Source organism: Mauremys reevesii, linkage group 16, assembly GCF_016161935.1.
Source record: "Mauremys reevesii isolate NIE-2019 linkage group 16, ASM1616193v1, whole genome shotgun sequence".
NCBI lineage: Eukaryota > Metazoa > Chordata > Testudines > Geoemydidae > Mauremys > Mauremys reevesii.
The window spans coordinates 25,216,436-25,360,614 of record NC_052638.1 but is presented as its reverse complement, the minus strand read 5'-3'; the positions used below and the strand labels follow the sequence as shown (position 1 = coordinate 25,360,614).

At 41.6% G+C, this 144,179-nt stretch overlaps 1 protein-coding gene and 3 long non-coding RNA genes across 4 annotated transcripts; 2 read left to right on the top strand and 2 right to left on the bottom strand.

Annotated features, from left to right (window-relative positions):
• Positions 1-60,913: 60,913 nt before the first annotated feature.
• Positions 60,914-132,648, top strand: SLC7A10 (solute carrier family 7 member 10). Its single transcript, XM_039503687.1, is given in 12 exon segments — positions 60,914-60,962; positions 60,965-61,135; positions 109,968-110,172; positions 117,700-117,851; positions 119,044-119,169; positions 120,603-120,756; positions 122,915-123,038; positions 123,134-123,237; positions 124,393-124,489; positions 129,389-129,538; positions 129,975-130,152; positions 131,784-132,648. Coding segments are annotated over 12 exon segments (1,641 nt in total). The 3' UTR covers positions 131,915-132,648.
• Positions 92,120-96,381, bottom strand: LOC120384700. The gene is made up of 3 exons (XR_005589040.1): positions 96,163-96,381; positions 95,300-95,383; positions 92,120-92,441 (listed from the first exon to the last, which is right to left on the bottom strand). It is a non-coding gene; the product is annotated as an uncharacterized LOC120384700 (long non-coding RNA).
• LOC120384699 lies at positions 97,453-99,296 on the top strand. The gene is made up of 3 exons (XR_005589039.1): positions 97,453-97,516; positions 97,626-97,717; positions 98,713-99,296. It is a non-coding gene; the product is annotated as an uncharacterized LOC120384699 (long non-coding RNA).
• LOC120384701 lies at positions 101,070-116,437 on the bottom strand. The gene is made up of 3 exons (XR_005589041.1): positions 116,394-116,437; positions 103,464-103,581; positions 101,070-101,364 (listed from the first exon to the last, which is right to left on the bottom strand). It is a non-coding gene; the product is annotated as an uncharacterized LOC120384701 (long non-coding RNA).
• Positions 132,649-144,179: the final 11,531 nt, after the last annotated feature.

Sequence of the window (144,179 nt, the reverse complement as noted above, 5' to 3'; positions counted from 1 at the left end):
AATGGGGAATATGGACGGGGTTGGGGGCGTGGTCCATAGGTCAGCTCATACACCCCCTATTCTCAGCAACAGGACCTAATCTCACATGCATAATATATATTATTCCTGCTCCTAGTAGGAATAAGTTGACACTTTTGCATTACCAGTTGTTCTCATTTGGGGGGGCCATTGAGACCAGTAGCAGAATTTGCCTCCTATATTTAAATCTGATAACTGCATTAAGTGATGAATGAATCTAAGTGAAATATTTCTAGCTTTAATATTTCACACTGAGTTTTTTAATAATGCCATGGCCTCTCTCAACCCATCCCCCATAACTCCAACAGTTCTTCTGGAGGAGGAGCACTCCCCACTACATTGGCTCTGTCTCTGTCCCAGCACTCACACATGCCCTGTCCCCAAGCCAACTACCATTCTCCCCTAACATCAGCACAGTAAACTGGAGTAGAGAGGTGACATTACCACTATAGACAGCATTAGTGAGACCATTATCTGAATAGTGTGTCCAGTTCTGGTGTCCATGCTTTAAAAATTGGAGGAGGTTCAGAAAAGACCTACACCAAAATGATTTGAGGTCTGAAAAACCTGCCTTGCAATCAGAGACTAAAGAGGCTCCATATATTTAGTTTATCAAAGAGAAGACTAAGAGGTGACTTGAACACAGTCAATAAGTACCTATGTAGGGTGAAGATTTCTGATAGTAAAGGTCTCTTTAATTTAGCAGACAACGGCATAATAAGATCCAGTGGCAGAAAGCCAAAGTTAGACAAATTCAGACAAAAACTAAGGAGCAAAATTTTAAGTGTATGTAATTAGCTACTGGAACAAATTACCTAGGGATGTGGTAGACTTGCTGTCACTTGAAGTCTTTAAATCAAGATTGGATGTCTTTTTTTTAAAGATATGCTCCAGCTAATCTAAAAGTTATGCAGAGATCATTTGGTGCAAGGCTATGGCCTTTGCCATGCAGACCAAATCAGATGAGCACAATGGTCCCTTCTGGCGGTAAAATCTCTGAATTTCTGTGACTAGTAAGGGCAGCAAATAATTGGGAGGGGATCGAGTAAGGAAGGCCAGGGGCAAAAGCAGCACATAATAAATAATATTCTGCATCTCTCTTCCTTAGCACTTTACATGTTCAAAGTGCTGCACAAGCACTAACTAATTCATCATAACAACTTTGTACTCTGCTGCCTTTCACTGCAGGACCTCAGAGCACTTCACAAAGTATGAATTAATACATAGGCAGTATTTTTAGGAAAGACAGGGCATTGGCCCCAGCCAATATTAATTTGTTCTTGAACATCACTGCTTGCGAAATCTGGTGGATTTTACCATTGAATATAAAATGTATCTATCATCCTGGCAACAGAACTGAAAATGTGTTTCCGCATTCAAATATAAACCATTCCATTGTATTGCTGACAATATGGCATGCCACATCCCTTCATGTTGCACTCCCGCCGTAACCTCACATAACACAGCATGGTTGAAATTTAAGAAGAGATTAACTTTACACGAGAAAATTGGATAACTGGTATTTTAGTCTGAACATCTGGCACATTTTTTGCTAAGTGTTCCAAAGAAGCTAATTTTTACATAGCAAAATGTTTCACTGACTTCACCTCAACAGCTATAAATCTAATTTATTTTCTGCATATGATTAACCTGAAAGTACCCAAAATGACCAGATGCCTGTGTATTTTTAATAGGATGATTTTTAATAATCCTAATATATATATATATATATATCACTGTAAATTCACATAAAAGTTATAAACTTTGGGCCAAACCCTGCTCACCTTATTGACATGGGCAGTGTTTTTGGTTTCAATAGGTGTGCTTGGATGAGTAATGGAAGCAGGACTGAGCCCATATCCCACATATAACCTAACAGCATATTGTACTTTAAACTTTAGACAGAAATGATGCTAAGTCTCCCAATCTTCTGAAATGAAAAAGCAAAATCCTCAGTGAGATCAATGTCTCATTTTAAAAAAGCTGGAGAAGCCAAAAATTTTGGACTCAAAGAACTGTCACTGAGCAACAGATGTTCTGCATCGTGAAAATAATAGAAGCTAAAAAGCTTAATTTCACTGAGTGCTGAAAGTTACTACAAGTACTAGGTATCAGGGCCGGCGCTTCCATTTAGGCGATCTAGGCAGTCGCCTAGGGCACCAGGATTTGAGGGGGGCGGCATTTTGCCAGGAGGGCGGCAGGCAGCTCCGGTGGACCTCCCGCAGGCGTGCCTGCGGAGGGTCCGCTGGTCCCGCAGCTCCGGTGGAGCATCCACAGGCATGCCTGCGGCAGGTCCACCGGAGCCCTGGGACCAGCGGACCCTCCGCAGGAACGCCTGCGGCAGGTCCACCGGAGCCGCAGGACCAGCAGCGAAATGGGTAGAGCCGACCCTGTGCCTAGGGCGCCAAAACCCTGGCGCCACTCCTGCTAGGTATTAGGAGAAATTGTGGGTTTAATGTATATGAAAGTGCAAGTCTGCTAAAGAAAACATTTCACAAACCAGAATCCATTTCTTTTTTAAATAGATTAATCTAGTTCTTTTTGTAATACAAATAATCACAGCAATAGTTAGATTTCTTTACAAACCCAGTGATTATAATAAACTAGAGTTTAAAGCTGTCTGCCCAATATTGATTAGGTAACTCAAATCCTGGAATAGTTGATTTACAGGCAAGTATAAAGGGAAACAAACATATATATATAAAACTTAAAACCCCACAAGAGACTAGTTTTAAATTGTGAAAAGGAATTTAAATGATCTCGGGAGAATTCACATGCTTAACTGAACTGGCTTTGTACTTAAAATATAAATGAGGTGATCTTACTGCAGCTAGAATAAGATTAAAACCCAAAACCAACATCACAGCCTGATTACTCTGAAATGTTCTCTGTGCAAACCTTTGGAAGTGAGAGAAACAAACACTATAACTTGGGCTTGTGAAGCCGGTAACCTTCTAGAGCTCTTTAATCAAGCTCTTCGCAGGCCTCAGCGTTTCACTATTACTTTACAAGGCCCTGATCACTGTCATCACCTTCCCAACATACCACCTTTCTCCTAAAGAGAAAGACAGCAGGTAAGAATAGGAGATTTTATTATTTATTTATTACACACACACACAACCCTTTTTCTTTATAATTAAAATGAGTCCTTGAGAGTGGCATACAACCTCTATTTAAATGCAATCTGAGTTTTGTGATACTATATTGCTTAAATTCTTAAAGGTTCAGAGAAACAGAGGCCTTTCTGCCCACATAAATTAAATAGTGTGGATCTGAACGTAAAGACTGTCCTATACAAAATTTAAAAGAGATGGCACAATTGAAGGTGCTAGATGTTTGTTTTAAACATAGGTCTTGTCTTTCATGTTTCAGTAGAAATACTAAATGGGGAAGCACAGTCAGGCAGTATTACATCAGTGTGTGACCCACTGTCTTTTCAGTTACGGATTTTTCTATAAAGCCAAAGTAGATGCACATTGTCAGGGTCAAAGGTATTAAAAGTGATTTGTTAGATGCAAATCACTGTTTATTATAGTCCAAAGACCAAGCCAACTTGAAATAAAAAAATTGTGCCAGATGAAAAACTGCCAGAATTCTCTGCTATGCATGCCTGATCTTGGAAATTCTCCCAGATTTCTTTTTTGATAGGTACTTTCAATGAAGACTCCCTTACTTATGGGGTGTGAGCAAAAGTTATAGATTATAAAAGGGTCAGAGAGAAGCATTAACTAGAGGTTTCTGGGGAAAAAAACACATATTGTAAGCTATGACTACAGCCTAAAAAGTTGCATACCTATGAACCGCAGAATATGTTGAGAAAAGCACATGGAACTCACTCAATGTGGTAGGTCAGATAACTAGCGTTATCAGCAATCTGCAAACAGTACAAAGACCTCACATTCTTCTTCTCCTCCTCCCCAATTCAAGTTGCTTTTCTTGTTAAAATGTGCATTAAAAACCAGTAAATAACTTGTCTGATTTAGGAAGAGTTTGATTCTTCAATTTAAAAGACTTTCTCCAATGCTCCCTCATACTGTGAAAGCAAAGCAATTGGTATGACCCTATGCCAGCCCGGAAGCTGGGTTTCTACACAGAGACTTTGCTTCCCATCCCAAGTTAACAGATGGGACTGTGGCTAAGAAAATATGCATGATCATTCTTCAGTGGAAGTTTTTATACTTAGAACTGAGATCTTTTTTGATAAATGAAGACAAAATTTTAAAGTACATCTTTCTGCCACGAGGCCTCATCTTTCCTATGAGACTGAGGGTACGTCTACACTACGGGATTATTCCAAATTTACATAAACCGGTTTAGCAAAACAGATTGTATAAAATCGAGTGTGCGCGGCCACACTAAACACATTAAATCGGTGGTGTGCGTCCACGGTCCGAGGCTAGCGTCGATTTCTGGAGCGTTGCACTGTGGGTAGCTATCCCATAGCTATCCCATAGTTCCCGCAGCCTCCCCCACCCCTTGGAATTTCCGGGTTGAGATCCCAGTGCCTGATGGGGCAAAAATCATTGTCGCAGGTGGTTCTGGGTAAATGTCGTCAGTCACTCCTTCCTCTGGGAAAGCAACGGCAGACAAGCATTTTGCGCCTTTTTTCCCTGGATTGCCCTGGCAGATGCCATAGCATGGCAATCATGGAGCCTGTTTTGCCTTTTGTGACTGTCACTGTATGTGTACTAGATGCCACTGACAGAGGCGATTCAGCAGCGCTACACAGCAGCATGCTTTTGCATGACAGCAGAGATGGTTACCAGCCATACTGCACCATCTACCATACCATAAATTGGTAATAAGATGATCATGGTTTCCAGTCCTTTTGCACTGCACCATTTGCTGCTGTCATAAGTGCCCCTGGCTAAGATCAGCCAGGGGCGCAAAAGCCAAAATTGGGAATGACTCCCTGAGTCAATCCCTCCTTTTTGGTATCTAAAAATAGAATCAGTCCTGCCTAGAATATGGGCAAGTGTACTAGAGAACCACTGTATCATAGAACCAGAGAGCACAGCTGCTCTGTGTCAGATCCTGCAGAAATTATGAGCTGTATGCTATTCACAGAGGGTGCTCCTGCAACAACCCCACCTGTTGATTCCGTTCTTCCCCCAGCCTTCCTGGGCTACCGTAGCATTGTCCCCCCACTTGTGTGATGAAGTAATAAAGAATGCAGGAATAAGACACAGTGACTTGTTAGTGAGAAATGAGTGGAAGGCAGCCTCCAGCTGCTATGATAGTCCAGACAGGACATTAAGCAGTGTGGAGGAGAGGAGCCCAGCATCCCGCTGCTAGTCCAAGGGCAATTGAATCTTTTCTTTACACATGAAGGGTGGGGGCTGATGGAGTTCAGCCCCCTGTTGCTATGATGAAGACGGTTACCAGCCATACTGCACCATCTACCAGGAAAAATTAGGGCCAGGTGCCCTTGATCGACCTGACAGATGCTAGTCAGCATGGTTACCAGTCCTTTTGCACTGCCCCATGTGCCAATAGGCTGATGATGACGATGGATATCAGTCATATTGCACCATCAGCCACCCATGGCGGGGGGGGAGCAAGGGTGTTGGTGTTGAGTGCTGCAGCATCCCGTCTATCTGCAGCATTCAGTAAAGATAGGGTGACATGTAAAAGAGTCAAGACAGGATTGTTTTCCCTTTCACTTCTGGGGGTGGGTGGGGGGGGTGCGTAAATTGCCGAGCTATGCCCTGACCCACCGCGGACACTGTATTTGACCCTAGAAGCATTTGGAGCTCAGCCAAGAATACAAATGCTTTTCGGAGACTGCAGGAACTGTGGGATAGCTTGAGTCCTCCAGTCCATGAGCGTCCATTTGATTCTTTGGCTTTCCGTTACGCTTGTCACGCAGCAGTGCGCTGAGTCCCTGCTATGGCGTCTGTCTGGAGATTTTTTTAAAATGATTTTGAATTTCGTCTTCTGTAACGGAGCGCTGATAGAACAGATTTGCCTGCCCTTACAGCAATCACATCCACATGGTCCATGCTGGAGCTCTTTCTTTATTTTGATTTTTAACTGCATCGCCACACATGCTGATCGGAGCTCCACGCTGGGCAAACAGGAAATATTCAAAAGTTCGCGGGGCTTTTCCTGTCTACCTGGCCACTGCATCCGAGTTCAGATTGCTGTCCAGAGCGGTCAGTGGTGCACTGTGGGATACCACCTGGAGGCCAATACCGTCGATCTGCGGCCACACTAACCCTAATCCGATATGGTAATTCCGATACTAGCGCTACTCCTCTCATTAGGGAGGAGTACAGAAATCGATTTAAAGAGCCCTTTATATCGATATAAAGGGCCTCTCAGTGTGGACGGGTGTGGCGTTAAATCGGTTTTACGCTCCTAAAACCGGTTTAAACGCTTAGTGTAGACCAGGCCTGAGAGTAGAAGTGGAAAGATCAGCCTCTCTTGTGCATGATTATTGTTTCATCACTACATGCTGAGCAAGCAGGGTGGGACCATTGGTCAGCGTGAGTAAGCAGTGAGAGCAGGGACAGAAGGATGTCTTTACAATCGTTATTGGGACAAGGCTACAACGAGCACTCTTTGTGCATGTGTTCCAGATATAAGGCAGTTAAGAGTTGCATTCTCTGGGTCTCTTGGCCACACAGGGAGGCCAAGAAGTGGCCCCAAACAGCATCTGCCAGCTAAAAAGCAGCAAAGAAAACACTGCCTAAGTGGTCAACTGAAAATAAAAGTCATGTTATAAATGTTTATGTGATGTAAGTTTGAAGCACAGAGTCCAATAATTCTCACCGGCTCTTCTCTCTCACTTCCGTTCTTGGCAGCTAAATAATAAGTTCAGCCAAACAACCTCCTTTAAAATGTACTGACATGAATCCCCATAGTGTAAATAACATATCTTACCTATAAAGAGTGATTCTGTTCTTTTTAGTATTGAAAACTACATCTCTTTAGACTGCTCATGAAAGGACCATAATACAAATTCTTCTGACAGCTTGCAGTGTAGCCTGCAAACAGAATACTGAGTATGGCTGTCAATAATTGGACATTTGAAACAGACCCAAATCAAAACCCTACTTCTGACATCCTATAACTTAAAAGAAGTTTGGATGTGAACTTTGCAGCTCCAGTCTCTCTCTGCTGGAAATTCACAAAGCAATAATAATATAAAAAATAGCACTTAACATGATGGGCACAGTTCCTCCAACCCTTGCTCCTCCTGTACAGACAATTCCTATGCACTACTGAAGTCCCATTTCATGTCTCCAAACAGGACTTATGTCAGACTTAAGTGCCACTCCTCTGCACTGGAATGAATTTCTTCCTTAATGCCTACTCACATAAGACATACCATTGAAATCAATGGTACTACTGGCATGAGTGAGGATTGATCAGATATGAGTAAGAATTTGCCAGATCAGATACCAATTAATGTTTCTAAAAATATCAGTCATTTGAACTCTTACGATCCTTCTCATTGTGATTTCATCACTAGCAATTTGTAAATAAGACCTTACATGAGTCACATTGTCACAGAAGTCACGGAAAGCCAGATTTGTTCCCCCTTTTTCCTTAAGACTGCAATTGTAAATTTGCCATAACTTTCTCCTTTTCAAAATCAGAGATCACTTTGGAAATGAGTTATGCAGCTGATGGGGCAGTCCAGGTTGTATATCTAGTGGGGAAGGGTCTGCAGGAGATACTACAGGTAAGAAAGGAGTCAGGGACTAGGGTGAAGGAGAGACAGATGAGCTGAGCTTCTGGGAGACAGTGCAGTCAATGGAGCTGTGACAATTTACACCAGCTGAGGGTCTCCCGTCAGGTCTGTACACTATGGGCACAGGCCACAGGCAGATTCTGCATCTGGCAGGGTCTTTTCATTTTTCTACCATCTCCAAAAAAAAATAATTAAACTTACAGTACAAAACTTTGGGGAAAACTTTCAAACAATGGAGACTGTCTTGTGCATGCAAAAAATGCACTGAGCTAGGCAAAATAGGATATTTGCAAAAACAAAGGGCTATTTGCATGACAAGTACTCCCTGGTATGTAGTTACCTGATTTGCTATGGTAGCACCAGATTCGCATAAGTAATCCAGATGCAGAAACATTCATTTTTTTAATGTACTTATTATCCACTACTTTTTAAAAATGTGTTTCCTCCCTGGAAAATCCAATCAAACTTCCAGGAATTTATCACGAAAGGGGAACATGGGTATTTTAAAAATATGAAAAATGCTTTAATAACACTCAGGTAGTATCACCTTTAAACCTAGCCAATTCTCCAAAGGTAAAAACCAATTTGCTGACACTTCCTTTTCTCAAGTTACTACTGCTGGATGCCAAGAAGAAATAACACTGAATTTCAGCTACATTATGAAGACCCAGTTATGATAAAGATTCTGGTGGCTGCCAGTAGTTTGTGAACTTAGTGGAAAAGACTGAACTATGTTAAAGGACTAAGAGAGCAGTAAAATGAATGAAGAGGCTATCGCAATGTATTCAGTGGCATTGCCACTGGTGAATAAGTGAAAAGGAGCTTGATGCTTCCACTGTCAGTGTCACAGCTGGCAGAGATAAGGAGTTTGCTAAATTTGCGGCAAGTAGGATCTAAAATAAGTGACAAGTAGAGAACTGAGGGACTCTTCGAGAAATACAGCCTGACTGAACGTGTAGATTCTCCTTTATACCATACTGTGGACAAAAAGAGGAACAGCTATAATAGTAAGTGAGATCAGCTGGGATTCATTAGTCTGGGTTAGAAGGGGAATGCTATCCAATGTTACCACTTGGTCCTTCGTGCCTAGAGGCTTGTGCCATGCCAGATGTGACAGAGATGCTTCATGGAAAGGGGAAGGGAGTACTGATCAGGAGGTAGTGAAGAGTGCTAATATTATAGTGTTTTTAAAGAGCTACTTCACTAATATCAGGACTTATAGACTGATCTGACATGATCCCTCAAAGGTACAGAGGCTGTCAAAGAGCACAACAGGCTGTGTCTACTCTAGCAATTATCTACAGTTTCACTACCAGCAGTTCAGCTCCACCACTGATAGTGTTAGTGTAGACTGGGCTCAGGCATCAGCTTCTCATCATCATCTAGGGTTCAGGAGGTTCTGTGTCTCCTCTACCTCTCCCACTGTTGCTATCACCGGTGCAGGAAAACTAATGGTAATGACCTAGTAGAAGATTTTCTGAAAATTGCTAGAGTAGCCATTAAATACACAGTCTCAAGATACCAACAGGGCCGCCCAGAGGGGGGGGCAAGTGGGGCAATTTGCCCCAGGCCCCAGGCCCCGCAAGGGCCCCGCGAGCCCTGGCCCGGCAGCAGTCTGGGTCTTCGGCAGCATTTCGGCGGCGGGGGAGGGGGGGCCTTCAGTGCCACCAAAGACCTGGACCGCTGCCGGGTGAGTACAAGTGCCGCAGCTCCCCCACGTTGCCCCAGGTCCCCTGAATCCTCTGGGCAGCCCTGGATACTAAACAGGGTCTAGTTTCTTTCGACGGTTCATAGTAAGTGGAAATGCATGGACTTACCCTCTTCTTTTGCTGCCAAGTAAAGATAAATGTCTTTTTTTCCCCCTTTTTCTCGTTAAATAGACCGTCCTTATGGAAGGAAGACAACAAAAAAGGAGTATATGTAGCACAACGAGGCTGAATGGGAGAGGTGCTTACGCTACATTTTTTTAAATTGTTCATCTCCAAACACTCATGAATGAACCCTTAGTTTTGACACATTCTTGTCTGGGTTTTAAAGATTTGTATAATGATAAGAGCTCACGCTGCTTGTGTTTATTTACTGGCTGCCTTGAGGCTTTCCTTAAACATAAATGATTTAAAGTTAAACTAACCAAACACTACAAACATGTCTAGAATGTGTGGACATTTGGGATAGCCCATGTCAGCAAGCGCAACAAACAGCTGACAGTCAACAAAAACAACTCATATATTTGTGGTTAAATAAGCAGAAGATGAGGTTAGTCGTTCACATCTTCATGCTGTTCTATTTTAAATTAAAGTGGAACCCATTTACAGTAAAATCATTGTTTGAGAGTTGTTTTTTTTTAAACAGAATAACTTCACTAGAAGCAGACGTTTATTAAAACCCGTATTGCAAAATGGACATTGCAATGCACTGAATCAGGCTGGCACTTCCATTCTCCTGAACTTTACATAAAGTATGCTCTATAAATGGATTCAGCTTCCAGTACAATACAAAGTGATCAGAGAGGAAATTTTCTGACCAACTCCTGGCTGAGGATACTGTCCCTTACTACCACTGAGCAAAAACACGTACAGTTCAAGTTAAGTATCAGCTGCACAACAAAATGTATCCAGTGTTCATTAATTTTAATGGTAATTTCATTTGTTTTCGGATGTCAGATAACCCATGGAAATTCTCACAGTTAAGCCAACTTCTCGCACTATCTTTTCAGCATTGAAATGTTATAGCTCTGCTATACTGTTATGACATTGCTTCTTCAGAAACCCTATTTCTCACCCCAAGTGAGCTTCAGATCCATTGGACAGTCTGGGTGTCCTGAATTCTGAAGAACTGTCAAATAGTTATATAGCATCTTTTTAGCCATAGATTTCAAAGGGCTTCAAAGAAGTGGTAAGGAATAATCAGCGTTATTTTACAGATGAGGAAACCGACACACAGCAAATCAGTGGCAGAGCTGGCAGTCAAGCTCAGATCTTTTCATACTCCCATTTCCATAACTCATTCGCTGGACCATGTTCCTTCAATCAGTCATTAAACTGGAATTGCTGAAGAAGGGGGAACTGTGGGTTGTCTATGTGAGGAGATAGGGTAGGCGTCCACCAGCAATCTGGTATCATGATCACTTGAGAGAGGGAACACTCTAATGCAGAACAGAACCAGAACTCAAAGTCTAGTGAAGAGCCAGAATGCCGTCCTAAATTTTTCCACCTCAGTTCCACCCATAGCAATGAAGTGATTCCCAACAAATGCAGCAAAATCACCCAGAGAGCCAGAGCCTGAGTCAGCATACTGTCTATCACTGGCCAAGCGTCCTCTAGCTTTTCTCATGCCGTTCTGCAAGGCCTTCACTTTAGTCAAGTCTCCCTTTGCCAGCAAATTGAAATCTTTCCCATTTTATTTGTAGCACCTCATTCAGGTTAAAGAAAACATGTACTAAGTTATTTGCACACTTCATTTCTGTATCCCAGCATTTTAATCAGGTCATACTCGCCCAGAAATTATTTTATGATTTATTCTTAAGCGCTGCTGGAGCAACATGAACATGCTATAATGTGGCAATCAAATGTATGCTTCTTTAGAAGTACTGGCAGTCATATATATGTATATTTTCATATGACATCTTAGATAAGTTGGACAACTCTGCAGCTCTATCCTGGGATATACCATTGTCTTACCCGGCTACCCAAGGCCTACCCAAGGTCTAGCAAAAATCTGACCAGGCTACCCAAGGCCTAGCAAAAATCACCACTCTCACAAACAAGCTAATTGCAGGCTATTCTGAGATCAGTGCACATTCTACTACAGTTGAAGCAATTTACTAGTATAGCCTATGTACATAAGGAACAATCTGAAAATCTAGAAGCAAAGATTTCCCTGCCTTTTACCTATAATGTAAAACCATTTTAGCGTTAGGCATGTTTTCTTTGCAATCATTTTGCCCCCATTAACAGTTTCCTTTGGCCAAACTTTTCAAACTTGGGTGCCTTAAGTTAGAGACCTGAAATCTGTATTATGGCATCTGAATAAAAGTGTGGTGAATAACCATAACTATTACCGTATTCAGTGGGTGCTCACACCCCCAAAAATCAAACAATATGTATATAAATGCATCCATATGGATTTAATTGCCTAACTATAGATACCCCAGTCTGAAAACTGGTCCGAGGACACAAACCCACAGCTCCTCCTTAACTCATCAACAGGGGTCTTACATACCCATTACAAACTAATCAAATCAAATACGTTGACAAATCAAATCTTTCATACTGCCCAGTATACTGAAAAAAAGATGGCATAGCAGGAGTTTCAATAATGGGATGAGAGAACTGAAAAGTGAAATGGGGGGAACCCCAATCCTAGAATGAAAGTGCCTGTCTCTGGAACATATTAAGACATTGGCTAGAAGGAGGTGGGTGTAGGCAAATTAAAAAAGAAACCAGACCCTGACAGTTATGCCACCCAATACCAAAAGGAATTTAATTGCTCCTTCAGAGCTGCAGCTGACTGTCCTGCAAATGTAAATCAAGCCTTTTAGGGATAGGATAGGATGTTAGTTCAAACTAAAAAACATTATGAGAAAGCTAGTCTGTATGTAATAGGTAATGGTCACTTTACAGCATTAAATTACCTGTTCATTAATTTTACCTGGCCATTTTGCAATTTTAAAAAATGGTTATTTAAAACAAAAGTATCAGATCTGTTTTTTAAAAAGCTCTTTAATGCTAACTGCTACTTTACAGTGGTTCTAGCAGGTACCTCTGTAACGAAAGGGAGTTTCAATTTGTCGGTGGCACCAGGCACAGACTGAAACTCGGACTTCCTTATCTTTTTAAAGCTGCTCAAATAAGCATAAAGTAATGGTGTAATCAGAGAAGCTGTTTCCAGTAATCTTTTATTTATTTATTTATTTTATTCTTAAATCAGGCTAAACGTGTATAGAGACTTTATAGGGACTAGTGTTTTCCTTACGCGGACACTCCCAATGGTTTCAACGCAGTGGTCCTCACAAAAGACCTCAACATTCTTTTTGAAACTATAGAGAATTTCTGCCTGAGTGGAGTGATCCTGTATTTGACTGGCATGTGTTTTATACTAGTCAATCTCTGAGAAGATGGTAGCTTATACTACAGCAATTTTAAGAAAAGAAAAAGAATTAACTCCGTTTTAGCTGTTCCCTGAATTTTGCTAGCTGTAAATCTCACAAGTCCAAAATTTGCTGTGGTTAAGGAACCTGTGTATGCATTAGGAGAGCACAATGGATGATATTCTGCACTTAATTAGGACTCTAATGGAACTGCATGGGGTATAAATCAGCACAAAATGTGCCCCCCCCTTTTACTCTATTCAAAAGTAAGTACACTCCATAGTATACACATGAAGAATACATTGTTTAAAAAACAAAGTGGGGAAATTTCAATTCAGTTGCTTCACACAGCCTTTCTGTATTTCACTACGCACTATGCATAATCTAGAGCAGATCTTCACTGTGAGTAATATAAACACACAAACATACATACGCAAACATAGAATACTACTAATTGCACTAGACAGTGTAAGATATGTAAAGTAATGTACCTAAAAGGACAATCTATTCTGGTAGATTTACCTGGAAGCAAGAAAAATCCACAAAACTGACAGACTCCCATCAATGCGAATGGGCTTTGGATCAGACCCTACACGCCTGCATGCTTGGGGCCCCTTCTCACTTCCTGGCAGCAAACTCCAATATGCCACCCTGCCAAGAACTCTCCTACTTGCTGCTGACCCTATTACTCCTCCTGCCCAAGGAGGGGGGAGGCTTCCACAGAGGCAACTCTGCAAGAAAGCAAATGCAGCCCTTTCCCAATTCAAAATTACCACGACATGCCTGAATCCAAGCGTGCAGGCCACAATTCAGCTTAATTGTAACAATATTTTTTCCTGTCATAGGAAATCATTGTGTGTTTTGCTCTAAGGAAAACATAGATAAGCCAGAGCTGCACTTCAAAAGGCCAGTTTTTAAGTTCTTTGAAGAAAACTGCATGATTTAAAAGAGGTTTGGGCTGTTTTACCAGCTAGTTTTATCTGATGTGTTTTAATTGCCATCTAGTGGTAATAATCAGTCATTTCCGTATTTGAGTTCTCTCCTACTTTAGTGCTCTTAACAGATAAAAATGTACACTCTGACTCTCTCTCTCTCTCTTTCTGACATACTTGTATATTAGTGGGAGATAATTACACTCACTCAGCAAATTATCTGGGCAGCGGTAACTTGTTTTGGCCAGTTCCACAGGCCTTGCACCAAAATTGTACGGGTGGAGATTTTTTTCTCCACAAACTCAGTGTTTCACCTGATTGCAGTAAGCCCAGGATTCACCTTTGATTCATTTATGCAGTTTTGCGTGTGTGCACAAAGACTTGAAAGACTTGGACTGAAGTCAATAGCACTGTTTAATACATTCAGATGATAATACAAATCTCACACATGTGAGGAAGGGAAAATATATTTCTTCATAGAGAAGTTTCTGAACTTTTAGAGCAAAGTAACAGGTAGTTTAGAGAAAGAATTTTTCTAGCCTTACTCTACAAATACATCACTAACAAAAAAAAAATACTTGTATGCAGTGTTGCTGCAGCCATGTTGGTCAAAGACATTAGAGAGACCAAGTGGATGAGGTGATATCTTTTACTGGACCAACCTCTGTTGGTGAGAGAGAGAAGCTTTCGAGCTTACACTGAGGTCTTGTCTACACTTACAACACTGCAGCAGCACAGCTGCACCTCTTTCCTATCACTCTAACTAGCATTAAGGCAAGTCTCTCCCATGCCACATATGGAAGCTTATCCAGAATTATATCAGATGCACTTAACCTATCATCCTCAAAGCCATTAGAGTGACCAACTGGTCCTTACTTTCTGATCATTCCTTAATTATCTGTAAAGTGACATATTCCTCCTTTCCCCCTTTTGATCCTGAAGTCTGAAAGGCAAAGCCAGCAAAGGATATGGTCTTTCTCTGACCTTTTCATTTCATACATCTGCCACTGACTTTAAATCATAAATATTTGTAAATGTCTAATACCGATAGACTCTTGTAGTTATCAGTCTCTTCATGGACTTGGAATTCTGTTTGTCACGGGCTCAGCTAGATTCATATCCATGATTTCTGATTTCTTACTAGGCAGGAGAGAAGTACAGGACAGAAGATTTCTGTCTGGTGTGTCTGGCAGAATCGTTATTTAGACTCCAGTGGTCTTTATTTAGACTTTGTCACGTAGTCATCAGTCCATTCTATGACTGTTTATTTTAGTCTGAGTCCCCATGCAGTAAGGCTAGGCACCACAGACTGTATTAGGCAGCTAGGAAGAAATGCCTTCATAAAGAACTGTGGCATGCATCACAATGTATTCCTGCCCTTTCTCTTCTGGCGGAACGCTGTAGACTTCAACCTTTTCGGTGACCTCTCAGGTCTGTCTGACAATATGATTTGAGCCAATGAGCCTTATAGACATCCATGTACTTCTCCCTGGGCATCTTATCCTACAAGTTCATAGACTTCTGGATAAGCCAGAGACAAGATACATGCTAGGTAACACCCAGCTAGAAGTTTTCATTTGGCTATTCACCCTGAGTTTTTATGCTATTAATTAATCTAAATCAGAGCTGGATTAACTTTTAACAAATACGTGCTTTTTTATAGTTGTATGGGGTTAATATTTGGCCTATCCTAGTCAAGACAACTACAGCATGAAGGTGGAAAAGCTTATTAAAATTACTCACACACACTCTCTATTTTGTTTCTATGTGGTAGGCCCACAGGCACTTCCCCCCACCCCCCCAAGAGACTGCTCCACCCCCACTTCACTTCTGCTCTGCCTCTTCCCCCGAGACCCTGCCCCTCCCCAAGGGCCCACCCTCACTCCGCCTCTTCCTGCCCCCTGTCTATCACCTCCCCAAGGCACCACCATGTGCCTGCCACTCACTCCTCTCCACCTCCCCGAGCACCACCCACCAGCCGCATAGTCTGGTTAGGCTGCCTCAGAATAGGAAGATACCTATTCAGGCAAATTTCCAAAGAAAACGTTAGCCAGAAAGACAAATCTGCTTTGTCACATTATGTGGCCTTGATTTCAGAAGACTAACTCTGTGGGCCTACTTAGTCCATCAAAATTAACACAACAGGCTTGTGTCTTAAAATATTTGCATGGACACGCTTTATGGTATATGCCAAGTGAGGACAAGCATAAGGACTGTCCCCCACCGGCCTATAAAACAGTAAACTTATTGAAAGAAGGTCATTATCCTAGAGTGAGCTGATCTTATTAGTTAATAGTGCCTTTCTATTTAAGGCTTATGAATGTTGAGCTACAGGAAAAGCCCAATCACATGCTAAAATCCATGTTAAAGTACAAGCACAGTTTATAACTCAACATTTTCTGAATGATTATGTCCTTGGAACACAGAGTTTCCCGCTACAATCACCTATTTTTATCTCCTATGTACTGGTTATTCCATCTGGAAGCAACACAATTTTTGATCCAATGAAATGATATGTTTCAAATCACTAAGTGTTATCTACTGACGTCTCACCAGGACTGTAAGATTTCAGATAGAGATGGAGACACTGACTGTGGCCTACTGACCAAAGTACTAGGTATAAACACCTCCTGATGAGGCTGGCAAACAGTGAACAATGCAACATGCTAAGAATGCATAAAGCACTGATTCCAAGGGCAATTTGTTGAAATAATTGCTTTGTAATGTTATCTGGGTCATTTCTTTCTAGCTAATTAGGAGCTACCAACAATGGCATTGCAGCCTATTATTATCATTAGCTTTTCTAAAGCCAAAGGGAAGCAATGAGAATCCACCCCCCACCCCCATCCCCCACACATCTAATTCATCCCATCATTAAGAGGATGATTCCAGATGTACTATATAAAATAGAAAAACAACCAGACATTGGTAATAATCTAGTAACTATCAGCAAGGATATTTAAATAAATTAACATTCTCAAATAAAATGACACGTCAATGCCCATATTAGTGTAATTACCTACTATACTCGCAGAGGATTGACTTTATTCCATGCAAACAATTCAAAACCAATTAATATTTGTTTTTAAAGCATGTTAGTAAAAGAATACAGCTCAAGATCAAAAGAATACAGCTCAAGATCAAAAGAATACAGATCAAGTATAATAATTATACTTTGCACTCATACAGCACCTTTCATCTGAGAATCTCAGAGTGCTTTAAAGACTTAAATTAATTTAATCTCACAACCACCTGTGTTGTTATATCCATTTTACAAAGGAGTAAACTGAGGCACAGAGAGGTTATGTGATTGTCCAAGGTCATATTGTGTGTTGTTGGTGGAGTCAGGTACAGAAACCAAGATTGTTGGCTTCCAGTTCTCTACTCTAAGCATTAAAACTACACTGCCTGCCTAGTTCAGGACTTGTTTGACTATAGTGGAAAACTAAGAGATGAGACAAAAGGAAGATGAACGTATTCTGAAATAGAATAGCAAACAGAACTGTTGGACTTATTGACTATTCTGTTAGGTTCTACAGAGGCTATTTCTCTCATACCCCAGCTCCTCATCTCACACTCAAACACACGCAGTATGAGCACATATAAACCTGCACTGTGAGGACAGGAATCAACAGTGGAAACCAAGGCCAAGCCCATCCCCACATGATATATTTTCTTAATCCAGTAATGATTTAAAGATCTCTGTCACAGCAAAAAAATAGATTTTTTCCAACAGAAAGAATTAATTTTTAATTTATGTATGTTTTAAATAACTGGATTTTAATATGAATAAGGTCAATTGTTTAGTTTTTAAAACTTAGCACTAGAGGCTGAAAAAAGAACCAGAGAAGAAAGAGGGCTACTAGAGGAGGGTGGAAAAGAGGGAAGGTACAGATCAGATAACTAGAGGCTGAAGACAAGCTTTTTTTTAAAAAAAATTGCAAGAAAGAAAAAAATTCGTCTTCTTTTTTTTAGTTTGTTAAAGCATTCTTACATCTAAAAGTTTTTTTTTCCCCAGCTCGTGACACTTATACTCACATCTATGTATTCTAAAATAATTAAGAAACATAATTTTACTGCAATTATTTGTTATACATGAAAACTAATGCATTGTATATATGAGCTGGGCATACAAAAGGTACGTCTTCACTACCCGCCGTATCGGCGGGTAGCAATCAATTTCTCGGGGATCGATATATCGCGTTTCATCTAGACGCGATATATCGATCCCCGAACACGCTCCTGTCAACTCCGTAACTCCACCAACCCGAACGGCGGTAGCGGAGTCGACATGGAGAGCCTCGGACATCAATCCCGCGCCGTGAGGACGGTAGGTAATTCGATATAAGATACTTCGACTTCAGCTACGTTATTCACGTAGCTGAAGTTGCGTATCTTATATCGATTTTCCCCCGTAGTGTAGACCTGCCCTAAGTGTAAGAAAAGCCAGATTTCAGCTCCTCTTCAAATTGATGGAAAGATTATTCAAAATGTCACTGTCCCTAAATTTGCATTATAGTACTGGATTTGATCTGTGAACTCAGTCTCATCTACATATAGGCAATGTAGAGGCAAGTATATGTTTTGGGGTGGGACCAGAGGTGAAAGTAAGCCAGCACGGTATGGTTAGAGTGACCAGACAGCAAGTGTGAAAAATCGGGACGGGAGTGGGAGGTAATAGGCTTCTATATAAGAAAAAGCCTCAAATATCAGAACTGTCCCTATAAAATCAGGACATCTGGTCACCTAGGTATGGTACAGCATACTGGTAAGAGCCGGTACACAGCCGACCGTACCAGCAGGGCTGCTGATGAGGGGGACCAAAGGGGGCAGCTTTCCTGGGGCCCAGCAATTTAAAAGGGCCCGGGGCTCCTGGCGGCGGCTGGAGTCCCTGCCCCTTTAAATCACCACCAGAGCCCCAGGGCTCCCGGCTGCTGCCGCCCCCATGGGGCTCCGGCGATGACTTAAAGGGCCCAGGGCTCCTGGCTGCCACTACCACAACCCTGGCCCTTTAAATCACTGCCGGAACCCTGGGGTAGCACTGGCAGTGGTGGCTGGGAGTCCCGGGCCCTTTAAATCGCCGCCAGGCAATGCTGAAGGGCTGGTTGGGGGAGTCTGGCCCCAGTCCCACCCCTTCCGCCCAAGGCCCGGGTTGACCCACCCTCCCCGCACAAACACACGTACCTTGCTCAGGACCCTGTGTACCGGTAAGTCCCTTAAGTTACTTTCATCCCCTGGGTGGGACGGTTGTATATTTGCTATAATATTACTAATTACAAAGAAAAGTCAAATTTCTGCAGACCTTTGTATACAAAATTCCCCTTGACCCAGCTGACACTATGAAACCCACAGTGTTTAAACTCAGTTGCTTAACACAGTTTGGACCTGCCTATATGGAGGGAATTAAACCATGATGTAACCAGAATAAAAATGTGATTATCCATACACAGGCAAGATCAATCAATGGTCCCCATGCATGATAACTAATAGTGCTTAAAGAAGAGAATTGCAATGTGTAAAAAGTGCAGGATTGAGTCCTTAGTAGAATTCATACATTTCTATTGTAATTTATTTATGCTGAACGTACCCATTTTTGACTGGGGAGATGACTTAGTAAGTAGAATAATGCATCTCTAATTTTCATATTGTACTAATGAGCAGGGGCGGCTCTACCGTTTTGGCCACCCCAAGCAGCCACCCGCCGAGCCAGAGAGCAGCTGCAGCTGCAGCCGCTGCGGTGCTGGCGCGGCCCCCCCGCGCGGGCGCGGCGGCTGCGCGGGCGCGCGGGCGCGCGAGCTGTGCATGCGCTGCGCGATGCCAGCGGCCGACAGCCGCCCGCGCCTCCGTCGTGCGTGCGGGCGGCGGGGTCGTCCGTCGTCGGCCTGGTGACCCCGACCGGCCGCCCGCTGGGCACGGCCGCCCGCGCGCAGCCTGCCGCCCCCTAGATTTGGCCGCCCTAGACACCAGCTTGTTTTGCTGGTGCCTAGAGCCGCCCCTGCTAATGAGTGAAACTGCCTCACAGTAAGTCAGGCATTGGACTAAGGACCATATTTCAAAGTATGCAAAGGTATTGGAATCCATGTTGACTTCCCTTTTCCACTGAGTAACTTTCATTTTGAATGTCACTATCTGAATTGATGCATCTCTCACATACACTACACAAGCAATAGAAGGTTTGGTTTGTTGTTTTAAAGAAGAATGTCTTTGGGACTGGATATCAGCTATTCAATATGGGTTTATGGACTTTTAAAAGCCAGTAATTTGAATGATTCAAAAAGAGTACAAACGTATATCTCAGAACAGACACGATAACAGTTCAAAATGTCCAAAAAGTAGAATAAAAATTAACAGGACATTAGACTGTTAGATTTGGGAGTAAATGTACAAGTGTTGGTTTTCACTGTGTTTTTAAAAGGCTACTATATTTTGGGAAACGTTAAAGAATTAGAGCAGCATAGAATCTGAATTGATAAAAGTGCCTGTCATACCTCAGGTACCTCCCCGAAATGCTTTATGAATAAACATTAAGGCATTTATAATAACCCTGGCTTCATTCAGCTCATATGGTTAAAAATGAATCGTTATTATCTACACTGAACACAACATAGGCACAACATTTGATTCAGATTCCTGTATATTCCTCTCTGTGCCCTAGAGAACAAACAGACCTAAAATAGCTGGTAGGCTTTGAAAGCAACTATACCAAATACACTACTGGTGTGGAACACCCACACAATGCCCAGACTAGAGTCCATAATCTCAACACTATGCATTTATCATTTGGTTATAGAGTACATTCCATATATAGATAAAGGTGATAGCTGAAATAATGTTGCATTTTACATAACATGTACTGTATACTGATATATTGCAATAGCATTTCTAGCAGAACTTCTTGCTTCATATTTACCAGTCTTCTTCCTCAGGAAAACTGTCTTTCATATGACCTCCCAGTTCCTAATTTAGCAATAAAACCTTCCTCCTTTTTTATTCTAGCACCAGTTTTCCTGTTTAAAATGTTTTGCAATTTTGTCCAGTCTCCATACAGGGATACTGTTGAAAATGAATAGCTTTATCTGAAAGTATAATATTATGCTACTATAGAAAACCAAAGTGAAAAGGATAAGATACCTTTCTCTAAAGATGAGAAAGAATACTTGCTTGCTGTCTGAGCTTGTAACACGTGAACAATTGTATGACAGAGATAATCCTGCATAATAAGCAGACACATTTTATTAGAGTCCTGCTTTTATAATCTTTGAGTTCTCAAAGAGTGTCTAATTTTAGGTTTTATTCACTTCCTTCTAAAAACTGACAAAATAACTTCAATTTCTGTGCACCAATGCCACTAAAAGAAAAGAAGAGAACAATCTTCTTAATCACCCACATTAACATGGCAGGAAACTAACTTTCAAGCTCCCTTCTGCAAATAGAAAATCTTCCTTTTCACTTCATTTAGACAATCTGAGTTTCTCTGACAAATGCAGCTCAGTGAAATCAAAGACTATAGGGTGTTTTCTTTATGCACAACAGTTTTCAAAACTGAAGGGAATGGACATGAAATAGGTGAAGAGTTATAGAGGAGTGGCTCTCAACCTTTCCAGACTACTGTACCTCTTTCAGGAGTCTGATTTGTCATGCGTACCCCAAGTTTCACTTACTTACAAAATCAACCATAAAATACAAAAGTATCACAACACATTGTTACTGAAAAAATGCTTACTTTCTTGTTTTTACCATGTTATTATAAAATAAATAAATTGGAATATAAATATTGTACTTACATTTCAGTGTATAGTATTCAGAGCAGTATAAACAAGTCACTGTCTGTATGAAATTTTAGTTTGTACTGACTTCACTGGTGCTTTTTATGTATCCTGCTATAAAACTAGGCAAATATCTAGATGAGTTGATGTACCCACTGGAAGACCTTTGTGTACCCTCAGGGATATGTGTACCCCTGGTTGAGAACTACTGTTACAGACTTGCTGCTTCGCCCCATGGTATTGCTTTCAATATAGCTATTCACCTTTGAAGTAATGGCATGACATTTCACCCTTTCAATCAAGTGACACGAGGGAAGCATGGCCTTGTGGTTAAGACACAGAACTGAGAGTCAGAATACTTTGGTTGTATTCCTGGCTCTCATGTTGATGTCCTGTAAGAAATGGTTCAAACTTTTGACCAGTGTGACATGAGCCTCCATTTTCAAGTGTTTGCTAGTTTTGAGTATCCAGTTTGAGACAACTAGTGTCTGATTTTCAGAGGCACTAAGCACCAACAGCTGCCATCAACTCCAACTGGAGTTGTGGGTGCCCAACACTTACAAAAATCAGACCTACGTATCTAAAGCTGGGCACCCAGACTTGGTGGATACTTCTGGAAACATAGGCCTCAATCTCTGTGATTCAGTTGTTCCACCTGTAAATCAGGGGTAAAAGCTGTTACATAGCTCACATGGCTGTTGTGGGGCCTAATTCGTTTTAAATTATTTAATTATTTAATATTGTATTGTGGTAGCAGCCATAGCCAGTACGTCCCTCGGCCCGCGCCACTTCCAGCAGCTCCCATTGGCCCGGAGCAGCAATCCGTGGCCAGTGGGAGCCTCAATCGGCCGGACCTGCGGACAGGGCAGGTAAACACACCGGCCCAGCCTGCCAGGGGCTTTCCCTACAGAAGCAGCGACACCTGTTTGAGAAACCTTGGTGTAAACAGAAGTAGGCACAGCCTCTGCAGGAAAATGCTTAAAACTTAAGAAAATCCTTGGACAAATTGTTCTATTAAAAAGCAAACCATTTTATCAAATCAAATTTGTCAAAGGCTTCAGACAGTAACCTTATGGACTCTAGTTATGAAAGGATACAACAGCCCAGACATAGGGATATTTATTTTAATGGGTATTAATGTATTTACTACAAACATACTAAACATTAATGGAGCTTATTGTATTCTGCAGAACACACACAGTAAAGAAGTGTGTATTTTTTATTTCGCTCTTCCTTTACCTAGTGTTCTAACTTTTTTGCACAGCTGAACATCCATACTTGATTTGCAAATGATTATACCACGGAACATTGTCTATTGTGTATTATTTCCATAACAGTTTTTCATTTTGCTGGAGCATAATGGAACATTTCTATGGTTATTTCTTACTTGTATAGATTCCAGATTCCTACCTGTTTCAACAAGGTACTCAAGTATGTTCATAACTTTGAACTCTAAGTAGTCCCTTTGATTTCAAATTTACCTAAGTGCTTATGTACATCGCTGAATCGGGGCCAAAGTGCTGCAGTTCCATTTGGCATCGTACAAAAGACAAGCTGTGTCAAGCAACAAGTCTCTGGCTCCGCAACACTTACAATCTAAATGTGCGAATGGGTACAATACAGTCTAATCCCGTACAGAAGAAATATAGCATGACATTTCATGGAATAGTTGGACCTTAGGATTTTTCTGAAGGAAAAGAGGGAGGATGGAAGTCAAACATTAATAGGGAAGTTGTTCCAAGCTTAGGGGCAGGGCCGGCTCCAGGCCCCAGCGAAGGAAGCGGGTGCCTGGGGTGGCCAATAGAAAGGGGCAGCAGTCCGTCCGTTGTTGGGGTGGCACATCCAGGTCTGCAGCAGCAATTCAGCAGCGGGTTCTTCAGCGGCACTTCAGCAGCAGCTCAATCACTCCTCTTCTGTCTTCAGTGGCGGGCCCTTCATTCAGGTTTTTCTTTTTTTTTCTTTGCTACTTGGGGCAGCAAAAAAGCTGCTGGAGCCGGCCCTTCTTAGGGGGGCAGTGTGAAAAAAGGTATAAACTTGGGGCATGGGCAAAAGAGACAAAAGGAGCAGCTAAGAGAAAAGCTTGGATGGAGGACAAGGAACATGAAGGTGTGTAGGAGGAGCTGAGGGCAAAGATGTAAGCAGCAGCACACTTGAAGAGTGCTTTGGAAGTGAAGAGCCTCACAGTCCAAACTGCTTGGACACTTGCACTGTAGCACTTCCGTTATTATTATATCTTTTTAAAAAATCCAGTGAGTATGCGGAAGACTCTTTTTTTGGCAATAAATGTAGTATGCCTCATTTATAGGACTACACTGCCACCCATACAGTTATCCACTGTTTATTTTGAAGATTATAGCATATACAGACATTTTTTTAACTTTGCCTGTAAACACATATCAACAAGTTTTACGGCATAACAGATTATCGTGATCAGTGAAATTGTTAATACTGCATCACCAAAACCCGCTCTGTTGTTTGTACAGGCCCTAGCACAATGGGGTCCTGTTCCATGACTACAGCTCTTAGGTATTATGGCCATATTAATAAATAATAATAATAATTCCCACCAACAAGGTCAGGAAGCATTAGCTTTCCACCAAGCATTAACTTTCCAACCAGTTTATAGCTTTCAAATGACTGCAGGCTCTTTTGCCCACAATCTCCCCAAACCACGTAGACCTTTCTTTTGAACACTCCAAGTTATTTCAACCTTCCTATTAATTTCTCAGTTCTGCCTTTCACGCAATCTCATCAGTCTCCTCTCCATCTCCCTCAATTTTACTAACCACTTTATTTTACCTGATGGTGAAAATTGCTCCGTCTTGCAACTCCCAAAAGATTTTGCGCTTTCAAGAGAAGTCAGCCCCAGAAGCATGACTTGACTACACAAGTCTTTTTAGACCTAATTCTGCACTTGCATCCTTGCAAACTCTTCCAACACCCATAGAGCTAGAGGGGTATAGGAATTAAGTCATATGCAGTGGTTGCCAATAACATTTCAATATTTAGATCCCAATCTGTCCATGGGAGTTTGACTGCACGATCTGGGCCTTGATGCACCTTCAGTAATTTGCCAGAAATACTCTTTACCTAATCTCTAAAGCAAGACTAGTGTCCAGGTCTTGTTCCCAAAAACACTACTGTGTGCAGCTGCGCTAAGATACCTCACTAAGTAGAATATCTAGGGGGAATGGATCCCTTGACTGAGCTTCTGACTTCCTGAAGCATGCCCCCCAATCCAATTCAGTTCTGCAGTGTTAGGTGCCTTCTATACCAGGAGAGCCACAGGTAGGATTTTAGCATAAGAGAATTCAAGAACATCCAAGAAGAGCACAATCACAATTCTACCATGCATACGTTTAAAAGAACCACAGTTACTTTCATTATCCCAGCAGGTGAAAGAAAATGGAGTTTGCATGTTTTGTAAGTGCATGTATCCAAGATTTATGTAACCTTTTCACTTCTGTCTACACAGTTGCTCTTGCAAGGAGCAGGCAAGCAGCAATGACACAACTGAGCACAAACCAGGGGAGTACACTGTTTTACAGCAGGGTGCTACAGACAGTCTTAAAAATGGAAAAGCTAACAAAAAGAGGGTGTATAAGGGTATGTGTAATTTTACCTTCATAATTATCCTACTATTTAAAACTAATGAATAATTACTACAGCCACCTTGCTGTCACACAGCATACACCTATTCACACATAGCTCAAGCTGAAACCAAAGAATGCTACTTGGGACCTGATTCTGCAAATGCTTACTACCAAAGCCAGTGCTTCATCCCTCTGACTTTCCATGGCAGTAAGCACTATGTTTGCACAACCAGGCTCTTAATCAGCATTTTTTGCTCTTCAAGCAGTTTCAAGTTAATCATTGTCTACGGTTAAAAAAAAATTCAAAATACTTTTAGACAAATCAAATTCTAAAATCCCAGACAATTATTGTCCTTTAATGGAATGTTTCTGAGCATTTAAAAACATTTTATACACACAATATTCCATTTGAAGTGTTGCTGTCATGCAAAAAGGAATCATTCCCTATTATCAATAGGTGGGGCGAGACATCCCAAACATTAAAATAGTGAATTCAAACAAACATGATGAGTTTAAAATCTTTAGAACATTTTACAGCATGAACAACTTTGAAATACTTTTGAGCATAGGCTGTGAAACTCCACAGTGTTACATTTCTTCAGAAACCCTCAGGTCACAGCAGCACTAAACGTGCAAAAATAGCTTTCCTATAAGCTTTTATCTGCTTATGTGAGGCAACTGGGTGTATATAAAAGACAGGCTTTCCCACTACAGTGTGCTAATGTACACTTGCCAAATGATGTCATGTTGACAGAGGTAAACAAGTGGAAATTACTTTTTAAAACACATTTGCAGAATTATGGTCTAAACCAAAAAGGGTCAAATTACAGGTTTGAGACAGGAAGTTTGAAGGGAAAAAAATAACGTATTGGGCCCAATTCTACATACCTTGTATGCCCAAATATCCCAGAGAAGTCAATGAGCAAAGAATATTGGAATGGGCCCTGTTTTCTGAGGTAGGATTTTTTTTTGTTGGTTTGTTTTAAAGAATCCTTTAACAAGACCTAGAGAGATTGAGCAATTGAACTCACAGGGCCAGATTGTGACCCTGGCTACACTCCTATTCAGTGTAATAAGGGAGAATGAGATGTCTCCTTACTTGTACCAGACATCTGTTCTCCTCCCACTGCTACTCATGACACAGATAGCTAGAACAGGGAAGGAAGGGTGCACCCTCATACACCCTCATTCCTCTGCCCAGGAGCACAGCCAGGGTCATAATCTGGCTATGCTCCTCTTAGTCCAATCAATCTATCCATTCAGGTTCTTATACAGCCCATCATCGTAGTAACAGAGTTCCTGGTAAAACTCCCATCAGTGCAATATCAAGTCCCCTTTATATTTATTATATCATTAATAAACTGGAAAGTATTTACTAAATAAGAATATATTACAAAAGAATTTTCAGACCAGATTTTAGATCTATCTCACTATTTAAATATCTCCATGCATGGCTTGTTTCTCTCTTAGGTGGGCTGCAGTTTTAGTGACACATCTCAGCCAGAGTTGCAGTCTGACAGTGCAGAATAAGATCAAAAGTAACAGGTCATTTTGTCTACTCTCTGTCAGGCTCCTATAGTATGTCTGCTAGGATTTTATTCACAGTAGCCTGAACTGTCCCAAGCAATGGGGCAGCCATTCTTTCCCTGGGTAGAATGTTTGAAAGCAGTGGAAATCAGCACGTTCAAAGTTCTTGTAATAAGTTCTATAATTTAACCTAGCAATATATTAAAGACATAGCAATTGGTTGAGCCACTGTTAAACTAACCAAATTCTCCTTAGCAGTGTTTACAAGCAAATCTAAATCTTTTCCACCTTACTTTACCTACACAGGGCAAAATTCTCTCCTTGCATGTACACACACATTTTCCATATATGGAATGAAGACACTGAAGAATGACTTTACTGTTGTCATTGTGTTTACGTGGCTCTCCTTCAAACAGTCAGGTCAATCATACAAAGTGCATATATCAGAAGGGACTTACTGCCTAAGGGACAGAACTTAATATTATTTCTTATTTGTGAAGTGCCAGCAGTGTGTTTGGTGATATATAACATCTGCAAAACAGAGGAAGATACAATCCTTCTCCCAAGGAAACTAGAGTTTACATACTTACAGTGTTATGCCGACTGCCTGCTGGAACTTATGTTTGCTTCACCTCTGTTATAGGCACTCGATTCTGCAAGAGGTTGATCAGATTGAGCCCTACAATGACCAACATGAGAGTCCAGACTGGCAAAGGAAAGTGCATGTGCAGCAAGTAACGTGGGAGTCGTTAGTAGGAATTCTAGCCAAGAACATCCCAATAACTGTCTTCCTCTACACCTATTGAAAAAGAGATCCACCATGCTCAGCTAGAGAAACTTTAAAAATAAAAGCTTCTTTGCCATTTTGAACTGAGCAAACTAACATGCAGGGGAGGAGAGAGGTACCATCATGGAGACCCTATTCTAAAACTGTCTCCACTGGGACGCAAAAGACTGAGGCATTATACAGACTCCACCACCCAGCAGAGGATCTCTGGAGATCCCACAGTAAAGATACAACAAACTGCCATGAGCCAGCTGAATAGGTTTGCAAGTAGCAAATCCATGCGGAGCAGTCTCACGGTGTGGCAGTGCCTGATGCAGAACTCCCGAGCAGTCAATGAATACTATGCAACTCCACTGTTACTGTTTAGCAGAACCGAGTAATACTTTTTGGAATACAACATCGTATAAGCCATTAATGAATGCACAGGAGGAACTGAGGTTCCTTTGAAATGCCAGACATGAAACTCTCTCTAAAAAGGGGCCCCAACATTTACCCAAAGAATTTAGTACTGTACAAGAGTGTTCGCCGTTCATACTGCAAACACTGGAAAAGTATAAGGCCACTAAATTTCTATCTGCCATTCAACTTGCAGTCTCCTCCTAGCAATGTTCAGCAATAGTTTTCCTAGTTCCCAAGGCAGGTTGGACTACTGCTTCCTCTAGGCCCTTCACCCTGCAGACAGGCACCAGGCCCCGATCAGAGCCTACTGCACAGGAGGGCTTTTCTCTACTGGACTCTGATGCTCCCCTTTCCCCCAGTCACTGCTGCTGCCACCACCCGTTTCAAAGGAGAGGAAGGAAAGAAAGGCAGCCAGGGCTCCCCTTCTTTTGGCCACTTCCAGTGTTATCAGTCTGTCCAGGGGAAGGTGCTTCTGGTCCACAGGACAGGGGTGGGGAAGGGACTCCAAGACTCACCCTTCCTCCTGTCCCCCTCCCACTTTTGTGCGGACACAGCAACAGCCAGGGAAAGGGAATGTGGGATGGAGTAGGAAAGAGAGAAGAGAAGGTGAGTGGAAAGAGGAGATCGTAATGCAAGTAGGGTGCGGAATGAATGAGGAGAGTTAGTCAATAGAGAGGAAAGAAAGACAGGGTGGATTGGAGGAGAAGGGAATAGAGCAAGAGGGGAAAGGAATAGAAGAAAAGGAGTCTGTGCTCATTCACCTTAAACTTGAGCTCTGGTTCTCAGAAAAAATAGAGGAGAAGCATTTCGGAATCTTTCATGTTAAATGGAACCAACTCTCATTATTCTTGCACCTGCCTTGTAATTGTGATGAGTAGGGTAAATGCAAATGCCACTCTTCTTAATTTTAGTTTTCTGAAACCATATAAAAATGAAGCAAAATTTGGATTTGGACTATTACCCTGTTGAAACAAAGTTCATAACACCTTCTGAGACAGCCATAAAACCACTGCTGCATATCAAAACAATGAGAAGACAGCACAGTGCGTGTTAATGTGGCAGCTTTATTGTGCATTACACCTCTCAGCTATTTTTATAGATTTAAAGAAACAGAAATTCCTACTTGTTCTACCTCCACAAGTAATTCACTCACCCAGAGCATGCAAAATGTTAGCAGCTGGGTGCTCAGGATCAAGACTAAGTACCTGCAAAACCAAGAATCCTGGGCAGCCACGCTGTGGGAAACAATGATTCAAAGTTCCCTTCAAAATATGCTTCTTTTCAGAAGTGCAGAAGCAGACAAACCACAGAAACAAAGTATCAGAGGGGTAGCCATGTTAGTCTGGATCTGTAAAACTAGCAAAGAATCCTTTGGCACCTTTTAGACTAACAGACGTTTTGGAGCATGAGCTTTTGTGGGTGAATACCCACTTCGTCAGATGCATGTCATCCGACGAAGTGGGTATTCACCCACGAAAGCTCATGCTCCAAAACGTTTGTTAGTCTATAAAGTGCCACAGGACTCTTTGCTGCTTTCACAGAAATAAAGAGCATAAGAGTCTGTCTCAAGCTTGCAGGCAGCATCTTGGGCTTAATATCACATCTCAGTACAATAATACTTTATTACCAGGAGGGTCGAAGTGAGAATAATGGGCTACTGAAAGGAGTCCATTTCTTTCAGTGCTTCACAGTTAGTTAAGTGTACCTGCAACTAAATAACTTTGTGCTGGTGCATTGCAAATCCATTGTTCAAGAACCCTCAGAACATATGCTAAATATGGAGGAGTGGGAACCTTTTTAAAGTTTTGTAACATGTACAGGCATGTTCTTCCTCCCACCTCCTCCCCATCTGCACCTACCACTCACTGCTTTTCATTTCCATGGGAATTCTGTGGGCATTAGGCTTGGAAGGTAGTGTGCATTCCAGGAAATAGTGAGTAAAATGCCTGCAGGAACTGCACAGCTGGTCTCAGAGGTATCCACCATTGCATATATTGTTTTTCAGAAAAGTCTTGAATTTCCATTCATTTGCTCCACATGGGGCTATCCTGTTGATCTATTGTATCTTTCAAGAGCCAGTTTTTTTGGTCTGTTGGTCTTTTCATTACACTGACAGGAGCTCCTATTTATTTCCTAGCAGTGATGCAGAAAATGGATGATGATTTAATGACTCTACAGGTAAAAATCATCTAAAAATATGAGCCATCCTCAGAGATCAAATGGACTGGCCATATTTTTGAGCCTATATGCTTTATTAAACAGAGAATAATACATGTCGAACAGGACATTCCATAAACCATAAATGATTTGTGAAGGAACAGGCAGGGAACATTTAGCCTATTTCTGACGCAGAAGAATTATTGAACACATGCTGCAGAAACAGATACAGGTATCTCTTTCTTATCAAAAGGATTTATGGCAAAAAAGATGGTGTCTCTGGAGGTTGGCAGTGGCCCAAGATGGAGTCTGTCATCTCTAGGTCACCACTTCAAATCTACCCCAGGTTCCTAATGACCGGAAGTCACTATCATCAGAATGTTTATGGATGTGTAAGCAAAATGAATGTGGTGGTTGCAGAGTTCTAGAAGGAGGTCCTTGTCGCAAACATCATTAGAATTGGCACCTTTACTTGTAGTTTCAGCAGGGAGACCAAGGACTGGCATGGAATGGAGACTGTGATCCCCACTCCCTCAAAGTCCTCTCTCCTTCCTCGTCTAATTCTCCCCGTGGGCCTCTCAAGTCACCTGCCGCACTCTCTACCATAACTATCTCCCCTAGGGGCAAAAAAGAGAGAGAAAGAGGACAAAGCAATACCACCCTGAGGTGCAGTTCCCACCCACTCTTCCACCCTCAACCCATAGATGCCCTCACTCACACACACCACTCTCTCTTTTGGTCTCTCCAGCACCAGAGCTTGTAAAGGAGAGGCCGCTAGAGCCCTCCCTTGCTCCAAAGTACCGGGGTGAGACCGCACCAGCCTCTCCCTTCTTATTGCTGCACTGCCCCACACCCCTCTAGCTTCAGGGCCATGAAACGGGAGTCCCAAAGAAGAGATTACCCTACTATTCCCCTACAAGAGAGCTTGTTTCGCCTGGCCCATGCCAGAAGCAGAGGCCTCCTCCCCTTATTAACACCTCCCCACCTCGGGCTTGGGACAGTGGCTCTGCTACCCCAAGTGGCTGATGCTGTATCCCCTCTCTGTGTTGAACTGTCTCTCTGTTGCTGCCAGCAGTACATACTAGTGTGTCTGCTGGACTGGCTGTGGGACTCATCTCTCCTCCTCCTGGGATATATCCAGCTGAGAGATATAGCTGCCCACCTCCCACCTCGCTGCCACAACCAGCACCAGGAGGAGAATCACCTTCCCAGCTGCACCTGCCATGCCCACTAGTTCCCCCCTTGTCTTCCACTTGGCAGTCTAACGTCTGGATTACTTGCAGTCACCAGTCCTACATGGTTGCAGGCAGAGCTGCAGCCCCTGTGGCTGCCACTGACCCGCTTGACCCAGCTGCTCCCATTTCTCTCCCACTCGCAGTCGCTACTGGAGCTCCCTTTGGCTGTTCAGCACCCTCCACTCGTTCTACCCTGGGGGCATTCTAAACCCCTGCCATGCTCAACTCCAGCCACCCTGACTCTAGCAGCCTCCTCTTTTCCACTCACCAGACCATTCCACCACAGCTGCATCCCCTGTGGGGGTTCAGAGGTCCCCCAAAACCACCAGACACTCCAGGGCCCCAACTGTGCCATCCTGTTCCAAACCACAGTGTGACCCCAAGAGCAGCAAGCCGCTCCATCCTCCTCCTCCAATTCTCTTGGGCTTCCTCCAGCCCCAGCTCTCACTGGATTTTCTCAGCTCTCTAGGGGAAGCATCTGGGCCATGCCAACGCACAGCCCTTAGCTGAAGAGCAGGAGGTGCAACCAAAGCAGCACAGGTAGCCAAGTGCAGACTCCTCTGCCATCAACTGCCTCCCAGCTGAGGCTGTGGGGCTAGAGATCAGGTGACAGCCTGATGAGCAGCTGGTCCTTATAAAGGCCAACACGAGTTCAGTGTGAGCTGGACAGAGAGAGTAGATCTGAGTCCAGGGTCTGAAACAAACTCTGCTATGGCATCAGTCCTTCCTTGGTGGTGAGCTGGCCAACAAGTTTACACCTCCGGTTGAGGTTTGTGGTGTATGGTGGAGCTGCATGGTGAAGTTTGCACAGCTGCTAGCTTGTTCAGTAGACAAGTTCAGGCACTGGAACTGCCTTTTCACTTTTCACAAGCACTTTAAAGAAAAAAAGGCATTTCTCAAACATGAACCTACATGCAAAACCTTTACTTCACGGACTCCCAGTGAAAAACAATGTTCCTCCACATTGTTAGCTGATGGGCTTGCAGATTATTTTGTCATCCTGACCTATAGGCAAATTCATCCTTTAGAGTGCAGCAATCTGTGTCTTTAAAAACTAAGCTCTTGTTTTCCCCCCCTCTCTCATTTTCACACACTTTTTACTTTTAACATAGACTCAGAGATTTTAGGGCCAGAAGGGCCATCCTGATCATGTAGTCTGACCTCCTGCACACTGCAGGCCACAGATCCTCACCCACCCCCTCCTTAATAGACCCCCAACCTCTGGCTGAGTTATTGAAGTCCTCAAAAGCATAGTTTAAAGACTTCAAGTTACAGAGAATCCACCATTTACACCAGTTTAAACCTGCAAGTGACTCCCCAGCTGCAGAGGAAGGCAAAAAAAAACCCCAGGGTCTCTGCCAATCTGTCTGGTGGAAATTCCTTCCTGACCCCAAATATGGTGATCAGTTAGACCCTGAGCATGTAGGCAAGACCCATCAGCCAGACACCTGGGAAAGAAATCTCTATAGTAACTCAGAGTTACATGATTATTCTTTGTTGAGAGGAGGTATATATATGGAAGATATACAGTATGAACATTATTTACAAGTTTGTATAAAGAAAGCTCTCTGGTGTTATCTCACTCCTGGATTACTGGAGAGGAAGGATGACCCAGTGGTTAGGGCAGTATCTTAGGACACTGGTTCAATTCCCTACTCTGCCAAGCTTCCTATATGAACTTGGGGAGCTGCTTAGCCTCTCTGGCCCAGGACCTCAGGTATTTAGGTGCCTAAATACTTTTGAGGATCCGTGCCTCAGTTCCCCATCTGTAAAATGGAGATAATGATACTGCCCTGTCTCACAGGGCTGTTGCAAGGACAAATACATTAAAGAGTGTGATGCACTCTGGCGCTACATTAATGGGAGTGATATAAGTTCCATAGATAACGCTGTCTCGCCTCCATGAAGATGTGTAATGTGAGCTAACTGGGGAGGATTCCTTTCACTTTACATAAAGGTGGTTGGGACAAAACAAAACAATTTTTTTTTTAAATTAACGAACAAGTGCTGATGACTTGGTCCGCAAGCTGTAATAAATCAAGTCTTTAAGAACTCTCCTAATAAAATACCACATCCATATAATTGAGTTTTATTATATCCCACAGTTTCATTTCAATGTGATTCAGGGTGTGGATTCAAAAGTCTGAGTCATAAGAATAATGAGACTTTTACAGTAAATAAGTTTGAGTCACTGGAATGGGCCAGATCCTAACATCTTTTCTCAGATTTTACTAACCCCTTAATCAAGCAAAACTGCCATTGATATCAATGAAAATTTTGTCCAAGGAAAGGCAAATCAGAAAGTGAGTAAGGACTTCAGGATTTGGTCCACTGGCAAGGAATAGGCAATGCACATTTATATGTAGAAGGAAACAGAGGGAAGCTGGAGAGAAATGCCTACTACTTAGTAGCTGTAAGCAGCCACAATAAATATTTCTCAGCCCAGAGTGGGGTTTGGGTGCTAGGAGGCTGGATTTCCTGAAAAGGATAGGCTGAGATTGGTTCATGTATCATAAGGTCCTATCAGCAACGAGTGACAGGATCTAAATGGGACAGGCAGGTATTAAAGGTAGATTCAGCAGTGGCAAAGACACTTATCCAGAATGCAACTGTTTGATTCTGTGTTTGGCCAGCACACTTTTTTAAATCCCTGTTTCCCTGTGCATACGCACACACAGTTGTTCTACTGAGAGAGTACCCAATTTTTAACTCAATTATCTTTGCTACCTTTCCAGTTCAGACTCATCCATCAACATATAGGTTAGAGGAGCAGATGCTGTCTGTAAATCAGTGGAGACATTCTGATTCTCCCAGGGAAGTGAGGCCCTCAGCAGTGGCCAAACTAAACAGGGTTCTTTGATTAGCCTTGAAGATTTACTTTGAGTCTGGTTTGAATGGTCCACAACTCAGGTAGAAAAAATAAGTTTGTCTGAGCTGCCAACACTTTGCTGTTCCTGATACAATACAGGATCTTATTCGGTACCTAGAGACTTTTCAACATGAAAACGTTCTTACAAGAAAACAGACTGACTGTGGCCCCAAGCCAGCAAAGCACTAAAGAACATGCTTAACTTAAGGCACATGAGTAGCGAGGATAAGGCTGCTCCAGAGTATGGAGATGATGCAAGCCCTAAGTTGTCACTATGTTCGACTCTGCATACACACTGTGCTGGCCTGCCTTGCTCCCAGAGCTGTTACTGCTACTAGAGTAGGTGTCATGGCTCATTTTGTTCTTCTCTTTTGCACTCCGAGTCCAAGATGAAACTCTTTCGGAGTGCAGGACAGGAGAGGAGGAAGCACTATATGGCCTGCAGCACTTGCTTTGTTTAGGAAAACACCCTTTCCAATCATCTGTATTTGCATAGGGTTAAATGAAACTGGAGTTCTTACCATGAACTTGTTTCCCCAACACGTATTCTTCCTTGTCAAATATTGCATTAGTTCTGACATTTATGGGCAGTTTACCCCTTAGAACATTGTGCAACTGGCTGTATAACACTGGCAGGTCAGACAGACCTACTGTCTGGCAGGTATGCAACACGGGGGCGCATTAACCCAGGGTAAGGAAGGATTTCTGGCAGTTGGGGCAAAATGACAGGCTGAGGCTCTTGTCTGGAGTGAAAGCCAGTCTGCTCCTCTTCTAGCCACTCTCCTGTCCTGCTGGAAATGCACCCTGATCCCCTAAATATGAGTTTCTTTCCTCAATGACCCACCTTCCAACTTGAGTGTCAGCTCAGGAGCCAGCAAACACAAGCGTGTCTACAAAGACGGTCAAGGAAGACGATTCATCTACAGTGGAGTGGCAGCAGACACTGCTCACATCTGAGGCAGAAATCAGAAACAAGCACTAGGGAGAGGCTATCCAGGGAGAGGCCTTTTCAGGGACATGTAGGAGGCTAAAACATCTTGAAGCAGGATGCGTCTTGTATGGAGACTTGGGGTATATCTACATGGTAATTAAAAACCCGCAACTGGCCTGTGCCTGCTAGTTCGGGCTCAGGGGGCTTAGGCTCAGGGCTGGTTTAATTGTGATGGAGATGTTCAGGCTTGTGCTGGAGCCCAGGCACTAGAACCCTGCAAGATAGGAGGATCCCAGAAAACTACAGGAAGGCCAGTGAGACAGACAGAAAGAAGAGGCTGAGGATGTCAGTGAAGTTTATTGAAGGTTAGCTCTAAAAATAGTCCTTGTGTCACTGTTATAGCAGTGGAGATTCATTTAGCTTACAAATTCTCTTTGCATTTCCTTAATCACGAAGCACAGGTAGCAAACAAATGCTAGTACCTGGCTTCCAACTGCATCTTTTTGAGACTTTTTGAGTGATGCTTCCAAACCAATGAAGAAGATTAGCCCAAATGGAGGGCAGCCCATTCGCCTTGCTCTGTTTATACTTTCCAACACATTCACATTGTATATTTGTAAGTTGTTCCAAAAACTCCACAGGAGTCAAGCTGGTTTACAGCAGCTCCTCCTTGCACTCATATTTGTGTAAGTTGCTCTCTTGCTACGTTTGGGCCTTCTACGCTCTTGCACTCTTGTTAACCCCATAGATAGACGCACCCAGAAAACCTAACCATGCCCACCTACATCCTGAATTTAGTCAGCAAACACCTCAAGAACCCAACCCAATATGCAAGTAGAAGTTTGGGATGATGTGGCAAACAACAAACTCCCTGCCGAGGTGTTTGTTGTCTGTAAGTAGGTGACCACGTATGATATAAATAGGCAGGTAGAGATTTTCACCCACAGATCTCAAGGCACTTTACAGAGGAAAGCAAGTATCATTATCTTGAGGCACAAAGAGGTAATGTGAGTTGCCTGAGGTCACAAAGGTCAAAGGGTGAGCATCTGCCACTGAGTCCCAGGCCAGTGCACTATCCACTGGACCACGTTGCCCCTCTATAGTGACCATGTTCCCATGCAACTTTTTCCTAAAAAAAATTGGATTGTTATAGGATCAGTCAAGGTTAGCACGTTTTAAATATCCATCTGATTCTGAAAGAAAACTAGCAGCTCTATAAAGGGGCTTCAAGACTTTTAAAATTCCAGGTGACCAGGTCCTTAGCCAGCTGAGGACAAGGAAGTGTTCTGTGAAGCTGGGCGTATACACGCATGGGTGACTGTGCATGTATTACTATACTCCATCTCTCTCTGTCTTGTGAGCAGGCTGAGTACTGAAAGTAAGAAAACGCTGCTGAGTGTTCCAGGGATCAGGACTCCTGTACCCTGGAGCAGTGAGAGAGAGGAAGTGGAGGAATGACCTGAGGTGCTTGCAGGAGCTTGCAATTCCAACAAACTCCGTGCCCTGGAATTGTCATTGATAGGATGCCACACCAGAATTTTAGTCATGTTTCAGCCCTCACTGTAGAAGTCTGAGAGTTTTCCTGTTTATCGGGAGTATGTTGTTTACAAAAAACATTTTAATGAGCTTTTCAGTTTAGTTTTTGTCAAACCTGATAGGATTCTTTTAATAGGCATACACCACAAAGAGCAGTACATGAAATCTGTGAATGATGTACAAAAGAAGATCATGTTTATTTATTTAGAAAATTATGTTTGGGGCTAGCACCTTGGCATCTATACATCTCATACACAGATATGTTACCAGGCTGGGAGTCAGGTGATCTAAGTTTTATTTCTGACTCTGCCACTGAAAATCTGCGACATGTACGACTAGTCATTTAATCACTGCATGCCTCAGTTTGCCCACCTGAAATGTGGGAATAATAGTGTATATTCCACCTTTTTAATGCACTTTAAAAAGCGACAAAGGAAAAAGGTGATATAAGCACTAATTAATTACAGATCCAAAATATAACAGAAACCCTGACTTCTTAGTAAGAAAAAAAAAGTCTTTTGTATTGCAAAGGTTATTCAGGAAGCTAGCCACAAAAATTTGTTTCATTATGCCCTAATGCAGGCTGTAATGGACAAATCAGTTTCCAGAGAGGTGAGCCTCCTACCACCAGTCCCTGAGGTGTATCCCCCGGAGCAGTCATTGAGAGCACTGCCATCAGATTAAGTGCAGCTATGATCCAAAAGATTTTGCACCATCAAAATGAAATCATATGTACTTAGTATCATCAGCAGCCTAACCACAAATGGAAACAGTGCAGAAAACAGCATTCCACAGCTAATATCATTAGCTAGATTAATAAATGAGAATGCTTTGTAAACAACCTAAAGAATTTTTACACATGAACCTGATACTGTGACACAAGATCTGAGAACAACCTATGCATAAAATATATTTCAACCAATATTTGAATTAGTAAAACACAGAACAGGATCTCCCCAAATAGTGAGAGTGTCATCCTGCTTATTCGCAACTTGTTTCTTCAAGTATTGTAAAGCAGAGATATAGCATAACCAACATTATGTAGCCATATCTGTAGCACTGATTCCAGTCATTATCACAAAATAAGCTCCTCTTCCCCATCACATAGTACATGCATATAGCCGTCACAGAAATACATAGAAGGATTTTTAGATTTTTTTTAATCCATCAGAATATAAACCCTGCAATTCAATTTTCTTTCCCTAAACGTTGCATTGAATTCAACAAGCCTCCATTGTCTTCACAATGAAAACATTTACTGCTATAATAAATTTTGTTTCCAAGACGCTGAACTCCAAGAAAATTATTATTTAAAATGATCGGGGTACAACTGTGACCATTTCAACTCAAAAATGCAGCTCAGTTATAGAATGAGAGTGCCATCTACTGGTGTTCTCAAAGAATGATAAATGTACCTATAGACATGGTGCTTTGGTTGAAATTGATTTGGTTTTCACATTTTTTTATTTTTAAACAGAGCTATACCATCTATACATATATATAGATATAGGTTTCAATGGCCAACATTTGTTTGGAATCTGATAAACAAATAAATCATATTTATTTTATGATCTAGAGTGAGCACCTAATTTGAAAAAAAATCTTTTGATGTTATTTTAATTAAAAATGCAAATTTTAGTTAAATGTATCTAGGGTGCAGGGACAGGGAAATGCTGGAGAGAGTATAATGAAATGGATGGATGTCTTCACATAAGCCAGACTCATCCAAAAACTAAGACATTTTGGAAAGATGTTGGGGACACTATTAAGGAGATGGCGGGTTGCCAGTTGTCAGATAAACTAGTGTTCCTGGGTTAGTGTTTCTGTTGAATTTTATGCAAAAATCTGTGCTGTAGAAAAAAGAACTGATTATCCAGTTGTTAGCTGCAGCAAGAATCACAATCACAAGTTGTTGGAAGTGATGTCAATCCCCTAAATCAATTGACTTGAGTCCCCAAACTTTTGAGTCAGAATTCTGAAGGGAATGGGGAGGGGGAGAAAGCTGATGGAATTTCCTGGAATTAACTCGGACAGAAAATCTGAGAAATGGAGGACTTTTTTAAAAAAAACAACGAAGGGAGAAGTTGTTGAACTGTTACCTTCCTAGTCAGGCACCACCCTAGTTTTGCAGATTCCGGAAGACCGGCCTTCATATCAAAACTTGCACATACACCAAACCTATTCATTGTAGAATTGTAAAGTTAGCGCTGCAAAAATGTTTCCGTAACAATTTATTAGCACTGTTAATAATTTAAAAAATGTAAATTGAACATTTTAAAATTCACATAGTGCACTAATTGTTCTGGAATAAAGTGACTTTTATTCCAAATAGAGTCCACAGGAATAGCTACTGGGAGCTATTATAGAATAACTACTGCAGAATAGCTCATTCAGTAATGTTTGTTCTGGTCAATTTCCTGGTGCATACAAGCCTTCTTTATATGCAGTCAAATAACGTTAACATGGGTTTATCCCTCATTTGTGCCCACCCAGTTCTGGGCTTCTGCCGGCTCTAAAAACTAGAACCGATTCATCTAGGCAGCCCTGGGGATCCACAATTATGATTGCTCAAGATGAGCTGTCTCTGTGGGCACCAGTGCCACCCAGAATTGCCATTCACTACAGCCCTGTCCTCTCCCTGCCCTAGCATATATCCTTGGATGGAGTCGAGGATGGGAGTAATAGAAATGGGATTAAATTTAATAGTACAAAGTGCAAAGTCATGCACATAGGGACTAATAATAAGAATTTCTGCTATAATATGGGAACTGAACAGTTGGCTATGACAGAGGAAGAGAAAGCCCTTGGTGTATTAGTTGATCATAGGATGTCTGAGCCACCATTGTGAAGCTGTTGTGAAAAAGGTAAATGTGGTCGTAGCATGTATCAGGAGAGGTATTTCCAGGAGAGATAGGGAAGTATTAATGCCATTGTACAAGGCACTGGTAAGACCTAATCTGGAATACTGTGTATAATTCTAGTCACCCTTGCTCAAGAAAAATGATCTCCTACTGGTACAGAGAGGGCAACCTGGATGATTATGAGAAAGGAGGGCCTGTCTGACTAAAGGAGCTTTGTTTATTTAGCCTAGCAAAAGAAAGACTGAGAGGAAATATGGTTGCTAGAAATTAGAAAGTTTCTAACTATCAGAGGAGCAAGGTTCTGGAACAGCCTATCAGTAGGAGTAGTGGGGGCCAATAACCTACCTAGTTTTAAGCTAGAGCTTGATTAATGTATGAATGGGATTATATGACAGGATTGCCTGTGACAGCCAAGGAGTGAGCTTGGTGAGGCAGAAGGTCCCTTCCAGCCTGCGTGCCCTGCACTGGCGCGTTAGAGGGGGCCTCACATGATATCCTGTGGCTGTATTACTCAGTTCTTGTACCAAGGAAATTCTCCCCCACTGGATTTGGGACCTTTCTAGCCCCTTTACTCTGCCACAGCAGCATACTGGGACAGTAGCGGGAGGAAAAGTTCCTCCCAAGGTTCCTTAGCTAGGTCACAGGTGTCATGCCAGTGGTGGTTAGCAAATAGATTCAGTCACATTCCATTCTCTTCTAACAGTGAAAACAGAATTTGATTTTCCTTACTACTAGAGGGTTGCTTCTGTAGGCTAAACTCATTGAACACACCGGTGGCTCCTTGCATGCCTCCATTCCCCTTACCGCCTGTGAGCCATCCTCCCCAGCCAGCTCCATTTCAAGAACTCCCTGGCAGCTCCCCACCTTCTCCATGTCAGAAGCTCAGGGCATCCCCCTCACCCCATGCAAGTGGCTCTGTGTGTCCCTCTATGTCCCCATTTTCCCCATGACCGGGTCTTTGTGTGGCTCCCATTCCCCACTCCACTATATCCATGTCCCCCTCCCCAGTATCATGGTCCCCCATTCTCCCACCTCAGTGCCAGGGGATCTGTGTGGTCCCCCATTGCCACCATGACAGAAGCACTTTATGCCCCCCATTCCCTCAAGCCACACGCTTCCCACTACCTCCACCAGGGCTTCACTATGCACACACCCACACCATTCCCTGCCATCCCCGTTCTCCCCCTATGTTTGGGGCCCTGAGTGCCCCTCAATCCACTGTCCTTCCATACTAGGACCCCCCCATGCTGTTACATAGCCAGAGCCTCTGTGTGCATGCATCCCCATTCCCCCCACCATTCCGATTTCTCTTCGTTGTGTCTGGGAGATAAGTCCGTCAGGGTGTCACAATTTTAAACTGCATTGGGAGGATGGGCTGAGATGGGGGTGTTGTTATGGTGGAAGGTCTGAATGGCTGCCATCAACTGGGTCTTTGACCTATAGACAATGGCAAAGGTGGTTGAAGTGGATGGCTCTGCTAAGCAGATGCAAGGGGCTATGTGTGTCTCTCATTTGCCCCATCTATTCTTCTATTTTTCATGAAAATTAGTCGGATTCTGCCCCTTGATTCCTACAACAGTCCCTGAAATTTTGGAATTGATGAGATGTGGCGGTCAAATGTTATTGCATTACAAACAAAGGAATTCTGTCAGGTGGAGTGTAGGGCCTCATGGCACCGAGTCACTTATTATGACTCATGAGCATCTTGGGATCCATATTTCTTACTGATATTTGGTAACACTCTCTCACATTTATATGCTTATTTCACACTATCCTCGTAATGAAAATAGTCAGGCCCAAGAGGAGATGAAGAAGGATGAATAGCAGAAAATGAAAGTTAGAATGAGAAGAGAACAAATGAGTGATTTCCCCTTCCATATAATCTGAAAATTTTGCCACCTCACTGTTTACCCCTTTTTCCAGATCATTTATGAATATGTTGAATAGGACTGGTCCCAGTACAGATCCCTGGGGGACACCATTATTTACCTCTCTCCATTCTGAAAACTGGCCATTTATTCCTACCTTTGTTTCCTATCTTTTAACCAGTTACCACTCCATAAGAGGACATTCCCTCTTATCCCATGACAGCTTACTTTGCTTAAGAGCCTTTGGTGAGGGACCTTGCCAAAGGCTTTCTGGAAATCTAAGTACACTATATCCACTGGATCCCCCTTGTCCACATGCATATTGATCTGCTCACAGAATTCTACTAGATCAGTGAGGCATGGTTTCCCTTTACAAAAACCATATTGACTTTTCCCCAAGAAATTATGTTCATCTATGTATCTGACAATTTTGTTCTTTACTATAGTTTCAACCAGTTTGCCTGGTACTGAAGTCAGGCTTACCGGTCTGTAATTGTTGGGCTCACTTCTGGAGGCCTTTTTAAAAATTGGCATCACATTAGCTATGCTCTAGTCATTTGGTACAGCAGCTGATTTAAATAATAGGTTACAAACTACAGACTTATTACTGTTTAGTTTATCAATTTGTTCCATAACCTCCTAATGACACCTCAATCTGGGACAGTTCCTCAGATTTGTCACCTAAAAAGAATGGCTCAGGTTTGGGATTCTCTCTCACATCCTCAGCTGTGAAGACCGATGCAAAGAATTATGGTAATTTAGTTTCTCCACAATGGCCTTATCATCTTTGAGTGCTCCTTTAGCATTTCTATTGTCCAGTGACACCACTGGTTGTTTAGCAGGCTTCCTGCTTCTGATGTATTTTTAAAAATTGCTATTACTTTTTGAGACTTTGGCTAGTTGTTCATCAAATTCTTTTTTGGTCTTCCTAATTATATTTTTATACTTCATTTGCCAGAGTTTATGTTCTTTTGTATTTTCCTCACTAGGATTTAACTTCCACTTTTTAAAGGATGCCTTTTTGTCTCTCACTGCTTCTTTGACTTTGCTGTTTAGCCACGGGGGCACTTTTTTTGTTCTCTTCTATGTTTTTTAATTTGGGGTATACATTTAAGTTGAGCCTCTATTGTGATGTCTTTAAAAAGTTTCCATTCCATTCAGGGATTCCACTTTACCTTTTAATTGCCACTTTAGCACTTTACCTTTTAATTTCTGTTTCACTAATTTCCTCATTTTGTGTAATGTTGGGCTGCTGTGGTGTTTTCCCCGCCACAGGAATATTAAATTTAATTACATTGTGGTCATCATCACCAAGTGGTCCAGCTATATTCACCTCTTAGACCAGATCCTGTGCTCCACTTAGGACTAAACCAGTAATTGCCTCTCCTTTTGTGGGTTCCAGGACTAGCTGCTCCAAGAAACAGTCATTTAAGGTGTCAAGAAACTTTATCTCTGCATCCCATCCTGAGGTGACACATATCCAGAGTTTTCATCTCCTCTTTCTTCAGAGATTGAGGTTTAAATTTGGTCCCAAAGATTATATTTCATGAAATTAAAAAGTCTATATCTGTATCATTGGCCCAATCCAACTCAGGTAAAACTCCCTCTTGAGCCAATGAGAATCTTGCTTGATTAGGAGGGTAGGATTATACCCCATTAAATTTTGACTGCAGTTTAGTACTAGTTTTATTTATGGTTACAAAGCCCATTGCTAGCCTGGATTATGGGAGGAGAAAATTGTATGATGCTGTTTAAACTGCAAATAGACTATGTTAAGATATGACTTGACATGCAACATTTTTGCCTTGATTTTTAAAAAAAACCCTAGATATTTCACACACACAATTGATCACCTTTCTTAAATGTCTGTATTCTCGGAAGAAAAAACAAAGAACCATTACAATTACAGTGTAATGAGAACACAAAATACAGTGCCAGTGCCAATAAGGCTTCTCCAAATCACAGTCCTTGTGAAGCATTAAGGCTTGCCATTTACTTAACTGCACTTTAACACAGATTAATATGAAAATTATTCAGTTTCACATTATCTATATGAAGCCCCCCAAAAATGAGATTTCTTTAGTACACTAAGATCACATTAATGATAAATAACAGTAAGTTATGCTACTATGGAGAACTTTAAAAATGAAAAGTCAAGAAACATTAGTTTGTCAACTTTAATATTCACATAAATCACAGCTTTTTTCCATCTCTGTTTCCTCTTAGGTCATCTAGCCCAACTCCATGCTAATGGGAGATTGTTCCCAACAACTTATTTAGAGCCTGTAGAAACATTTTACCTCTCTTTTTTGTATATTTGTGTTACTATAGTCACTATGATCCATAGGCATGGCACTAGGCACTCTACAAACACAGAACAAAAGGATGGACAGACAGAAGGGGGAGCATAGGAAACAAAAAGACACTATTGGTCAGCATGGCAGGCTGTGGTCTCAGCACGTCAGAGGCCTAACCATTATCAAGTTTTGTGTAGGCACTGAGGCAAAATAAATTTGAAGGAGGATAATGAGGTAGCTTGGCAGATATTTACTGGAAATTCCTCCCAAGCATGTGGGATAGTATGGGAGAAAATATGAAGGTGCCTTGTTTGAAAATTTAACAATTTTCAAATGGAGGCAGGAATCAGTGTCATGAAGAGCCTTGAAAATGGAAATAAGTCGCTTATATTTGAAACGATAAAGGAGGAGCCAGTGGACGGATGTAAAGAGAGGTGTGACATGGTCAAAGCAACAGGCTAGGAAAATGATCTTTCCAACAGCATTCTGAATGGATATGAGTGAGGCAAGATTAGGTTTGTCAAGGCCGGAGAAAAGGATGTTGCAGTAATTAAGATGGGAGATTATACAAGCCTGGATGAGAATTTTAGCTGTGTGGATGGACAGGAGACAATCTGCAAAATTTACACATAGCCTGGATGTGAGGACCAAAAAGAGTCCAAGTTGAAGATGATGCCCAGGTGACATGTGTGAATGACAGGCAAGATTGTGATGTTGTCCACAATGATAAAGAAAGAAGGTAAGGAGAGGGCTTGGAAAGTTGGGAGAGATAAATTATTATTTTTTTAATCACAATAAAGATACAGAACAAAGCAGAAGATGGTATAGAGTACATCTCACAGAACCTTCTCAAGAAGAACAGGACTCGGCTGTGGTAAACAGAGAGGGGATTCTTGATTCCGGCTGCTAGATACACACACAAACTCTCTAGCTCCCTCACTCTGTAGTTTGCAGACTGAGGTACCAAGCTGGTGCTACAGTGTTACCAAATAGGTTTTACCTAAATTCTGGTCCGCATTATGCAGTCATAGAATTGCAACAACACCTCATGCAATTCCAGTCAAAGAATGCAAAAGTCATCGGTTATAAGTGGCCTATAATAAAACATTCATTACAACTAAAGCAAGAATACACAATAAACAGGGTTGAGGCTACTCGGTGTTATGCAGAAAAACAAACAGGGCAGTTTAACTGCTGTATATTTAAATAGCACATTTTTTAAAAGGGAGCCAGATAGCAGAACAGGTCTCTATGATTCAAATTAGTCAGTTTTTACGTAACAAAAGTATCCCACACTTTGCCAAACCAGTTACTCAAATGATGGGTAGTGAGGTTCCACCACTGGTCTCTGATAAGGAGTCTGACAGCCATCACTAAGGGGGCCTGGCTCTGAACTTGCAAAGGGCTGGTGGCTCCTGCAATACTCTGAGAGACCACAAATCCTACAGCAACTTGTAGGATCAGGCCTAAAACGTGCCAAAGAGAGTTCATTTTGCTATCTAGCACAATGAAAGCAACAGATGTCAATATTTTCATTAATGACCTGGATGACAGAGTAGAGAGTATGGTTATAAAACTTGCAGATGGCACCACTCACTTAGGGGGTTACAGCGGATCCCAAACTGAATGAGTCAACAATTTGATGCAGTTGCAAAAGAGGCTAATATAGTTCTGGGTGTATTAACAGGAGCGCTGTGTGCAAGATCAGGGAGGTAATTGTCCCACTCTGCTCAGCACTGGTGAGGCCTCAGCAGGAATACTGCGTCCAATTCTGGGCACCACGTTTTAGGAAAGGTGTGGACAAATTGGACAGAATCCACAGGACAGCAATAAAAACAAAGGAAAAAACATAACTTATGAAGAAAGATTAAAACACCTGGGCACATTTAGTCTTGAGAGCAGAGATGGTTACCAGCCATACTGTCCCATCTACCATACCATAAATTGGTAATAAAATGATCATGGTTACCAGTCCTTTTGCACCATTTGCTGCTGTCATAAGTGCCCCTGGCTAAGATCAGCCAGGGGCACAAAAGCCAAAATTGGGAATGACTCCCTGAGTCAATCCCTCCTTTTTGGTATCTAAAAATAGAATCAGTCCTGCCTAGAATATGGGCAAGTGTACTAGAGAACCACTGTATCAGAGAGCACAGCTGCTCTGTGTCAGATCCTGCAGAAATTATGAGCTGTATTCTATTCACATTGGGTGCTCCTGCAACAACCCCACCTGTTGATTCTGTTCTTCCCCCAACCTTCCTGGGCTACCGTAGCATTGTCCCCCCACTTGTGTGATGAAGTAATAAAGAATGCAGGAATAAGACACACTGACTTGTTAGTGAGAAATGAGTGGAAGGTAGCCTCCAGCTGCTATGATAGTCCAGACAGGACAGTAAGGAGTGTGGAGGAGAGGAGCCCAGCATCCCTCTGCTAGTCCAGGGGCAATTGAATCTTTTTTTTACACATGAAGGGTGGGGGCTGATGGAGCTCAGCCCCCTGTTTCTATGATGACGATGGTTATCAGCCATACTGTACCATCTACCAGGAAAAATTAGGGCCAGGTGCCCTTGATCGACCTGACGGATGCTAGTCAGCATGGTTACCAGCCCTTTTGCACTGCCCCATGTGCCAATAGACTGATGATGAGGACGGGTACCAGTCGTTCTGCACCATCAGCCACCCATGGCAGGGGGGAGCAAGGATGTTGGTGTTGAGTGCTGCAGCATCGCGTCTATCTGCAGCATTCAGTAAAGATAGGGTGACATGTAAAAGAGTCAAGAGAGGATTGTTTTCCCTTTCACTTCTGGGGGTGGGGGGGTGCGTAAATTGCTGAGCTATGCCCTGACCCACCGCGGACACTGTGTTTGACCCTAGAAGCATTTGGAGCTCAGCCAAGAATGCAAATGCTTTTCAGAGAGACTGCAGGAACTGTGGGATAGCTTGAGTCCTCCAGTCCATGAGCGTCCATTTGATTCCTTGGCTTTCCGTTACGCTTGTCACGCAGCAGTGCGCTGAGTCCCTGCTATGGCGTCTGTCTGGAGATTTTTTTAAAATGTTTTTTAATTCGTCTTCTGTAACGGAGCGCTGATAGAACAGATTTGCCTGCCCTTACAGCGATCACGTCCTCATGGTCCATGCGGGAGCTAAAGACTAAAGACGGAGGCCAATACCGTCGATCTGCGGCCACACTAACCCTAATCCGATATGGTAATTCCGATACTAGCGCTACTCCTCTCGTTAGGGAGGAGTACAGAAATCGATTTAAAGAGCCCTTTATATTGATATAAAGGGCCTCTCAGTGTGGACGGGTGTGGCGTTAAATCGGTTTTACGCTCCTAAAACCGGTTTAAACGCATAGTGTAGACCAGGCCTGAGAGACCACAAATCCTACAGCAACTTGTAGGATCAGGCCTAAAACGTGCCAAAGAGAGTTCATTTTGCTATCTAGCACAATGAAAGCAACAGATGTCAATATTTTCATTAATGACCTGGATGACAGAGTAGAGAGTATGGTTATAAAACTTGCAGATGGCACCACTCACTTAGGGGGTTACAGCGGATCCCAAACTGAATGAGTCAACAATTTGATGCAGTTGCAAAAGAGGCTAATATAGTTCTTGGTGTATTAACAGGAGTGCTGTGTGCAAGATCAGGGAGGTAATTGTCCCACTCTGCTCAGCACTGGTGAGGCCTCAGCAGGAATACTGCATCCAATTCTGGGCACCACGTTTTAGGAAAGGTGTGGACAAATTGGACAGAATCCACAGGACAGCAATAAAAACAAAGGAAAAAACATAACTTATGAAGAAAGATTAAAACACCTGGGCACTTTTAGTCTTGAGAGAAGAAGAAGGACCTGACAACAATTTTCAAATATGTTAAGGGATGTTATAAAGAGGACGGTGATCAATTTTTTTCCATGTCCACTGAAGACAGGACAAGAAGTAATGGGCTTAATCTGCTGCAAGGGAGACTTAGGTTAGATATTAGGAAAAACTTTCTAATTTTAAGGATATTTAAATACTGGAATAGGTTACCGAGGGAAGTTATGGAATCTCCATCACTGGAGGTTTTTAACATCAGGTTGGACAAATACTTGTCAGGGATGGTCTCAGTTTACTTGGTCCTGCCTCAGCACAGAGAGCTGGACTTCATGACTTCCCAAAGTCCCTTCAAGCCCTACATTTTGATGATACTATGGTTCTATGAATTCATACAGGGATACCCAAACTCAGTCTAGTTAGTTTCATTAACAGCTCCCAAGACAGCTATAGAGCTCCTCTTCCTCCAGCATTCATTAGTTTTAATATTTCCCATTTTATGTAGTTTTCTGGAGTATTAATTAAGAGCTATGAAGTGTTTGACATTGAGTATCAAGATTAGTACTAGGAGATATCTTAGAGGTTCATTTCCAGCCTCTATTTCAAAACATCTTTCAGCTGCATTCAGTTCTAAAATCAGCTTTCTGGGTACCAAAATCTATTTTAATGTGTGGATCTAGCCCTTTGAGTCATCTGATATATGTTTCAGAGCTACCAATTTTTTAAATCCAAAATTCAAATTTCCTTAGCTGTCTCTAAACTTGCATATACAAATAATATATCCACATGTTCATTAGTGTAAGTTGTTTGCAAGAGGATTCACACAAGTAGATATTTGCATGTGCATATAATTGCAGTGCCTAGAAAATATAAATATAGGCACATTAGGAATACAAAAGGGGAGTGAGAAGAGGGGCAGATAGGTGAGAATCATACATGAAATTATATGTGCAAACCTCAGTTTGCATATGTGTATTCAGCTATTTGCATATTTAAGCAGGACATGTGTAGATGTTCATGTGTGCTTTAATGACAGCTGATGGCCTGTATTTGCATTAGTACAGGCTTTTGCATTCACTTCTGTTAACAATTTAAGATCTTAAATTGTAAATGTTACATTTCCTCTTTAAGATCTATTGTTTAGAAATGTTGCCCACTATCTTTAATGTGTTTCTCAAGGTTAATGATGCCCCTGAGCTGGTCCTGAATTTGATCTTTGTATATTTAATGCTGTCTCCGTTGGTTGCTGCCACCAGGAAGGAAAAAGAAACTTTATCCTATAACTGCATTTTGCCTCCAACCCATCCTTCCAAACTGACCTCAGATGGACCAGGGACCCTGCCAGACCAAGAAAACAGCTATAGGTTCAGCCTAAAGCTGAAAACAAATGGCACTCACCAAAACTTGACTGAAATATAGAAGCACCTATTCTTTTTCCTTTTTCAGGGTGCTTTGTCTGTGTTTGGTGGGGAAAGTGACTAGACAAACTATCAGTTTTGTGTGGAAGTATTTTGTTGAAACCCAGGAAATATTTCAATCATTTAAGGAAAGGGTTAAAGACAGAGGGAAAAGATGGTTTAGTAGTTTGAAACTCCCTTGCACATTTTGATAAAAATTGGATGTTTACAGCAAGTATTTGATAACTGAGGAACTAAACTTGAGATTATAAAATGAATCCTGAGCACTAGCCATGGGGCATTAAATACCATCCAAGCCACAAAAGCTCTTCATTTTAGGCACTGTAGTGGACTGAATTTAACCCCATATGAACCAGGGCAAGCCATTTAACTATAAATAGTACGTAACCAGCACACTGCAGTGGCCTGCAATAAGCAGTGAAGATCTTTAAGGGGACATATCAACTTTTCACACAATTTCACTACACTGACTGGCCAGTGGTGGAGCAGGATTTTACCCCATGCGGAGGTGTGGGGGGTGTTAATTATGAACATCAGCATCTGAGTATTTGCCAGCAGACACCACACAATTATTTCCTAAACATTAAAAGCTCCGATACCATGTGTGATAACTGTTGGCAAATGCTGACATTTTAGTGGCATCGCTCATGGTCTAAGTGTAAATATGTTGTTTTTCCAAACATTAAAAGAGATTCATCTACTCTAAGGAAGCTGTGGTTGCAAATCAATTTTTTTTCAAACCTACTTTTACTCAGTATTATCAACATCAAGCATTCAAAAATGAGTTTGGCTTAAAAATCATGACATTTTAAAATAAAATTTTGAGTCCTTTTTATTTGCTTTCTGCTATTTTGAGCCATTGGGTTCATGTGTTCAATCTTTTCTCCCTCACCACAAAGGCTAATTTTTTTTAAAATGATTGCTGAGATTCTCATGTAAAAACGTGACTCCAGGAGCTGAGGATGGACAGAAAAGACCAAAAGTGTTGTGATACTTGTAAGTAAATTGTGAAAGTTGTCAATGCTATTTACTCTAAGTCTACCTGAATTTTATTTTAAGGGAAAAGGCTTCATATTGTCCCTCTCCTGGATGCTGAAATTCACCTCTCAATCCAAGAGCTTTAGACAAGCTTTCTCAGCCATAGCTGCTTGTACTATGCACTGATTACACAAAATAAGGCCATCGGGATTTGTACAGTCATGGAATCCCACAGTCCCTCCTGTGGCTCACCTCCAAACATCCTCTATTTGTTGGCCTCTCTGGGTATGCCGATACTGCAATTAGACACCTGTGACTGAGGTGACTCAGGCATGCAGGCTCAGGCTATGGGCTGTTTAATTGTGGCGTATACGTTCAGGCTTGCACTGGAGCATGGACTCTAGGACCCTGCGAGATGGGAGGGTCCCAGAGCTTGGGCTTCAGCCAGAGCCCAACCATCCACAGAGCAATTAAACAGCCCCTTAGCCAAAGCCCCAGCCTGCCAGCACAGGCCAGACGAGGGTGTCTAATTGCAACGTAGACATGCGCTCTGGTGCCAGCCAATCCAACTTACATGTTGTACAGGGTTGGCAGAGGGCATGCCTGCACAGCCAATTCTAGCCATGCCCCTCCATGTGGCTTAACTGTTAGACAATCCTTACACACATCCTCCTCGCCATGGTAAATTTCACTCTCAACAAGTAGTCAAGATAAAACATTATCAGTTAAGAATGACTTCATGGACATGAATCACATGGGCTCTCAACATGCCTGCTTGTTTTGCTTAAAAGTATACTGCTAGGATATTTTTCATCATTCCAAAATAATTATTTCCTCACTTTTGTATACAATGTCCCTTGAACTTTGAAACTGAAATATGATTCCTTATCAAATATTTTTTCCTCCAAGAGGCATATTCTAGTCTGTTTTTGTAGGATTGCTCATGGATACTGGTATCAAAACAAAATATTAAGAAAACAGCAGTGAAGCATTTGTTTTGAGAGGAAAAAAGAGAGAGAAAGAACTATAGGGAGTTTGCAAATAAATACTGGGGGAGGGGAACAGGTTAAATTTGGGACCTACTGATCTTGACAAATATCCCTCTATAGATCTTAACTCTGCCCTGGCAGACATCTCAAACATATTTTTTACATTTTGTGTTCATATCTATGTTAAAATTTTATGGCACAATTCCATCACTTGTGACAAGTTTAACTCAATCTAAATATTCTTCCTAAAGTACAATAATTAAACTGATTTGTTTGCTTTTAATATCAGAAGTACCAATGAATGAAATAATGAAATAACTGTTACCAACATCTTTAATATTTTCTGTACATATCAAAGCATTGATAAAATCAGGACAAAAATAGCAAGAAAAGAGAACACATGCAAGCTTGATTGCATCCTCTCTGTGCAGTTGCTATGCAGCAATTGCCTTCCTACAAAGAACTTTGGCTTTTTTGCTTACTAACGTTTCGTCATTCAAGTAGATACAGTATGTTCAGAACCAAGGCAGTCTAAAAGAAGTCTTTACTCCTGAGAATTGTCTTAGAAAACTATGAATTAGAAATATACGTGCCTTTGAATTACATATTTTCATAATTATGTTAACCACTAGATAAGATTCAACCTAAATAAAAAAGCAACCAAGAAGCACTTCATCCTAATGCTGAAAACACAGTGAAACATACAGGCACTCAGCCTAAAAAAAAGAACATTTTTTTGGCAGCTAGCGTGGGTAATCCTTTGTCACTGCTGCCTTTTACAACAGGTTTTCTGGCTCACTACTGTTTCAACTCTTATGTTTCACTATGGATCTGTACATATCAAAAGCTCGTGTCATGATCTGCCACCTGCCTACTCCTTCAGAGCTGATGAAAATGTTCCTAAATTTTAAAAAGGGAAATTACTGTTTATGAACACACAGGCAAAAGACACACTTAATGAATGTTCTAAAACAGATTTAGACAAAAACCATGATTGTTTCCTATTGTAGCTGGCAGAATAAAATAGGTTCAAAATACAAGTTTAAGTTCTAAAACTAGCCTTTTCATAGAGATAATAGTAACTTTTAGCTCAGCCTTCTAAAACAAGCGTGTGATACTTCACTTTAGCTCTGATAGAGTTGCCTGCCCTATTATAATACCGACACTACTTAGAAATTAAGCTAAACTTAGAAGTTTATTGCCTACAATCATGGACTAAGTTCTGTCCTGTACTGTACATAAGTGCCCACCAGAAAGCTTTGTGCCCAGCAGCAGGAGAGCAGAATATCCCTGTTGTGATTCCCCAAAGCAGGGTGCCAGCTTCTCTCAAAGGAGCAGTTGTTGGACCCTTCCTCAAAAACCTCTCTCTCAGTGCTGCCAGTCTTCACAATTACTGTCCCGTATCTAGCTTTCTCTTTTAGGGAAAAGGAATTGAGGTGGTCTGAGCAAAACAGGTCCATCTGGGATCTCTGATCCCTGTCCGTCTGGTTTTCAGGTAGGGTATGATATGGAAACTCTGCAGGTGTCATTGGAATGAGATCTTCTCATGGTGATGGTGAGAGACCAGGTGTCCATGCTGATTCTTTTAGATTTTAGCAGCCTTTAATACCACTGATTATCAGGCTTTGTTGATATACCTGGTGTATAAACCATGTATTTATAACCTTGTGCTTAGTGGAGAGGTGGTGTTACCACCCAAGGAGGGCAAAGTACCCTAATGGGCCAATCTGCATTCTACTCGGGCCTCACAGCCCACCAGGGATATGAGTTGGTGGTTCCTTCATGGAGCTGTGAGCACAGGCATGCACATGATGTGGTCCATAAACTCCCCTGACTCCTGTCCTTTCTGCAGCAAGACGGAGACAATGGCACACATTCTGGGTATGCCAGATTGCAGCCCCTCTTCTGGCTTCTCCAGAACCTGATCATGAGATTCTGGCTGTACCTTTCCCCACGCCTCCTGATCTACACACCCCCTCTGTGGCCCCACAAGTTGTGAAACCTCCTCATCAACCTCCTCCTCCTCCAAAGTGGGAATTCACAACCAGGAGGAAGCTGGATGGGGTGCGGGGAGAACTCTCTGTGACTGTGGGGCCTACTTCTGATCCCTCTTGAAATCACATCTCTGGGCAGAGTTCCTCTGGGCTGTGACAACTGCCTCCCTGGATGCCTTCGAGGAGCAGTGGGAGCTGTCCGGGGTTCTTTGCTCAGTGTCCCCCTGTGGATCCCTGAGTCTATCCATGTGACCTTCACTCCCATCCCTGTTTTTTCATTCGTTGTCCCCCCCAAATTAGTTAATGCCTGGGTCTGGTGGCTCCTCCCCTTAAACTGAGGGAGGGTGTCATGGGGTTCATTCACTGCTAGGGTGCCTCCTCCTGGTGGCTTTGGGGATTAGCTTCCTCCAGGCATTGCACCCTCCTCTGGTGGTCTCTCCATTCATCATCTTCTCTCATTCTGTGGCCCTTCTTGGTCGAGGAGCTGCATCTTTCTGTTCATGGCTTAGTCCTCCAGCCAGGTCACTATGGTCTTCCCCTTCCAGGGTATCAAAGTCTTCCAAGGCCAACTGTCCCAGGCAGTCTGCTCTCTGCTGTGTGATCTGCACCACTTCCCCAGTAGCTGGTAGGGGAACCCAGGCTCGCCCTCTACTCCACTTCCCGTTCCGGGGGCCCTCATCAGCAGGTCTGTTCTACCCAATCCCCTGCTACCTTTCCCCTGAGCCTTTCCTATTAGCTCTCCTCCTTCTCTGGGTTTGCCAACCCTCCTTCCAGGGAGTAACTGTAGGCCCAAACACACCTTCCTTCACCCTAGGAGTGACTGCAGACTACTTCCCTGAAGCCCTCATATGCTCTCAGCTCCTGGGCTTTACATAGGCCTCTCCTGTTCCTGTCCAGCTGAGTCTCATTTAATCAATCCCTGCTCCCTGGTTCCTCCCCCAGGTGTAGAATGGGGAGTTAATTGGCCCACCTGGCCACCTTAACCCCGTCAAGTCTTGTGTGTGGTGGACATTCCACCACAGTGGCAGCCTTTAGTAATGCGCAGGCCCATCCCAGTGCTTCAGTAGATACTGTGACCTAAGGGCTCTCTCATGCAGGGTTCCATCTGTCCTCCTTCTGGTTTCACTTAAGGTACATACGGAACTGCTAGGGGAGCTAGTAAGGAAGTTTAGACTGCTGTTGGGGTCCTCCTCCTGTTCCAGTTGTTAATTGCTTATTGATCACCTAACAAGTCCTCCTGGGGCAGTGCTATTTTTTTCATTACTTTGGTTTCTTATTACTAATAAAATACCTGAGCACAAAAAAATAAAAATAAAAATCCATGCAGTGTGATGAAAACTATCAAGAGGGATTCTGGGGCAGGACCTATAGATCAGAGAGTGAGGTTCACACACTTATCAATATAAATCTGGTAAAGACCAGCCTGAACTGGCCAGAATACAGAACACATTCGTGCTGCTTTCGCAAACCAACTCTGGAGAAGTTTAGCTGATTCCATGGAGTTTAAAATATTCAGTTTTTAACCTGGCAGTGCACTTTGTTCCACAGTAATCAGCACAAGAGTGCTGAACAAGATTTTTATCCACTACACAAAACCACAAAGGACATTATAAATATATCTCAAAGTAAACCCAAAATTCTACTGCAGCAAAAGCAGAAACTCAATGTAATGTATTTTTCTTTTTTTGTTGTTTTGTTATTTATTTATGTGTGTGTGCGCGTGTGTGCGCGCGCGCGCATGCACACACATGTGCTTCTTTGTTTGTTTAGGAAGTTTGAACAGGTTTACAAATACGGACCATGTAAATATGAGAAACAAAACAAAACAATGAACTTTTATGTCAGGAAACATTATACAATAAAATATTCGTTAGATCTCTCTCTTTAGCAGGATGTTATCATATTACAAAATGAGCATCATTACAACATCTTGTGACGTCATTTCTATTGATTTTATTAAATTGAGTGAAATCTCTGATTACGCATATTTGACAGATCAATTATGTCTATCAAATGTTAATATTTAAAAAACAGACAGTTGTGCTGGTTTGGGTTTTGAGAGGGGGGGTTGTTCTGTTTGTTTGTTTGCAGGTGAATGCTCTTTGTCTGAGTATTGAACAAAATACTGAACCATACATCTAAGTATCTATTTGTCCTCCTCTTTTGCTGGCTACATAACGGGTGTGTTAAATTTTTCCATAATAACATCTTCCCATAGCTGTACTATTTTTGCTTTTTCAGTGACAGGCTGTCGTAGCCTAGCAGCTACTAGCAGATGATAGATTAATTCTTAATTTCCTTTTGTGTGACCAAAAGGAAAGCCCCAGAAGAATTACCAAAGGATAATTTGATAATAAATACCCAACAATTTATTATATTTGGCTACAAATTGCATCTCAATATTCTGTAATGACTGGACATGTCCACCACATTATATATATTGGAGAAATTGTGCTGAAAGAGGAGATTATATATATATATATAATCTCCTCTTTCAGCACAATTTCTCCAATATGTATCTCCAAGCAATCTATCTATCAAGCTGACCGATATGAGTTAAAACAGTATCTTAAAGAAATTTTCTTTTATCATGCTATAGACTGAGCAACATATCTTTCTAAAAAACTATGCATTTAATGAACTTTTTGGTTGTTCTTCAAAGTTAATTGATCTTACATTTCAATAGGTTCTTGGAATACCTTAACTCCATGAAAAATGGTTTATTAGAGAGAGCTATTGGTCAGATGAGCAGACCCATTGAACACAAAAAGAATTATGGGCAAAATTTCAAAAAGTCTTTTCGAAACTTTTGAAACTATCACCCTACATTATTTTTATTCTTTGCTGGCAATATATCCATTTACTCAAAATTAGTTTTGTAATTAACAAACTGTCATGTCTATCAATTTCCATGGTGCCAGGACAGCTTCATTTATTTCAGTCAAAATACAGATGGCACAAAATCATGTAAATGCCTTATTGCTTTGTGTGATGCGAAGTAACATGAACTATGCCAAATACCCTGCAAATGTTAAGGTAAAGAGTAAATTTTTCAAAAGAGCCTAAGGATATGTCAACACTGCAGGAAAAGACCCATGGCAGCGAGTCTCAGAGCCCTGCTCAACTGACGTGGGCTTGTGGGGCTCATGCTAAAGGGCTGAAAATAGCAGTGTAGAGATTTGGGCTTGGGCTGGAGCCCAGGCTCTGAACGCCAGTGAGACAGATGGGTCTCAGAGTCCAGGCTATATCCAAACCCAAATGTCTACACTGGTAATTTTAGCCCCGTAGCACAAGCCCAGTCTGTTGACCAGGTCTCTGAGCCTTGCTCCCAGGGGTCTTTTTTTTTTTTTTTTTTTTGCAATGCACACACACACAAAGTGAGTTAGGAGCCCAAGTCCCTTTGAAAGTCATTTAACAGTGGTCTATTTAACAATCAATATTGGTCTAATGTGATTGACTTGAAATAGGCACTGAAATATGTTTTAAAATACAATTATACTGAAAATACTTTTAAAACCAAGAAGGCTCAATAATTTACTAGCCTTAAATTTGTTTTTTATTCCCTTCAAACAGTGAGTGTGCCTCAACTTCAGAGGACTGTTTGTCCTTGCTGTTCTGTGAAATATCTTTCATAACTCAGTGCTATCCCTTAACCTCTTCCCTCAGTTTGTTTTAAATTACATCTCTACCCTGATATAACGCTGTTCTCGGGAGCCAAAAAATCTTACCGCGTTATAGGTGAAACTGTGTTATATCGAACTTGCTTTGATCTGCCAGAGTGCACAGCCCTGCCCCCAGAGCACTGCTTTATCATATTATATCTGAATTTGTGTTATATTGGGTCACGTTATATCGGAGTAGAGGTGTACTCTGTTCAGCTTGGTTCCAGTGAGTTTAGACTTTTTTTTTTCCTTCTTAGCTCTATGAAGTTCAGTCTTTTTTAAACACTCTCACTTGGGAAGGGATAGTGTGTGTGTGGTGGAGAAGACGATAAATTTGTCACTTAGGGCCTTGAGCAAGTCACTTAAGCCAAAATATTCAAAAAGTGCCCTCTAATGTTGGGCCCAACTGCAGATACCGAAGGCCTGATATTCAGAGTGCTGAGCACTCACCTCTTCAACTGCAATCAATGGGAGGTGCAGGTAGTCAGCACCTCTGAATACCATAACGTAGGTTAGGCAACCAAAATAAGAGGCTACTTTTGAATATTTCAGAGCTTCATCGCTATTCTTCAGTTCTCCCATCTGTAAAATAAGGATAGTACTACTTACCTACACACTTCACTGAGAAATTGTGTTTGTAAAAATCTTAGTTATTATAATATACCTTAATAATTAAGTAAACAGAGATACTCAAGGTACATTTTAACAGTCTTTACTGTAGCAATTCATTCAGAAACAACAACTCTACAGAGTGATAAATCAATCTGAGAATAAAACATGACCTTTGAAAACCAGTATGATGTCTTCCATGTATGATAGCAGCAGAATAAAACTGCTTTAACAAGTAAAATCATTACAATTACTCTATTGCCTTCAGTGGGAACAGTCCACTGACTGTCTAAAATGATTTCTCATTTGTCAGATCAACCTTACAGTGCAAATTTCAAGAAAAATCAGATTGAGTTGAACACAAAAAGTTCCCGTCACACTCCACAGCTGTTATAGTCTGAGATCTTTGTTTCTTCTGCCACTGATGCCCACCTGGAATTTTTGGACTATACCATTTCCTCTTTCATACCTAAATGTAAGAGGCCAGCATGGCTTATTGTAAAGAACTGTCCACCTACTTCATAGAGTAGATCACTCATATCACTCATCTCAAGCCAACAGCATCCATTCACCAAGCTCAGGACTGTTAATACAATGGCCACCATCTTGGCTAGCAAACCTAGGACTGAATTGGGGACCCTCAGAACTAAAAACAGCTTGAGCTAAAGAGCCAAGAGTCCATAGCTTGGCTGCTACAAACTTATATCCTCTGTGGATCAGGCACAGAGGGAGACCTGTAATACACACTCACCAGTGAGTTCACTAATGCTCAGCGAATTCAGTCCATTCACACAGCAAGAGATACTTGAAGTATTACAGGAAATTTGAGTCACCATATCTATCTGGAACAAAGAATCCTGTGGCACCTTATAGACTAACAGACGTTCTGCAGCATTAATGGGTGAATCATCCTTCAGATGCAAGTCAGATGCAAATACTATGATGACCATTTTACAGATCCAGACTAACACGGCTGGGGCAAAGAGAACTAAGTAACTTGACCAAGGTCACACAGGAAGTCTGTGGCAGAAGTAAAAACTGAATCCAGGCCTCTTGTGTCAAAGCCATCCTTCTTCATAGGCCAATCTTTCTGCTTAGTGAAAGATGCTCAATATTAATTTGGGCTCTTATTGCCTGAGATTGTCAATGCCACATTTGAGGAAGGATATCTACCAATCACTTTAAAGCACACAATAGTCCAGCCAGTACTAAAGAAGCAATCTCTGGGCCTGTTGGATAGGAAAGGTTCCATTTATTAAGTGTACATAGTCGCCATCTTAGATTGGTAAAAGGACAACCTGTCCTCCATCTTGGCACCCCTTCTCCTTTAGCTTTTTGGTGCTTTTTTCGAGTCTGGCGCCAAAGCAAGGAAAAGGCAGGAAAGGTGGTGTCTTGTGGCAGTAGAATCTGCCTAGCAACAGAGAACGCATATAAGGGAGTGTTCACCCTCTGAGGGGTGCTCTGTGTCTCTGGATGCTGTGAAAGCAGATCATCCCAGTGAGGCATAGAAGTCCTCCCACAGAGTACCAGCCTTGCTATTAGCTAGAGCCCTGAGGGAATAGGACTTGAGGTGAACCACCAATACCTACCAAGGTTCCCTTGACTTACCTCCACTCACCTGTTCCATCATCTTGTGAGATAGTGTCTGCATTCAGCATGCAGAACAATGAGATCAAGAATAGAAGACAGAAAGCACCATACTGAAGATCTACTTACCTGGCACCAAAGATCCCGAGGTCCAATTCCTGTTGTGTTCCCGTTCCTGACACCTGCCCCTGAAGTCCTGGTTCCCATCTGTGTTCCTGTTCTTCTGTCCAGTGTCTGCAAGACATGGTATAGTCCTTCTCTGTTATTTCTGTAAAACCCCACTGTATAAGGGTTTGGGCTCTGGGGTTCATCCCCATTTCCAACATCTGTGTTTACAACCGAGCAGTTATTCTTTGTGTTATCTTAGTTGCAAGGAGTCCTAGTTTGTTGTTGTGTATCTCAATAAACACAATTTTGTTGTTTGCAACCTGTGACACGGTAGGGAGCGGGATGGGTTGACCTAGGAATGTCATTTACTTTTACGGAGACTGTCTGCATGGGGGATGGGAGAGCAGGGGATGACTTTAGGTGAGGGACAGTACCTGAGCCTGTAACCTGAGCCAAGAAGGAGGGTGGGGCAAGTCGACACCTTTTCCCAGGAAACTGGACAAAGGGAGAGGGGGAGAGAAGGAGGGGGAGAGAGCCTGCTGGGGGGGGGGTTGTTTCAGTTTTGGGCTGGCTAGGAAGATGCAGGGAACCCCAAGTCTGGGGTCTAAGATCCTTGTCCCCCAGAGGGACCTGGCTGAGGGGTCCTGGTTGTACCTACATGCCCTCCTTGGGACCGTGTTCCTGTCATCTAATAAACCTTCTGTTTTACTGGCTGGCTGAGAGTCATGGTGAATCGCAGGAAGTGGGGGGTGCAGGGCCCTGACTCCACCACACTCCGTGACACAACCTTAACCTGCCTGTGTCTTAACTACACTAAAACACCATTGACAGATGCAGAGGGGAGGTAGGATACTGCACATAGCCTATCTTCTGTGAAGCAAAACCTAATCTTAACAGTCACAGGCTACCAAGCCCTAGGAACCTTGCCAACTAACTTAGTGTATTATAATAGCTAAGATTTTTACAAACACAATTTCTTAAATAAGATAATGTAAACACAAAGAAAGCAGCATTTCGAACTGTACCCTGCTAATGTACCAGACCCCTTCCCAATCAGGCTTCATGTCAGGACATGGCATTGGTCCCAGTGATGGATAACCTCCTCCTGGCCATGGATGGGAGAGGAAGGTCACCCATCATCATATTATTAGACCTCTTCTGGGATTTAACATCATCTGCCATAGTTTAGTAATCTCTTGCATCAAACAAGTAGCTGAAGTTAACAGAAAAGCACTGACTTCTCCAATCCTCCCTTTCAAGCCAGCCCCAGAGAATGTTGATGGAAAATTGCTCCATCACCAGACTACTCATTTATACTTACATGATTTATTAAGGTAAGATTGTGGCTGAAGACAATTATTCAGAAATAAACCTAAAATCATGTTGTTATATTGCACATTAGAAGAATAATCTATGTTTATTGGTTTTTGCAACAACTTTGAAGGAACTATAGCTATTAACATTAATAAGAAAATTGTTGACATTAGTAAGTTCTGTTAGAGAAAAAAAATAAGCCTACAACAACCAGCCAACAAACAAAAATGGTTTAAAGAAAAATTTGAATCAAAATCTGATTTGAAAGACACTCAGAAGTGAGAGATTTATTATATGTCTTGGGCAATCTGTTGATCGAATAAAAAGGTCCTGCGCTATGAAACCTTCCTGGGAACACACCACGGTATCACCAGCGTCAGGAACATGACAAATCCCGAAGGGAGGGAGGTTCCTTGCAGATCCAGCACCCCCCAGCTTGTCCAGCTACATAACAATTAACCACAGCCCTGGGGCGGGGAAGCTGCCAGCGCACACAGACCGTTTGGGGTGGTTTGGACAGTCTGGGGTGTTTTCTGTTCCACTAGTTTAAATCCAGATCCGAATTTTAAAGCCATTTCGTACTTTTTACAGCCCTGCCATTGGCTGCCGCGCCCCCCGCACCCCTGCTCGGCTCCCCCGCGCGGGCGGCTCCCCGAGGCAGAACTCGGCTGAAGCTCCGCGCAAAGGGCGGGCAGGGGCAGCAGCTTCGCGGCCCCAAGGGGCACGTGCACACCCCCCCCCCCCCGCGGCGCGCTGCGGTTCGGAGCCTGGGCAAGACGAAAGGGGCAGATCGCGCCCCGGGAGGCTCCCCCGACCGCACCGCGCCGCGCGGGGCCCCGCTCGCCAGAGCAGCGCACCCTGCCCAGCCGCGCATGCGCCGGCCACCGGAGCGCTCTCCAGCGGCTCTGCGGCTGAGCGGGGCAGAGGGAAGGGAGTCGCCGGGGCAGAGATGGCTGGGGAGACTCCGCGCCCGACCCCCGGCAAGAGCATCGCCGCCCCGCCGCCCCGGCCGCCCCGCCGCAGCAGCAGCAGCTCCGAGCGAGTGGCTCTGAAGAAGGAGATCGGGCTGGTCAGCGCCTGTGCCATCATCATCGGTAAGAGCTCCCGCCCCGGCCGGGCACCGCGCGAGAAACTTGTCCGCCAAGGCGGAAAGTGGCAGCGGCGGCTGGCGCGGCCCCGGGTGCGCGCCTTGGGAGAAGCGGGGCGGGAAATGGTAACCCGCAGGCTGGTGCGGAGCAGAGATCAGGGCTGCGAGTGCCGCTGATCAGCTCCCGGCAGAGTGCATGCAGCTGCGGCAACAACCGCGAAGGGGTTGTGTTTCATGTCTTCATCATTGATCCCTGGAGAGGCAGATTAATGAATTTAGCTCTAATAGTTATCGAGCACTCTTTATTATATAGAGACAGAAGAAAGATTAACAAGTAAAATGCATTTCATGGGCACTCATTTGTTAATATGAAACGCTTTTCCTTCCCCTGCAATGAAAATTCCCAGGTACAATAACTTAATTATGTGCTGCCTGTATTTCAAAGCAATAGATAAAACCTCTAGAATTATGTCATTTCATTTACAAAGGTGTTCTTGTGGGTGGTGCAATAAGCTATAGCATTGATTAAAATGCCGGAGCATAGACTGGTGCCAAAGTCTACAATTCCTGACAATTCTGATTGAAAAGCCAGTATACAGAAAGTGTCACCATAATCAAGGGGAGCTGTAGATATAAGTTGTTGAACTACAGGCGATTCAGAACTTTCCACAGTGCATTTTGCAGTATGTACTAAACCCAAGTTCTCTGTTATCTTAAAGAAAGGCAACCGTGGAAGTCCACATAAAGACCTAAAGCTGTCAGCCAAAGCATCCAGCATTGTAACCCAAAATAGATTTTAACCATTTTTTATTTAAAGCCTATTACAGATCATTGTCTAAATCTGAAATGCCAAAATATAATTGGTTTACAAATAAAACTCCATTCACAAGACTCTAAGTCAATAGATAAGAACCTCGACATAGTAACCGTCATCTATTGTACTACAGTTGTCTTCCATCTACTAATATAACTAATATAACTATATTAAGTACTGTATGAGATGAAATCAGATTTTTCCAATACCAGTAAACTGTCCACAAAGAAATAACATTGTAAGAAATCATTTCTGTAATGAAACAATGTATTTATGAAAAGTGATAACTGGTACCTGTTTCCAGAGCTCTGGCACCGTGCACTTTACAATTAGGAGATTAAAAATATGCACAAGGGTACAGGACAGTGAGCCTGCTCCAAATGTCAAAAGTCTACAATCCATTCCAGTCCATCTTTCTTGATGATTAACACTATGCTTGAAAAGGAATCCGTTCATTTTATTTCTACAGGCAATACCAACTATTAGAATTAACAACAACATAGCTAAAAGTTAAATAAGTACTGTACTAACATTTCCTTTTGAATTATAAACTCTCAAAACCAATCTGGTCTGAACCTGAACTATTTGCATTGCCTTTCATATCTTAGTGATCTCATCTTGCTCAACACAATGAGTATTGAAGTTATACTAAGATTAAGAATATATCATCTGCAGCTTTTCCAGTAGCTCATTATCGTTATATGGATTTTGTATTTTTGATTACACATTTTAGAAATTTGAGCTGACTATATTGATTTCTTGAGTATCTGTCCAACACTCAATCATCCCTTTTTTACACCTCTCTGTGTGTGTGTAATCCCAATTGATATCGCGTGCTCATATCAATGCAAAATTCCATAGAATCCTAGCACCTGGTCCTTCAACATTTACTTACATCAGTAAGTCACTGAGACTGCTTATGTTATGGCTTTAAGATTTGGTCCTTTCTGAACATAATCGTCTTTCTGAACATAATCTGTGCAGTGTTACATTAAACTAACCATCTTCACTCAGGAGTGACTTAAGGAACACACCAAAAAGACCTGTTATTTTACCTGTTTTAACTATAGTGCCCAAAGTATCCCAAACTTTTAACAAGCCGATTCAAAGTCTCTTCAGTTGCAGCATCAAAGTACCAATGCCAACAAATGGAAATGAATTTATAACATGTAACATTGTAAAATTTATGTATTAACCATCTATAGTCATTAAAGGCCTTGTGGCAAGATCTCAAAGGGTATTAGAGATCTTTTTGCAAGAGCTGGGCCATTTAACCTGGTGTGCTGGGCATATGCCAGTTTGGGTAATTATAATCTGCTTAGTTAAATTCTTGATTCATTTTCATTTGGATATGCTATTCTTATTCACTTCATGCCTTAAACTGTTGTGTAGTGTTTCTATGCAGTGTTAAACCACTGCTACGTTCACCTCATAGGTGGTTGTATGTCAGCGGTGAGTGACATGATCACTATTGGCCATACTCAAGGAGTCTCATAAAGGGCTGTAACTATCTAGTCTAATTACCCACACTGTCGTAAGCTCCGCCCTCAACCTTGATCCCTTGTTTGGTCTTGCTCAGATTTTGACTTGGCCATGTGAGAGGTGGGGGCATTTGGCAGTTCATAGATTACTTACCCAATATTTTTCACTAGGAGCAAATGGATGGGAGGGGGCTGAAGAGGCAAGTGAGAGGAGCCCTGGATCCATCCCCAATTTGTCAAAGAGCGTAGACATCCAGGTGCACAGACACACACACATGCCTCCCAGAACCCAGCTCATTCTCCAGTCTGCTCCTGGGGTGATGCAGCTACACACCATCAGGACAGATTGTAAGGTTACAATTTGGTCCTTTTGTACATCCCTTGTTAACCTTGGTAAAGTGTTTGGGGCCCCTTTCAGGTGAAAGGTGATATATACATGCAAGTTATTATTGGGGCAGCTGTACAGGGAATGTAGCTCCCTGAAAGCTACATGAATTACCTGCTCACCAGCTCAAACTGTGCTGGGAACAATTGGTCTGGTGTGTAAGTGGGGAGAAGATAAACTGTGAGCTGTGGAGCTGGACAGGGACAGAGAACCATGAGGGCTAGAAACGTTCCTTTTATAACCGAAAGCTGGGATTCTCAAATAGTCACATGGATCTGGCAGTTGTGGCTTTAAGAAAACTACCAAATACTGGGAAACTCAACGCAGGTTGACAGACTGAGCAATTCTGTAACTGGATGTGTTGGCTCCCCCCTCTTCATGTCCTCTCCCCAGTTAATTACCATAGAGGTGCAGTGATTCTAATGCGTTCCCAATCCCTTCCTGTCACCTTCTCTGACTTGTGTTTCGGAGCTGTCAGAGAGATGTATTTGGGCTGTGTCACCCCATCTACAGCAGGGGAGGAATCTGCCCCATGCTAAGAGGCCACGGAGGTGCTATACATGCTCAGTACCTCCCCCGACCTCATCCACAAGCACCCAGCTGTCAGACTGACAATTAAACTCAGTAGAGTCAAACACAGCCTCTGGGAGGGGAAGGTGTCACCCCATGAGGACACAAAGTAGTCACCATGGCTGCACAACCTGGGTGGGTCACAGAGCGCCAGCAGGGTCTGCTCTTTGGCAAGACAGGGCCTATAATTTGTTTAATTCACTTGAGATAATAACTGCTATCAGTATAATTAAGAAAATTGTTTAAAAGACAGAGGGGAGTTGTCATGTTGCAAAGAGTTCTGCATGCAATGGCATAATTACTGGGGAGAGTATGGGCTTTTCTACATTAAAAAATGGCACTAATATAACTACATCCGTGTAATTACATCAGTGCAACTCCTAATGCTGACGTACTGCACTGGTGCAGAGTAGGAATAACATTGATGTAACTTAATTCAGTAATGAGCAGGGGAAATGAACAGCTCCCAACACCCACAGATCCCCTGAAATCTTCCCTGGATTTCAAGAGATTTGCTAGAGTCTCTGTGGTCTCTCCTGATCCCCTGTGCCCTGCCTCACCACCAGGGGCGGCTCTAGGCACCAGCAAACCAAGCTGCTGGGGGCAGGCTGGGCCGGTGGACCTGCCGCAGTCATGCCTGCGGGAGGTCCACCGGAGCCGCGGACGACCGGACCTGCCGCAGGCATGACTGCGGAGGGGGCGCTCGTCCCGCGGCTCGGCTGGACCTCCCGCAGGCATGACTGCGGCAGCTCAAGCGGAGCCGCTGGACCCGCGAACCGTCCGCAGCCGTGCCCGCGGGAGGTCCGCTGTTCCCGCGGCTCCGGTGGAGCTCCCGCAGTCATGCCTGCGGCAGGTCCGCTCGTCCCGGTGGACCTGCCGCGGGAGCTCAACCGGAGCCGCGGGAAGAGGGGACCCGCCGCGGGACCGAGGAAGGGCGGCGCAGCACACCGCGCTGCCTGGGGCAGCCTATTTTCTAGAGCCGCCCCTGCTCACCACCATCCTTCACCCCACCCGCCTTAAAGAGGTTTCCACTGCATTGGGCAGCTCCACAGCCTAACGCTTTCCTGGTTTTTACAGTGGATTTCCTACTGATTGCCATGGCATGGTAAGATGGTCTTAGTCCACCAGTCTCCTTCTACTTCCTGTCTCCCTCTGGATACCTCAAGGAGATCTCAAGATTATGGGATGGTTGTAGGATGATGGGGGGGGAGACAGAGCCAGGAAGATGACACCCCGACTTCCACATGGAAAAAAACAGGACATCTTCACACAGATCTTGGCAGGAAACCATCCAGCTTTCCATTAACTGAAATGAAGAAAATAGTCTCTCTGCACCTGCAGAAGAGGCTACTGCTGTCAAAAACAGGTTTAAGCACTTTAACAAACTCTGGTTCCAGGTGCTTAGCCAGTGACTTTCACCAGTTCAGTGGTCTGACTTTCTTTAAAACTTGGCAGTAAACATGTAGTGCTTAATACTGTCTTTTGTATTAATTTAAATTATTTGAATTGACTATAATAAGTTTAGGCCTTAACGTAGGTTAACAATTTCAAATTTAATTTTAAATAAGTTTTAATTTAAAAAAAACTTGTATTCAAATAAAAATCCAATTTTTTTAAATCAATTTTTTAATCCATCCTGGGTTAGATGGCCTTTACTACCAGAAAGATCCTGAGAATTCTGCTGAATTTTATTCCATGCTTTGGTAAAAACACCCAGAAAATCCTAGAATCCCATGTGCTAGACTTGATTTGAATATCATACATATGGGTAGCATTGCCACATATCTTGAAATCTCTCCTAATGCACAGCTATGAGTAATAACAGTAGTGGCTTTGTACATGGGATGTGCCAGTGCATGCCTATGCATATAACATTACAATCAGCCTTTTACATTCCACAGTCTGTTGGGACTTGAAATCATAAAACTTTCCAAAGTCATCTCCAAGGTATTATTAAGTGACTTAAGCATCTCAATAGAATATCTATTTTAAGACTCTTTGAACAGAACAACCAATTTGTCCATAGCCCTGGAGTGGCATTATCAACCTGTCCTGCAAATTTGCTGTGAAACAGAACCTAACTCACCTTAATGATGGGGACAACCTTTTCCAAATTAGTGAATGCTGGAAACAACTGCAACCATAGCCAAACTTTTGAAGTGATGGCAAACCCCATTCTGGCCATTATCTTGGATTTGCACCATCTGAAAAAGTGAGAATCTGTAACATTTTTCAAGTGTTTAAATGTCAGCGGTGAAATCCCACCCCCTTTGAAGTCAAAATCTTACTGATTTCAATAGGGCAGGATTTCACAGCAGGAGCATATCTCCACTCATTCTGCATCTGAGTCAAGGGGTAAGTAAGTATATTCCTTATTTTGCATACAACATTCTTGGTTATTGCCTCTGTGTCATATTATAGTAAATATACAATATTTAACTAATAAAAGTACATTTTAGACTCAGAAAATGCATTAGAAAATAATTTTGCCCTAAATTTATTAAGTAATTTACTATATACTGTTAACTTGTACACATTACACCAAAACGTAAGCCAATAAAATTTAAAACTGATAAATTAGAAGTCCTTGTAAAATCGGGCTTTCAGTGGGAAATCTTACAAGCACCTAATTATGGATCACTACCCTAAAAGATCATGTCTTTCCAATAATTCAAACCGAAAACTTACAATAAGGGGGTGAAGATGAATGGGTGTTATTTGAAAAATAACATGACCAAGACAATATACATATGTGATGAATAATTCTGCGGTTGCTACTTCTGTTTGTTTCAAATAAAGCATGACTACTATATTTGTAATTGGAAATAAAAATAGTTTCTTAGTTTTCCTTTTGCTTTCCAAGTGTTCCTTAGCACAGTGAATTGATGGTAGAGTGCTAATTTGGTGACAGTACTTTGTCCTGTTAGATGATCTTTCTTTCATGTCTGTAAGTGTCATTATCTGGTGTACTGGAGGATACTGTAGCAAATCCATGGCCTCTCAAGATTTTGCATTTGTTATTATGTAACACAGCATGGCAACTTGAAACTTCACAGCTGCAGCTGAGGGAGAACTCATTTCCTCCTGCTCCAAAAGTACAGCCTTGCGCTACTTGAGCTAAAGGAAAATCTCTGTTTGCTATTATTAATAGGTGGTCTATGCCCTACGGTTGATCAATTCCAGTTCCATCCCATAGAAGGCAGTGATATATACATACTCTACTCAGAAGTTTTTGCCTCTTCACTGAGCCCACTCTAGCTATAGGCAAACTTGGCAGCTTCATAGGGCAACATATTCTGCCTAGGGCAGCAGGACCAAACCTGAGTGGTACTGCAATCTGGTGTGGCAGGTCACAACACCACTCATTCAAATTTGGCATAGCCAGCAGAGGGACAGCTAGGCCAAACCTGATTGAGTGGTGATGCAACCTGGCGTTTGCCCCACATACATTTCTACCACAACCACAGAGCCATCAGAGGGGTCAGTGAATCTCCCTCAAAAGTCCAGTGCCTCCCCAAGGGCACCCGCCCCCCAGTTGAGAACCTCTGTTCTAAGGAGTAGGATGGGGTGAGAGGCGAGAAATGCTATTTCAGTGTAGCATAAATAAATATGAAGAAACCCCAACCAATATGCTTATATGAATAATAATAATAATAATAATGTACAATGTTCAGGCAAGAATATAAAGGCCTACACCCCCCACTGCTCCATCCCAGTGGACAGACTTCTGTCTTCACATCAGAAAGTTATGCCGATGCGGGAAGCAGGAACAGTCTTCATAACATTTGTAACTTTTTAAAAACATTTGCATTCAGACAAACTAATACTTGAAGAATACAGCCCAAAAGATTGAGGTAAAGAATTATGGGATACCCTGTTATAAATACAAAACTAAATACAAAAACCTTCTGTTACAGTTCAAAAAGAGACCATTTCTTAATGTCTACAGAGCTGGACACTGTGTTTGGTAGTGGTAACAAACCTCTCTGGCAGTTCATCTCTACTGCAGAATTGTGTAATGTGCCTGAGAGCTTCTGTAGGCGCACGCTACCTGGTCTCTCTGTTTTAAACACAGCCACATACAAGAAAAGACGACCTATTCTGGGTTTCAGCTATTAATTGCCTGTTAACATATTCAGCAAAACTGTAAATGAAGGTTCACCAGTACTCACCTAGATTAAATTAATGCAGTTTTTAAAGTAATTACTCATGTGCTTCTATCATTTATTAAATAATTTTTACAACTATTGCATAGTTGTTCAAACATCAAGTTTGCAAACTGATATCTAAATCCAAAAGTGTTAATTCATTGATATTTTGTGCATGCTTTACATAGAATGATAGAAATGTAAGGCTTGAAAGGACCTCAAGAAGTCATCCCTCCACGTATACCTAGACCATCCCTGGCAGGTGTTTATCTAACCTATTCTTAAAAACCTCCAGTGATGGGAATTCCACAGCCTCCCTCAGTAACCTATTCCAGTACTTAACTATCCTTATAATTAGAAAGTTTTTCCTAATATCTAACCTAAATATCCCTTTCTGCAGATTAAGCCCATTACTTCTTGTCCCAATTTCAGTGGACATGCAGAGCAATTGATCCACCATCCTCTTTATATGTAACAGCCCAAATATTTGAAAAATGTTATCAGGTCTCCCTTTGTCTTCTCTTCTTAAGCCTAAACATGCCTAGCTTTTTAATCTTTCCTCACAGTTTTTCTAAACATTGTAATTTTTTTTCTTTTCTTTTTTTGCGCTCTCATCTGGACACTCCACGTCTTTCTTAAAGTGTGATGACCAAAACTGGACACAGTACTCCAGCCACCAGTGCCAAGTAGAGTGAAACAATTACCTCCTGTGACTTACCTCTCATGTCCCAAAACTCCTGTTAACCCACTCCAGCATATGTGCCTTTTTCATAACACATTGTTTCCTTACATTTAATTTGTGATCCAATATAACCTCCCATATCCTTTTCTGTAGTTCTACTCTCTAGACAGTTATTTCTCATTTTGTAATTGTGTGTTTGGTTTTCCCTCCTAAGTGTCATACTTCGCACTTGTCTTTATTAAATTTCATCTTGTTGATTTCAGACCAATTCTCCAATTTATCAAGGTCTTTTTGAATTCTAATCCTGTCCTCCAAAGTACTTGCAACCCCTCCCAGCTCAGTGTCAGCTGCAAATTTGATAAGTGTACTCTCCACTTCATCATCCAGGTCATCAATAAAAATTCTAAACAGTACCAGATCCAGAACAGAGCCCTGTGGGACCTCACTACATATATCCTCCAAGTTTGATAGCAAACCATTGGTAACTACTCTGAGCATGTTTTTTCAACCAGTTGTGCTCCCACCTTATAGTAATTTCATCTAGACCACATTTCCCCGTATTTGACTTCAATGGGACTTTTGCCTGAGCACAGATTGAGTGAAAGCAAACAAAGTAAGGAGCTTCAGGACTTGACCCTATGTAATTTTGACCATATGCCATTGTTAGAACACCACAAGAACTGAGAACAATTAAAAACTACAACATAATTAATGTGACACAGGATATGTCTACAGAGGAATCTCAGTATGTGATTCTACTTGCATAGACATTCCTGACCTAGTTTAATCTAGCTAGCTCAGGTAAGGAAGCAGTCACACCACAGCAGCATGGGCTGTACAAGCATGCCAGGAATCCTGGATTACTCCTTGGGTGATTAGCGTACACTGAAGCCCAGACTGTTGTGGTTCTGGTACCTGAGCTAGCTAGATGAAAGTTAAAACGAGTATGTCTACACAAATTGTAATTACATCTCGTGATTGCAGCATAGACACAACCTTTCAGCCTAAAATTCACCATTATCCGTTATATTTTCAAAATGTACCTGCAAATGTACGTGTCCTTTGCAATGTAAATTGAGTAATTATGGACAAAATGTAGCAAGCATCTAATGTGCCATGCTCTCATGTAGTTAACCTAATTGTGTTACTTGCACAAACAAATTCGGTACAGACCTGCATGCAAATTTTTACACTGTCAGTTGCATGTAGCTAATTTTGTAAATCAGTCTATTACACTCTTTAGAAAAACAAGAAATAGGACCATGAAGACAGATCTAGCTAAAACTCAACATATTTCCTGTTTTACTGATGATCGCAGTTTATCAATGTACCTGGTTCAAGAGACATTGGGTACCTCCAGATATGTTCAGAAGAACCTATTAATCTACATGTACATTCATCTAAAACAATTTTTTTAAATAAAATATTTTGTTTACCTGACTTTGCCCTCCCAAACAGCAACCCACTGTCTGAATGCTGTGACTTCACTCCCAGAAGTATCACTTTTAAGGGTGGCAGTGAGATTTCTGATTCATGATACTTCTTTCTTGCTAGCAAATGGCCATAGACTGCTACTGATTTATCAGGTTTTTACAAAAAAAAATATTTCAGTGAAATCCTGAGTCCTAGCCCAGACTCAGAGTCATAATTACTGAACACTAGTTATCCAGACTTACTAAAAGAATAGCTGGGAAGCAGCCATGATTTGGAATTATATAATATCCAGCATGGTGAGTTTCTGTCTTAAAACCAAGAATAAAAGGAAGAGGTTTGATGTTGTCAGTGGGGAAAATTGGAGGTTACTCTGAGGAAGAAAAAGAAACCTAGAGGAGCCCACCCAAAGTTTGGAGTGATTCTGAGTGATTTGTATTTTTGTACCACCACTCTGCTGAATAAACTGTGGTGGTGAAATCTTGCCATAGAGATATTTACGGCCATACCAGCATGTAGTTATCTATTAGGATCATTGAAGGCAGATATCTGGGAGTGGAAAATATGTTTCAACTTCACCAGCAAGTTAAAACATAGCACAATTCAACGTGTGATAATGTGCCATGGAAATCCTGCAACTTCTGAGCTTAAAGCTCACCTCTGCAATCTAAAGTGGGTTACATGGAGAGAGAAGATGAAAAAAAAGTTCTAATTAGAGATTCTTGGCAGCAGAAGAGAAAAAACAAAACAATTTAACATTCAATTTTCCTAATTGAGTCTTGCTGTACACAGAAACAATTTTGTTTGTCTTTCCTTCTCCCTTCCTGCCACAGTTGATTTCCATCCAGGAGAATGCGACATGCAGAGTGACCCCTGTACTGTACAAAGAGCAAGAACCAAAACAATAAAAAAAAATAATAATGTTACATGACCAGGTCATTTTCATATGCTTTTGTAGGAGAGGAACAGGATACAATGGAATTCAATCTTGTGATCTTAATTATGAACTTTTTAGAGATTCAAAGAGTTGTTTGTACTATTCTTGATGCTTAAGGGAAAGCCTTCAGCATTTCTACTACAACTCTGTTTCCAGTGTATTAGTTGGCAGAGGTTATGTACAGAATGACTTTTTTTCTCTCCTTCCCTACAAGTGACAACTTCTTGCTGTGCAGAATGCAACCACTAGGATGAGAGAGCTAAAATGTTGGGTTTTCTATTATGGATGTCCCAAAATCTACTGGAAATCTCTGCACTTAAGGTGTCTTGCATGGATTATCAGAAATTTGAATACTTTAGAACAGTGTCTTTCACCACTTCATGGATAGACAAGAAAACAAAGGTAGCATCCTTCAGTAATGTGTTACTACTGGTCTGTCAGTACAGTGCCAGCTTTCAGCAATTCCATAAATCTCCTTTTCCTGTGCCTTTTGATTCATTTCCTTCTAATATAATGTAGCTTTTTCTGTTTGGCAGCCTCAACCTGCAGAGCTGGTTTGGTAGAGGCAGCCTTTTATTTTAATTTCCCTCCCCAAACTTTTCATTTGAAGCCTCCATTGTTTTTGTTTTGTTTTGCTTTTTTCTCCTAGCTGCTATGCTTTCTTTCCTACCCTGGTGGCAGGCATCATAAAATTACAGAGTATTTGTCAAAGCTGAAATGCCCAAAATTTAACCTATCCTAACAATATTATTTTTTCTGTCTGTTCCCAAAAAAATTCCATCAGTCCACCAAAGAAAGAGTTGCCGCTTCTCTACTGCATTCCCCACCACCAAGAAAACAGAGTCAAGTGCACATCTCAACATCCCTCTTCCATGCCTGCCTGCTGCTTCATTATTGTATATGGCAGAATATTGAAAATATACAAATCTTGCTCTCCTGCAAATCTGAAGGAAACTAGTAAATGTGTTTTTTAGCTTACCAGCCTCTCTCTTTATTCATTATTGACTCAGTCCACAGGTGCCCCAGGCATTGACCTCCATTGGAGTTTTGCCTGAAAGTATTACAGGACTGAACCTTGTACTTAAATTAGGCAAGTGGTTATCTACAACATTGTTCCCAGTGCAATTTGTTAATCTGGCTAGGAGGAAATTTACAGACAGAGTGAGCACCCTTCTCCTTCCTTCCATCAAAGGCCAAACACATCAGCATGATAATTCACTCAGCATCCACTAGACTAAAAGTCAAAATGCCTCCAGTTTCACCCAGACACAGATTTCCTGCATGGTTTGACATATTATTCAGTATTAATGCTGTATACATAAAAATAGTCAGCAATATCACTGCATAAAGTTGTGTTCCAGTTTAGGTTCTCCAAAACCAAAGGAGCGATCTTTGGTGGGGCACAGGGCATGGCTACCCCATTTTATTGCATGTGGTCACTGACTTGGTCATTTCACATCTTCCGTTGATTATTTGTGCACAAGGAAAGAATAATTTGCATGGTGGCCTCCAGTGAGGCTGCACTTAGGTCAGAATTTGGGACCACATTAACTCTACTTAGAATTAATAGGTCTATGCCTCAGTGAATGGGACCTGAATTTGGCCCACACTTTTGAAAAATCTATAGGTCACAAAGTTCCACTTTAGGGCTAGTATCCAGTGTTCCGATTCCTAGATTCAGTCATTTAAAAAAATTCTACCAGTAAGAAATTCTCACGTTTCAAAGATCAGAGCAAAACATTTTTGGGAGATTGTCAAAGATATAAAAAGAAGTAAAGCCTCCTATTCCCATTGACTTTCAGTGGCAACTGGGTACCTTACTGCCCTTTCTAGCTTTGAAAATTTCCCCTTTATTATTATTGTTGAACATCAAAAGCAAGTTATTCAAGATTACTACAGATATGTGATGGTAAACATGGTTGAAAATGAAGTACAAGAGCAGAAAAGGTAAATGGGTTGGAGAGTTCTATATTTAGAGGAATGTCGAAATTCATGGGGTCATCATCACTGCTCTATAGGTCATTGATCAGGAGTACTTTATAAAGTTTCCAAGGAGTACCTTGGAAAGTTTCATTTTTGAGCATTGAGAGAGGATATGGACTAATCAACCAGATGACAAAGCACCTCAACTATTTAAACCACTGTGAAAATAAAGAAAGTAGAATTATTTGGAGTGGCAAAGAGGTGAGATTGCAGTGACCAGACTGAATCTTTTACAGTTCTAAAAAAGCAGTGATCAGATGAATTTGTGCAAGGGCAAAATTCTGTTTTAGTTTTGAGGTGGCTTTGTTCATTTTTAAAAACAAATTTAGTGTTTATGAAAGGTCCAGGAGACTCATGGCCTTTGGCCACCCACAGAAAGGTACTGTAAAGACAAAAAAAAAACAGAAAAAACTTTCCAACTCTGACCAGCCCCATATTCTTCACCTCTAAACTGAAGAAGATAATTCTAGGGGTAAGAAGCTCCTACTCATTCAGTTCTTGCTCCCATTCTGCTGAGATTTCCACTTAATACCAACTGTGGTAACTATTATGTGATTGGACACCTGTCCATTACAGCTGTGATTCTGGAAAGTATTTCCCTTCAGGACAGCATGTAAACACACAGTTAACTTTAAGCACATACTTAAGTGCTGTCCTGAACAGACAGATTTAAGCATGTGATTAAGGGCCTAGACAATGTACAGACACAAAAATAACCATCAGATGGTACAAGCCTTTATTCCCTATTATTCTAGATTGGTTTTAGGCTAGCAGGTAGTGGTTAAAGTCATGCAATGGCAAAGTTGATGAAAACATTAACAACAGGAGGATACAATCAAAACAATTGCTAAATTGAGACCCAAAACCAAAAATTTAGTTGAAATTAATTTGGACATATGATAATAAAGCAGTAGACTCAGTTGATGAAATCATCATCATTGCAGGAGTTAAAGAAAGAGATGAATAAGTTCCTAAATAAAATAAATATTGAGATTCACAATATGAAGGAAATAGGAAAATGAAAAGAAGAAAATCAGATATTCTCCAAAGTTATATAAACAACACTGATTTGACCATATAGTTCATCAGAATATCAGTGCAAGGTTAGGGAGGGCAAAGTCCTGCTAATAAGGGACAGGAGCCAAACAAATCTAGACTATCAGAGTATAGCAGCTCTCTTTCGTATTCCAAGAAGATCTGGAAACTTACATTCACTATGGAACTTTTCTGTCACTAGAGGTCATTCACCATTATTGAATCTACATGCTAATCACTCAATTTAATAAACAAATCTATTCGTCTTTCATATCTATTTTGTGTAACATCGGCTGCTGGAGATGGGTATTTCACAGTGGTGTGATTACAGGGAAAGACTCACCTTAGACCCCTTTTTGCTCATCTCAGGTGCACCTCTCAGATGACATTCCTGGCTTCCTTCACCTCTCTCAAGGGTGGACCCATTTTATTCAACCACTCTGGAAATGGATCTCCGGGTGGTAGCCCTCATTTCCCAGCTGTAAATAATGACAGGCCCAACTGTGTTTGGCACCTGTAAGCCCTTTCCTCCAGGAGCTGTGGCTGTGACTGTGGCTGCTTAAAGGGACTTAAAAAAACAGCTTCTTCAAAACAAAGCTTTATTAATTCACCCAAAGATACATAGCATGTAGAGCAAAGGGTAAAAACAATAATACTTCGCCTTTTATTGCAATCTTTGGTAAATTCCGTTCAGCCCAGTTACCTCAATCTCGGGCTGAAAGACGCATATTGCCCAGCTGCAGCATTCACTCTGTGGGTCTCTTTATCAGAGGTTGCCCCAGGGCAGCTGCTGACAAACCACGGAACCCCTTTGTCTTCTCTGTGTCAGCATCTTTAAGGTTTTGGCATCCTCTTAGCATCACAGCCCTGGGAAGAGAAACCTTGCCAGCCTGGCTGGAGTCAGGCAGGGACATTCTCCCATAATTCCCCAATTAATAGCTCCCTCCATTGTTCCCTTGTGTGTGTTATTGTGATGTTCTGCTCAGGACATTCAGAGCCGTTAGTCACTGTGTTACCTCACTGCCTCAGCTAGAGTGAGCTTTGCTGGCAATTAGACTGTGTGTCAGCCCATCAGCACAGACAACTTTGTCCTCACAGGTTGGCCGAAGAGCCAGGCCCTGGCCAGCAAGCATAACCATGCACCAAATGTTCTTCATGAGCCATTTCTGCACTAACTGCCCCTGGCCCTGGCTTAAATCCCACAGTGCTTTGACAAGGGTACTAAAATGGGGCAGAGCACGGCCACCTATGTATTGAGGTAGGCCATGGAATGAACATAAACTTCTACAATCAGTGGGTAACAGTAGCAAAGGAACAGCATGTAGCCATTCAGGCGTCAGTTTCACACCATTGACCAACAAAGAATGCTCTAGAATCTCCACAGCATCTTTTGCAAAACTGTACTTTTTGCCAGCTTGTCAGTCAGGTTAGCACCTGCTCCAGAATGGCATTATGCTCAGGACGGGTAATGTCATCCAAATGGTAACATGAACCCTGGATATTATCAAGGAGCTGAGAGACCACTCTCTGAAATCCCTCAGGAGCAGAAACTAAACAAAAAGGGAGTCATTGATAGCACTCCCTCCCAAATCGCGTGCTGGAAGTCAATAACAACTGCAATCTTTCAGCCACGGGTATTTTCTAATAACCATATTGGTAAGCCAACAAAGAGAAAATCCAGGATCCACCTCCCCAGCATGTCACCTCTTTGAAGGTCAGGAATTGAAACTGCTCATGTTTCACATATTCATTACAGTCATCCTGGGTGAGCTCCAATCCATATAGACCCTTCCACCTCCCAAATGATACCTTTATCTTTCCTGTGATGCAGTTCTAAACGGATCTTGTCCACAAGAGGTACACAGCGTGCAGTGATGCAAAGGCTTGATGTCTGAATCTAACTGTAGAGAGTAAACATATCCTGTGGACAGAACACCATCGCCGTTAAATAAATCACAGTGTCACTAAACAACATGTTGGGTATCCTCTTCTGTTGTAGCCAGTGTAACTACACCTGATGAGTACTGTGTGAGTTCTATTGTAGCCAGCATGACTACACCTGAGGAGTACTGTGTGAGTTCTATTGTAGCCAGCATGACTACACCTGATGAGTACTGTGTGAGTTCTATTGTAGCCAGCATGACTACACCTGAGGAGTATTGTGTGAGTTCATGCATAATACCAAGCTGTATGCACAGCTGATAGGACAATAATGGAACAGCATTTGCAGCAGTGCCCTTAATGTAAAACTTTGCAGTCAAGGCTATGCCTTTGTAGAGCAGAGCATACTGCTCCCCCCACTGTCTGCAAAGCAAACAAATCCCAGGCTTTTATAACCGCTATAGTTGGGAAAATGTCCAGATTATGAACTAACCCAGAGGGGAGAATGTTAACTTCAGCACCCATATCCACCTTGCATTTCAGTGGTGTACCATTAATTTCTGTGATATGGGATACCACATGCCTACTAAAGGAAACAGCATCCCTGGTAAAGGTGGACTCATGCAGCTTCACATTTACAGTGTGCACGTCAAGCCTCCCATCACTGTGAACCAGCGGCACGCTGACTTAAAGTGTCCTTCCTTCCAGCAAGCCCAGCGTGTAGTAGTTCTAACCAGCCAGGCAGAGAAATCAGCCAAATGACCTGTACACCACAGCGGAAACAGTGAGGAGCTGGCAACTTTTGCTGCCGAGGCTGTGGAGTGGGAGTCAGTAGCATCATAAAACTCTGGGCGATGGAAGCAGGAGGAGCAGCTGACAGTTTAAATGTAGACCCATGAGTAGCAGCAGTCTAAGACATAGAACCCCTTCCAGCCTGAGCCCTCTCAAATGCCTCACTCTTACCAACCATGGCATCAAAAGTTAGAGTTCTAGCATCTTCATCCAGTAACTGTTCGCCCAGGTGGTCACAATAATATCGCTGAGCATGATCACCATAACATTCCCAAATTCACAGCCCTGGCCTTGCAAATGACATGCACATTCACGTATGGTTTCATTGGGCTTCTGATGACCTTCAAAAAATGTTTTCCTCTTTAGCAGAATAGAATCTCCAAAATATCCGTTGAGATGCTACACAGCCATGTCAAAGGAGCCCCATGAGTCCATCATAGATATCAATGCCATCACAGCCTAGGCAGTTCTGCAGCAAGTATAATCTAGCAGCACTGAGAGTTGCAGGATCTGCACATAGCCCCAAAATTCTCCTCTTTTCCAAACTAAACATACCCAGTTCCTTCAGCCTTTGCTTATATGGCTGATCATTTTTGTCACTCATCTCTGGATCCTTTCCAGTTTTTCTACATCCTTTCTATACAGCGGTGACCAAAATTGGACACAGTACTCCAGCTAAGGCCCGAGTAGAGTGGTACTATCATCTCCTACAACTTCCATGCTATACCTCTGTTAATGGAACCCAAAATTGCATTTTATTGCTGCTTTTTTTTTTTGCAACAGCATTGCATTGTTGACTCATGTTGAGGTTGCAATCTACCACAACTACCAGATCGTTCTCAGCAGTGCTGCTGTCAAGCCAGTTATCCCCCATTCTGAATTTGTGCATTTGGTTTTTCTTTCCCCAAGTGCAGCACCTTATGTTTGCCTTTGTTGAATTTCATTTTGTCATCTGTAGCCCAGTTCTCCAATTTATCAAGCTTTCTTTGAATTTTAGCTCCATCCTCCAAAGTGTTGGCAATCCCCTCCTAGTTTTGTGTCAGAATGGAGTTACACTAGGGATGAATTAGTCCTTATTAATTTAAGCTTGTGCACAATCCTAAAGAAAGTATTACTGAAAAAGAAGCCCTTGGGCATCTGAAAACTGAGTTCAGTCACTTTTTTTTTTTAAACATTCACGTATTTTTCAATCGCTCTTTATATTCTTTTAAAAATTACATGTCAAACAAAGCTGTTTCAAAATAGTGGTGTAAAACACAGCATTGTAAAGCATTACTGAAGGCAACAGAACTTCAGAAAGTGTACTTATGATTCAAAGAAATAGGTCAACGATCTGGATGAGTAACAATCATTCTGCTGCAAAGTACAATGGCCCTTTCATCACTTATGTGAAGTAACATAATCTAGATCAGGCCAAACATCTTAAAATAATAAACCACAAAAAACTATGTTTAAATAACGTAAGGAACTTATTGAAACGCACAAATTTCAGGAAACTGAGTTAAGGCTGGAACTCCCTCTTTAATGCACCACATTGGTTCATGGTGTTGAAATACAAAATATCATGAAAACAGTGATAATGCACATTAAATGAGACCACTAATTGCTCTGGGTTACTGAAAAAGTTAAGTCTAGCAAAGATATGTTAATAATGCCACTTTCTCTGGGCCCAGTACCACTCATCCTTGTGTGAGTAAGACAAGAAAGAGTTTGCCCTCTTTTCTAGAAATCTTCAATCAATATTTAGACTTACTGACCTGTGTTTGTAGGTTAGGAATTTTTGTATATTTACTTTTCTCCTTTGGATACATTGGCAGAACTTTTGTTGTCTCAACAGGCAATTTGTTTTACACTGGGCTGAAGGGCCTTTTTCTGCTCCTAAAATGACTTACCTCTTTTTGCAGTTATTTTATCCAACAATTTTGAGAAAAACAGTTATTTTATTTCTAACAATTTGTAATCTGTCGCGTGCAGTGGGTTCTGAAAACTGAGATATATCATCAAGTTCTATATTGGTCTGTTTGTCCTAAGGTTATGTAATTTGTTCCTTTGTGAGATCCAAAAAGGAATTGTTCCCGTATCTGTGTGATTCAGTAGGATATCCCCTCTGATCTGTGTAACAATCCTTTTTCCTTTAATCTGAAATCTTACAGGTATCCCATCTTTCTACTGTAAGCATTTAACAGCTGTCTAGTTGGTGCTACTCTGCAGTGGCTCCATGGGCATCCTGTGTTCCACAGCTGTTGAGCTTGTGTGCCCCAAAAGATCATGGATGAAATCTTGGCCCTATTGAAATCAATGAGATTTTTACCATTGACTTAAATGCAACCAGGATTTCAACCAAAGTATCTTTTGTCTGGATAAGTCCTACAGAGTTTGCAAAGAGTGAACAAAGGCTCTACTGCTTTTAATTATATACATTTATACAGTGAAAATTCTTCCTTTTCACACAAAGCCCAAATAATCAGGTTTTGTTAGGGATAAGCAAGGAATGGAACAGGAAGAATGAAATTGGGGGAGTGGAACTCCCTCTCTGAATATGACCCTAAAATTCCTTTTATAGCTCTCTTGAGAGCTTGGTTGGAAAACCTTTCAGTATAGGCCATCTTATCTTGGACTAGTTTTTCCCCCCAATTCAGCTGCTCTTCCTCTCAAGTTGTTTTGTTTTTAGAGCCCATATTGTTTGTTTTGACTGAGTGGCTTATTTCCTGGGCATCTGGGGCCCAGTCTTGTTTTACTGCTGTTTTTAAATTGTGAAGGCATCCCAGATGTCTATGAAAATGAAATCAAACACATTTCAGCATTTGTGCTCTGAAAGTACATATAAAATAATGCAAAGAATGTCTACTTCTTAACGGCTGCCTTGACTTGATATGAACTTTGAGAGAGACATGACAATGCATGTTTATTAAGTGCCATAAATACCTATTAGATATAAAAAGTAAAGAGCAAAATGAAAGAATGAAAATAAAAAATACTATTACCACCAATAATGGATCCACAATACTGAGTATAGTAAGATCCTTTAGAATATAGTTGCTGAACCTGAACTCTAGTAAGTGTTTTTAAACTTCAAAATCTGACACCTTAATATTTCTTTTGAAAATTAAAAATCAATTAGCTCATAAAGAAAACTAATTATTTACCCCTCAAAATCTTTCTAAAACAGAAGTTATCCTCTACAAAAGAGCAGAAAGCAGTCAAATTTGATTAATTTATAAATATTTTGTTTGGATTAAAGTAAATTAAAATAACCAGACTGATATTTCTGAAAATAGATTAAAGAAATATCTGGTTCTGAGCTGTCCTCAAATGCCAAGATTTCAGCTTGGAATGAATTTTTTATTTTGATGCTATAATTAAAATAGTGGAGAAAAAGCTGACCAATCTCTTATTACAAAAGTGTTGGCAACTGCTGTTATAATAAAACAATTTGTTACTGATAGGTACAGCTCTGCCAAAGATCAGGAGGACAAAATGTCTAGATGTTTTTTCATTGTGGACATGGCTAGTTACCTAGCAACACATTAAGATTTAAACTGAATAATACAAAGGTATCAAAATCCTGTACATACTGTAAGAACATACAAATGGAATGTCTCCTGCTATAGTTCTTATGTTCCCGACAAAAGATTAGGGGCCCAGACTTAAAAGGTGCTGAGCTCCCAAATCCCACTGAAGTCAATGAAAATTGAGGTTGTCAGCACTTCACAGGATCAGGCCCTAAATTAAATTAAAACAACTGCGTCTGAAGAGAGTTAATCCTTTATTACCCACATAACTGAAATCAGTTTAGCTGTCACATTTCACTGAAGTTGCTTGTGACTAGGCTGTACTGTATTTAGATTGCACAGTATAGTTGAGAACTGGAGGGACAAATACAATCTGTTCTAGTTATTAACAGTTATAGAGGTCTAGTCGCCTCTTGTCACATGTGGACATTTAAACAAACATAATAATACTTAGCTTTGATCTAGCACTTCCATTTTCAGGGTATTTTGCAAACATTAACTATTTAATCTGCATTGCTTTTTTTTTTTCTTTTTTAAGGTCCATAAAGATAATTCTCTCTATTTTATAGATGAGGAAATTGAAGTACAAGGGCAAAATCAAGCATTTCCAAAAACAGTCACCAACTTTGAGTACCCACCTTGAGAGATCTAGGTCTCTGCAAAGACATGCTATACTAGTATGTGTAAGTTTCTCTTCATGAGGCAGTGTACTTGTAACAAGTTTTCACTTAAAAAAAAGAGAGCTTCATTGTTAAAAGATTTCACTGCTCAAAAGCATCTAAGGAAAATAACCCCTGAACCAAATTGCAGAAGTTCCTTAAAGAATCATCTGAATAATCATTTTCAAGTGACAGTTTTATTGTAGCAGAGGAGTAGTAGAGAGTAAAATAAATACAATCAAGCATTGCCAGTTTGTGGCAAAAAATGACTTAAGAAAAGCTGAACTGGGAAACTGCAAACCTGCTGTGCAAGTGGACCTCAGTGAGCATCATATACTGTGCTAAGTTTGCAAACACTGATTTTAATAGAATGGTTGAAAATACAGAACTGAGCAGGCACGATGAAAAATTACATAGTGTATTTACATTTAGTAGTTGGTCAGAGAAAGCCAACTCATGATTTTATAGCAAGTCTTACAATATTTGAAATTTTTCGCAAAGCCCCAACTCCTTGAGTCATGTGATTACATAAAAACCTCAGCTTTTAAAAAAAATTCTAGTCCTCATACTTTTGGAGAAAATATGAACCCTAATAGCTCAAAAACAAAAAGTCAAAATAACCCCCTATTTATTTATTGTTAATGTCTTGCACTTTTTAAGTCAATCTCATGACTTTTGGAAGCCTGATTCAATTTTTGAACCTTTGGGGGGTAGCAATACCGCAGTTCTAATAAGGCATTTAGAGGGTTGATCATGTGAAGTAATGAGCACTCACAAATCCCATTTAAAGTCCAATTCAGCAAGTTACTAAAACACACGCTTAAAGTCAGGCATATGCTTAAGTAACTTGCTGAATCAGACACAAAGTTAGGATCAAGACCCTAATTCCTGAGAGCATATTTCATTTACAAAAGCACTTAAGCACATAGTTTACTTTAAGAATCAGATTAAGGCTCCTTTAAGACAATGGAATTTAAGCATATTTAAATTAAATATTTAAATTCTTTGCTGAATCAGGGCCAGTGCCCTTAAAGGTATAGTGTCACACATGCTGGTACAGCATTGGAGCACTGTTTGTTAACAGAAATTTACACTTAGCCGCTAAAGCAGGATGAAATTGTAAACATGAGGGTCTTAATAGTTTCATATCAAGAAGTGGTGGATCTTGCAAGTGCAGCAACTTACTTAGCTCTGAACTTACAACCCCTTTGTAGCTCCACACGGCCACTGATGGGGACACAGCAGCAAAATGAGGGCAGAGACATGGATGGATTTTAAAGAGCAGGCTGCAACTTTTGTTAAATTTGAATACAAAGGAGGAGCACTACCCCCATCACCCACTCTTCTCTTCCAGGCATTTAACTGGTTCCAGTGTGGGGTGTTACAAGACCCCTACCATATAACCCCTAAGTCAGGAGAGGCTCCAGAAGGCTGGTGACCTCAGCCACAAGGTCTGGCCTTGGCCTACGAAGGCCACATGGTCTCAACCTATCTCAAGAGCCCAAGGCTACTCAGCAAAATCCCAGGTCTTTTACCTCTGGGAACCATTCATTTTAGCCTTTTTAACCTAACTGGAAACTGGCCACAAATTGCAACAGATTAATAATTCAACCAAGTACCTTGTTTAGGTACTAATAGTGTTTCTACGCAATCTACTGTGGCTTGAAGGTACTTGCCGCAAGCAAGGCAAAAAACTCCCTGGTCTTCTGCCTGTTGGCCCATAGGAGACAAAACTCCTTCCTGATCCCCAAATGGGCGATCAGCTAGACTCACAGCATCTGTCAGGCCGGATTCCTTTTACTAGTTCAGGTGGGTAGGGTGGGGCTGCTGGAACAGAGCTGAAAGAGGCTGCAAATGGCCCTTGCTCTGGTTAAAGCCTGGGAGCTAGGTAATGCTAGCCAACCCACACTCCTCTCCTTCAGCTGGCCAATGGGTGCCAGAGATTCCCAGGGGGCGGACCTATCTGATGTCCCTCAAGTCAATGTCTCCTTCCCTCCCTGCTCGGGCTGTCCCCTTTTCACCGCTGGCCCAATCAAGTTCTCCCACCTATTGAGGCAGGTGCATAGCACGTAGCTACAGAGCAAGGTGTTCATAACATCCACAGGCACGTAGAGCTTGTAAAATGCACAACCCAAGTAAGCCTCCGTTAAGGAATATGCAATCTCTGCAGAGCCAGTAAAATGTGCAAGCCAAATAGTTTCAGATTTTTCCTTTATTTTTCCTTTTAAAATAACTTAGATATATTAAATGGAATAAAACTAGTTTGTTCACAGTGTTAAAAATGTGAAATCAAGTACTCAAATTTAAGATTATTATTACTATTTTTACTGCACCCAAAAGTATGCTAGGAGCTTTACAGGATAATAAGCAGAGAAGAGATTCCTGCCCCAAAATCCCTGACAGTCTAATTTCAGACCTGTTGCAATAATTCCCTACTCACATACAGCCACAAAATTGGTTTAAGCTTCTTTGTTGTTGTTGTTTAGATTGCTGTCTTAAATATTTATTGTTCAGAATCCTGATTCAGGAGAGCTCTTAAGCACCTGCTTGAATCCATTGCTATTCTGGACAGCACTCAAACCCATGCTTATGCTTAAGTTCCATTGATTTCACTGGGACTTTAAACACATGTTTATGTGTTTTCCTGAATAGGACCCAGGTTAGTATGTCATACCATAGTTTTCAGTATTATAGCAAGTGAACCAAATTTCAGAATTCACTCACTGACTCCCAAATCTGGAATGCACTATATCCATTAGCAGGAAAAATCTGTGTGTAGCCAGGGTGGAGAACATACTTACTGATATTTCTGAGAAAATGAAATCAGAGTAAATAAATTCAAATTCTATCTTCCTTCAACAGCTGTTCATTCAATGGACTGGCTCTTCCAGATTAATCATTCTTATAGCTTCAGCTGTTGTGGGGCCTGCTGGTCATAGTACACTATGGCACCAATAATTTTTCTTTTTGGAAAGATGGGGGCAGGAACAAGGACTAGGAGGCAGGAACAAGTACTTCCTTTGATGGATCATGGATTCACATTGATGCCTATGAAGAGTTCATTCAATGTATCCTTCTCAGTGTATGGCTTTTAACTCATGAAGCTATATAATATCATTTCATTGACTGTATTTTTTAACTGGGACAAATCATGGTACCTCCACGGGGGATGAGCACATAAACAATGTGCAAGATCAGGCTTTCATACAGAACAATCAGTCATTACTCATATTCAGTCTGTTTAATATGCTAATTTTCATCGAGTGACAGAAGACTATGGATACAAAATCAGTATTTTACATGGCAAGACATAAAATGATATGTCAGTAATGGTGCAGTAGGCCCTACTAATTGGGTTTGTAGGACTGAAACATGGGGGCACACAATTTGTCTATGGTGTTGTCTTTGTTTTGTCCATAGTACTCCCCATTGCCACTAAAGTACTTACTTACTACATTAAAAACTCTAATGTAGTGCATTTTAGAGCAGCATTTTATTATTTTTCTTTTCTACAAATATTGAAAATCCTGTAGCTCAACAAGTTAAAAGCAGGTGCAGCAGGTTCTGCTATTGCCATTCCTGGAGGGCAAGCTATCACTGTTAAGTGTTATCTCAGCTAAGGGGGCAGACCACATCTACTATATGGGCAGGCTTCTGCCCCCTCCTGAGGGGATACATCTCTGCTTTTTGTTTGCTTTTCTTAGACGTGTTTCCTAATCAGTAGTGAAGCAATGTTCTATACAAGACACCAACCAACTGCAGCACCTCTGCCACTGACAGCTTTTGGCATTCTAAACTTTTATCTCCCACTGATTTTAAACAATGTGATTATGTTATTCACAGGGAAAAGTTCAAATTGGGGTACTGAGGTACAGAGTGATTTAGAAAGCTGATGCAGGACAGAGAGCTGGGGTTAATAGAGGATTAAGTCCATTTTACTGTATTACCTCACAAAGCAGCACACAGGCACAGGCATGCTTTCCTCCTAGACTTCTCAGGTTCAGCCAGCCTAGGTGTCCTGTATAAAGAGAATTTCCAAATCTCTACTATATACAGGAGAAGAGGGCACATGAAATTTCCACTCTGAGATTGGCTTGCATGGAGGAGCTCAAATAAAAGATATATGTTCTCAATATAATTAAAATATTGTATAAACACAAGAGAGAACTTCTTGTTCCCCATCCAAAGCCTGATAGGCTTGACGTTCAGCTTCTCCATGGAGGTTGGGGAGAGGGAAGGAATCCTTCCCTTCACCCACAGAGCTACTGTGGTAGCTACCCTGGCTTCAGTATTGCAGTATCCCTTCTATGTGCGATATTACCAAAGTACATGAGGGAACAGTCAGAGAAGTCACAGAGACCCTGATCCACCCAGTGAGCCCCCAAAACCTCCATCTGTGGCAGTGCAGGAGATGATACCACAGAGCACAGCTCTATATTATCCATGAGTTGCGAGCCCTTCGAACAGGCTCTCACAAGTCTACTCTTCACCTATGCAGCATTATCCTATCAGGATTCCTACCTCCAAATCCTACTCCTACCTGAACAACCCAGAGTATGGGGAAGAGAAGGCGGCAGGATTTCCCCCAGTAAAGAAAGATGGCAGAGGGCATCACATGGGTACACAGCTTTAGCACTGTACACACAACTCTCAGTTTAATGGCATGCTATAGATATAGGGTTATTTAGCTATATTCCTTTGGGAAAATATAAAGGAAAGCATATTATGAAACAGAACAAAAAGATGATCCCAATATGTCTATCTTAGGTATTCATATGGCACCACTCACTGTAGCGTACAATGTCCATAAACTTGTTCTTTTTGATAATGAAATGCAACCCACATAACCAACATTGGCAAGGGGAAGGGAAGATGAAGTCAGAAGTACAGGAAACAGAGAAGTCAGACCAAGTACATGAGTCAGAACACAGGAGCAGGAAATACAGCAGTGGACTGTAAAACTGTGACAGGAGCAAATTGTGAGAGCAGCTGACAAAGAGATTTGCTAAATAAAAGGAACTCCGAATTTAAAACAAAACATAAAGCCTTAAACTGCTTCTTTAACAAACACCTTGTAGTGCCATCAACTTAGTAAAACTGAACTGAATAGAACTATGCCCTAGCAATGTGCTCTTCTCCCTTACTATTGCACAGAATCATAGATGATAGGACTTCGTGGGTCATCCAAGCCATTCATCTCACTAGTGCAGGACTGTCCTCTACACTAGTCATCTACATGTTTGGTCTCCTGTGCAGTAAATGTACAAGGGTGCTAATGTGCACCAATTCATTAATGACAAATTCTTGAAAGTGCCTGATTGCAGATTCTAAAATTGTGTCTGCAATGTTGAACATGCACATTTTTGTACATTCATTTTTCACATCCATGTTTTGCCCACCCAAATATTCAGATGGGTGCATCCTGAAATGACACTTGCAGGTGCAAAGCAGGTAGTTAGAAACAACTTTAAATTATGTTTTTCAAAAACAGGGCCTTTAGCATTTGGCTCCAAAAACTATATTGATTACACTCAAAGGTCTCAGCTTTGCAGGTGGAGTTGTTACAGTGTTGATGCTAGACTTCTGTGCTTCTTGAACACATTCAGTTTCACTCCACATCTATCCTCCTCCCTTCTATAATTATACAAACTGATCCATGGTAGCATGATCCACATGAAATAAATCTGCAAGTAACAACATAAGACAGACTTCACCAGGAAAGCTTAAATCTAGCCTCCTTCTGTAAAAGAAAAGTTATCAGCAATTATCACTAATTACTTAGTCAAAGGGAAGGCAATAGGACAACTACTTTCAGAGGCCCAGACAGTTTAACCAATCATATTATTTCTTGTTATTAAGTTACCAAGCATTTCAGCAGGGGAAGGAGCATTTGGGCCAGACTGCATCTGGCCACGAGTAGTCCTCAGTGTTTGCAGATGCCATACTTCTTTAAGAAGGGTTTTTCCACTGTTAGTAGAAAAGAATTCCAAACTACTACCCTGTATTTGATAAAACAGGAACCCCACAGTATGTGACAACACACCTACCAAAACACAGCTTTAGCCAGAAAATTGTGTTAAACATACATTTATCCATTTCTGAACTCAGATTTAAACAAGCAGAATTCTGCAAATGGCCCCAGTCATATTAAACAACAACACAGAACCAGATTTTCAAAAGAGCTCAGAGTCGAATACTCCAGCGCTCAGCAACCACATTTGGGGTCAAATTTAGGCAAAGAGCTTAGCTCCCGTTTAGGCACCTAAGTTAAGAGCCAGACTTTCAGACATGCTCATCCCGCAGCAGTTTAATTGTAACACTTTAGGGCCACATTTTCAAAGGAGCTCAGGACCCAATGTGCTGAATTCTTTTGCAGTTGGCCTCTGTGTTGCTTAAATAGGCATCAAGCTGTTCCAGAAATTCTGGCCATGAATTTTCACAATTTCAATTGGTCACCATTCTATGGGTTTAATCAACTGACAATTATCTGAGAGACACCAATACCAAAATTGCCATAAATAAGGGTCTTCACATGTGAAAAGTATTAGTTTGTTATTAGTTCTATCAAATTGTTGCCTCACAATTAATCTATTTACTGCATTTTGTTGTATGCATTAAAATATCAAATAAAGATAAAGAGGAAACAGAAAGCTTTCTAGTGTCTCAGGGAATGGATACATAAAAGTAACCTTTTATGGAAGATTCCTTTAACTCACTTAAGAATATTAGAAACAAAAATTTGACAACAAACACCAACCGAATAAGACCCATAAAAAGACAAAGTTAAGGCTGACCTTCTGCTCACACTTCTGTGACCCCTTAAGGTAGGCTGTTGCTTTAACTTTTAATGCTTCATCTTCTGTCTATTGGTGTCATAATTAACATTATTTTAATGTAGTTTCCATAGATTTGTAAAAAAGTGAAAGTTATTAGTTTATAGTTTCTTATATTTGATGCCAAGTAGCTAACTTAATAGAATGAAGAAAAGATGACATGTGCTGGGTGATGGAAGATTGTTAGTCTTCTCATTTAACTTCAGTAGAGGTGGTTATGGGACATTAAGCAAGAAGAGGATTTCAAAAGACTTGAAGGGTCTTCAAAACCTCTGATTTTGTACTAGCTTTGTAGACAATTATTTGCAGGAGCAAAGAAAAAAAATATAGCGGTCTCAAGTATGCCTGATACTTACAAACCTGCACTGGGGATGGTGCAGAACTGGATAATCTCTCTCAGTGTTCCAAGGTGCACAGAGGGTGTTTCAGAACATTCCCTTTTCTCTGTACCCAATCAGGTTGCCCCACCTCCTCCCTGCCCACTTTGAGTGGCAGGCACCTCTGAAGGGTGCTAGGGGAGAGTAGTCCCCCTTTATACCCTGTAATTACTAGCCAGATTGCCAAACCAGTCAACATTTCAGAATGAAAATGAGAGTGGTAGTTCACTTCAGGTCTGAATGGTCAAATCCTTCTAGTGCATAACCCAAAGTTATATTTCAACAAGGGCCATTGTTTGTGTTATCCCTTTTGTCCCATGTCATAAATAAACAGATCAGGGTTAAGGTCTCTTTTCCCTGGAAAGGGTTAACAAGCTCAGTAACCTGAGAAACACCTGACCAGAGAACCAATCAAGGAACAGGATAATTTCAAATCTCTGTGGAGGGAAGCCTTTGTCTGTGTTCTTTGTTTGCTCAGAGCTTTCTTTGGATCTAAAAGAGGCCAGTCATGTCTCCAAGTTCTCCTGGAGTAGTTCCTACTATTTAATAGTGAGTATTAATTAGAAAGGTGGATTAGTCTTTTGAGTTGCTTTCTATATTTGCAATTGTGTGTTTGTTAAAGGAAATTCTTTATTCCTGTTTGCTGTTACTTTGCTTTCACTGAGAAAGAAAGGGGGAGGGGGAATTCTCTCCAGAGACTAATAAGTTTAGACCCTGTATTGTTCCATCTTGGTTACAGAGACAGTGACTTTCTTTTTTTTATTCTTAATAAATTCTTTTCTATTAAGGACTTGGTTGACCTTTCCGTGGGTGGATTCTCAGGGAAAGGGGAGGGGGAGGTATCCCTCTGTAGTTAAATCCAGGTATCTCTCCTAGGAAAAGGGAGGGGGGAGGAAGCAGGGGGGAATGGTTCATTTCTCCTGGGTGTAAGAACTCCATGGATTTGGGGCTCTTGGGATCCCCTAGGATTTTGGGGAAGGATTGTGTCCCAATCCACGTACCTGATTGGGTGGTGGCAGTTTTACCAGATCTAAACTAGGATTTTAGTTTAGAGGGAAACCAAGGCAGGTCCCCACATTGGACCCCAACAGCTCCAAGTGGGGGTGAGACCTATGACAACCCAAGTTACTAGATAAAAATTTGGGGTATTGTGGGTTGTTCCACTTAGGAGGAGAAATTGATGAGAGTCAGGTATTTAGACTTAAACTAGTGTAAATGGCAGATTCCTTGTAACTTGAAGTCTTTAAATAATGATTTGAGGACTTCAGTAACTCAGCTAGATGTTAGGGTCTTTTACAGGAGTGGGTGGGTAAGGTTCTGTGGCCTGCAATGTGTAGGACGTCAGACTAGATGATCATGATGGTCCCTTCTGATGTTAGTCTATGAGTCTTGTTTCTTTAACAAAGATAAATGATGTCCTGTTTCCTGAACACAATAGGAATCAAATAGCAGAAGACAATTCCTTTGCTCACTGTTCCCAGCTAACACTCTGTGCCCAAAAAGCTCTCTCAGCTTTCTCTAAGGGCCACATTACCATCATTTTTATTACTGTCTGCTTGGCTTTCTGGCTGCTTCTGTCTCTCTCTCCCCTTGTGCTGTGTTCCTCAAAACAGTTCCATCAATCCAAACTGAAGGAAATACAGCTCCCCTGTACTTGAAACCCCTTGGGTCATATGGTTCATCTTCTACTCAAAGATTTATATGATCTGAAGAGAAACCCAGGATTTTTCACACCTGTGTTTCGGGTGCTACTGGTATTTCAGCCACTTGTTTCAATGGCTTCTTTATATTTATCCTGAATGTAAGTCAGCAGTTACGCTTGACCAGTAACAATAAGGTTTACCCAGCCCATAACAGTTTTACTGTAAACAGTGTAAGACATTAAATCCTAGAGAATGAAGCAGACCTTATAGAAAGTAAACTTAATATTTTACCAACTCTCCATGCTGTTTTCTTCCCTCTTTCCCTTTTCCTCTTCCTATTCTCCATTTTTTTCCCCCAAGGTTTGCTGTGTCTGTTCTTCAGCCTTTTTATTGTCCATGTTTTCCCTCACATTAAGTTCTCTATAAATTTCAAATTAATTGCAAATTTTTCCATTAATTTTCCCTTTAAATTCTCTCTCTCTCTCTCTCTCTCTGCATTTTTTCATAACTCACACTGACTGGTTCCACCACTTTACTCATTCCCTTGCTCCCGGTCTCACACTCATTGGCTATTAGATGTAAAAGTAATATTGCAATAGTGCCAGGCACCATGCAAACACATAATAGAGAGACAATACCTGTCCCAGAGTTTACAATCTAAGTTATTTAGATCCAGCCCCAACTTCCCTCACACTCACTGTATTTTCATGGCCCCACCTTCCTTCACACTAAGTAAGCCGCATTTCCGCAGACACACTTTCCCTCAGTCACTGTTTTCCCTGGCCCTCCCGCCACCCGAGCCCTGCCTTCCTTCACACTTGTGTTTTCCCCCTTTCCACTCACAGGCCTTCACCTTCACTCAATAACTCTGCCCCTCATTCCCCTTTTCACTCACTGCTCCTGCTCCCAGTGTGGGCTGCAGTGTGGTGGGGATGAGGGGACCCTGCTGAGAGCGAGACCTTTGGAACCGTCTTCATAGCTCCCCCTGCAGATGAGAGCTTCTTCCTCCCCTATCACCTGTGCTGGCAGCAGTATGCTTCATGACTGTCCCATAGCTAAACAGGGACAGAGAATAGCAGAGGTGGAGGCACTGGGGCCAGGCAGAGAAGCTGGGAAGAGGAATGTAATTTTTGCAGATTCATCCAGTAGGAGGGAGACAGCACAGAGGGACGGGAAGTGGTGGGTGAAGAGGTTGTAGGTGTGGGGAGAAGAGAGCGGCAGTATCTGGTGTTAGTTTTTAGGACTGAAGTGAAGACAGACAATTTGGCTCGTACACAAGGTTTGTATTAAACTGTTTTATAGTTAACGCCCACCAATCTTATTTTGTCACCTTTTATTGTTATAGGTTAAAAAATAATCTTATACCACCTTCCCAAATGTTAAGATACTTTCAAAAGGAAAGGATGTGGGCCTGGATGGCATTTTCCTGTTTCTGAAATTTATTATTTTCTAAATTAACATGTACATGTTTCGTAGGCATGACCTACCAGTCTGTTAGAAAGAATAATGGACATTGTTGAAGGAAATAGGCATAGTCTTGTATCCTCCCCACTGAGGTCAATGGGAGCTTTGCCATTAATTTCAATGAGAGCAGCATTGTGCCAGCTATTTTACATTTGTGTAACTTTGAACCTAAGCATCTCTCCTTGCTGAAAAACTCTCAAACAGGATTTGTCTTTAACTTTGATCACTTTAACTTTGTGCTATTAGTTATTTTGACATTTCCAAAAGGTTCTTTTTATTAAGCAAAATGATTTACCAGGAAAACTGAGGTTTAATTTATATTCTTTTTAAAATCATCTGTTTGTTGCATTGACAAAGGGATGGTGTGATAAATACCTTACTATAAATCATTAGCTTCTGCAAATGTCCGCATTTATGAAAGATTTCTAAAAACTAAAATACAATACTTGGCATAAACAAGGTAATAATCTGATTAAAATATCTAAACAAGTAATTTAAAATGGTCTTGTATTGCTGCATCGTGCAATATTATTATAGGTCTGACTGAATTCGTTATCTTCTTTTCCAAACTTTTGATTTAATTTGTTTTGATCACCATCCACCATTAGCAAAAAAAAAAACAGGTTTCTGAAATCCTCAACTGATTTTTATATTTGTACTCAAAACCAAATATCTTCTTCATAAACCTGTAAAGCATTAAAGAATGAACAGGTCAGTATTTCAAGTAGCCTAATTTTAAAAATCTTTAAAGTTGGGCATAGCCTAATCAGATTATAAATGCTTAACCTAGTAAAATCCAGTTGGAATGCTGGAATTACAGTTCATAATGACTGGTCGTGTTGTTACTTGCTACGTTTAACATAAATATTTGAACTGAAATCAGATTCCAAGATCATTTCATTCTTTAAATACCAATCTCCAATGGACATTAAAGTATCATTCTATTACCTTTAAACCATTTTGTATCATAATTTTTGTATAATCTAGTTAATAGGAGAGCCATACTTCATTTTCCACCCGTGCAATACTTATAGTTTTGAGTCATATGAAAATAACTGGTTGATTTTTTTTTCCTACCTTTATTTTGTATAGATTTATTTCTGCCAGTCAATTCTTCATGCTGTGTTTTAGGTACCCTATTTGAAGGCAAAGGAACTTAAATTTGAAGTATCAGGGGGTAGCCGTGTTAGTCTGTAGCCACAAAAACAACAAGACGTCCGGTGGCACCTTAAAGACTAACAGATTTATTTGGGCATAAGTTTTCATGGGTAAAAAACCCACTTCTTCAGATGCATGGAGTGAAAATTACAGATGCAGCCATTATATACTGACACAAGAAGGGAAGAGAGTTACCTCACAAGTGGAGAACCAGTGTTGACAGGGTCAATTCGGTCCACCCTGATCAAACTGGTTCTCCACTTGTTTTAATACCATGTGCTGCAAAGAGCAACAGAAGACACATTAAAGAGCCACTTGTGGCTCACGAGTCTCGGTCTCAATATCTCTGTTCTAAACTATTACATGAGATATGTAGGATTGTTCAGTGTGTCCCCTACTCAACAAAGCACTGAAGCTCATCCTTATCTTTAAAAGTTTGCTAAGGGAATCCCTATTCAGCGAAGAACTTAAGTCCTGTAATTAAGTTTTTTTGCTAAATTATGGCCCTTTAGCTTTGCTGTTCATAGTTAAAGAAGAGACCAGTCAGTCTATGTTATAGCTTCTTGAAGTACTGAGTCCAGGACATGGCCCATACATGAACCAGCCAAAAAGTAAAGCCCCTCACCTGCAAGTGTTCATGGTTATGAGCACCCTCAATTCCCAGTGAACTCTGTCAGAACTGAGTACAGGATCAGCTCTTAAATGAACACAGCTCAGCACTCACTCTGAGTCAAGTGCATATATATTTGGAAATGTACATTCTGATGCTGCATCTGTGTGTTCTCTTAAAAAAGAAGGCATGGAGACAATCTTAGTACATTTGAAACTTAGCACCAAGTAAATCACATAAAAGTTTAAATAAGACAACAGGTTTTGGTGCTGCCAACATATTCAACTATCCTATCCTCTGATGAAATTGTGAATAGAACCAACATTATAAGCTATGCTTAGTTGCTACTTGGCTGGTTTTGTGGAGGCATCATGTCTTGGATTCACTAATAGATGATGGCAATATGGTCACAGATTTTCCCACTTATGAGCTGTTGGCTCCCAAAGACCAAGAAGCAACTGACATAATTAACCAAATGGGGGGATGCTGAGCATAGCAGACCTTTTCTTTTATACATCTGTGTTGATTTGTGTCAATACTACCACTGACCCAGTCTATTTCATCTTAGGCATTTTTTATTTTATTTTTACAGAAATGTCTGTACACAGACATTATTTTTACAACATGTCTGTAAACAGTTTAATTGGGCTGAAACTTCTCAGCTTGGCCACTGACTTAAAATAAAACATATTTTACATAATTTGAAATATAAAGTAGACAGCAGATGGCAAAATGGTTTAGATCAGCTGCTTGAGGTTATTCCCTATTTTGTTCTGTATTAACAGAACTCCAGTTAAAGAGACTTTTCCTTCTACTAATGAAATCTAAGATCACACTAGAGAAGCAGGGTAGTCCAATGGATTGGGCACTTCACTGGGATTCAGGAGATCTGCATTCTATTTCTGGCTCTGCCACCAACTTGCTGTGTGCTTTGGGCAAGTCAGTCCACCTCTCTTTTCATGTTTCCCCTCCCACGTTACATTCTCAATAGAAAAGGTAGGCAAACTCTTCAGGGGAAGACCTAGGTGTATGCTAGGGCTAGTGCTACGGCTTCAGGTGTGTGTCTAGCATGTTGGGGCCCTGATCTTGGTTGGGGTCTCTATATGCTACTGTAATACAAATAAATAATAATAAAAATAAGGTTTCACAGTCCACAAATGAACAAATGTCAGTAACAAATGTGTAAATTAACAAATTCCATCTATTTAGACAGATACTGCATAACTTAAAGTAGAACATTCAAAATGTGAACACACCAATTTATCCTTAGTTTTGGGGCATTCCCTACTTGGTCCATTAATGATATCCATCAAGCAAGACTATATTAGATCTTTTGTAAGGAACAGGTAATTGTCCCTTCTCAGTTGGTCCCTTGACCACTGAACTGTGAAACACATAGCTCACTGCCTGTTGCAAGGCAGATCTGCAGTTTATGTAATAGTTGCTTTGTTTTCATCAACCCTCTCAGAGTTCTGTCTCATCAGCAAATTTAATTGGTTTACAGTTGGTCTGTCCATTTAAAATTATTTATATGGTTTACTAATGACACAGGTCTGAACTCAGATCTCTATAGAAAACTCTCTGACCTTTGATTACAGCTCCTCTTACCAGTACTGTCCATTTTCTATCATGGAACCTATTCTTAGTCCAGCTCTATGTCTTGCTACATATCTGTGTGTATACTTTGCAGTTTAAGGGGAAATCAGTCATAGAATGTTTCTTTAAGAGTTTCGTTCTTGGCCTCCAGGAAAAACAGCAGGCAAAAAGCAAACTTACTTTTGTCCTATATACTGTACCAACTGATTTCATTTTGTGTTCTCTTTGCGGCAGGACCAGTGCTGATCCCAATCCTAGAGGCTTCTGCAACATAAATAATAGCATACATGCTGTCCTCCTGTGTTTTCCTTCCAGAACACTTCTGTAGAGCCTCCCTATTCTGAGCAACGGGTTCCTAAAATGGTTTTCTTAATGTATTTGGAGTGTTTATATTCATAACAGAGTTATTCCAAAGTACTAACCCGTTCCTAAAGTGTTGTGTTCCTCTCAATACTGCCTGTCCATTCTCTCTCTCTCTACTTTCATAATGACTATTTTAAATAGTAACAGCCCTAGTGTCATCTCACTTAGGCTCCACCATTTACTCCAGGTCTGTATTTGGCTCTGTAGAGGTGCTGGCCGGGGCTTGACCCTCTCTGGGGCAGAGGGGAGCCACACCGGCTCACTGCACACTGCTGAGGTTGAGGTTTGGGGAATTAGTCCGGCCGCGGGAGTCTTTCCTGGGGACCCTTGCGGTAACTGGAATAAACACCGTAAGCCCAGGCCCTGGGTCAGGGCGGGGCAACAGCGAGTCAGGAGCTCAGGCCCTCAGGCAGAGCTGAGCAACAACAGTAGGCCCAAGCCTCCAAGGCCTGGGTGAGGGGGAGTCTGCCACCCACGAGTTGGGTGGCAGGGGGGACGCAGGCCCTTGCGCTCCACTGCGTCCCAGCCCTGGGTCCTCGCAGCAGAAGACGACTCGCTGCTGAGTCAGTGCCACAGTGGGGATCCTGGCCACAACACACTGACGTCAGCTCTGGCAGTGCTGCAGCCAGACTAGGGTCAGCTGCCCCCGGGCTACTTCCAGACTCCCCCTCGGGTAGTACCTGGATCAGGGTGATGTCCTCTGGGGGTCCAGCACCATGGGTTCCTCGGGGTAGTGGGCAAGTGGCAGGCCCAGCAACTCCTCTGGGTAGCGGTTGCAGGGCAGGTCCGGCAACTCCTCCGGGAAGCGAGCGCAGGGCAAGTCAGGCCAGTCCTGGCGTGTACCTTGGGCCATGGGGGTTTCCCAGTCGTGGGCTAGGCAGGAGATGTCTGGCCTGCCCGGTGACTGGGTCCCTAGTGAGCTCTGAGGGCGAGCCTTTATACTTCCGTGTTGCCGCCTGACCCTCTGAGGGGCGGGCTCTGAGCTCCCTAGCTCCGCCCACTCTGGTCTCTGGATGGGCTCGTCCCGCTCCGGGGCGGAGGGGAGCCACACCACCTCACTACAGGCTCATAAAGCAATTGTTTAAAAAACAAGAATAAAACTGACAATTTCCTGCACTATAGGCTATTTTCTCTCTCTCATCATTTGATGCACATCTCAGTCAATCACTGGCAACAGTAGCAATGCTGCCAACTCTCACAATTTTATCTTGAGTCTTGCAATATGATATTTTTCTTAAAGTCTCTGTTCCTGGAGTCAATATTATAGATAAGCATCTCAGCTTTTATTTAAAAAAAGAAAAGTATGTTTCATGGTTTCAGAGAAAATCTTGAAAATATGAACCCTAAAGACTCAAAAACCAAAAGGCAAGTAAAAAAAACCTGAAATGTATTATTTTAAAAATCTCATGGCGGGGGGAAGGGCTGACTCATGATTTCTGAGTGATTGAAGTTAGCAGTAATGAATATGAAAGGGAGTGGTTCCCATATCCAAGAACAATGAAAAAGGGAGGAAATAGCAAAAAAAAAAAAAAAGTGACATGTTTTCTCCTCTCCAGTACAGTTACACATCTTGGAATCATTGTGGGCAGGAGCTAGAAGACACCAGAGGTTGAATGAATTTGGGTGACTAGAAATTCTGAGTAGATCACCCAAGGGCTCACCGATTTTGGCATTGCTACAGGGGTCATATTTTCGCACGACTGAACTGCTCTTGAACAATTTATGGGTCAATTTCTCTAAGTTAGAACAACAAGTCTTTTCATTAACATCAAGCACGTATGGCTACTAGGTTTTTTTTTAATCCAACCCCTTTCAAATAATATAGTTATTGTGGATAAGACAAGAAAAATGAAAGTATAGACTTTGGTGAATCCATGTTGACTGTTCCTGATCACTTTCCTCTCCTCCAAGTGCTTCAAAATGGATTCCTTGAGGACCTGCTCCATGATTTTTCCAGGGACTGAGGTGAGGCTGACCGGTCTATAGTTCCCCGGATTCTCCTTCTTCCTCTTTTTAAAGATGGGCACTTGTGAGGTAAGGAAGTGCTATCATTCCCATCTTGCACGTTAGGGGCTTGTCTTCACTACAAAAAAATGTACTCTTGAGTTACCTAATTTGAGTTAAGAACATACCTTTTTTGTAGTGATGACTGACTTGCACAAAGTCACACATGATGTCTGTGATAGAAGATGGAATTGAACCCAAGTCTCCTGACCAACCTGATTGCCTGCTATGGTGAGATTACTGGCTCTGTCGATATGGGGAAAGCAGTGGACATGATATACCTTGACTTTAGCAAAGCTTCTGATACGGTCTCCCACAGTATTCTTGCCAGCAAGTTAAAAAAGTATGGATTGGATGAATGGACTATAGGGTGGATGAAAACCTGGCTAGATCGTCTGGCTCAATGGTGGTGGCAGATGACAGAACAAAAAGCATTGGGTCTTAAGTTGCAGTGGGGGAGGTCTAGGTTGGATATTAGGAAAAACTATTTCACTAGGAGGGTGGTGAAGCACTGGAATGGGTTACTTAGGGAGGTGGTGGAATCTCCATCCTTAGAGGTTTTTAAGCCCCAGCTTGACATAGGCCTGGCTGGGATGATTTAGTTGGGGTTGGTCCTGCTTTGAGCAGGGGGTTGGACTAGATGACCTCCTGAGGTCTCCAACCCTAATCTTCTATGATTCTATATAAGACAAAGCCCCAAATATCAGGATTTTCCCTATAAAATCGGGGTGTCTGGTCACCCTAGGTTGACCGGTCAGCTCATGACTCTGAGATTCTTCTGTACTAAATCTGCACTGTTGGGTTACACTCTTGTGCCAGTAGGTGGAGACTAAATCTAATTTATTTGACTGGTTCACGCTCTTCTTTTGATGCCCTTCACCTGCCTAGTTTTTTCCATTGCTGCTACTGGAACAATTTAGGTTGGCCTTTATCTGTCCTCTGCTCTTTGCAGATGAATGACTGTGTTCACTGAGTATCTGAAATCACAGGTTTGTGTAGGATATACATTATCACAAAATGTGTAACAGCAATCCTGTCCAAATATCCATCTTGTGGAAATACGTCACTATCTACTGGGCTCCATCCATGGTAATTTGGCTGCACAGGAAGTGTAAGATTGGATCCTTTTACTTCAGGTCTGGTTTTCTGTGGCCACCAATCACTGATTTGTTGGAATTGATCATACAGCCTCCTTCATTATCCTACTCAAAAACCATCTTTCCTAGTAAATTGAGCCTGGATAGTCATGAAAAGGTTTTCAGGCAAATGTGTATGTACCACACATCATTCTGCATCCTTGCTTCTGCAGTTTCTTTGCAAACTGTGATCAATGCCTCAACACACTTCAAAGTCAAGTGATGTCTTCTGCCAGGATCAGAGTGACAGCTCCTTAGAACAGAACTCCAGCCATGGCAATGAAAGAACAGAAAGCTCTCTCAGCAGGCCTCTGATCAGCAGCAAGACATTGCAAGAAAAAAGATGGAACTCATATGTTCACAGGAGAGAATATCGTACAGAAAATGAAAGCAAAAAGTGAATTTAGTGCACACAAATTGGTAGAACAGAAGCAAATTATCCATAATATAGGTACATTAATGAGAATGGCAATACAAACCTCCCCATACTGCCCTGCCAATGTACCTCTTGCTATGGAAGGGCCACATCTGTAGTGGAGTTCACAGAACAGGCAGATTTTAAGCTATTTACACTCCCTGCTGACCAAGGCTGGTTTTGAACTAGTGATGTGTAAGTAAAGGCTCTGCCCAATTACCAAATCTCAGTATTGTCAACTCTCATGACTGTATCATAACTCTAGCAATTCGTGTGTTTTTTTTTAACCTGTCTCATTAAAACATGATGAAAGTCACCAACTCACGAATTCTCCTTTATTCAAAATGGCCACCATCTGCTATTACTGTCACTAGGGCTAAAGTCAGCAAGATGGCTGCCATTAGTCTATCTGAATGTGGAAGTGAGGCTGCCCTTAATAAAGTTAGCTGCTGTCTCCCACTGTTTTCAATTATATTGAAGCCAGGCCCCCAGACAAATGGCTGCTGTCCTATGGTTCGGTGGGGTAGACCGGACACAGGGACTGTGCAGAGACACTTTAAACGGTGAATGGGAAGAGTGAGGGGGATCAGGCACTGGGGGGGAGCAGGAGGCAGATTTAGGGGCTGCAGAGAATGTCGGGGCAGGAAGGAGGCTGAGGGCGGTGCAGAGGTTAGTGATGGGGTGGGAGATGGCAGCAACCTAGCCTGTGAGTAGTGATGGGTAGGGGTATTCCCCTCCAAGCAACCTGGAGAAGACAATGTTGCCAAACTCGCACAAATTAATTGCAAGTCGTGATTTTGGTCCCAGCAGGAGCTGTCATGAGGAGAGCAGCGCTACCGATCCCACAGTTTTCAAGGCTGAGTATGTGAGTGAAGCTCCATGGAAGAGCCTCGGGGCTAAGAGCACAGACCTGCACTGCTTTCATGTATGGCCCTATATCAGGGAGACAGTTCTGTGGCAACAAGAAGTAGGAAAGGGGGAACCCAGAGACATGGTGCTGCTGGGACCCAGTCAGAGGAGAAGCATCAGGGCCGTGAGAGGTAAAGAAGTCTTGCTGCTGGGTCAATACAGTAATAGGAAATGAAGGGAGTTCCCCTATCTAGGGATGAGGAGAGGGTAAAGTGACATCTTTATCTGAGCAGCCAGGGAGAGGTGTGCATTTTTGTTGACTTTTCAAAGACTGACATTCTCATGCACATTGGCAGAGAAATAGAGGGAATCATAAAGTCAAAAGAGACTAAAGGAGGCATTTTATTTCTAGTTTAAGCTCTAAAGATTCCACTGCCTCTCACCAGAAGATTTACAAGATCTAATATTTCTTTGGCTAAATTTGATGTATCCAGCATATCTGGTTCTAAATACCTTTCATGTACAGCAAGGCAAAATTATCTTCTCAGGTCTTCATGACAGGTCTCTACGATATGCACTGAACTCATATTGGAGCCTCACATGTAGCAAGAGCAGAACATAGAGAGGTCCACCATGAGACTTCAAGGAGGATTTTGCCTCAAGACATTTCCATACATGAAGGACACCAAGGATTCTAATAAATGTAAATCTGATCATTTAACTGAGAAAGTTTACAAATTACAGTATTTAAAGAACCTACAGAACACTGTCCATTCATTCACTTGTCCTGCTTTCTCAGTTATTTAGACCCAGAGAGCATTACCTTTTTCATAAAGACATGAAAACTATACTATTTCCATGGAAATGGATAAAACGCAATTCACTGACTTGGTCCACAGAATCTCTGATTAATACAACAGCAGCCTGATTGTGAAAGAAAGCTTTTTTGGCAATCAGGACACTACTAGGTAAAAAGAGGGACTCATGAGTAACGAAGGATTTTGAACATATAGAAAGGATCAGGCAAACGCTGTTATACACTACTCTTGCCCACCACCTTTCAAATTTGGAAGGCGAATAATAATAATAATACTGATGCTTTGTACTTATTTAATGCCCTTTACCAGATGACCTCAAGCACTTTGGAAAGGTTAGTATAGTCCCTGTTTTAGAGATGGAAAACTGAGGTAGACAGAGGTTCAGTATCTTGTCCAGGGTCAGATGGCAGAGTCTAGAATAGAAACCAGGTCTTCTGACTAGCTGGGTTTCAGGCATTTATACTGTGCTCATTGCCATAGTACCAAGGGGCCAGCTCCTTGGCCCTACCCATACACCACATTGCCATCTGTCTCTCTTTCCTTTTTCTTCAGTGTGCTATGTCATAGTTTGACCATGCTGTTTCCCAACTGTTGATAGTAATGCTCACCTCTTCTTTATCTCCCACTTCTTCCAGTCGCACAGCCGGGCTGCCTGTTATGCTGGATTAGTGAGTAAGGAAAGCTGGGTGGTAAATTAACTGTCCCCTAGTCAACATGAAAGCCACAATGATAAAGCGAACTCAAGCCTTTCATCAGAAGGATTTGAATTCAGTACAAACACAATAAATTAATTCACAATTCCAAAAGAAGTGTTCCTAACTTTCACACCTTCCTTTGCATAGAATCTTTAAGATTTTACTATTTCTCTCCTCTCATTTTTCTCTCTTTAATTTTGTGGCACTAGACAGGATTTGCATTTTAGCATCTCCAAGTTAACTAGTGCAATAAAAAGATGACAATTAGCTAGGGGCTAGAAGCTCATATAATCAGTTTGCTGAGTAGCATGAATATAAGTGCAAGTCAGCTGATGGATGTTAGCCCATCCCTTCTGCTTCTGAAAATAGCGGCAACCTTGAGCTATGAGAGGAGTGCTGAGCAGAGAGGGGAGGTTACTGTTGGAGTCAGGGGACCCATTTACATATTATTTAGTATTTGGATGATTCATACAGTTTTGAACACAAGGGCCTCAAACAAGAATATCATCCTAATCTGAATAGGCAAAGTAAACCAAAACACACCTTAACATTTGAGCAAAAGATGTTATAAACTAGAAAGAAAGAAAGAAAAACTAAATGTTGACGTGTATGTACAAAGTATAACAATACATCATGATCTTTATACATCTTTTATACAGATTTTTCTCCCTGTTTGAACTGTGTGGCTTCACTGTAAGGGAGACCCAGAACAAATCCATTAACGCTATAAATGTTTTGTATGACTCACTTACATCAAGACCTATTAATCTGGTACAAATTGTAGCCAGTTAATTCTGAATCAAAGATTATAATATCCTGTGCTATTTCAGATAAAGAAGGGCTATATATAATATTTAATTTTACCATTATTCTGAAGTTGCTCTTAAAATAAAGTTATAGTCTGAAAAAGGACTAAAAATCAGTTACTCAACAAATCTGCTCCTTATGTGACTTTCAGCCACATATACTAATTTTATTGACAAAAATAAGTGGTTTATCCTGTTAGCCATGCAGAGACAATGCATCTCTATGAGAGTAAGCTGGATTCTAATCAGTCTCATGGATCAGCAACATTGTCAACTGAGATTTAATGATAGCATCATTATTACTAGTGGTGATGCAAAAGCCAGAAGAAACAGATTGATTTTCAGATCTCAGGTGAAATTTGCAGAGTTGTCAATTAGAAAAAACAACAACTTTGATTTGAGACAGCCTCTAGTTTTTAAGTGGAAACTTCCAACCAATGCAAAGGTAATGAGAAACACATCAGTTCTAATGCTGCACTTGCACTATAATGTGCATCTATATTTGGGCTGTTAATAACATAGGGGGAAAAAAGCCCAGCACCTTCTCTCTTATGCAGAATTCCTTCTAGAATTACATTGTGCAGCTGGTTGCAGAAAGGGACTATGACTACATTTGAAGCCCTGATTCTGCAGTCAGCCCATCCAAATAAAGAATAGCACTTAAGCATAAGCTTAAATGCTTTCATGAATTGGTTCTCATTATATCTCACAGCTATCTGTCCTCCAAGAAATCGTCATGTTCCCCACTGATTTGGTTTTTCTTACGCCTCTGCAAATACTGGAGAATCATGCATCTTGTGCATGCAATGCTTATGGCGATACAGCAGAGCTGTGCAGGCTATATGCTTCTGTCAGAAATGGCAGACAGCAAGGAGGGTCACCCAGGTTCGTGGGATTTTTAAAATATCTACAAATATTATGGGATATAGATTACATTATGGAATGGAGAGAGTTGCACACTTGGAAGTTGACCCCTTGCTCACAGTCACCCCTGCACAACACATTTCTTCCCAATGATACATTGCCAAGACTTCCCAAAAGATAGTGCACTGAACAGTGGCAAGTTGTACACTGGGATACCTACCCATGGTGCACCACACCATGCATTGACACAAGCACTCCCAGTAAGTACACACAATGCTGATGCAAGGAGCCAAATATGCATATGCACAAGCAAGACACTAACTGTGACGGCTTTATGCCAACATAACTTGTGTCAACCAAAGTTTGTAGTGTAGATGTGGCCTCAGTCACCTACCTCCGTGTCAATGAAGCTTCCCCTCCTTTCTTTGGGTGTCTGTTATACTCTCAGGTTACTTTGATAGATAGGTGTGAATAGCCTGCCTTGCCATACCAGCCACACAACCCTTTTTTTTCTGTCAAAACAAGGGATAATGGAGTTTACTCAAGTTCTGCACCTGGTCATACACTTCTCTCTGGCACAATACCCACTGTATTTTTTGCATTTTCCTGAAATTACCCATTTCTATGCATTCAGTCTTATTGTACCAATTTTTTCTTATGTAATCTGCAGCGCTCAGAAGGAATGCATTGGACCTGTCAGCACATCACTTGTTTGAATAGCTGTTCTTGTTCCAGTTTGACTCATCAGGTTCCCTCAGACTAGTTTAGCATTCCACCCAGGGTGACTGTCTTCCCTTGAGAAGGTTATTTTGAATGTTAATTAGATTTTCACTGTCCTGATCTCAAGTGTCAGCCAGAAGGCTGCTCTGCCACAAACATAATATTAACCAGATTTCTACCATATTTTTCAATCATTCTAGTCTATGTCCAATAGGAATTCCTTTTGTGTGAGATTCTGTCCAGCACTTAGTCATTTCAAAACGGTGATGAAAATTCTATTTTGCATATTTCTATATTCTTGTGTGATAAATATTTAACTCTATAAACAGTTTAAACTAATCATTTTGAGATACAGCAGCACTTTGTTTGCTTTTTTGGGGGGAGGGGTCATTTGATTTTAAAAGATGTAATTCAGTTTTATAATCCATTGAAATTTGTACGAGGTTGTAAATCCAAAGGGAAATCTTAAACAGCACTCTGCAATCAATCTTTAATCTGTTTCTTTGCACACATGCACATGCACATGCACACACAGTTCCTTCCTGAATACAAATAGGATCAAATTCTGAGTCTGCTCCTGTCTTGGATTTTGCCAGTTTTTAATGTGATACCATGAGATTACCTCATCCTGATATTGTAGCACTCTAATGCATCCTCAGAGGATAGTGCCACTTATGTGTAGGTTCAGTTAATCACCAATGTAAAGCAACCAAGTAGTTTTTAATACAAAAAATGGTGTCATCCGGGGGAAATATTTAAGAAGAGGAGTGTTGTTACAAGATAGAAGACAGCCAACTGCAGAAGTTATTCGCTGAGTTCCTATACCAACACACTAGCAAAATCTGCTTTTTTATTTGAGATTCTGGTTCCACAGCAGATTTAATAACCCTACATTAACAGGGTTGCCAACTCTCATGATTTTATCAAAAATCTCATAATATTTAGTGTTTTTCTAAAAGCCACAGTTCTTAGAGACAAAGTTATTACTCAGGAATCTCAGCTTTCTTTTAAAGAAAAAAGTAAGTTTCTGCCCCTTGTTGTGAAAAGTTGCTTGAAAATGTAACCAAGTGTACACTAAATGCTCAAAAACCAGAAAGCAAATCAAAAGAACTCAAACTAATTTTATATTCTTTTTTTAAATCCCATTATATTTAAACCAGTCTCATGATTTCAGGGGCCTGGCTCATGGTTTTTGAACGTTTGGTGTTGGCAGCAGTACTATTTTAAGCTGCTGCACCTTTTCACCCTCATGCACTGTTTCCCTGAACTGTCCTTTTTTGGCCTATTTTATTTGTGGTTGGGTGTGAGAGAAAGAGAGATCCTTCACCATCCAGTACCACACAGCTAATAATAAAGTCCATATCACATCAACCCACATTTTACACACCAGAGTGAATTGCAGGCATATATAAAATGTCATCTCAGCTGAACCCACGTGACACCAAAATGAAGGTTTTGAGGCCTAGTGTTTTGACTTGATTGAGCTGCAGGCTTGGAAATGCTCTACTTCTTTAAACACAAAGTAGCAATACAGCAGCTCTGTCCTACATGAGTGAACACGTTAGCAGGGCTGGTGTAAAATACTCTCACTTTCTAAATTCATTGTTTTGATGCCCAAGCCACCCAACTCCAAACAATTATAAAAACCACCTTCATTCCATTGTCCTTATGTAAAGTATGTTGTTCTGAGGATGCATCTTGTCTGTTATGTTGATGTGGAACTTTTTTTGTTTTGTTTCATGGATTTACCATGACAACACACTATAGCAACTCTGTGTGCTAGCAGATCTATCTGTGGCCTGACATCTGGGGGAGATTAGGCTGTTTGATGCGTGAGGAGCTAGGAATCTTCTAGACGCTGCAGCCGGAAAGTCCTGCTTCAGCACACCTGGTATAGTCCACAACTATGGGACACCCCTCCAGCAACAAATACCAGCAGAGATGACCTGTACCTGCTGATGGGGGGGGGGGGCGCAGCAGAGTGAGGGCAGCAGCTTCAGCAGATGTTACTGAGCATGCTCAATACAAGCCAAGCAGCACCTCTGGTGGGGACATGTGACCCCGAGTGCTGCCCCCACACATCGCCTCTGAACACCAGGGCCATCCAATGGAGAAATAGTGACTCTTTGTGTTGTGAAATACCAAGCTAGTCATCAGTCCCGTTCCCCCCAAATGGACCGTTCTGTACCTTGCAGCCTTCTCATACCTCCTATTAGAGAGCTGCTTCCTTCCACGCATAAGAACTGCTATACTGGGTGAGACCAGTATCATGTTTCTAACAGTTGCCAGTATCAGAGCTTCAGAACAGGGCAGTTGGAGTGATCCACCCATGGCTTCTGGCAGTCAGAGGTCTAGGGTCACCCTTAGCATGGGGTTGTATCCCTGACCATGTTGGCTAATAGCCATTGATGGACCTATCCTCCATGAACTTATACAGTTCTTTCTTTAATCCAGTTATACTTTTGGTAATCACAACATCCCATGGCAATGAGTTCCACAGGTTAATTGTGCATTGTATGAAAAAGTATTTCCTCTTGTTTGTCTTAAACCTGCTGTCTATTAATTTCATTGGGTGACCCCTGGTTTTTATATTGTGGGAAAGGGCAAAACACTTTTCTCTTCACTTTTTCCTTGCCATTTATGATTTTGTAGGCCTCTATTATATCCCTGCTTAGTCGTTTCTTTTCTAAGGTGAACAGTTTTGTAGTCTTTCCTCATGTGGACATCTTTCCATACACTTAATCTTCTTTGTTGCCCTTCTCTGAACTGTGTCCAATTCCACTGTATCCTTTTGGAAATGGGGTGCTGAGAACTAGACACGGTATTCAAGGCATGGGCACACCATGGATTCATATAGCAGTGTTATGATATTTTCTCTTTTACTTTGTATCCCATACCTAATAGTTCCTAACATTCTTTTAGCCTTTTTGACTGCTGATGCGCATTGACCTGAAGTTTTCAGAGAACGATCCACAGTGACACTCTCAAAGAATTCTATAGATTGGTAAGGCATGACTTCCCTTTACAAAAGTCATGTTAACTCTTACCCAGCAGAGCATATGTATCTATGTGTCTGATCATTCTGTTCCTTACTACAGTTTCTACCAATTTGCCCAGTACTGAAGTTCGGCTCACTGTCCTGTAATTGCCAGTGTCACCTCTGGAACCATTTTTCAAAATCAGCATCACATTAGCTACTTTCCAGTCATCTGGTCCAGGGGCTTGTTTCAGAGATAGGTTACATACTACAGTTAGCAGTGCTGCAATTTCCGATTTGAGTTCCTTCAGAATTCTTGGCTGAATGCCCTCTGGTCCTGGTGACTTATTCCTGTTTAATGTAAGCCAGGGGTCGGCAACCTTTCAGAAGTGGTGTGCTGAGTCTTCATTCATTCACTCTAATTTAAGCTTTCGCTTGCCAGTAATACATTTTAACGTTCTTAGAAGGTCTCTTTCTATAAGTCTATAATATATAACTGAACTATTGTTGTATGTAAAGTAAATAAGGTTTTAAAATGTTTAAGAAGCTTCATTTAAAATTAAACAAAATGCAGAGCCCCCCTGGAACAGTGGCCAGGACCCAGGCAGTGTGAGTGCCACTGAAAATCAGCTTGTGTGCCGCCTTCGGCACCCGTGCCATAGGTTGCCTACCCCTGATATAAGCAATTTGTTCTAAAACCTCTTCTATTGACACATCAGTGTAGGATAATACTTCAAATTTGTCACCCAAAAAGAATAGCTCTGATGTGGCTATCTCCCCCACATCCTCTGCAGTGAAGACCAATGCAAAGAAAGTCTGTGTTAATTCTACCTAAAGAAAATTGAGATAAGAGTTAAGGCTGTGCATGCTAGCATGATTTGAAGAATGGGAAGTGTGCATTGGGTGTGGTTATATGTTAGAAGTGAAAGGATGTTTGTTGTGCAGAAGGTGAGAAAGAGGGAATCTGATGTGATGACATGTGGGTGGACAGGCATATGAAGTGTGTTGGTCCAGATGTCAATGTTGATTAACTGGTGATATCCAGGATTTTTAGTGATTGCATTGATAGGAAATGCACTTCAACTGTAGCTCAAAGTTAGCCAACTTTGTGTGTGTATGCGCGCACACAGAGGAGAAAAGTCTCTTTATAGAATATTATTGCAGGAGTTTCCCTATTCTCTTCATAGAAGTTTTGAAGTTGGAAAAAAATGTGTACTTGAGCCTGCCAGGATAAGGATATTGCACTGAAAACCCCAAGTCTAACAGGGATGTCTCTCCTGTTAGGGCTAACCCCCGAGACTGATCTCTGTGGGCAGGGGCGGCTCCAGGCACCAGCGCAACAAGCGCGTGCCTGGGGCGGCAAGCCGCCTGTCGGTCGCTGTGAGGGCGGCAGTCAGGCCGCCTTCTGCGGGTGATCTGCCGGTCCCGAAGGCGCGGGACCAGCAGATGACCCGCAGAGACGATGCTGAATCCGCGTGACCAGTGGACCACCCACAGGCATGCCACCGAAGGCCACCTGACTGCTGTGCTTGGGGCGGCAAAAAACATAGAAGTCTAGCTGTCTGTCTGTGGGCTTGCTCCTGCACCCGAGGAAGACAATGGCAGAATTTCCATTGAGTTCAGTGAGAGTAGACAGGTTCCACATGAAAGAAAAATGCTGCAACAATCGAGTGTTCACTTTGTAATGGTAGCGTTACTTCAGCTCATGTATCAATCATTAGTACTACAAAGTTCATGTTGTCCTATATATTGTTCACACAATATTATTTATCTCTTAAAAATCCATGGACACTGAGCTTGTGTTAGAAATATCAAGACTTTAATGGACTTCAAGGAGTTCAGCCTTTTAAAGGATTTTGTTCAAGTACGAGCTATAACATGGGTTTAAATTCATTTGTTCCTTCGGCCAGAGCCCCAGATGACAGCCTCTGATTGGTCACCACATTGTAGCTACACCATGTATTATTTAGATCATGGGTGCACAAACTTTTTGGCCCAACGGTCACGTTGGGAAATAGAAATTGTATGGTGGGCATGAATGCTCACAAAATTGGGGTTTGGGTGTGGGAGGGGGTGATGGCTCCAGTTGGGGGTGTGGGCTCTGGGGTGGGGCTGGGGATGAGGAGTTTGGGGTGTAGGAGGGTGCTTTGGGCTGGGACCAAGGGGTTCGGAGGGCGGGAGGGAGATCAGGGCTGGGGGAAGGGTGTGGGAAGGGGTGCAGGTTCTGGCCTGGGGTGCGGGCTCTGGAGTGGGGCTGGGAATGAGAGGGTTGGGGTGCAGGAGAGTGCTCCAGGCTGGGATCGAGGGGTTTGGAGAGTGGGAGGGGATCAGGGCAGGGGCAGGGGGTTGGGCCATGGGGAGAGGCTTAGGGGTGCAGGCTCTGAGCAGCGCTTACGGAAGCAGTGGCATAACCCTTCTTCGGCTCCTACACGGAGGTGTGGCCAGGCGGCTCTGCACACTGCCCCATCTGCAGGCACCACCCTTGCAGCTCCCATTGGAGCTCAGGAGGGGGCCATTGGAGTACTTTGGAGCCAGAGCGGGGCCATGCCGGGCTTCTGGAAGCGGTGTGGTGCAGCCCTTTACCCAGGGCCCCAGCTGGAGCGCTGGAGCAGGGCTGAGCTGCGTCGGGCCCCCGACCCAGCGCCCTGGCCAGAGTGCCGGAGTAGAGCCAAGCCGCGTGGTCTGACCCCCGACCCAGCACCCAGGCCAGAGTTGGGCCGAACTGCATGGTGCGGCTCCTGACCCCGCTCACCGGGGGAGCTTGCAGGCCGACTTAAAACAGCTCGTAGGCAGGATCTGGCCCACAGGCCATAGTCTGCCCAGCCCGATTTAAACTCTGATCCATATTGTAAATGGACTTTATATTACTTAGACTCCTCTTAGAAGGAGATGAAATACTTTTCTTTGTGACTAAATTCCTGAACCCTTTAATAGCTGGGGACAGTGCAGTTGAGAGGGAACGCTTTTACAAACTGTTTAAATGTGTATCATTGCGGTGCTTTAGTAAAAACATGTTCACCAGCTTCCCATAAACTGCTTCAGCAGACCTAATGCGCTCCATTTTACTTGAGTTTTGCTCAGTTGCAACATTTTCTTTAAGGTTTACGCAAACATAAATGCAATCACACCTTAGAAGAGCAATGAGAGAACTTACATCTATCTTCTTCCTCTAACACCCCACCAATCTTTTGTTTATTCCAGGTAACATTATTGGTTCTGGAATCTTTATTTCCCCAAAAGGAGTTCTGGAACACTCCGGGTCAGTGGGACTAGCTCTTGTTGTTTGGGTGCTTGGAGGAGGGATTGCTGTCCTTGGATCTTTATGTTATGCTGAGCTAGGAGTTGCTATCCCGAAATCAGGAGGGGATTATTCCTATGTCACCGAGATTTTTGGTGGGTTAGCTGGGTAAGTATTGCATCCTTCATCTTTTATGATATTTATGAGGTGCTTTGAAAACATTTTATATTAAATATTTAGTGTAAAAAGTCAATTTTCCCTTGTGCTGAAGTTGCAATTAAAGTGTCTATTTGTCTATAAGAAACTGTTATTAAGTGAGTCTGACTGTTTTCAAAGAATACTATCCTGTACCTATGTCTGCCTTTTGGTTATTTTAGTTCAGCTTGGTGAAAGAAACTCTCTGGCTAACCTCAGCCAACTGAATAAAACTGATGATGTGAAAGTACAGTGTTGCAAACTATACCATCTGGTATTTACTCACTCTCTCTCTCTCTCTCTCTCATAGATATACATGTAGATATAACCACTGAAGATAAGTCTGAATGAATACCCTGAATCTGAGCAGCCTCAGACAGGGAAATTTGAACTGGAGCTAGATTTCATAGTCCAAGCCCATCCCTAATTATCAGAGTAAGAGACAACATACTCCTACTTCTGTGATGTGATTTCCCGGTGATTTCACCTTCCCACAATAGGATATGGTAAATCACTTACAGGCCAAATTTAAAATTTTCTAGAGAAGCACTTCAGGATTTTGGTCCTTAGCTTGCACCACTGTGGTTCATATCTTGGAAGTGTACAGATCACTTCACCATGATATTCTGAAAAATTTGTAGAAGGGAAGATACACCATTTCACATCACGTGTCCCTGAACAACTGCGAGTGGAATAAAGTGATAAAGGGAGTGAGGAGGAGTAAGAAACTATAAGTTTATATTGCCTATAAACTATAAGTTTATACTGCATATTAAACGTAAGTTTAAAAAAAGCTGTTCTTGGCCTCTATTCACATCTCTATTTTAGATGCTTCTACACCTTCTGGATTCCTTGGCGATTTTATAATCAAAATAGGTGTTTTATGTGTTACTGTTTTATATATGAAGAGTAAACACACTCTGTGCAAACTTAAATGACAAAATGAATGGGGGCTGGTATTGGCTTTTTTTTAGTATTAAACAAAAATATTCTCTCATCTTAGCTAACTGTTGTGCTCAGGACAGTGAGTCTCAGGCCTGTAATACAAGCAGGCACTGTGAAACATTCCCTGTGGACTATAGCTTTGCTCATGCTTGTCAGATTACAGTCCTGTTTTCCCACACATCCACTAGTTTGTTTCTGTTTACAGACAGCTACTGCAAATGTAAAAAATTACAAGGTAACTTTCAGATACTGACCACAGGATTCAGGCCACTACACAAATTTCTTTGAGAACCTAGGTTCCTGAGATGAACCATCACTTTATTAAAATCCCTCAAACACCTATTAGCCACTTATGTGACACACTTTGAATACAGCACCAAAGAATTCAGGACTGAAGACGTTAAAACAGCCAGGCTACCTAATCTCTTAAGAACTACGTGGCTCATTATGCCCTTGTGGGAATAATTCAAAATAAGGAATGGAGAACGTAAATTTTAACCAGCAGAGTTTACTTTGAATTCTTCCATTCGAGAATAGAAAGTAAGATGGCTCCATGTATGTGGCATTGTTTTCGCCTGGGAGGGTGAGGGTGGGGTGGAAAGTATTCTTCACTCGAGTTAGCTAACTCATGGCAAAATCCTAGTGAAAACAAAGCAGTTTGTAGTTTTCACATGAAATACTAGGTCAAGCAATTTAAAGACTGTGGTTTACTTTCAAGAAAACTACAAACTGTTTTGTCTTCAACTAAAATTTCACCTGGAGTTAGCCAACTCAAGTTACTATCATATCTTTTTTCTAGCGAACACACAGCCAACCTGGCTGAGCTCAGGGATTTTGTTACAGGAACACAATGTCCACACAAGGGCCACTTGCTTCCACATTGCTATCCATGGGAAGCAGGTGGCAATGTTGCTGCCAGGGACATGTTGCCAGCAGTTTTTGTAATCATGGCTGCTCCTTGAAATGAGGGGGAAAGCATAAGACACTACAGACAATGCCACTTGCTATGATATGAATGTTTCATATAAGGGAACCCAGAAAGTCGGTATTCACCCCCACAATATCAATTAATTTTAGTAAGAGAAAAAAAAAGAGAGTAAGAGAAAAACCCTAATCAAAAACTGGAGAATAAAACCTGATTTAGTTCCTAATCAAAGTGGCAGCAGCTTTCTTCTTTAGGTCTACACTAGCCAGGCAATATCAAGAGAAGTATAATCTTATCTCCTGATGAAAAATAATGCTCCAATTTTCTATCTCCAGAATGACTTTATTTGTGCTCCTGAGAGAACCAAAGACTGTCAGTAGAGTATGACACAGGGTTGTTTTAGCTGAGGAGTCTTCAGGTACCTTTTCTGGCTAAGTGATAGTTGGGGAAGTGGGGAAGGAAAAGACCACATGAGGGGAGTAACGAATCTCACACCCCAGATGGTATTTGGGATTTAGCGGAAGCCAGTGGAGGTGATGATGTCATTTGGGTCCTTTTCTTTGGCCAAGTCTGGTCAGGACATCTCTCAGGATCAGGCCCAGTAGTGTCACTGTGGATCCCAGGAGATGTCGGAGTAGCAGCCATAATGGTGAAGCCTTTTGTGGTCTCCCATCTTTCAGGCAGCCAGCATTGTGGTTGCTAATTTCCCCCAAAGTCTCTTTTTGAGGACCCAGAAGTGAGTGGTGGGTGGAATAGTCCATCCCCTGATTGTTTTGTCCACCAATTGGGCCTAATTTCCAACACACTGATTTTAGTCCATTGATTTTTAGTCCCACTCTCCTTTCTTTTCCTAGGCATGATTTTAACAATCACTGAGTTATTTCACTAAAGCCTAATTTGGTCTTTGTCTCCCTTTTACACCTTTCCCATCAACGTTCATTGTGATAAGTTATTTAACACTTTATAAACTTGTATCCACTTTCCCACCGTTAGGCTCACGAGGCCTCAGTTATCACTACAGAGGTCTGCTCCCTGGGATAGTGGTTAATCTGAGAGGGAAACCAGGTCAGTAGGAAAGTGGGGTGCCAACAGGGAATCCTAGTCAGGCCTGTGGTGGAGGGCAGTGGGAGTTACTTAAAAGCCAGGGAGGAATAGACAAGCAGAAGGCAGCTGGTATGGGAAGGGCCATATAGGAGTAAGCAGCATTGTAGGTGGATAGGGATGGAGAAACTGGTAGGATGGTGCTGGGAATATGGTGCGTGATATTGGGGGGCGGGCAGAGAGGGAGAGAGATTGGCTTTGTGAAGGGACTGAGCATCTGCATGAGATGAGGGAAGAAGCAGCTGCAGGAAAGGGTATAGACAAGAAAATGGGAGCAGCCTCCTATGTGCTACTCTTTATGGCAGGGATGACCCTGTGCCTGCATGTCCCAGGAGTACAGTAGGAATATGAGAAAGGAGTGCAGGACTGTGCGCCTAGGGTGTAATTCTTTGCTACAGCAAATTATCAAGGACAAAGTAACCAAAATGTTGAATTTCTAAGGCCAAGCTGATAGAGATCCAGCACTTCGGGGAACTTTACGAATATGTTTATGGGAATTATGTCCTAAGGGAGTGGGGCACTCAATTTCCATTAATTTTAATGAGAACGGGGCTTCCAAATCCCTTAGGCATTTTTAAAATCATGCCTATAACTCTGCTGTCCTTTTTCTTAGTAATCACACAAAACCCACAGTGTAGCAGTGTCCCTTTGCACAAGAGCAAGGCCTTGGGGGAAGCGGTGAGTTGCGGGGGGGGGGGGGAGTTTTAGGGCAGAGCACCCACTGGGAAAAACAAAGGTCAGTGCCTATGGACCCTAGTTCTTATTTTAAACTGTCTAAACCTCTTTTTCTAAGGCTACGTCTTCACTACCCGCCGTATCGGTGGGTAGCGATCGATTTTTCAGGGATCGATATATCGCGTCTCATCTAGACGCGATATATCGATCCCCGAACGCGCTCCTATCGATTCCGGAACTCCACCACCGCGAACAGCGGTGGCGGAGTCGACATGGAGAGCCCCGGACATCGATCCCGCACCGTGAGGACGGGTAAGTGATCGATATAAGATACTTCGACTTCAGCTACGTTATTCACGTAGCTGAAGTTGCGTATCTTATATCGATTTTCCCCCTTAGTGTAGACCAGCCCTTTAATGTCTGATTCCCTCTCAGCTTTGGTAAGGCGAGAATGATTTTAACATCTCAGATTCCACCATAGTGAATTACAGAGCAATCCCAAAAGTTTATCAGATAATGCTTCAGCTTCTGCTTTCCTGACATTTTCAGACACACAAATCAAGTCTCAGGAAAATGACTTTCCATTCAAACACCTGGGGCAGTTAACTGAGTACATGGCATAACTGCCCTTTCTTTTTTCAAAACTGATTTTTTTGTATTATCAACTTGGGTTAAAATCCCCTGGCATGCTATCTTCACGACTAGAACTGTTAATAAGATAAAACGCAGCAGCTTTAACCACTTGCCTTGCTGTTTAGTTTGGCAGTTATGTATTCCACTGCCAATACAGACATTTAAACACAATTGTGTCCGAAAAAGTCCTGTCTCACTTCAACCCAAGTTAACCTTAGGCCATGTCTCCACTATGGGTGCTACAGTGGCACAGCTACAACACTGCAGCTATGCCACTGTAGTGCCATCGCGCAGATGCTTCCTACAGCGGCTGAAGGGGTTTTTTCATTGCTGTAGGTGATCCACCTCGTCTATAGTAGGGGGGTTAGGTCGGCTTAATAAAGACAGTCAAGGAGGGTGAATGTTTCACACCCCTGAGCACGCTAGCTATGTGGACCTAATTTTGAAATATAGACCAGGCCTTAGTTTACTCAAAACAGTTCTTTTTCTGTTCTGCAAATCATTCTCCCACCTGTGTTGTAGTTTAGAGCCAAACATTACCGTGGCGACTCATCATGTTGCATAACCATCTGTGCATTAATTCCCCCAAGCTTAATAGGAACAAATTGAACTCCTTTTAACAAATACCAGTTTGGGCTGAAGTGTTAATAGCTTTTACTCAAGACCAGGATTTAATTAAAACACCTGAGACTAATAGCAAAATTAAGATTAAAATATGCCTAATGTTAATTGTATCATCCTTTCATCATTATTTGATCTCTGTTTTGAGCTCCCTGTTTGACAGTTCGGCTTCATAATCCTCTGGCAGGAATCTGCATTTAACTTAATTGGTTTTATCAAACCTGCATGTATTTCATTCCATGTGAAACAAATTGAGTATCAGATCTTTCTACTGAATTATTCAAATTCCCAGTAAATTTCATAGTACAAAACACTAATTTTAATGTGTTTAGTATTGCAATATACACGACTGCCGATGTTGACCGAGATATTGGTTTTAGGACCTGATTTTCAAATTCTTGCTTCCAATGGGCATATGTATTTTCACCTGTATACACCACTACGTGGACTTTGCTGCATTCACCACTGTACATGAAGATATTAGAATATTCATGGGAAACACTCATGAGTTTTACCCACAAACACTCCAGTCCTTGCACACACAGGTGTCAGTGCTACAGCACACTCACACCAGTCCACACCCATCAAAATTCCATACACACAGGCAGATGCTGGTTTGAGGGGAAAGGGGCACTTTCATTTGACCAGAAAAGCAATCAGGTGAGTCAGCATTGTCAGAGATCAGCATTGTCAACAACTGATTATTTCAATCTTTAAGTCTTATTAATCTTTGATTATTTAACCCTCAGGCTCTAACATTATAATCCAAATAAATTCCTTTTGAGAGAATCCAAAAGAACTTCTACTTTAAAATGTGTTATAACTAAGTAAAATTCACATCCCAAAGACAGCTACCAACAGCACAGATAAACCCCCGGTGTTATGCTTTTTCACACAGCCACAGGATAGCAATTATTATGTAAAATTCAGTGTCTGTACAGTGCCTAGCACAATGGTATCCTGGTCCATGACTGGCGCTCCTAGGCGCTTGGTTAATACAAATAATAATAAACAGGGTGAAAGAACTTGGCTGAGCTGCTTCGTTAAAGAGATGAAAACTGTAGGAAATGGAGGGAAAGAGCCACTCAAAAAAAGTAAAGAGAGAGAGAAATGCGGTGGGGTTTTTAAAGTACATTTTGTCATTTGGAAATGTAACCAATTATTTCCATGTGCCAACTGATTTACAAAGTTAATGATACAATAGTTTATAAGAAAAAGAAAGTTCGAGAACATGCCATGCTCCTCTGGAACAAAAAAGGGGAAAACTAACATAACAGGAATGAAGAGCACTTACCAGCTACAAGAAAGGAGGGTGCAGCAAGGAACAATGAGTTGCAAAATGACTCCGTTAGGGCTGGAGCTGCTTTGCTCTGCCAGATTTAAAGGGCCAGCTACAGAAAGGCATGCTGGGAAAGAAGAGCTTATAAGAGAACAGCCCTGGACTAGGCAGCCTTAGTATGAACTAGAAAGTAGCCAAGAAAAGGTGCCTGGGAATCAATTGCATCTGTGTTGTGCATTCCACTACTATATATCTATAAAAAAGAAACAGTAGCATCTCATCTTGTATTGATTATATCTTACCACATAGTTCCCATCCAATTGATAAGAAAAAAAATGTATTTTAAGTTAAGATGAATGCTTCCCTCTTAAAGTAAAAACCACTGAACATGTGGAAAGTTTGTGGTGCTCAGTCTGACCAAAGGAGTTGCCTCTGAAGTGTTCAGAAGTGAGGTCTGAAGGCTCTGTTGCTGCAAGAAGGAAGCCCAGTGGATATCAAAATATCTTGGTCAGAGACAAGCAACCCATAAATAATACATTTTCTTTATATACCCCTCTCAGCCAGCCATCTCATTCTATAAACATCAACTAGGCCTTCCTACATCTTTCTGAGGCAGGTATTTTTATCCCCTTCCACAGAGTAAGCAACTGAGGGATGTAAAGGCCTACATCTTCAAAAGTATTCACTCCTTTTGGGCAAACCGTTTCAGCTACCATTGAAGTCAGTAGAAGTTGTGGGTGCTCAGTTGCTCTTATTCAGGTCCTATGTGTCTCAGGTTGGGCTAACAAAAACAGAAGCACCTATAAGTAAAGGGCAGGCAGAAACTTGACACACGTCACAGCGTCCGTGGCCCAGCCAGGAACATAGCTCAGAACTTCTGCTCTAGCCATTAGACAATGATCAAGACAACTTTAAGATTAAAGAACAAAGAGTGTGTTGTGGTGCTAGAATATAATGCTAGAACCATCTTTTTCCTTTCCAGGGGCACCATTTAATCCATTGGTGATACTCTCATTGTGACATGCAAAGCTAACTCAATATGCTGACAGAATGTCTCTACTCCTTGTTGTGTGCATATTTAAACTGTGTGCTCCATCACATCAAATTTATATGAAAAAACAGATTGATCTGGGAAAATAAGAGTAAAGAAAGGTTGGGGGGGGGGAAACCAGAGAAGTGACTGTTTTGGTGGGGTTTAGAAAAATAGCTACCTAATTCTGAGGCTCCTATAAAGATAGTCATCAGATTATGAAATTGTTGTACAGTCAAATGATTCTTATTGGTGTAACAGCAGCACCAATTGTTTTTCTTGTGAATACAGTTTTTTGCTGCTATGGAGTGCAGTGCTTATCATGTACCCTACCAGCCTGGCTGTTATCGCATTGACATTTTCAAACTATGTTCTACAACCGGTGTTCCCTAATTGCATCCCACCTTATAATGCCTCCAGGGTCCTCTCCACGGTGTGTTTATGTGAGTATTGCCTAATGTTCTTTATGCTCCTATGAAGTTTATGTCAAAGAGGTTTCATATTCTCTTAGGGACAAATCCATACCCCACCCCACCGGTCAACTGAAGTCCCCTTTGCAGCAACCAAGGTAGTTCCACTTGGTGGTCGGAGGCTGAATGTGGGGAGGGGAGGTGCTATATATCATGCTGGCTCAGCTGAGTCTTATTTTCAGTTTCATCGTGTACTATAGGGTGGTATATTCCACAAAGAAATGGACCAAAGCGGAGGTGTGCACATCTGGATTAGGTATAAACTGAGGTCCGAGGTTCAGGTTGAAAGATGAATAAGGGGTGGGGCTCAGTATGAGTAACTCAGACCCTTTTACTGTATTTAAGCCACTGTTGCTAACTCAACAAATGGGTTAGCAATTCACAAGTCCTTTATATATGTGTGTGTAAAAAGCCAAATGCCACCACTGCTTAATTAATTACTAAGGTCCCAGAGGGGAGAAAATCAGAATGAAAGGGGATGGAGAGACTCACTACTTCCCCTCAGGCCTGGTCTACATTACAGCGTTAGGTCAATGCAAGTCAGCTTACGTCAACCTAACTATGTAAGTGTCTACACTAAAATTTCACTCCTGCTGTCATAACTTGCCCACTACACTGTTTTAATAACTCCACCATCACGAGAAGCATAGAGTCAATGTCAATGCAGTTATGTCAACGCAGTGTCAGTATAGATACCATATCGCTAACATTGACTGTTGCTGGCTTTCAGAAGCCATCCCACAGTGCCCCACACTGACAGTTCAATTGGTGCTCCTGATGAGGATGCACACTGCTAACGCAAGGAGCAAAGTGTAGACACACACAAGTAATTTAATTACTGCGGCAGCTGTACGCCGACGTAAATCAGGTTGACTTAATTTTGTAGTGTAGACATGCCCTCAGTTCACATAAGTCCCTCCCCACAATTAGGGCTTCCTAAGTATTGATGGGGCATCCGGGATAGAGCTCTGGCAAACTTCCTTCTGAAACAGGCAGTTTTCTAGGGTGGAGTTAATCCTGCTCGTCAGACCCATCCAAACCCGAGCTAGATTTCTATCTGATCTGCTGATAGGAAACTAGCAGTCTATGTTTCTCAGCATTTGTTAATGAATATTCTGAAATATACAAAATTTTGTTCCACTGAATTCAGTTTTCTGCTCTCTAGTACTCCTGACTTGGGTGAACAGCTCCAGCGTTCGATGGGCAACTCGCATCCAGGATATATTTACAGCAGGAAAACTTTTAGCCTTGGCCCTTATCATTACTATGGGCTTCATACAGATCTTTAAAGGTACTCACTGAGAGAGCCTAAACATTGGCACTGTACTATTGGTGAAATTAAATTCTCTTGGGAAAGCCTATTGCACCCATCCCATTGTTTTCTAGTTCTTAGCAGGCCAGAGAAGAGTTCTGAGGGCTTATTTCATTTCCCCTGCTGACAGAGTTCTCCGCTACAATTAGCAAGCATTTGGATTTGAAAGAAACTGGACAAGGAGGTAGCTGGTGATGCTACTTGATCTGTGGGAGGGCAAGTTTCAAGCAGAGCCTAGCAAAGACACCACTGTGTAAGCTGGACAGAAATATGTGACTAAACTGAAAATAATTAATGTTAATTGCTGTTAATTGAAGCTACAGGATTCCTTCCAAGTATGGGTGCAGTCACAAAGGAAGTATTCTTCAGAACATAGCGTGATAAGTAATTATCAAACAGGCAACATAGTACAAAAATAATTGTGTAGCATCCTTGCACAAGTTTCTCTCTCAAAGAAAACTGTTGTTTTCAATAAAGTAAAGCTCTGAACTGAAATATTGAGAAATATCTCACTGGGTAGATTTATACTGTAATTTTATCAATGACCTGTTCCTCAAATGTTAAATTGCTTTTGATGAACTCGGTATACAAGGCCCCAAATCAACAAGCAACGTAAGCAGTAGTTCCAGTTCCCCTGGAAGCAGTGGGACTACTCACATACTTAAAATTAGACAGGTACTTGGGTATCTTACGGATTCAGCCCCATAATGGAAAGCACAGGACCCAAGGGAGGAGGATGTTTTCAGCATGTGTGAAATGGGTCACGTAGAGAGGACAGAAATACAGTATTTACAACTAACCAGGAAGAGAGGTTAACAAATTGGGCATAATTAGGCGAGAGCACCACTTTCCAGGTTAAAAATAAAAAAGCCCTACAGCCTGAAAAATTCCACCTGCCCTGCAGGGTTTTTTTCTGAGTAGAGTGAATGTTATTTAAGAACCCTGGGTTCCTGTAGAGGAGACATTCACTCCATTCAGAGGAGATGAGAGCTTAGGACATCAGATACCAATGCTGAGCTGGTATAAATTGTCATAGTTCCATTGAAGTCAATGGGGATCACACAGGTTTTGTGGCAGCTCTGTCAATATAGCTAGTACTTTACTATTGATTAAATTAAATTCTCTTTGGAAAGCCTATTGCACCCATCCCATTATCAATACAGCTATGACAATTTATACCATCAAGGCCGTGCCCCAGGACAGTTTTGTGTGAGAATCTAAAGGAAGCCCTGGTAGTTTGACGTTAATGTTTCCCAGTTCTCAGGGTGCAAACCAGTGAAGCACAGGCTAAGATTAGTAAACATAATATAAAATGGAATGGGCACAATTCTAGGAAGTTTACAACTTCCACCAATCAGCATCAAAATATTTTACACTTCTGACTTAACTTCTTGCTTTTGTTCTGTCAATAGGAAACTATGAAGAACTGACACCAAGCAATGCATTCAATTTTTGGATGTCTCCATCTGTGGGACAGTTAGCATTAGCTTTTCTTCAAGGGTCATTTGCATTCAGTGGGTGGAACTTCTTGAATTATGTAACAGAAGAATTAGTTGATCCCCGCAGGCAAGTATTTATTTCCATATGACCCAGATACTTTTGAGTTAAAGACAGTGGAGTCAGTCTGTTGGTACCATGCACAGTGTGTTCTGCAGCAGGACTGACATCACTAAATGTCTATACATATCTAAAGTAAAGGTTATTAAGGTTATCACCTGCCTTTTTAGATCCCACATGGAGCAAGTTAAATGAAGGTGCTGAAATTAACAATGTCTTTGGCTCATCAAGTTAGACATAGCTCTCACCGAACAAAGATATCATATAGGTGTAACACTGATATCATGGCACTATTGAACTGTCTATTGCTTACATATTAATCTATATTAATGGGACTAAACATAAATATAACTACCTATTGCTTATATGTTAATAGCACTAAACATAACTAGCTATTGTTTATATATTAATCTATACCATTGATGGGATGCCTCACAAAATTACATTATATTTTATGTGTGTGTATTTTATATCTATATAATACCAAAACATATTGTCTGTGGTCTTGGTTCTTCAGACAACATTTCCCCCAAAGGGAACACATAAAGAAGAGATTAAAATGTCTTTTTACAGAAGAGGCAGAATTTTCCCTTCCCCTCCCCCCACTCCATTTATGAAACACTTCTGAACCCGCCTTCTTCTGTGGTATGTGCAGTGTGGATACTGGCTGCTGACTGTAGGAATAAAGTTCTCTAAGGGTGATTGGCAGCAGGTTTGGTGCTGATAGTCCAGGCTTTGAAATGAGTTATCCCTCATCATGTTTGAAAAGCTAGGGGGAGAGCGATTTCCACCCAGAAATCAGCAGCAAAAGCGCAAAGGTTTCAGAAATTCTGAGATGAAAAAATGGAATGATGAATTCACATGACACTTCTTGGGTCTTCACTTGGTTCTGGATGTTCAGCACACATACCTCAACCCAATTAAGCAAGGTATAATTTCAGGTATTACACATTCTGGATGGAAACAAATTACAGCCTCAATCCTTCAAAAACTTATCTGCATACTTTAACTTAACCTATGTAAGTAGTGAGATGTTCATGTACATAAAGTTATGCATATTTATAAATCTTTAAAGAATTGCAGGGGGAAAGGAGGCAGGTATGGTGCTCTCTCAAGCAACTGTAAACATTTTCACAAACATACAGAATTTTCTGAGCAAAAAAGAAACAGGGGAAAGAGTTAATGTAGTGATTGCCAGCAGAAATTGGATACTGCTATCAAATGCATGAGTTTAAGAAAAAAAATAATTCAGTTTGTGTTTTGTAACATCTTTAGCTACAGAAAAAAAAACAGTTTGGCACATAGTTTAACCTGATGGGTTATCAACAGAGTGTTAGAGATGCCAATTCCAACTCTCTGAAAGTTTTGCAACAGAATTTTATCAATTCTACTGTTTTTGAGGGAGAAATATAAAATAAAGCTATTTTCATTAGGGAAAAGAAATAAAACCCAACCTCATATCTATACTGAAACCTTGCAAAAGTACACTTGTGAAAACTATTTATTAATCTTTTTCGCTAATCTGACAAAGCCAAAAATCAGAGCTATAGTGAACACATTCGCCTGAGTGGAGTGTACACACTAAATAGCTCTCAGGGTCTATAGCATGCTTCTGTCACTTGGCAAAGTTTCTCAGTGATAAATGAGAGAAAAAGGCAAGTCCATTACTTTCCATGGCATCATTTTTATCAAAGAGAGCCTCGTGTAAACTAAATTAAACTTACAGGAACATTATTAAGTCTTGTTAGTTACCACAGTAATAGCTTACACAACATAGAAAACTTATAGGAATTCTTTATGAAGAAGCAGCTTTCTGGTATCTCCATCACAGTCATGTTGTAAATTCTGTTTGATGGTCTTCAGCGCTACGGTGATATCCTGTGTTATATGGATTTATAATGTACACATACATGAAGCCCTGTAATGGTTTTAGTATTCTCAGAACTGTAATATGTCAAGCTAGTGAGAGAAGTACAGATATGGGGTGGGGAGAGGAAGGAGGGGAGTTTCTCTTGTTTTGTTCTATGTCGCGATAGGGCAGTAAAGCACAAAACTGGATATAAACTTCCCCAAAGTTGCCATGAGGGGGTGGGACAAGGGATGGGGTGGTATGGTCCAGTTATATGTGAATGTAATTTCTTATCAAACCTCCTAATTCTTCAATTAGGAACCTACCTCGTGCCATATTCATATCCATCCCATTGGTGACATTTGTGTATACATTCACCAATATTGCATATTTCACTGCCATGTCACCTCAAGAGCTCTTGTCCTCCAATGCTGTGGCAGTAGTAAGTAAACCATTCCATGGATGTCTAAAATATACTTTAATTTCAGTTCTGTGTTGTGCAGTGTATTTCAGTTTCTCTGCCTTCTGTTGCTTTAGACATTTGGTGAAAAGTTACTGGGCTATTTTTCCTGGGTTATGCCAGTCTCAGTGGCCTTATCTACATTTGGAGGAATAAATGGATACCTTTTTACCTCATCAAGGTTAGCTGGAGTGCAATTTTATGAACATTGTCTTATTTGGGGAGGGGATGTTTTAATGTAATTTGCTGCAACAATGCTAGCTAGACATTTTATGTGTTATAGAACGATCTCAGGGTTGGGCACATTAGATGCATTAAATTATGAATTGTTCCATTTCAGTCAGCAGATATCATACTGAATAGCAGGATCTCCTGCAAAAGAGCCCTTATGATTCTACTGGAAATGTCTGCAGGTGTGATGGAATGATTTGTACTAAGAATAAAACATTGGCTACATATTTAGACAATGTAATTTTACAATAAAGTTTCAGTAGCTACAAGCTAAACTATGCTTAGTTCAAAAAGTAGATTGAAGAAATGAGGGTTATAGGACCAAATTCCATTCTCAGTGACATGGACATAAATCCAAAGTAAACCCATTCATTTGAAGGGAAGTTTACACTGGCGTAACTGGAACTAGAATCTTGCCCATAGTCTATTACATTTTTTAATTTAATAGAAATATGAGATCTGTAAAGAAAATAAAATACAAACATCTGTCAGGAAAGAGATAACAATACAGCTCTTCAATGCTTTAGCCAAGTCACATACCTTCGTGCTCTCAAAATGTGGTGAGACCTGACAAACCAGAGAACATTTAAAAACATACAACAATTCATGTATTTAAAAAAATAAAACCTTGAGAGATACTGGGCCTGATCCAAAACCCATTAGTCATTAGAAAGACTGTTGATTTAGGCTCTATCGTAGATATTTATATGGCTCCCATCACCCGAGACTCTGAGAACCCACGGTTTTTAATGTATTTATCCTCAAAACATCCCTGTGAGGTAGGGCAGTTCTATTAGCCCTTTATTTACTGAGCCAGCTTGAGACTAAGGCCCAGATCCTCCTCAAAGGTATGTGGGCTCCTAATGTCCAAATACCTTTGAGGATCTGAGCCTAAGTGACTTGCCCAAGGCACACAGGAAGCGTGTGGTAAAACAGGAAATTGAACCCCCGTCTCCAAAGTATCAGACTAGCACCCTAACGACTAGAAAATCCTTCCACTCAGAGACTCCCATAGGCTTTGAATTAAGCCAGTTAAGGCTGATGGAACAATACAGCTAAATGTTGGAATAACTTGTATACTGAATGTTCCTATTCTGCTTCCCAGGTTATGTTTTTCTGGAGCTCGTGAAGGTCACTTGCCCAGCTTGCTTGCTATGATTCACGTTAAACACTGCACCCCAATCCCTGCCCTTCTAGTGTGTGTAAGTTTTACTTTTTCTGTCACATCTCATCTGCTTAAACAGGAGTGCAATTTAGAAAAATCTTTGTTTGCAAACTGAAATACTTCATTTAAGAAATTGTGAGCCCTTTTACCGCTTCTGTTAGCTCAGTGCAAACGTTTAATGTGGAGAAAATCTCCCTGCAGTCAATGCTAATTCCACTCCACAGGGTTAGTTTAGAGCTTGCTGCCAAGCTAATAGCCATAGTAGGCCCCAGGTACAGGGCTAAATGCTACTCGTTGTTCAGTAAAGCTAGATGCTTTGTGCAGTGTTACATTGATGCTCTGCAGTGATAACTTGAGCTTCTGGAAAATAAGGTTGTCTCCCCTTTACATTGGCCCTGTAAAGAAAGTGAGTAGAGAAGATCAGCATAACAGATCCAAAAGAAGCATATACCAGCTGAACACATTGGGTAAAACAAGGGGGACACCCAATTACATTAAAAAAGCTACTTTAAAATGTAGAAAGGAAGGATTTAGATTTGTTTCTTGGTTTGGTTTTTTACACGATGTAAACTTATCTTATAGCAGTGAGTTCCACAAGTTGTTACTCAGATTGAGTTGTTACCAAGGTGGTGGGGTTGAGCCCAGCATTTGGTCTTAAAAATGTGCATAGTCATCTTGTAAGAAAAAGAGGGAGAATTATTACACACCCCCAACTCTCTCTTACTCCACGACACATCAAGGGGATCAAGACCACTTCCTTCCAGAGTTTAGTAGGAGTCGAAAAGGTTGTAGTAAGACTAAAATGTGCAGTTATAGTTTATTTTACATTCTTCATGCTTCAATAACTGTTAGCATGAAAATTCCCTCACAGGCACATTGGCTGAAATCTTGGCCCCACTGCAGTTAGTGAGAGGATTTTGCATTGCAGTGGTAGTCAACTGACTTCAGCGCAGCCAGGATTTACACCCATAGGTGATGTTATTCTCCCAGTGTGTGGCTAGCTATAGCTGTAGTGCTATCACAGCCCAGCATTATATTTTTCTCAGTAACCATTCTGCATAGTTTATGTTTATATAAAATCATGATCTAGCCAAAAGGTGGCAGTGCCCTGGCATCTTTCCTGCCCATACAAACCCACATAACTCAATGTCTGGAATCTTTTCTGGTTGAGCTGCACTACACAATCTGTGCGGTGTGTAAAACAAGCAAGATCCAGCGCCAGTATGGACTCACATTGGACAGCCGAGCTGTGGTGATGCAGATGAAGCAAAGTCCCTTTGTCCATAAAAATATATCAGCTCAAATAATGTGCTGAGTGTCAGTGACTATCACTTTGTGCTAGCCAGAGCATAAGCAAGCTCCCTGTGCAGAGCAGAACTGGCAAATCAAACAAATGCCAGCTACCCAGTTTGTAGAGAACATTCCCTGTAAATTACTGTGCAAATTACAGAACCAACACTGCATATGACTGAATCATTCAGTGGTAGGGATTTATTTTACATTTCAGGATCTACTAAGTGTTGCTCTGAAATACTAATTTCTATATAAATAGTAATATAAAAGTAATATACTGTACACAGTTACAATAGCAAATTATGTCAGACTTTAGGCAAATCTAATTAATGCATCATGATTTTTTTAACAAATCATAGCCTGTGCATTAAGGTAGACCTAGTTACGGTCTCAGAAGATAACCATGTTTTTGCTATTCCTTTCCAAAACAGGGTGTTTAAACAAGGTGGCCATTAATGCAAAGTGAATGGGGTTCAAACCATTTAAAAGTCTATTTATTGGGGTGCACAGCTCAGTAGATTCAGATCGTGGAAGCTCCTTCACCTGAGGTTTTCAAAAGAAGGCTGAATAGCCATTTGTCTTGGATGGTTTAGACATAGCAAATCCTGCCCCTTGGCAGAGGATTAGACTCAATGAGCCTTGCGGTCACTTCTATGGTTCAGTGATTCTGGATGCTATCACATTAGGGTAACCATATTTCCCAAAGGCTGGGGCTGGCGTCACTGCTCGCTCAAGCCCTGCCTCCCCCGCTGTGTGGGGCTAGCATTGCTGCTCACCACCACCACCCTCCCCACATGTTCCTTTGTGCCCCACTTTCTTGACAAAATTGGGCATTTGTCCTGTTTGCTCTTGCCAGCTGATCAAGTTAGCAAGAGCAAATGGGACAAAATGCCCACTTGTGCCAAAAAAGTCGGGATGGCTGGGACAGGGCTTAAAAAAAGGGATTGTCCCGGCCAAAACAGGATGTACGGTCACCCTGTGTCACGTTTTGAAACTTTTCCCAAGCATTATGCATGGCACTGTTGTCAAGAAATGGGGTCCAACCAATTTGGCAACAGGGTCATTTGATCAGGAATATGCTGGAGACAAATCCCTATATAGTGAACACAAGATCTGATTGCCTTAGTGTCACCTACACCTGAGATCCCATCAGCCTAAGGGGCTTTGCCACAAACCAGCTAATCATGGCAAAGAGAGCACCTAGAGCAAATCAGATGGAGGTGTTACATGACATTGATACAAAATAGTATGCGCTCCTATTTTAAACCTTTTCAAGTCACCAGCTTCAGGATGAAAGTCCCCAAGATCTCGAGATCCCCTTAGGGATTCACATTAGCAGCTGTGGAGTGGTGAGACACTTGGATCTCTAGCATTATTTGCTGGTGTCAGTGGCACATGAGAGCCACCCACCTTCAGGGGTATTGCCACAAACCAGCTAATCATGGGAATCAGGAATCTGAGCAGGGAGAAGGCTCACAATAATGGAGAGTGAAATCATGAGAGGTTCTGGGATCCCACTTTGGGATGTGCAGGTGCTCAGATTCTGGAATTTAGTGGATGATACTTTATACTTTTGGGTCATTTGTATGACAATAATACTGCATATGGATGAATGATTATTATAGTTTTAGAACACAGCACTGTCACAGAATACATATGGGTTTTGATGAATACAGGTAAAAATGTGATCAAAAGATGTTTGAAAAACCTAAGTTTAGTGAGGCATAATTACCTAAATTGGGTCCCATTCTGCAATCTTCTGAGCATCCTTAACTCCTGGCTAATGTCAGTGGGAAGTGAGGCACTCAAGACCTCTCAGGATCAGTCCCATAAACAGTACGCCAGCTCTATTAGCATTAATAGTGTTATTCATAAAAAAAGCAAGTACAAATAAACAAGCTGATGCATGGAAATTTCCACCTGCCAGTTTCTAAGCAGTAGTAATGCAAAAAAGATTAATGATCTAGGTCGTTTTCAGCGTGTCCCAATGGCTGGGAAAAAAGAAAAGAAAAGCTAAAGCTTTTATTCTTTATACTATATACGGGTCACCTAGAACAAAGTAATGTACTAACCACAGAATGTTTGTCTACAAGAAATCCATCCTTTCCCATAACAGACAACTTTAATTTTGCCAGAAGTCCTGTCATAGAGTTTAGCAGCTTTTAAAAACACACATAACAGAAATTGGTGGAGTGAAGCCATTAAAAGCATGTACAGTAAGTGCTCTGTTCTCCAGTGTAGTTACACCTGCAGCACTTAGGATCAATCCTGTGCCCTCTGACGTCCACGATTAAAAACTCCATTGATTTCATTAGGAAGCAAGAACAAGCTTCAATCAGGGGGGAAATTTTGGTGATTAAAGTTACTGAGTTACAGAACGCTTCTGCCTGGGAATAAAGCTTACAGCAGTTTAGATCCTATAGCATTCTCCAGTTAAAAATCAGTCAGCTTCATTGGTCTTACTGTTCATTGGCACCCTCTTCCCCTTGTGTGCAAGCTGATTGTGTACATTATGAAGTGCAAACACTGGAAATATGCTGACTGCGGGGGGGGGGGGGGTCATGTGATCAGGCCTTTTCTCAAGAGTGTTCATTTTTAACACAGTTAATATTGGTGCTGACTATTCTTCAGCTGTGGTGCATTGCAGATGTTCTACTGCTTTCTGAACAGAGCATCACAAATTCTGCCTTAAGCCAAGGTTGTTGTGAAAAGCCTTAATATCTGGGTTGTGCTGGGAGTTCAGCCAACACTGCTCAGGAGACGCAAAGGAATGGAAAACCCCTCAACCACATAGCTGCACCAGGGATACTACAGGCCCCTTCATGGTTGATGAGCTACACTCCCTGTATCGCTACCCTGAAACTTCTCGCGCGCTAGTCCAGAAAGCCCCGTGGATGAGGTTCACAGTGCACAGGTTGCAGACTCATCTTGCCCCACGTTCCTCACCCCCAATGCAGCAGACCAACACTGGAGTTATTCAGGACCCTGCACAGCCACCGAGATGGTGGGTTAAGCCCAGCGTTTGGCCTTAAAAATGTGCCCAGTCATTTTGTAGGAAAAATGGGGAGAACTACACACACCCTGGCTATGTCTTACTCCACGCACGTTACCTCTTTGGGTATCCAGGCCACTTCCTTCCACTTCTGGTGTGTCCTCTAGTCATTGTTTGACCTGGGTCATCACATTTACCCAGTGCCAATATCAACAGTCACATTTTCAAAGACAACCTCTTAACTGGCACTTGCAGTTCTGCGCATGCAAAGGCTGGTTTGAGGCCCCTTTGAATATTGGGCTTCAAGCACTTGTCAGAGCCATTCATGTTATTAGTGAGGAGAGCTCTGCACGTACGCACAGGCCTAATTGAACGACCACGACTAACAGCATCATTTCAGGGAACATTCTCCATGCATTTTTATCAATAGATCTATAGGCACCTGACTTCAACATAAACAACATAAAGCCAGAATCGCCATTCAATCCTGGGTTTTTGTAGCACCCTTTTTATGTAGTAAACAGACACATAGGAGTCAGTAGCAACACCCAGCAAGGGATGTAAATAAAAGGAACTTAATTGCTTGTTGTTGTTTTTAAGCAAGTTTTTCTGGTGATGACTCAAATAAGAATGTGCTTCTCTCTTGTTTAGTGTTTGACCACTATTATCATCATGCTTGTTGGAGACACATACACATTAATTAATTATGTATCGTTTATTAACTACCTCTGCTATGGAGTGACAATCATAGGCCTGATTGTGTTGCGCTGGAAGAAACCCAAAATCTTCAGACCTATCAAGGTGAACATATTTAAGCCAAATTTCTTAGTCCTATGGTCTTCCGATTAACAATCTAAAGAATGTGTCAACCACAGCAAATCCCTTATCAAACCTTGAAGTACTGTTTATTATTATTTCTGTTGTTTATTATGGTAGCGCCTAGAGGCCCTGTGGTGGGAGGTACTATACAAACACATAGCAAGAGACATGTTTCTGCCAAGTAGTAGTTATAGTCTAAAGAGACAAGGCAGACAAAGGATGGGAGAGGAAACAGAGACACAGCGAGGTGAAGCCTAAGCTCACACAGCTGCGTTTTGCCAGAGATAGAAGTAGAAGCCAGGTCTTGTGACTCCCAATCCATTGCTCGATCCACTAGCCCTCACTGCCTCTCCCCTGTATACCTTGCAGAATGCTGTTACATTTCTGTACGTGTCTCTTCTCTTCCCTCCCCCCTTAGGTGAATCTCCTTGTTCCAGTCACTTACCTGCTATTTTGGGCATTTCTACTGATCTTCAGTTTCTATTCTGAGCCAGTCGTCTGTGGAATTGGACTAATTATCATATTAACTGGAGTGCCCGTGTTTTTTCTCGGAGTGTACTGGAGAAATAAACCAAAGTGTGTAAATAGGCTAGCTGGTAAGAACACATTATAGTTCATTAATTCAGCCTCACTGTTTGTTCATGAACATGTAGGAATTTGTTTCAACCTCTCAGGTCTACATTTCTACCAATCCACAAAGGGTCCCAGGGACTGTGTGGCATTCACCAAAACTACCATTAAATTATGCAGCTCTGCGGAGCTCTTTGGACAGGATTTTGCTGATCAAAGTCTTTAGGTTTTACCCCAATTATTTACTTCTTGACCACATGAAAGAATTTAATGCCAATACACAGTATAAAGCTAGAAGCAGGAAAATGTGATGCATATGGCACAAGAGATCATCAGATTTATAACTGAGCATAGGAAAACTGCCTATTGATAAAGATACCCCTGCCAATTTTTAGACCCTAAACCTGTACACAGAAGAAACTAGGTTTCTCTCAAAGTACAGACGTTTCAGTGCTTAATTTTTCAATAAGACATAAGGATGCTAAGGTCAGGCTGTGAAATGCAAATAGAGAAACAGATAAAAATCAACAGACTAGAGAGAGCAAAAAAAAAAGAGAGAGAGAGAGTGGTGAAGAGGTGTAGCTATCATGTGACTGTCAGGAAAATACAGAAGAGCACTACTAGCTTACCCGTTCTTCTCTGCAAAGAAGCTGACATCCCATGTGTAAAAGTGCTCTCATTAATACACCACTTTCTAGAATTTAGCAAAGGTTTCAGTGGCTTGTACATTGGGGAAATATTCAAAAAGTAACCTTATTAAAATAATTATTTCATAATGGTATCCAGATAGGGATAGCCTGGGTTTACTGCCAGGTCCCAGAGATGTAAGCTGAGCCAGTCTGACATACTCCATTCAGCTGGACTATGAGCATTCAGCTGTGGGAAGAGGCAGGAAATGTCAAATTTTATTTTTATGATGCTACAACTTGTTCATTTAGAGTACTGTAGTTCTCCCTTTGCATGTTTTCTGCCCCTCTTTCACATTGCACATTCCTCCGTTCATCCAGCTTGCTTATTTGGCCTGTTCAGCAGAGCACTTATTCAGGAGTGTACCTTTAAGCATGCGAGTAAGTCTCATTGAGCTCAAGTGCTAAATAAATAATAAACCAACACTTAAGTGTTTTGGCAAATCAGACGTTAGCTCTATCCCACTCCCACCCTACTTTTGTGCGGATTTTGAATGTGTTCATTCCCCCAGCACATTACTGATATACATCCCAATGTATGGCCAGACTTCCATATGCATAAGACAGGAAAGCCAGGATCTACCACTCCAATGAAAATAAATCACACACCCAGTCATACCTCTTAGATAGAATGAGGTCTTTGAGATTATAAAAAAAAAATTGCTTTAAGGCTAGGATGTCCAAAGGAGTCTAGAAAGATTAGGAACCTTCCACCCTATGAAAGTCAGTGGGAATTGTGTGCCTAACTCCCTTAGGGTCCTTTGACTCTCAAGACTCAACACTTTAGGGAAAAAATTAATTCATCATTTTAACTGGAAAAGAGCAATAATATGGTATGCTGGGGTAAGCCTCACCGTACTTGGACTTGCATAAACAGCAGAGCTTTGAATGTATATGTGCTCACATAGGAGATTGTTTGAGAGGACTCAGATAATCATCCCATTAACAAAGTGAGTTTGCATTTTTCATAGAATCCATGACATACTGGGGACAGAAGTTGTGTTTCGTCGTCCACCCTCAGGAGGGAGCTCCAGAAGAGGATGATCTGCCTTTCACTCATTCTCAGCTACCAGGAAGTGAAAAGTCCTTGAAGAAACAGTGAAAAGTCCTTGAAGAAATAATGAAGCAATCGATGAGACAGAAGTAGTTTTTTGTTTACATGTTGATTTTTGCAAAAAGTTTTTCTTGAAAACAAAAAATATGTTGTTAGAAATTGGATACAGAAGCCCATGAAATGAGCAACACCTTTACAACAGTCCTTAGCTCTTAGCTTTTCCTAAAAAAATAAAATAAGGAGCTGGTTATTTATTTCTGACAGTGTATTTCAGTCAGCAAGGAAGTTTAGTGCACATACAGTAAGCTAAGTTATTCATCACCAATTCTAGCAGCCTTAGGGTTGTACTGCAAAGCAGATTAATCTGGAAATTTCAATAGTGAAAATAAAATGGGGAAAGTCAGTGGAATAGGGGCCGCCTGTGGTCCTACTCATGCTCCCACTGGAGTCAGTGACAAAACTCAAATTGATTTCACTGGCACAGGGTCAGACCCCACATGACCCATGTAGTTTTCAAATTACAACCTAAAAATTCAATTGTGCGAACACTTCTGCAATGAATAACTTTACCCCTGAGAGCAAAGTTACACCCACGCCTATGTATTTGCAAGTTTGGGTATTAAAATTGTGACCATTGTTAGAGCGAACAGTAAGGGTCTGTCTACACAGCACAGAAAAACCCACTGCTGCGGTTCGTGGGGCTCGGCTCGGGTTTGTGGGGCTGTGTCATTGCTGTGTAGACTTCCAGGCTCAGGCTGGAGCCTGGACTCTGACACCGTACATGTGGGAAGGTCCCAGAGCTCAGGCTCCAGCCCGAGCCCAGAAGTCTACACAACAATGAAACAGCCCTGCAGCCTGAGCCCTGCGGGACTGAGTCAGCTGGCATGGGCCGGCCGCAGGTTTTTCTTTGCTGTGTAGACATACCTTAAGATCTTATCCAGGGTATTTACATAGAATACATTAGAGCTGAATGTATAACTTCTGCACTGTATATGATCATTTTTGTCATCATTCAATTATGTAAAGAAACCATGGAAATTGTGATATGATCTAAAGTAACTTCAGTCTTCAAGCAGTTTTGCAAACAAGGAGTTGAAGTTTGTATTATGAAATCTGAACAGCTGTTATTACAATAACCAGAAAAAAAGGTGGATGAGGTAATATCTTTTATCTGACCAACTTCTTCTGGTGAAAGAGACAAGCTTTCAGATTTTAAAAAATGTATTTAAACTGATTTTAAACTTGGTTAGTCACTTCTTATAGCATATACTTTTTCTTCAAACAGGAATTGCAAGCAATATTTGTATAAAACAAAAACACCAGCCTCAAGTACCACAATCTTTATGTCTGTACATTTGATGTGCTACTTTAACAAACAAATGCCAATAGAGCAATTATTGGCTAATCATTGGTGCTTCTAGGACAGGCCGTCTATCTAAGGCCTCCTCTACATGGGAAAGTTTCAGTATAACCTAAGGTGTGAATTTAAAAGTGACAGTTATACAAGAACCTCCTCCCCACCCTATGGACACTTATAGGAAGGACCCTACCAAATTCATGATCCATTTTGGTCAATTTCACAGTCATATGATTTCAAAAATCATAAATTTCATGATTTCAGCTATTTAGATCTGAAATTTCATGGTGTTGTAATTGTAGGCATCCTGACCCAAAAAGGAGTTGTAGGGGGTTCGCAAGGTTATTGTGTGGGGGGGAGGTACTGCTACCCTTACTTCTGTGCTGCTGCTGATAGCAGTGCTGCCTTCAGAGCTGGGCCCTTGGTCAGCAGCCACCACTCTCTGGCCACCCAGCTCTGAAGGCAGCAGCACAGAAGTGAGGGTGACATGGTATGGTATTGCCATGCTTACTTCTGTGCAGCTGCTGGCGAGACGCTGCCTTCACTGCTGAGTGCCTGGCCAACAGCTGCTGGTCTGTGGCTGCCCAGCTCTTAAGGCAGCACAGAAGTAGGGGTGTCAATACTGTAACCCCCCTAAAATAACCTTGCGACCCCCCTGCAACTCCCTTTTGGATCAGAACCCCCAATTTGAGAAACACTGGCCTTCCCCATGAAACCTATATAGTATAGGGTAAACGTACACAAAAGACCAGATTTCACAGTCCATTATGTGTTTTCACGGCCAGTGAAATTGGTAGGGCCCCAATTATAGTATTAACAGTGGGGGGAGGAGGAGGTTGGGTTTAGCTTGTTTCTTGGAAAAGGATTTAAGCTAAACCAAAGTCACTCATCTAGTAGCCATACGGGAGTTCAGAGTGATATAACTGGTAAAACTCTCTGTCATAGGTTTCACCCCCACTCTGAACTTTAGTGTACAGATGTGGGGACCCACATGAGAACCTCTAAGCTTAATTACCAGCTTAGATCTGGTTGCTACCACCACCCAAATTGTTTAAAAACAGCTGTTTATAAGTCATTTGGGAAACTCTGTCTTCCCCGCAAAAATCTCCCTCCCAAGTACTGTAACCCTTCCCTGGGTAACCTTGAGAGACTTCTCCACCAATTTCCTGGTGAACACTGATCCAAACCCCTTGGATCTTAAAACAAGGAAAAAATTAATCAGGTTCTTAAAAAGAAGACTTTTAATTAAGGAAAAGGTGTAAAATAAATACCTCTGAGAGATTAGCATACAAGCTACTATCACAGACAACAGATTTAAAACACAGAGGATGTTCCCCTGGGCAGAACCTTAGTTACACAAAAGAAAACCCAATTTGATTATCCCTCTAATGCAAAAAGACAACATCACAAAAGGAAATAAACATAAGCTAAGTTATTCCTTTTCTAATACTCACTACCCTGGGTGATTTCTTGATCTTTTTCACATTGGCACAGAACTTAATGAACTAACTGAACAAAGGACTCTTTCCTCCTTCCTTTTGTCCCACCCATTGGTTCCTCTGGTCAGGTGTCAGCTAGGCTAGGTGAACTTCTTAACCCTTTACTGTCTGTTTATGACACTCTCATGTAAGCAAGACCTTAGTAAAAGCATAGACAGCACAGGAAGGCATTGGAAAAGGTACTCAGACCTTACAATGATGCACATGTGCCATTGCAGCTGCACTGTTGTAAGATAAGCAATGTAGTGCCTCTTTGTCACCAGGAGAGAGCTCTCCAGACAAAAAACTAAAACCACTCCCAATGTGGGACGGTAGCTTCGTTGCCGGGAAAGCGTCTCCTGCCAACAAAGCCTTGTTCACGCCAGCACTTTTCGTCATTAAAACTTGTGTTGTTCTGGGGGATTTTTTTTCACACCCCTGACCGAAAAAATTTGAACGACTTAAGTGCAGTGTAGACATAGCCTGACTATCACAACTAAATACAAGGTGGAACAGAGTGTTTAGCATAAGTAGTTCACACATATTCTAAGAGACTATTCAAGGTGTTAAGAGTTCAGTGTAGTTCAAAAGCTTCTCTCTTTCACCAACAGAAGTTGGTCCAATAAAAGATATTACCTCACCTACCTTGTCTCTCTAATATCCTGGGACCAACACAGCAAACAAATTACAATAACCAGATATTTATGCTAAACTCAGTAAAGTTCTACTGTCAAATGGGAAGAAAAAGAACTCTACTGTGTTTCTAGTATAATTGCAATGGGGAAAAAAGGAACAAATTCTGGTATATTTCTATTTTTTCTAATGTGCTCACACAAAAATTCACCTTGCCTTTGAAGACAAATTCCACATTTCACCCATGTTCAATGAAGAAACTGTCCTTAATTTTTTTACCACCAGATGCTGATTAGAAGGTGCCTTAGTATGTTTGTAGCTGTAACAAATTGATATGTTTACAGTTCTAGTAGTGGCTTATTTGGTAAATTTATGGTGGTTGCAAATGTAAAAATGTGACCATTTTCATACCAAAGAATCTTTTGAAAAACGCAAAATCACAGAATAGCTCTAAGCAATATTCCAATAGCTACTACTTTGTTGTAACTTTTAGAAATATAGATGATCAGATTTACTACTTTTAAAATAGCCATATCAATTTTAATTTGCAAGTATCATGATTTACTGTATTTTAAAGGCCTTGGTACAACAACTAAGGATTCAATTGGTCTCTTAGTTTGTCAAGTACCATAGGACTACTCTCTACAAATACACAGAACCTGAGACTCAGACTATGAGGCAAGTTCAAGGAAAGCATCTTCCAACAGAATTTAGCATTTAGAATGTGTTTTTATTTTAAATATATACATCCAGATGGTATATATCCAGATCTTTCAGACAGTAGATATTTTAAAAGGAAGCACAATGTACCCTCCTCTCTTTGTATGAAGCGGTTAATCAAGAGATTATTAAAATATATATGTAGTTAGAGAGAAAGTGTGTGTTGTGTATATACATATATAAATGCTAGAGAGACTCCATATTTAAATAATCTTATGAATATGTAGCTTTGCAAATTAAAGTTACATACATGAAGCCACATTTTTGACAGAGGATGGATACTCATCACTGTGCTGAAGAAAAATCTATATTGGTTTACCATGATTTACCTTTATACATGATTTACCTTTGCCTTTCAGGGCTTTCATGACCAAGATTCTGATGTTCTTTAGATTAAAATTCATGCTCAGTGACAGTTTCAGAAAAGATTCCTTCCCCTTCTAATATCACAAGATAGCAAATTATATAGAGTTCACCATCAACAATAGTTTATTTCCCCCAATAACGAAGATACGAAAGTTGGCTGGAGTTTAGGCTTTGCAGAACTCTTCAGCAACAAGCCTGTGCTGTTATGAGAAAGGCACAAATAATAATATACTGCAACTGCTGTCATGGTTTCACTTAGATTGTTTTTGTTTGTTTGTTTAAGGAAATGAAAATCAGAATTAAAGGACCAATTGCCTCACAGTTGTTTATTGTTTTTGGCTGAAATCTTTCCTGATTCCGCTACATTTTCGTACTTTAAAAATAAGAACCCTCTGGGCTTAAAATCAGGAGGCTGAACTTAGAGATGTTTTGGATTCAGGGTTTTCGTTTCGGCCCATCTTTAATCCATAAATCACCTCATTTGAAAGCTGTTTCAGCATGTTTTATTTAGTGATCACAAACAGCTTCATTTATAATCTCAACAAAATTATATTTTAAAATGTTTACATTAGTTTCTAATTTATAAAATATCTGATTCAAAATCAACGTGCCCAACCAGCAAGATAATTTCATGCTCCACCAAAGAAAAAAGATCTAATGATTTAAGATGGACTTCATATCTTTTTAAATAAGTGAAGGAAATGACATCAAAACTTCTATTACCCAGACTTCTGTCTCTCTTTCTGTCTTAGGTATTTTTAGAATGTCCATCATTGTCCTAGCATTCCTACAGATGGTAGAAAATGGCCTAGTAGTACAAATTTAACGTTCTTGTTATCATTTTAAAGCAAAGTATCAGCCTAGTCAGCCAGTTTTTACCACAATAGTATTTTAAATAAAAGGGGAAAGGTGGGGAAAATGGAGCCCATTTGATACAAAAAGTCATGTCAGGAATCTCTTGATATTTGATAGAACAGAGTGAATAGCGTTCAAAAGAGAGATTGAAATATGAAACCGGTGGTTTTCAGGACCACTGCAATCCCAAGATATTTGCTATCCTAATTGAAACATTGCTAGATTCCTCCTCCTCTACCATATTATTATTAATATTCTCTTTATTGACAATATGCTATTTTTTCCCTTACTTGACATATAAATCCATATAAGCTGGATATTAATTTTTCACTTCTCAAAAAGAAATGCCATGACCACAGAGAGAATTATGTACCATTTATACCTCAATAGCAACTTTTTTTAGGGATGGATAAACTACCTCAAAGTTATGGGGTTGTTTAGAGCTGAGAAATAGACCCATTTCTATTTATTTAATTAAAAAGCCCAGGTGGTATTACAATCACCTGCACACAAAACAAAACCCAGCTGCCTTAAACTGCAGTAAATCCAATTGAGCATATTACTGGTAGAAAAAGTTGGATCAAGAATTGGGCTTCAAATGAAGTTTTTAAATAGATTTACAGTCTCTTGTGCTTTAATACTGATAGTTATAGGGCCATGACGACTGTTGAAAAATGCTCTGTCGCTGTTTTTAGCGCTTCCAACAATCCAGCATCCAGAAAATCCAACTGGAGGAGAAGAGAAATTAAGTACAAAGTTACAAGAGTATTTAAAGTTTTATAAACCAGAAGAGAAACCTTGAAGTTAGCTTTACAGCAGTTTGAAAGCCAGTGAAAAGATGGATGTGACAAAGGAATTTACTTTTTTGTTCAAATTAAAACACAAATTATGAGAGTTTGCACCCTCAATTACCTCAACAGAGTAAAGCGAAGAGAAGGATGTTGTTTTCACCACTCTGTTCACAGGCTGAAAAAAGCATCAACAAGTTAGTGCAAAGTTGCAATTACAAGTCCGTTCACGTTGGAGATATTTCAAGGATTTACAAAATACCTTAATCAAACGAACATGAACAACAGTTCAGTAACAAAGCTAAATTGTACATGTAAGTGCAAAACTCAACACAACCTTACACTGTGGAGCTGCAGTTGAGTCCTCCATAATGACAACTGGGTTCTGGGACTTGGAAATTCTAGAGCATAAGGATTAGTCTTCACTCATTGCCATTTCCTTTGCTGTAAATGGATTTCATGGTATAAAAATTAATCTGACTTCCTGTAACAAGAAAACTAAAGCTAAGCAGAGCTGATGAGTTTTGGTGAAACAAAATCCTGCAGGTTTGTGAACTGCTGTCAATACACAGCAAAGAAGACATACCTCTAATTTGTTCTCTTGTATTGGGTTTAGGATCCATCTATAAAATCTTTGAAGTTCTGTCTCTCAGTTGGTGGCCTGGCGCTAAGCAGACATTCATCACTTCGTAGGTCCCTCATCTGGTGCATTGGGCTTGCCGTGTGCACATCCTGCATTTTACTAAAACTGAGACTCAAAGCAAGATCTTTGTGGTATCCAGACAGCAGTTTTATCTGGTAAACCCAGAGACAGTCTCCACTGAACCATACCAGGTCGAGTTGCACTAAACAGGTCACGGCTGAAAGTCAGTGCACCACCCAAGCATGCACTGATTTAAATCAAAGCAATTTAAATCACCAATTTTAATCATGATTTAAATCAACGCACAGGAAACCTAGATTTAAATCATTGATTTAAATCATATTTTGCATTTTTACTTTTTAGTTACTTTCCTAAGGGAAGGTTGATTCTCATTAGTTGGTAACCTTTAAAACATGTTGCTTTATAATTAGATATACAGCCTTTACACTAAATTTGGTACTACTTATTGGTCACTAGGAGGATACACTGTATCTATACACATATCTTTAAGCAATTATATAGTTTAACTTACATTTATCCAGACCCTTAATTTTGAAACGTTTTATTGATAAATCACACATCAAAAAATTGTGTCAAGCACTATTGAGATGGAAATTCCAATTCAATTAAAATACGCAAAAACAGCATTTATTTTCATTAAATAAAACTACCTTCAAAGTGCTGAATGCATGAGAAAACACATGTATCAAAATATGTTTTAAATTTAAAACTGATTTATTAAACAAAGAAATTATCTGTAGTTAATGAAATTGATTGTTTCCAGTAGATCTCATTCTGTCATACTTGATCTTTATTATTCAAAGCCTGGAAGAAGAAAGCAAAAACTTTCCTGCTTTTTCTTGCTCCAAATTGGTTTCTAAAGTAATTAGATTACTAAACTGAAACAAAGAAAATATTTTATCTGAACTTGCAGTAGAGGCTACTGCTATCAAAAGCTGGTTTAACACTTCAGCAAACTCTTGTTCAGATGTATAGCCAGTAACTTCCACCAGTGCAGTGGTCTGATTTTCTTTGAAATTTGGCAGCCAACATGTACTGTTTAAACCTATTTTTTGTATTTAGCATAAATTATTTTTATAGATTTTAATAAATTTAGGTCTCAACATAATTATCAATTTCAAATTTAATTTTAAAGTAGATTTAAATAAAATAATCCAATTTAAAGTTTGAAAAAATTTGTTTTTTAAAATCCATTTGTATCCACCCCGGCACCATCCCAGTAGGTGTGATCCCAACTGGAGTATCCATCCCAGCACATATCCAGGGCCTGGGCAGGATTGTGCTCCAGCGGTTAGCCCTGTGCCACTGCAGCCACACTGTTACTTTTTAGTGAGCTAGTTCAAATAAAGTTAGTTTGGGTGTGCCTACGCAAGCTGCAATCCCGTCTCCTGAATAGACATCGCAATACAGAATTTGCAGGTGAAAATCAGCATTTCCCCCATAAATCCAGGGCAGATACATACATTCTAGCATTTTTGTTTGCAATGGATTGTGCCTGTGCCCTCATTTTGCTTGTGACGCTAAAAATCTGACAAAATTACAACCCCAGTTGAAGACACCTTGTAAACGTGCCTTTTATTTGTTTCCAGTAGAAAGAAGAGTCCCAAAGTCTGGTGATATCACTAAACCATGCCTGTTACCCAGGGCTGGCTCCAGCTTTTTTGCCGCCCTAAGTGGCAAAGAGGAAAAAAAAAAGACATGATCGGCAGCACTTTGGCGGCTGCTCTTCTTCGGCGGCAATTCGGCGGCCAGTCCATCCCTCCAAGAGGGACTGAGGGACCCACCGCCAAATTGCCACCGAAGACCCGGACTTGCCGCCCCTTTCCATTGGCCACCCCAAGCACCTGCTTCCTGCGCTGGTGCCTGGAGCCGGTCCTGCTGTTACAACTTCTGATCACAATCCTGAGGGTGACCAAACTTCACGGGCCCCACTTCATCTTCCACACTGAAGATTTGCCACATTTTACAATGCTAAGACTCAAGGTCAAATCCATCCCTGTTGTGAGCATAGCTCTGTTGAAGGCAATGGAATTGTGCCCAGTGACTTCGGGGCTGCATTTGGCTCTGGGACTACCTTCTGTTTCTCCAGCTCTTTAGCCTCCTTATCTAATCTCTTTCTGGTAAAACATGCAAACGTCATTCACTCTGCATGCTCAGCCTTGCAAAGTGCTATTATCCATGTTAGGTTGCTAAGCATCACTTGGCAACGTGTGCCACATACGGCTATGCCTCTCCAGCACTTCTCCCCTGCGTTTTTCTTTCACACCTGATGTGCCAGTAAAAATTCTCATCTACACCAAGGACAGATAGACATTTCAGCTGGCAAATAGTTTAGGGATAGATTCAGGGCTACGCAGCTTAAAGGGCAATGAGACTCCCCCTCAGCCCCATGCAACTGCCCAGGCTAGGTGTACAGTGTTAGCGGGTGCTTTGTGCTTCTCCTCCCTCTACCAGGTTATGGGCAGGAAATGGGTTGCGGGGGGGGGGGGGGATAGGCAATGAACAGACTGAGCTTTACCCTCCCTCCTCCCCCACCCAGCTATTGTGAGCAGGTATGGGTGGGGGGGTGTGAGGGGGCGTTAAATAGAGGCCAGCAGAAAATTACTACTTCCCCGGAGTAGGGGAATGGGCGGGGGGAGAAGGGAGAGAATTGACACTACCTGAGCCACACAATTCATTCCCTAGGGTGCTCTGCCACCCCTTTTTAAAAGCTGTGTCCTTTGGACACAACTTGCCCCCTAATGATCAACACTGGCCCATAGGACATTCTGGGCAGAGGTTCTAACCAGAGAAAATTAGTTAGCACAAACGATTCATACTCTATAACATGCCATCCAGCTGCTCTCCAGAATACTTCTCGCTCTAAGATGCTACTAGCTTGCAGGAAAGGTGTCAGCTCTTAGATGTTGCTGAACACAGAAACTGGTATTTTCTTTATAAATATTTACCACTCCGGCATTGCCAAAACATTTTATTTTAAAAAGGAAGCAGATTTCCCATTGCCCACAGGATAATGCTGGGAGAGTTTACCAGCTACGCAGCACTACCATTCGCTCAAACCTTTTTGGATGTGGGGGGGGAGGGAGCTTCTTTTGAGTCTGCCTTGAAACTCACAAAGCAGCATGATCCATAAATTATCCTCAGCAAAAACAAGGACTGCACTCAAATATTTTTTCAGAGGATGCACTCAAGGTATTTTTCATATATTTTTTCGCTCAGTGTTGTTTATAACTCTTTGTGACCTTGAAAATGAAACGTGTTTGCTTTCCAGCTTCTTTGTGCCATCCACTAGCTACACATACCTGTGTGTTATTGTAGGGCTATTTGTGACTCTTTTTTAAAAAAAAACATGAAATATTGAAGTAGTTAAAAGAAAAAACACAGTACTTAGGTTATCTTTTCTCAACAGATATACAAGAAACCAGCATGTCAAATTTTGGGCTTGCCAGTTTTGACTTTGTCCCTTTATAGAAATTTAGGGTTTTGACTGGTGTGTTCAAAGATGTCCAACTGCTGCTATATTAGAAATATACATTATACTGATCTGATGGACTCGTAATTACCAGTGGCCTAAATTAGGCCAAGTTTGCCCTTATTTGTCTTCTCTCCTCATTCTTTAATAATCCCACATACCACCCTGTATTCCAGCTGCAGGAAAAATTCCTGATAGAAGTGTCTCCCTATAGTGTCACTTGCCATGACAATAATCAATGTGTTGTGTGCATAAGGCAGGACAAACCTCCAAATACTTTGTAGCTACTGCAGTAGATGTGGGTATTACACAGTGCATGCATAGCTCCCATTGAAGTCAGAGGCTGGAACCAGCAGCGGCTCCAGACACCAGTGTTCCAAGCGCATGCCTGGGGCAGCAAGCCGTGGGGGGCGCCCTGCCGATCTTCGTGAGGGCGGCAGTCAGGCAGCCTTCGGCAACTTGCCTGCAGTAGGTCTGCTGGTCCCACGGATTCGGCGGTAATTTGGCGGCGGGTACGCTGAAGCCACAGGACCGGCGGACCTCCCGCAGACGCGCTGCCGAATCCGCAGTACCAGGGACCTCCCGCAGTCATGCTGCTGAATCCGCAGTACCAGGAACCTCCCGCAGGCACTCCATTGAAGGCAGCTTGCCTGCCGTGCTTGGGGCAGCAAAAAAGTTAGAGCCGCCCCTGGCTGGAACACATGCATCAGTGACCCAAGGAGGCAGAGATGGAGCAGAGGAAAGGGCAGGCTTATCAGTCCTCAACTCCATGCTCCCAGTACACGCACGGGCACTAAGGTACAGCAATGGAGCAGCAATGAACCACCAGCTCTGGCTGACTCCTCACTAGCAACAGAGTGAGCAGCTCCCACCAGACTCTTCAGAATGGTTTATAAAAGGCCAACGCTCACCAGAGGGGAACAACTACAGCAGCGTGACCAATCTCACAGCTCCACCAGCTCCTGGTGCGAACAGAGCAAATCTTCATGGATTGTTCCTTCTGCACTTTGGCCACTGACATGGACAAGGAAAGGTGAAGGTGTCTCCTTTCGAGGGCCAATGGAAGGAACAAGCCTTGACAACAACAGAATTCATCCAATTCCCCTCACAACAGTGACAGCATTTGAATCTGGGTAGTTGGTCCCTATCAGCATCAAGGATGCTTAAGAGTCCCATTGTTACCTACTGAAAATCAGACAGGGAAGAGCCAAGGACTCTACTATGAAAACCTGAACAAAGGCTGGAGAGAGGGAACTTTCACCAAAACAGTTATGAGTATCCCCTGTAGCTGTGACGAATGAAGAGGCTCGGAGACCCAGGAACCCAAAGAAGCTGTTTTCAGAGGGAACAAGACCTAGAAGAAGTTATGCCAGAGTTAATGTTGGTTAATATTTGCCTTTTAAAACCATTTGTACACAGTACTACCGATGCATTTTCAGCCGGTTGAAAGGAGTGACTGATACCACTGCTGTAAAGAATTAAGGACAAATTTTCAGATATGCCTCTAAAGAAGTGAACATAAAAAAATTTGAGGGCTTCTACATATGTACACACATGCAAATGTATGTAGTACTTTTACACAAAACAAGCACATAGATGAGCAAAGAAGGTAACTGCAAATGTAAGAATATTTGATTTGCAAATGTTGGGTAGCACATGGAATTGTGGGTGTGCGCATTTTTAAGTACCTTTGACAATTTGGCACTACATGTTCAAAGTAAGGCATATGCATGATAAAGTATGGTAAAGTTTTAGAATGTTTCATGGAATAAATACAAACATAAGCGAAATGTTGCAGGAGGCCGAGATGTCAACAAAAATCACCCAAGAAGGTAGTTACACAACAAAATTACATGTATCGGACTGTAGTACAAACTGGCAGATGTCAGAAAGTTCAGACACTCTCTGACTCTCACTGTTTTAACAGCAACAAGAGAGACGAACAGCATTTGGAGTTCAGTTTTCTCTTTAATGCTTGCA